We start from the raw sequence: 144,179 nt of genomic DNA, 5'->3' as shown, positions 1-144,179 counted from the left end.
CTTCACCAATTTGTAGTTTTTATACTGAAACAAAATGATCTTTGGTATCATTTTTTTTCAGCTGGAGGTCAGTAAGGTGACGTTTGTTCTTCTTCATGGTTCTCTGATGTCTGATTAGTTCAAACCAAAGCGAACCTGGTGGATTAAGTGTCGACGTGCTGAGAATGATTAACGTTAGTTGATTCAGGAAATAAAGGAAAATCAATTGATTTATGGATTCACACCTTTTAAATGACAGACATTTGAATCTTTGGTCGAGTCATGAATCACTGGCGTTGAAGTCCAAGTCGAGTTGCTTTTTTGATTTTGTAAAGTTGAGTCTTAAGTCATCAAATCTGTGACTTAAGTCTGATTCAAGTCCAAGTCATGTGACCTGAATCCAGACCTCTGGCTTTAAACTGAATAAATGTAATGACTAGTTTAGTTTATCGTGCTCATGTCCAATCAGACTTTACAAAGTGTGATTCAATAAAGGATCAAATGAAAGGATGAACACAAGAAAATAAAATGAAACGTAAATAAAACTTATAATGATACTGACATTAAATAATTGTGCCTTTGGTTGTCAGATTATACAGTAGATGACTGGTGAAGGTTCAACCTGTTAGATTCTGTCTGTTTGTATTTGTGTCGTTTATACGTCTGATTCCTGGATTCAGAATTTTTCAGACACGTCTTATAGAAGCTAATGATGCTGCATTCAGGTCACCACTGAAAAACAACATTCAAGTGAAAAAAAAAGGGTGACATTTACAGAATATTTCATAGCAAACAAAACTGATGGGACCATTTAAAAGACTAAGAGTTTCACACTGGATTATGACTGATCTGATCGAACTGCTGATGGAAATCATAAATGGTGGGAGGAGACACTGGACTGGGAAAAAAAAGTTGCTTCATAAAAGATCTGATGCAGTTTCATGTTTCTAGAAACTTTCTGAAGTTTGTCTGTAACTGAGAAGAGAAACTTGACATTTGATTTAAAATCACTTTTCATTTGAAAGAGCCTTTGCTGTCGTTGGATATCATCACACTTAAGTGCCTTTCTGGATCTTTCTACCTGCGTTTCTTTTCTTCTTTTCTGGGGGTAGAGGGATATTTCATACATTTTTTTTTTTTATTTAATCCATGATTTAACTTATTTTGTACTCTGTCTGGTGCTACACTGAGAATGTTTAAACTTTTATTCATCCAAAATGGATGAAAAAAACAAACATTTTCTTTGCTGCTGCTTTTTAATTTAAAAAAACATCCAAAGCATCATGATCTTAAAACAACACAGGACATCTGAGGATGAATATTTATGGAAATATCTATATGTTATTTATGCCTAATCTACAGTGTGGATGAGTTTACTGTGTCCAAACTGTTGAATATTAACTGTTGTGAAAAGTGTCAAAAGAGTGTTTGTGTGAAGATGAATAGAAGAAAAAAAGCTCCACAGGTAACACACCTGATTTGTGGACTCATTCACCGACAACACACTCGGATTCCTGATGTCAAAAGGTCACTGAAGAAATCACTGAGGCAGGGGAGTTTTTGTGTCTGAAAAGAAAAAAATAAAGTCTCTTTGCCACAGATAGAGAAGCCCAGAGCAGCTGTGCTTGCATTTGTTTTTAACGCCACTGTCTGGAGATAACAAGCTTCGTTATAAAGTAAAGATGTGTGCAGCACCTGGGGACCAACTCAAACTCTACGTCAGCACCTTGATCAGAGGCGACATGAGGACGACACGCAAACTCCACACAAAAAGGTTGTGTGTTTGAAACGTTCCTCCTGGTTCTGGTTGTGCAAAGTTTTGAACACTTTCAATTCCAACCTATCTTCATCACAAATCAACGCTAATGTCTTTGACGTTTCTGTTTCAATCATATGTGCTGTATGTTAGTAAGGGTCAGGGTTAGTGAGTGTGTTAGTAAGCAGTGTAACACAGGCATTGTGTCCTTCTGTCCTCTTTAATTCAGTCCTGTACAATTTGTCCCATTCATTCATGCAGCACCTTCTCTAATGCAAACACTGTGTTTACAGATACGCAGGGAACAAAATGACAAAATAACAGACAAGTTGTTTCTCACTGAACATCATCGTTGCCCATGTTATGAAATTTGGAGGTGCTTATTGATCTTATCACAAGAAAATGAGCTTCGTTATCTCAAGATAATGGAATAATTTACTTGTAATTTCAAAATAACAGCATTAAAAAGATAATTGCAAGCACAGCTGTTCAGAAACAGCAGAGCAGAAACAGAACCAACTGAAGAAGGTTCATTAGTAAAATAAAACCAAATGTTACAGCAGGAAACTGACATGTTATGATGATATTTTTGCAGATTTTAGCCCAGTGATTTTAAACCGTTTTCCTCACAGGGAAACTGAAAGTCTGAAATACTGACATGTGTCCCCTCTGGCCTGCCGTAGTTTAAAAAAAGGATCTTTGTGGCACAAAAATGTGGCCAAAACCTTTAATCTTGATGTTAAAATCCATGTTACACACTGAGTTTCTGTAATCTAGTAAAGAAAAAATGTGTGACTATATTTGCGTGTGCTGTTGATTCAGATTTACTCGCTAACAGTCTGATGTACAGGGTGTTTGTGCAGAATGCATGTGTGGCGTGTTTCTCCACGATGGCTGCAGATAATCGTTTTATAAAGAGAAGAAAAAAAACAGAAGAAGCCAAGGAACATCCACAAAAATAAAATAAATGTTAATGAAGATGTAAAATGCTGCACTGAGATGAGTTTTGGTTTGTAAATGTTTTTCTGTGTACAGGTTGTCAGACTGTGTAGCTCTTTTGTTTTCACATGATTTGTATCATACTGTACATGGAAATATAAATGATGCTGAGATGCATGAATTTATTTTTAAACCAAAACATATTTGTGGATGATTGATGAGATTTTTGGTGTGAATTAGGTTCACTGGTTGATTTTTATACTGAGGTGATTGTGATCAAAGTGTGTGTGTGTGTGTGTGTGTGTGTGTGAGTGTGTGTAAGTGTACAAGCAGATTAAATGAGACTCGTGCAAAAACCTGCCTGCTTCTTCTGTCTTATTTACAAAAAGTTCACATTTGAACTTAGCTTGTAACTTGAAGCATAATTTGAGAAGGTTGACAAAACTTTCAAAAGTGTAAGATTTTTTTTTTTTTAAATCAGAGAAAATTTACAACGTAATTAACTGGCAACAGTTGAACAGTTTTGAATTTTTGGAACATTATACACATAAATGATATAATAGATGATGATGAGTCGCAAAAATGTCTCAAAAGAAAAGAAAATATCTCTTACATGCACATTAAAATGGAAGATACTTTCTAAGAAATTTGCATGGAAAACAAAATACTTCGGTCATGAAAAAGTCCAAAGTATCGGAACAATAAATGGAACACACTCTTACACTGTGTGTGTGTTTAGGACTTACATATACACACTGTTATTACGTCATTTACAGCCTGACTTCTGTAACTCTCCTTCAGAGCTCATCTGACCCGGTAAAGGTTTCAAACTGGAGATGTCACAGTTGACAGTGTTATAAATACACATAATTTAGTTGTTACTGTCAGTTTCAGATCCTCACCTTTGATCAACAGGGTGGCGTCCATCTTTAAAGTACAGACGACCGTCCACAGATCCGTCACTCTTCATGGAAACACAGCTGGGTTCAGGTTCAGGACAGTCTGGTCTCTGTTGGATCCTGACAGAAAGAAATTATTAAAGCTCACATATTCATAAAAAATATTACTGAGAAAAAGAAATGTGATATTATGTAGAATTTTAATTGTTTGAATACATGGCTGAATTAAAAAAAAATCTACTTACTGACATTACATCATGGACGTGTTACTGATTACAGTTCACAGATATTACAAAATTCAGCACACTGATAGATTTAAAATGAGAGCAGCTACAACAGCCAACCACATCTAACCAGATGTTCAACCAACCAATCAGCTCATAGTCCAGTCCACAAGACCAGAATGTGGAACTGACCAGAGCGCGATGGATCAGGACAAACATCAGCAGTGAGCAACGCGAGGAAGAAAATCTCCTCCCTATTTTCATTTTGCATCACTGCTCAGACAAAAGTCTGCTTCAGATGGAGAATTGTGGACAATCAGAATCCTCATCTCACCTCCGGCTGTCATCTTCCCCACACAGAGTGGTCTTTAAGGGAGGGACCCCCTCCTCTCTGTCCTCGGATGGATTCATGCTGCTGAACTCACATTCACACACACTTTCATCTGGAGACGAAACATAAATCATTTATCTGCACATGAACAGAAATCTCTCCACTGATTGGTTGGTATTTTATGTTTCATTTCAGTGTCAGTTGGATTCAGTCAGAGTGACACACAGGAGGCTGCTGCCATCAACTGCTGTAGTTCTACTATTAGTCCACTGGATGGCGTCATGAAGCTGCAGTGACGTGACAAGGTATGTAGACTGGACCTGCTGAATCAAAGGCGAGGACACACGCCAATACACAAGGAAACGTCATCATCTGTCTTCAGCGTGCATCATCCATCTGTGTCATCAGTGTGTATAGAGGTAAAGAATAAAGCTCAGCCAGATTCAAACCACAGTGGGATGTATGTGTATGAAAAAATCCAAAAAAGAGGTGGAGGAGGATGTGGACTCGATCATACGAGGGAAAAAGACACCAACTTCAGGTGCCAAAGAGAGCTTCAGGTAACATGAAGTATTTTATAGCTTACATACATGAATATTTAAATGTCTTTATGTTGCATTCCTATTGGTTGGCTAGTAGACACGTCCTCACAGCAGTCACACTGTGAGATGACTACAAACACTGAACAAACACTGCAAAGTGGACAACTTTTTACCCAATTCAGATGTTTTTAAAAATGAAAAGTAAAAGATGTGTTATTGCCGCTCATAGATTTATCTTTAAACACTTTCCCACGAAAGAACTGAGCAACTACTACGAACAACACACTGCAACAAACAAACCCTGAAGTGATGAAAGACAAACATGTCTCAGTCAAGTTACAGCTTCTTCACTCCGTCTAAAGTGAGAAAAGACTGACACAGGTGAGTTGTTTCCAGAGGCACTCCTGTCTGGAAGCAGGAAGAAACCCGGCAGGAAGAGCTGGAACAGACAGATTTTCACAATAAGATGACATTTTACAGGATGTTTTCTATTTGTTCATGTTTATTTCTTGTGATATTGATGGTTTCTCAGTGTTTAACTGTGTGCTGTTGTTTTCAGTATTGTACTTTGAGAACTTACATGTACTTAATGTATTTCTATATTATACAACTTATGTACTTAATGTATTTCTATATTATACAACTTATTTATACTTCCTTACATTTGTCTGACAGCTTTAGTTACTAGTTACTTGTCACATGATAGTTTTTCATACCCTTCCAGTCCAGTGAAACCATGTATCCTCTTACAAAAAGAAGTTTATTCATGTGTTTTAGTGATTTCAGAGAGGCTCTCGCAAACACAAATTCTGATATCAACCTACACTAAACACTGTGTTCGTACTGTTTGTTGTATTTTATTTTATTTTTATTTTTGAGATTTGAGTTGGCATTGTTATGTCCTCGGATTGCATCTTATATGGCATCTTTTATATCATTTTATATTTTATATCATATATCATTTGTTTTGAATATTATTTTAAATTATAAAGAAAACATTGTTCTTAATGCTGAGTCTTGTGAATTTTTATGTGTAGTCCACTGGTAGTGTCCAACTTCAAATCTACCACTTTAAAAAATATCCTTCCTTCCTTTAATATATTGGTATTGCTGTAACTGTCATGCATGACTTGCAAATGTTAGCTTGTTAACATTTATATATTACCTTTTGTGTTTATTTCTCTTTGCCAAAATATCATCGGTGTATTGTTCAACAAAATATTCCCACATTAAGGTTCACCACCAGCCTCTTTCCCATACTTTCCCAACAATTCCCAAAGTCAAGACTAAACTTTCACGGTCAAACATCAGCAACGTTTTCTGCTCCACTCTTCCATATGATGATGGTTTTGAACTCTGCGGCCTGTAGGGGGCACCAGCAGGATACTGGACTGCTGGACCTGATCCATCAGGTCACATCCAGGTGAGCTGATCATCTTATCACCTTTAATTGCTTCATTTACTTTTTACCCCTTTAAAGCAACAGGACACGGAGGTCATGCACTTTACTTTTTATCATTCAAAGTAAAAAAAAAAAATGTTAGGTTTTAAAAATTTCCATCATTTATTTGGCACCCAAACTACCAGCTTGGCTCCATGGACGCCACTTTGGTCTGGACTAAGATAAGAAGAAGTTTTGTACAGACGTTCATGAGAAAGAATCCTCCTGACTTTCCTGTTCCCTTTCCTTTCACACAGCAGGTAAAACTAAACTTTCTGGTACTAAATTTGGTTCAGACATTGACATTGTTTGTAGGTTTTCAGTGAATGAGGCTTTAGCTTGTCGCTCACCTCGCTTCACCTCGTTCTAATCCACATCAAAAAATCCACAGGAACAAACAGGAACGTTTAACTGTTTACTTCAACACAAGAAAAAAACATTAACTGCACGCAACAATTATTCATTTCCAAAGTTCATCAAATTACTGCATTAAATGTAAACTTGAACTGTTAATGAGAGAAAAAGTAGAAGAGTGTCGCTTCACTCTCAACAAACTCACTTCTGATAAAAGCATGAAAAGGAAATGACATTTGTTTAATTACTAGGAACAAACAGTCACCTCCTCCCAAAGGTTATACATGTTCAAAGGAAATCAAATAATGGTATGCATTTTACATCTGAACTGTAAATATTCCTTCCATTTTCATCACTGAACCATATAAATGACTGTTTTACATATGAACTTTAATTATTTAATATGAGTAAACATCAATAAACTGCATTAAGACCCTTCACTGGTGATCAGTTGACCTTTCTGGTGGCACTCACATTAAGTTTGTCTTTTATTTTTTTTATTTTCAAGCTTTTTGCCTTTAATAGATGAAGTTTTTTGTTACTCACACCAAAAATATTAGTAAATAATTTTCTTTGTACCCTCACCAAAGACGTTCATCTGCCCGATCCTCCAAGAGAAACCTGGTTCCCAAAACCCAGAGCTGAGTGATCATTTCTGCATCTTCTGTTCCCTCCTTCCAAAGTCAGAGGGTTTCTTTCAAAGTGTTTTTAGTTGTGTGTCCGAAATGAGGTTTGTGGTTAAAACAAGCTGAACAGATTTTCACATTTTGCTCTACGACATAAAATGTCAGTAAACACCCCACTCCTGAATTTTTAAGCTTTAAGCTTAAAATCCACAGGAAACATCCCACTGCCTGTTTGTCGAGGGAACCAGAGCAACGCTGACTTCAGGGCTGGACTACAAAAATACGCCATCCCCGCAGCACGCTAGTGTTGCATCATGTTATTATCTGAATTTCAACAAGCTGATTCCAACATTGGATCTGAGACTCCATCGTTCTCAGAGTTGTGTTTCTTCTGTTTTGCCCGTGGTGTTTGTGTTTGTGGTGGGTTCTGCACTTTAACGTGAAACACGTCCCACTTCTCAGGTATCAGTCCTTTGTTGAAGAGCAGAGACGTCAGGTAGGAAACCAGCAATATGGTGGCAAAAGAAACCAGCATACAGGTGGTCCTGATAGGGGAGTACTGAACATAAACACCGTCTTCAAGGGTGCATCCTGGGAAATGGATGACAGGTGGTAGCCTGAGCACAGGCTCTCCACACAACAGTCTTAAAATCAAACCCACCAGGAAGCCCACAGTGGCGCCATAACCGTTGGAGATGTTGAAGAAGAGCACGCAGACCAGCTGCGGGAACATGATAATGTAGGAGATTTCTCCACCCAGGACCCAGAAGGCCATAACACCTGCTTCCAGGAAGGTGAGCGCTGTACCTGCCAGGCCGCATAAAACCACAGCAGCGGGAATCACCCACCGGATCTCCTCCTCTGACGCCTGCAGCCAGAAGAAACAGAGGAAGTTAATATGGCTGTGAAATTAGTTTTTCAGAGTCTGTTTGCACCTGGGTGAGAATAATCACATGGCAGTTATTGATCTATTTACACCCGGTCCCTTAGTTCAGCTGTGAAGAGTGACAGAGTCTGCAGGGAGGAGGACGGAGGACGGAGGACGGAGGACGGAGGACGGAGGTCAGAGGCTGAGCTCCATTATATTCAGACGTTTTTTATGTTACGTAAACTTTGTTGTAGTCTCACAGCCAGATTGAAATCAGAGACTTTGGCTATAATCAATTAATCAATTATCAAAAATAACCAGCAATTAATTTGATGATTGATTAATAGATAGATATGATTACACTCATTCACCTCGGTCCTCAGGATCCTCTTGTAGATATTTGAGGAGAAGATGGAGGCCGCTGACAGCAGGGCGGAGTCAGTCGATGACATCACGGCGGCAGCCACAGCTCCGATGCCGATGATGGAGACATAAGGCGGGGTCAGGTGGTGCAGGGCGAGGGGTAAAATCAGACCGGCCTCACCTCGCTCAAACGGAGGCGGAGAACCGTACGAGGTCAGGTTCCAGTCTGAGACACAGAGGAGGTGCAGGATCAGTCAGAGTTCAGTGTGTCGACGTTCTCTTCAACGTTCTCTTCAACGTTCTCTTTAAGAGAAAATAGTTCCGCTTCATCATAAATTGGAGGGGTGTGGCCAACTGTTTGTTATTAACACAGGTAATATGAGGGCAGGTGTTGTTCTGTGTGCAAACATGACATGAGCCACCAGCAACTAGAGCTTGACATCTGTGCCCAAACCTGATGGGACCCAAAGGGACCTGATGGGACCCAAAGGGACCTGATGGGACCAGGACCAAGACCCGACAGGTTTGAGTCGGGTCAGGCTGTGTTTCTTACATATTTCATGGGCTGGGTTTGGGCTGTAATATTTTTATTATTATTATTATTATTATTATTAAGCTTGAAAATAAATATAAATCAAAAACAAATAATTAAATATAAATAATAACTGCAGCATGCTCAGTGTACTAGTTTTGGTTTCCGTTGTGTCGTGAGTTGAAAGGTATTTTCAGTTTTACCCGTTGATGCAGCCACGGCCCCGATGAGCACCGGAGGAATCCCAAACGTGGGGAGGACGAGTGCGGCGATGTAACACCGCAGCTTGGCGGTGGACGAGGAGGAGGCAGACAGTGTCCTCTGATGGAAGTCCTGGAAGCCCAGGTCTCCCAGCATCTTTGGAGGGGAGGTGGAGTAGAGATAGAGATATTACACAGTAAATAATACAGACCAGAGTTTCTGAAAGTTTTTTACACATCGTACCACCTCAGAAAATATTCGTCTCTCCAGGTTAAATCATTATGACTTATGAGTGCACTGCATGACAACACTGCAAGACAAAACTTATTTTAAATCACATTTAAGACATTTCATAGTTTAAAAAAAAATCATTTGTGGTGTTTTGCTCATGTGCTTTTAAATTAATTAATTTTAAAATGTTAGGAGGGTCTGAGTCTGGAGTCCTGCACACGTCTTAATGTCAGACTCTATACAGTTTGTGTAGATATTAATTTTTGGGAGTCATGCTGCTGCCTTCACGGCCGCTCGATGGCATCATTTTCCTGAATATCAGCTGACGTCTGTGTTTTCAGTCATTCTGAGTCACCTTGTTTCAGTTCTCGTGTGTCAGTGTTGATCACATGCTGCTCATCACCTCACCAGCAGTAAAAAGATGTCGATCCATATCCAGACTCTGTCTGCCGTCAGAGTCCCGACCCAGGAGGCCTGGAAGGTTTGGTTGAACGATGTGGTGGTGATGTCGACGGAGGCGGGACTCATGAAGAGGAAAGGGACGCACGTCCACTGAGGGAACAGAGAAACACCTTTAACACAAGTTCAAGTAGAGCTGGTTTCTACTGCCAACCTCCACTTCTCATACGGCCGGGGAATAATAACATTAGATTTATTTATCTCGACAAAAAATGTTCAGATGAACAAACTTTAAAGCAACAAATTAACACAAAGTTCAGTTTAATCACATGGAGACGCAGGTAAAGAAGCTCAGAGTTTATCTGTGTATGAAGTCTTCTAACTGTCAGTGATGACATCACATGTTCGTTCTGATGTTTTGAAAAGAAAATGTGTCGTCGTAACCGCTGTGAATCCAAACTGATCCACATGTGGTCGATCAAATTACCAGTGTGATAAAAATGAGGGTGAGCTGTATGACGTCTGTGTAGGCCACAGAGTAGAGACCTCCCAGCACCGTGTAGACGATGGCCACAGCAGCAGAGATCCAGATGCACACGGAGTAGGACAGATCCAGGATCACGCTCATGGTTACTCCTATGAAACACACATGCGGTTGCCATGCCAACTTGAAATACACATGCAGTTTATACACACAGAAACACGTTCAATCAAAACGTAAAAGCACAACACGTAAATCAAGATGCGGTTTGATAAACTGGTACCCAAGCTGATGAGCGTTGATGTGACCCAGGTGATTTCTGCCAGCAGCAGCACCAGTGACAGGAGTCCGCTCAGTCCGTCTCCGTACTTGGCGTGGAACGGGTCCATCATGGTCACGTAATTCTTCTTCCTCATCGGCTCAGCAAAGATCAGACCACCTGAGGAGAAATGTGACGTATCTTTTTCAACATGGCGGCCTGGCGAGCAACTTTCTCATATTACAGCCAAACAGTGCACAAACTAAACCAGCTCTGATTGGTTGAGCCCAGAAACTTTTTATCCAAAAACCACTTTCTGTTTCAGCTGTTATAGTTTTAAAGGTTTATTCCACTGGAATACTACTTTGCTTTGCAATTCAACTTGGTTGCTAAGACTTGAAATTTGTATAATTAGCAGAAATAGCTCATCATACCCAGGAAATATATTAATTAACATTAATGAGCAACAATAAACAATAAAAGATTCAATAAATCTCCATCCGTCTTCACAACTGATCAATCTGGCAATAATTTTTCCACTAATCAATCAGTTGTTTGGTCCATAAAATGACAGAAAATGTTGACCAAAGTCCACAAATGTCCTCAAATGTCTTGTTTTGTCCACAACTCAAAGTCAAATAAAACTTTCAAAGAATGAAAGATTCTTACCAAGAAAGAAAGTCAGCGCTGCAGCTACAGGCAACACGGCCCAAACCAGCCCCAAGTCTGGGTCGTACACCGTCTCAGCCGTGCCGATGATGAAGGACCCGCCAACCCAGGTAGCTGACACACACACACACACACACACACACACACACACACACACACAGTGTAAGAGACTGAGGAGGAGGTCTGGACAAACATGTTGCTTCTTCCTGCTCCTTTTCAGACATCAAGTATTAATTTATTTTTCTCACTGTAAGTCTGTTCATTATTTATAGTTTCTATTTTTTTTTTTTTTTTTTACATATATATGTTATCTTTTAAATGTTCAAAATAAATAGATGAAACCAAAAAGTTTTTGTCTTGTTACGTCGTTTTTAACATAAGACGACAAAGAAGGAAAACAAAAGAGACACAACAGGATGAAAAAGACGTAATGACATGAAAAATGACATAAAAGCCAGAAGACAAGAAAGACGTAACAAAATGGGGAAAAAAAACGTAAAAGGAGGACTAAAAACTGCATGAAAGAACAAACAGGATGAAAAAGACATAAGAACCTGAGAGAGACAGAGACTCTGGTGGAGAAAAGCTGAGGTTCAGTTGTCTTTGGACAGAAACAGTAGAAATGTCCTTCAGAGGACAACTTTTTACTTTTATCCTCTGAAGACATTTCAGAGCCTGAACAGTTTGAGTTCCACGGCATTAAACAGGATCTATCATTATCTTTAGAACAGAATGTTGAAACAGTTACCTGCTTAACAGGAAACCGCAGGGTTTTATACACGTTACTGACGTGTGATGACACACAGCTGCAGCCTGCAGGTCCTGCTGAGGACAGGTGTGTCTGAACAGACCTGATTTATTACAGAGAATCAATTATTGTTGGCTTGAAAGGACATGTTCCAGTCAGACCAGCTACACATTCTTCACTTTCAACAATTAGACAACACATTAAAATAATCAGAGGAGCTCGGAAACTTTCACACGGGTCATTGATCATCAGAATAAACCTCAACTTTAAGACTGAATGTGTGTGGAATAAAGAACTTTGATCCTTCAGCTGGAGATGTTCCTGTTTTTTCTTTTTTTTATATATATATACATATATATTTTGGGGGGTTACACCTTTCCTCACACAGAACAGCTGTAGATACGACAGGATTCTGTGACCATGCAGTTAAAGTGAAAACAAACTCACCAGTTGTGGTGAAGACGCCGACAACCAGGTTGATCTTTCTGTTCCCCAGCAGGGCCATGTCTGCGTGGTCTGCCTTCATCCTGTTCTCATCCCGTCTGGATTTGATGGAGGCCCAGATGCCGATGCCGAGCACCAGCAGGTAGAAGATGATGGTGGCCACCAGACCCGGGATGTTGAGAGCCATGCTGGCCGACTGTCCAGGAGCAGCTCAGAGACGCAGTGCAGACGGCAGCCTGAGGTGTGACGTGATGAGTGAGAGCTGGGTGTGGAGAGGACTGACAAGCTGCATGTCTTTAAAGGTTGCTCTGCACATTTTACATCCTGATACCAAATGTGACAAAGAGTGACAAAGAGTGACAAAGAGTGCACGGGCACTGCAGCGAGGGGCCACAAGTACTTCATTACTGCACTTCAGTAGATTTTTCAGGTGTCCGCTGGACTTGAGTTTTTATTTTTCTGAAAACGTTTTACCTTCACTCCCTACATTTAAACTCAACAAGCTTACTTTACTTTCAGTGCATCTGAGGGGAATTACTGATTATTTTTATTTTGTGTGATTGTGCGCCACCTTCTAACGTCAAGACTGATTTCAACTGAAATTAATAAGAAAATAAAAAATAAAGATGTGACAAGAAGAAAAACAATATAAAAGACTTAAGACATAACATGGCCAACAACGACATAAGAAACTTAAGACGAAAAAGAAGAAACAAGACAGAAAAAGATGTAAAATGACCAAGAAAACATAAGATGAAAAAAAAAAACATTAAGACAAAAAATTACATAAAAGACAATACAAGACAAAAACAAGATGAAGAAAAGACATTACAAGAAAATTCAACAAGATAAAAAGGACAGAGGGAGAAAAGCTGAGGTTCAGTTGTCTTTGCACAGAGTCAGTCAGTAGAAATGTCCTTCAGAGGACATTTCAGAGCCTGAACTTTTTCATTTTTACTGCAGTACTTCTACTTTTACTCGAGTGTCTGTACTTCTACTGCAGTGAAGCCCAGCTGAACAGGAAGAGGGAACATCACTGGAATAAAAACCAGTTATTCAACTGGTTTGACTCACCTACGCTCATCAAAAACCATCTTGAAGAAAGATGTGATGATGAAAAAGAAAGATGTAACAAGACAAAAAAAAGACATAAGATGAAAAAGGACATAAAAGACTTAATAAGACACAAAAGACGTAACAAAACAAAAAACAATATGACAAAAGAGACGCAGCAGGATGAAAAACAACATAAAGTCTGTAACAAGACGTAACAAGATGTCAGTTTATAATCTGGTAATAGATGTTTCCCATCATGACATAATTATTATTTATCTCCTGTTCAACCACAGTAATAAACTAATAACTAAAATAATAAACCGATAACTAACTAAACTAACTGCTGTGTTTGAGGGTTCTGACAGTTTGATTGATCGATTGATTGTTGATGTAAAGTTTAATAATGAATTTACGCTCTTGAACACATTCATTCCTGCAGGCTGTTCCACAGTGGAACAAAGGAACGTCCAGACAAACTTTCGTTCATTTTCAGTCTCTTAAACAAACTCTTTCATTCCTTATCAGTCTGCAGTGACGCAGAATCATTTCTTGTATTTTGATTGAGGAGAACTTGGACCTTCCACCTGATCCTGGAGCTGCCGAGGAGAATTTAACCTCGGTTTTAGCTGACTTGAGCTCAGTCATGGTTACATGTGACACGTGGCGCCTCCTGCTCCAGTTCTGTCTCACTGTTTGGTCTGAGCTGAAGAACAAACATTTTCTTCCTGCAACCTTCGTCTCCAGACTTTTAGGATTCAGAACTGAACCTCAACACGATCTGGTCATGTGACCTTCAGCCTGCAGGAGGAAAACTTCAGCTTTCACATGTCGAGCTTTTCAAATGGATGATTGCATGAAAATAATTTAATGCAACATTTTCCAGAACTGAAGAAAAAAAGTGACATTTAGGTTTCTTCAAATCTGACAGATTCTGGGATTCACCAACGTTTTCTCATGTCAGATTTGTTCTTCAGTGAGAACAGAACCCAAGAACACTCAAGAACACACTAATGTACATTTGAGTGCCGACACACAAAATTGTTAATTGTATTTTCTTTAATTCCACAAATTAAATTGCAATAATAGTTTTAGAATTTATTACATTTATTTCTGATAATACTTTAAGACTTTTAATAATTATTTTTAATATTTTACAAAGGATTATACTCTTTAAAAGAGATGATTAATTTGACTTTACAGCATGAATATTTACGGTTTATAATTAATCTCGACAGAAACACGTCACAGATTTCAGAGCATATCTTTATTTTTTTAATAGGTATTCATTTTTTAAAGCGTCAGAGATCTTGAGACTGTGTGTGTTTGTCTGGACACCATCTGAGGTCAGACGAGGGGCAGTTAATCAGGACCTGGAGGTAAATAAATGAGAAAAATAGAACCATTGTTCTGAACCTTTTTGGTGTTTTAAATTATGTGATGTCGAGTCGATACAATAAAAGCAAACTAAGCACTCAAGTTTCATGTTTTAAACAAACTTCACTCAAATAATCAGCTGCTTTTAAGTTTTACTCACTGCAACTGGCTCCTCCCCCTCATGACATCATCACTCATGAGAAAAAAAAAAGTCACTTATCCAGATATTATTCTGTTTTTCTGGATGAGCTGTTATGGACTGTTTATATGTTGTTATTGCCAAATAAATAAAATAATTACTCAATAAAAATCATCCACTCACCAAAAAGTCCACAGCAACTTACTTGTTTGAGGAGCTTTCAACTGAACGTCATGGCCTTCCTCTGCAGGCAGAGTCCTGGTGGTATTTATTTCATCATCATCATCATCATCATCATCATCATCATCACATTCATCACATTCATCAATCTGGAACTGGTGAGGAAAGTTTTTCTGTTCAGTCATCTGTGTTCTGATCAAAATAATATGGATCAATCAAACTGATCATTAGGAGAAAATATTTCTCTGCTGATTCTCAGATTTTTATATCACATAAAACTGTTAGAGACGTCATTCAGACTGAAGCTTTAAATATTTTTAAGACAAAGTCTGCAGAAAATTAAATCTGACATCTATGGAAACATTTCAGCCAAAAAAATAGACGAAATATTAGGAATGACAAATGAAACTAGCGTTTATTTTAAAATTATGAGATAATAAGGAAAAATATTTGACTTTTTCACAGCAGCCATCTTGATATGCAACAAGTGTAACCCATCGATCTAATGAAGGCTCCATTCCATTCAGGTCAAACAGAGTCGGGCTGCTGCTACTGTGGACAACACTAAATGGAATGGGACCATCATCAGTGACACCTGTTTACACTTTCAGGTCAAAATGGCTCCTGTGAAAAAGAGAAATCCAAAATCTTTTACCTTGCAGACAAGAACTCATTAAAGTTTGTTCTTTGAATTCATATCTCATCATGTTGATGTTTTAATTTCAGCTCAGTCAAAATATGGATAAAATAGACTTATGACCTTTTCAGTCATTTTGACTTGTTGCTTCATAATTTGGCTTCAAGTTTCTAACTTTACTACACCTGTAACTCTCATAATTTAAACTAAGATTTTAAAATGAACATCTGAATTACTGCTGTTTAAAATAATGTTAGATTTTTTCATGTCATAACAGGATGTTTTCACTTTATAACAAACTAATCAGGAAAGACACAAACTTTTAATACTGACAAGTTAATCATAATGTGAAAACATCTTATGACAAAAAACTTTTTGTTGTTAACATTTATCTTGTTATTAGGGCTGCAATGATTAATTTCAGTCGATTAATCAGTCGATTTTTTTCCAATTAGTACTTGTTTGCCAAAAACATGTCGGGAAATGTTGATCAGAGTCCAACTCAAAGACATTCAGTTTACTGTCAGAGAGGAAAGAAACCAGGAAATATTCATTTAAGAAACTGAAATCAGAGAATTTAGACTTTAGACAAACTGATTAATCAATTATCACAATAGCTGGCAGTTAATTTAATAATTAATCCTTGCAGCTTTACTTGGTATAATGTGATAACCTTTATATTATAACAATTTAAGTTATCACATAACACGAAACCTTTTATTTCATAAGAAAATTATATTGATATACAAGAAAATTTTCACCATGTAATAAAAGTTTGTAATAACATTAAAATATTTTATTTAAATGTGAAACATATGTGAGGGATAATGAACAGTTATCAGGTCATTAATGTGAAATAAATTGACAGGATGATAACATTACTTACCAAAAAAGAAAAAAAATATTTTTCCATTTATGACAAAATTTTAATTTTAAAATGATTTTATAGCTTTATTTCACAATACTGACCTCACTGTACATTATCCTGCATGATTATGTAACAAAAAATATCAATAAATTGACAAAATATTAATTTTTCAAATGATTTCAGTGGTTCATCTGGACTGTGATCATGGCGCTGGTCTGTTTTACTTACATTGACCAATCAGAATCGAGTATTTAATAAAGCCATGTGATAACTTGTTATAATAATAAACTTTTCATGTTATAACATGATAACTTGTTATAACAATTTATCACATTAAAACATGAAACGTTTTATTTCATGACAAGACAAAGTGTATATAACAAGATCATTTTATCTACGTCAAAATGAAACTTTCCACGTCACATCGTGACAGTTCTGCTCATCAGTGTCTCTTCCTGTCTTGCTGACGTAGAAGCTGACTGTAGTTGATTGACAGACAGGGAGGCGGGACTTTCTTCGTCTAGAAGCTTTATTGATAATTGTTTACATCTCACAATGCATTCCACAAACACGGCTCCCGGCTGGAAGCTTTTTATCGTCACAATTGAAGTATGAAGTTTATCATTCACAATTATACTTGCATAACAAACAAATGCTTGAAGGTTTCCCAAAGTCACATCAAGTTGCAACTTTATTAAGATATTGGCTCCACAGACAGTATGGTTATTTATTTTTTCTTTAAATCCCACTTCTTTTTTTTCTGTTTTTTATTATTATTTTTTTTTTATCTGATGTGGATGAATGTAAACGTGTTTCTTCCAGAGTTTTTCATTACTAGACAGCTGCAATGACATGGAAATAACGACTTGTTAATGTGGTTTTATTTGTCTGGCAAAGGTTTTCTAGATGTTTCTAGCTAGAGTTACTCAGAAGCAATGAAGTTTTTTAAATGGTAGTACAAGCCCCCACCCCCCCCTCCCCCAACCTCCACCTCCACCCCCCCACCACGCCGCCTCATCAGGAGTCAAAGACGTCGTTCACAAATTCGTCGTTCGTCACATCGAGGCGAAACCGCGCAGCAGGTTACCGAGGAAACGAGCTCGCAGCTTTGAGGGACACGACAGTAAAATCACAAAATACGTCTAAACTCGGTAATCAGAACAAAATATAAAGAAAAAAAATACAAATGAGGTGCCGTTTGCTGCTCGCGCTCATCCTTCTCAAAAAACAGCAGACGAAGAAAAAAATCTCTCGCCGCTCGGCTCGACTGCGGGCGGGAAAACTCAAAACGAGCCCGGCCGAGGGAGCGTGACCTCCCACGATGCACCGGGAGGGTTGACTCAAGACTAAAATGTGTTTCTGTGAGTTTTAACGCCTCGCAGAAACAAACATTTCAACCCTGGATTAAAAATAAAAATCGTCGAGCCGACGTCGTTGTCGTGAACCTCAGCTGAACTCCGACCTGCTTCAACTTCTCCAGAAAACACAAAAAAAGGAATTCTGAACTGGAAAAAAGTGTTTTTTATTATTTTGACAAATAAAGTTAGAAGGGCTGCGTCCACGCCAGACCCCTCCTCTCCTCCTCCAGCCTTCCTTCATATCCACCCCCCCTCCCCCACCCAGACACACCCCCTCCCTCACCCTCCAACCATCTTCCTCTCAGGACTTCCTGAATCCAAACTCCGACCTGTTGTCTCTTCACTCTGTTTTACGTTTCATCCCGGGAACCTTCGCCTGGATCCTGCAGGACGACATGGAGTATCAAAAATCGTCAGGAACAGGTGAGACATCGATCAGCAAGTTAAATTTAAAACTTTTGAATACCCATAACTGAAATTTAAGGATGATTTTGCAATAAAACTCCACGTCACGTGACAATAAATACATGTCAGTTCAAAAACATAAGTACAGTATAATGAAACTTTTTTTCAGGGAGATTACAGCTTTTTAAAAAGTCTTTAAACTGTTTTACATTCACGTTTACTAATAAAAGGCCTTAAAAATATTCAATGGTCTTAAATTGTTTGGGAAGATCTTTAAATTCACTCAGTGTGAATGCAACATGTACATTTAATTGAATTTGTATGTCTGTAACTTTGCCCCCGACTGCATTACAGTTGCAGTGTAAAATATGTTTTTTTTAATACTACAAAACTTATTTGGACAAATGTTCTTAAACTAAACCAAAGTTACAGCCACAGTCTCAGTGTGGACAGAAGGACAAAAACAGAACCAGGGATCAAACTGTCGACTTACTTCCCAACGACGTCTTTGACCTGGTTGTTGACCAGAGCCAGGTAGTGGTCGATCTGAGCCTGAACACACACACACACACACACACACACACACACACACACACACACACACACACACACACACAGAGTCAGTGTGCAGCACCACCTTAAATAAATCTGGTCTCATACTTTATTACTGGATTTTACTTGAGTCTGTTTAAATTCTGTACATCAGTGGTTCTCATGTTTTTTTTTCTGGCCCCGCCTTCAGAAGGAAAAAAAAAAGTCCCACAATTCAATAATAAATAATCAGAGATGCAACTGATCAAGTTGAATTTTAGTGAACAAAAAGTCGGCATGGCAGCATCAGCAAACTGTTTGATTATTTCCCAACATAAATCATATTTATTTACCTTTTTTCATTCTGTATTTCTCCTCTGATCCTCTGGTATATATTGTTCCTAGTTTGTTTGTCTCGCTTGTTTACTTATTTATTTATCGATGCTCCTTTTGTTTCAGTCATGTGACCTCGTATCAAAGAGAAACCTGTTTTCTTCCACATGAATCTGTATTATCAGCTAAATGTACATAAAGTACAAGTACTGAGAAAAGCAGCCTGGACCTTGAACGCATCAGTGATGCTGGAGCGCCCCGAGGTGGACAAACTCTGAACTACTTTATACACAGTGAACTAGTTTGGTCCAGTGGGTCTGAGGGGACGTCACACGATTAATGAGACAGGAAAGAAAAAAGTTTCAGTGTCTGAACTTTTCTCTAGTCGTTGATTTTATTGTGAAATATTGAACAGTTTGACCTCAAACTATTGAAATGAAACCATGTGAGAAGTTCAGAAGTTTAGAGAAACATCTCTCTGAAGAAACATCGAGGAGCCTCAACCAGACACTGATTTAAATAAGTTCATCTTTTAGAAAACACTGGTTTAAACTTAAACGTGTGTGTATTTTATTAATCTATTCATCTGTAGTAACTGGAGGTGGTGTAGAAATATGAAGTAAACACTGGAGTACAAGTTCCTCAGTACTGGAGTTAAATGTAAACTTGATGTTGTCTGAAGTGTTCTGTGGTTCTTACCTGGTGCTTCTCGTAGACGATCGGGCAGGTGAACACTCCAATCAGACCTGAAGAGAATCAATCAGAAAAGTTCAATATGAAGACCTGCTGCTTCTCACTGGTCTGATTTAAAATCAAACACTGAAAACTACAGACAGGATAACCCTCACCCTAACCCCCCAAACCTGAGAACAACTTGAGATTATTGATTTAATGCAATTATCAAGATCACACAAGTGATTACTGAGAGAACAAAGCATCTGAATCTGCTCTGAACTTCAGAAATCTGGTCTCTGACATAAACAGACATTACAATTTTTAAAAACTAGAAATAATACTAAAACTAAACATTTTAATACAATAAAAACTAAACTGAAAAGAGCAAACCTACTCTGGAAACTAACTGAAAACTAAAGACAGTAAAAAATAATAGAAATCTATAATAACTCTTAAAGTTACTGTTTTATTCTTAGGAATCAGTTTTGTGTTTATAGAAGAATCAGACTTGAGTCTAGTTGATGAGCTGGTTTGTGTCGTCTTGATTTCACCACCAGATGGAGCCAAAGTAACAAAACTTTATATCCTCCACACCGTGGCTTTAAATGATCTGACTTTTCACCAGTCAGAGCCTCTAAGGATGATGGGAAATGACAGCTGACTTGTTTCCTCACCCAGAATAAGAAGAGTGAGCCCGTTGAACAAGGCACCGACGTAAGTCAGGATCCACATCAACACGGCAAACTGCAGAGAGAGAAGAGAAACCGCACAAAACATTAACAAAGTGATGTTTAAAAAAAAAAAAAAGCTTCTTATACACCAAAGAAAACAATCTGCAGATCAACTGAACATTAGTCGGCATTTCTTTTTTGCTTTCAGGGTCAAAAGGTCATGAATGCAGCATTTAATCAGCAGAGAGTTCATCCCCGTAACAACAATCATTTTCATGAAGTCAAGCAGCCGTGGATCAACACCACAGAGAGTTTCTCTTTATTCGCTCTCAGAACTCTGCAGCAGCTTCATCTCTCCGACAGTCAACGCTCATAAAGAGCGAATCTAAAAACTGATCGGACAGACGACTCGTCTCAGATTGATTCTGTCTGTTTCTCTTTATAAAACAGTCGACACAGACGAGAATATCTGAACACAAATATCACAGCGGCCATGTTGTGATGTCACTGCACACTTTTAAAACCAATAGAGTGATTGATCGGACTGTGCGAGTGAGAGTTTTGGGTATTAATTTTGCAGATGTGTTGATAATTTTTATCAGATGTAAGAACACTGATTCCACACAGTGAAGAGCTGAGATCAGAGATCTGGATCATATTTTATTAAGAAAATATTTTCTGGTTTTCCTTCAACTCAACTGTGATGCTTCAAATATCAGCACTGTTTCAAGGTGGAAACCTAAATATGGTCACAATCGTCTCTTCTGTTCGTCAGTTACGACGCTGAACAATAACCAGAACAGTGTTTCTGCAGAACATTATGTTGCGGTGAAGTTGACCTTCAACCACCAAAATCTAATCACAAAGTTTGTGCCAAACTTGTAAAGGTTTCCTTCAAGGCGTTCCTGAGGTGTCACGGTCACGTTCACGAGACGGACAACCACAGCTGTCATCGGCACACAGGCATAAAAACTGTGACAAAAAGTCCGTCAGTCTCCCCGAGCTCAAACTGACGTCTTCAGACACAAAGTTTTTTAGTTTGCAAAGATTTGAAGAAGAAAATCCTCACATTTAAGGGACCGGAGACAAAAAATGTTTGAAGTTCAGCTTTAGAAATGTCTCAAACGTTTTGGCAAAAACAATTTTTTGTTGTTTTTTTAAGCAGGACCGTCCAACACCTTTGAAAGACAACAACAAAATATTTTATTTCATGTTCAAATGTTTTTGTCCAGAGACTTTTATTTTGAAATATTATGAAAATACATGTCATATTCTTCCTTCCTGTCACTCTGCTTTCTGTTATGTTTCTGTCTTCATCACACAATAAATCAGTTGTTAAAATCCTTGAAGAACTCTTTCAAGGGTTCTTTGTACCATAACTGTTCTCAGTAGAACCTCCTGGGATGATTCTAGATAAAACCCTTGGAAAATAAAATTGCTGTTGATAGAACCTCCAGGTTGGATTCTTGTTAGCACCATTAGAAAAGTAGACAAGTTCTGGATAGAGCCCCCAAAGAGGATTCTAGGTGGAACCATTGCACCATAAAACGGTTCTCTGTTGAACGTCTCACAGGTGGTTCTAGGTGAAACCTTTCACAGATGGTTCTAGATATAACTCTTCATGTCAGGTTCTAGGCAGAACTCTTTGAAAGGGTTCCCAGTGAACTTCTATAAAAAGTTCAAACAGGAACCAAAAATGGTTCTCCTATGGGGACAAGCTGAGGAACACTACATGGTTCTAGTTAGCAGCTTTATTTCTAAAGGTGTATGTACTGCTGAACGTGGAACATGTTGCCGTGGAAATAAAACTTTGAAGGGCTGTTTGGTAAATGTAACATTTTAAATATTCTGTCTGTCCGATTTATGGATTGATCGATTGATTGATTGATTAATTTTACCAATGATCGCAGTTTGCAGTCCTTCTTTAAACTGATGTTTGTTGTGTAAAACCCTGAAGGTGTGTGTATGAATGTTTAGAGAGCAGCTGAAACACGATGGGACAGTTTTCTGCTCCTGTTAGTGAACATGAAGAATCCAACATGGCGGCTGGTGAAGAACCGTCAGATTTCTGACTGGAGGCTGTGAGGCAGATTAAATATGTGTGACATTTTAATGACCTGCTGATGTGGTGGTAAATATTCACTGCTGGCACTGAGACGAGGACAGCGGGACATTAATCAGATGCAGAAGAATAATGGGAGTATCCCATAATACACTCTGACACACGCGTTTGTGATCCGCTGAGACATTTTACACATTCCTGAGGCTCAAACTCCGTCCTGATCAGATTAACAGTCAGACTTTTTACCCTCTTAGGGAATCTGTTCTGCTCCGACTCGGAGAGCAGGTCTGGATTTGGACTGCAGGTCGGAGGGTGGAGGAGGGGTGGGGGGTTCAGCGAGGTGACGACAGGCCCCTGACAGCTGCAGAGCTCTGAGTGCAACTGGACTGAAGTGTCTTATGTTAACACAGTGCAAGCGCTGCTGATTAACACAGCTGATCCTTCAAAAACCACTGAGAGGACAGGAAGTGCACTGCATCATGCACAGAACACCGCCAAATTTAAAGTTAAACCTGACACTAAGTACATGTAACCCAGATTAAAAGTTAATTATCTAATATATTGACCAATCCCAGATGGTTCCCAACACATAAATATCTGGGTTAAGTTCAGTTCACTTCCTCTTTGTCCACTCTGACTGGACGGTGTGTTAAAGGACTGAACACTCAGCGATCTCAATGGATTTCCTGTTAAAACTTTCCACATACAGCAGTGAATCATTACTGACGTCTCCTGACAGCTTTTCAGTTGTTTAAATCCATTAGCAACGCTCCTGGCAGCTGCTATTCAAAAGTCCCATAAGAAAACTGCTGATTTAAGGCAACTTTCAGTTAAGTTTTATTTTGAGCTGTACAGTGTTTTTGATGCATTTAATCATCTGAGGGCTTTTTATTTCAGTTCTGTATGTATTTTGGTTTATTTATTTTGTGTTAATAAATGCTTATTATTAATATTTCTTGTTGTTTATCCTTAACAACAGACGTGTTTACTTTGAGCTAAAATTTGGACTTTTCTAAATGAGATTCACTGATGAGAGCTTTTACAACAAAATTATAAATTATAAATGTTAATTATCTTATGTTTTGACTCACTTATTAACTTTGGACCCTAAACTCATCTCAATGGTCTGAAAAGGCCTGTTTATTGTTTGTACTGAAATAATATTCCTATACTGTATTAATTTAAAACTTACCTTTCTTGTCTGTGTATAATCTGTAATTTCAACTTTTATATTTAACCAACTTAAAATATTTATCATATTTCCTTTGCTACATGAAGCTTGGGATTAATGAGTAATAATAAGAAATAATTCAGTGTACAAGACTTTTAGTTAAAACTATCATAACTATATAGTTTAGGTTTAAACAGTTTCCTGCACGTCTGCCGTTTATCTGTTCTTTAATGTTAAATGTGTGCCTTAAAACATTCTTTTACCAGCCAGCGTCTCTGTACTCTTTGTATTAATCATCATTTATGGGTCGGATCAGTGTGAGCCGGAGTCAATCTCACCTTGATGGAGTCGACCAGGTCCTCGACCAGGAACAGGCGCCTCAATTCACCAATCATCTTGTTGAGTTTAGCCAGAGCCATGTCGCTGTACTTGTGGACCATGTCCTCAGACAGCGCCACCTCCTGGTCCAGGTACTGCCTGAGGAGGGACAGCAGAGGAGCAGGTTAAATACAGACCCGAGGTGATGATGATGATGATGAGACTGATATCAGGGCTCGTACAACTTTTTAAGACTAAAATTCAAGCACCTAAACCAAACATTTCCAGACACTCATCTTTGAATCCAGGATTAGAAATAGTTTATTGTTTTAATAAATACAAAGCTGTATTTAACATGTTTGTTCATTCAGTCTCATAAATTCCTTTTTTTCTTAACAGGCCGAGCTAATATATGATATCATCTTATAAACAATGTAAACACCCATAAAGGCTATTTAAATAAAATGATGTTATTTTCATATTCATAAACGTTCAAAGGGCTGGATTCTGCTCACAGACTGAATCATCCTGCTGTAATATGTTCATGGAAAATTTCTCATTATTTGTGTGGTTATAAAGTCACAGAAACAGATGCTTACACCATGATTAAAAGGGTTTTTCTGAGGTTTTCAAACTGTAAAATCTGCAGAAATCAGCCTGTAATGTGACTCTGAGCTTCTGTTAATCTGAGCTAATTGGTCTGTAATGTGCTGTGAAGTCAGCAGGTGAAAACGCAGTAAGAAGGTTTTGTCAAACCGCCAGGAAGTAGGATGAACAAACAACCACCAAAACAACCAGACGTGGAAGCAGCAGGAGTAAACAATCGGCTCTGCACAGGAACTCTCTACTTTACAGGATCCCTCTGAACATACAGACACAGATTTATACGTGTTTCTACGAGCCGTTGTGACCTTTTCACTGTCGACTGATTTTAGTGCTGGTAAAAATTAAATAATAGAAGAATCTAAAGGTTATTTTTTTAAATATTACATAGAAAACCTAATGTGGGTCTGACATACATCCAAACATCAGCAGACTTATCAGACCGCCTGCAGCACTGACTGCTATTAGGATTAATCAGGTCATTGATTTATGTGATGTGATTTGTGCCATAAAAGCAGAGGTCTGCTGTGAATATTTTAGATCCTACCCTGCTCTTTACAACTGTGAACCGTCAAAGTACAGCCACTAAAAGGGCATGTTTTACCACTGACAGACTGTTACTCTAATCTGTGACAACATTATGAAAGGATCCTGCAGCCACAGAGCTTTTTGTTGAAGAGTAAGTTTCTTTTATCATTACATTAAACTGAATAACCTTTGGGTTTTAGACATTTATAAAGACATTTATAAAGACAACTTGGATTTTTCACTATTTTCTGACATTTTATAGATGTCGCAGCTCTAGATTAAATATGACAATTACTTGAGTCTTTGTTGTTATTTTCAACATTATCACTAATAAATAAAACAATTTGTTGAGGGGCAAGTAAACTTTGGCTTCTGGCAAGTAGATTTCTGATCCATTTGTCTGAGTGGGCAAGTGAAAAACAACACTGAACCCTGACTGGAACATAAAAAACTACGATACAAGTTCTTTTATCAGACAAAAGCCTATGAAATTAAGAGTTAGTGACGCTCATGTATAATGAAAAGGATCCCTCTCTCGTGCTGGGACTCACTTGAATGGGTGTCCCTCATCTGACTTCTGGATGGCCTGCAGGATGCCTTTGTATATCCTGAAGCAGATGGTGACTGAGAGCAGAGCCAGGCCGATGTAGGAGCACACGCTCACGATGCTGCACACCATCAGGGAGAGGAGGAGCAGCAGGGCGGCGCCGAACACCACGCCCGTGGTCTTCACATCACGCCAGTAGAGAAGATCCACCACTGCAGGAGGAAGAGGAGGAGGAAGACTGATGGTTAGTGACCAATAAACATCCAGGGAGAAGTGACTGAGCTCCACTTTATGTCCTCAAATGAAGCCTGGAGGCTGTGCAGCATTTACGCAGCATTTAAGATTTAGTTTTGTTATTTATTGAACAGCAACTAAAAAAGGAATCTTAAATGTTGTTAACCGATAAAGGCCATTCCCTAAAATTTACATGATCACAGAGGATCTTACAGCGAGTTTTCCCCAAAAGAAAACTTTGTCATCATCCGTTTACTCTGACAAGAAAAAGTTTCTTTTCTCATCTCACTTCCCACAATTTTACTGCAGCAAAATGTGACTAAACTATTTGTTTTACAGTAGTGTGTGGACTTCAATGTTACAGGTATTTTGAACAATGCAGCTTGTACAAAACAACTGATTTTAAAGTAAATTAATGTTAAATTGAAATTAAATTTAAAAAAAAAACTGTACACTTACATTAAAATAAATAAAATGTGCTATTGTTCTGTTTGCTGCCGTCCTGCACTGCTTAATGGGCTCGAAAAGCTATTGATTTTAGCTGTGTTCCAAGATTTATACGTCTATAACTGATTTATCGTTTTGAGTCATTTTGTAGTGAAAAAAGTCCAAATTCTGTGATTTCAGCTTCTCAAAAGTGAAACATTGCTGGTTTCTTTACTCCTCTGACAGTAAACTGAATATCTTTGTGTTTTGGCCAAAACAAGAGGACGTCAACTTGGACTTTGGACAACAGTGATCAACATTTTATGGATGAAACGACTAATCGATTAATCATAAAAATTACTGATGGATTAATTGATAATGAAAATAATCATTAGTTGCAGCCCTACAGAGATATTTTCTTCAGTCTGTAGAATCTGATGTGTAGGTCAGCACGTCTCTGCAGCACCACAAGAATTTTACAAACAGAAATTGGGTTTTATCAAACATTGCATCTGCTGCGGTTTGAAAACTGCAGTAGACTTTATTGCAATTTTGATTAAATTTTAATTAATTGTTCAGCCTTACTGGAACACACATTTTCCAACAACTAAAAAGTTTTATTTGTATTTGCAGTATTATTAATTTATAAAATATAAGACTGATAATTGAATTTCTGCACCCCGTCTCAATCAGTGAACGTGTCTCTCCTGTCCTCATCCAACACCACGAGTTCAGAAACCATGAGACTGTCAGGGAACACGAGGGAGACATATTGATTGGGAGCAAATATAAAATCAACGATCAATTTGTTTTGGGTCTAGACTAAATGTAACAGACCGCCAAAAAAACAGAATGACTGTTGAGTTCAAGGGCCCTCAGGGAAAATCCGAATCAACACACACTGACAGTTAAAACTGCTCAAATTTTCTGCTTCAGTCCTCAGCCGACTGTCACGGGGCTGGTGCATGTGATGGTGTGGAGGTGGAGCATCTTACAGTGCGTCTCGTCCATCACCGACCCCCTGGAGGTCGGAGGTCACACACTCAGTCAGAGTTTTAAAAAGCCTGCAGGAGGAAACTGGCTGACTCACACACTACATCATCTCTGTGCCTTCTCCACTTTCCTACACTTTTCACCCCAATGGCACGATGACCAATTCAAACTGATGTAACACCAGCACCGGCGGCCATATTGGAGGTCATTGGCTTTGACTTGCATGAGAATTATTTTATTACGAGATCCAGTAGTGCCGTAAAAACGTGTCCCTCTCAGCTTCCTGTTGACCACTCTCACTTTTAAATTCACGAGACAGATTTCAGGGTTTGATTCACATTCCTGTGGTTAAAGACGGAAACTCATTTCCCCCCCCACCCTGCTTTCTGTCCATCTGCCAAGGTTTGATGATGAACAAAGTAACTGCTTACAAACAGCTGAGAACAACAATAAATGACTGTATCGTGGAATCTGAACCTTCTTCCTGCAGCAGGACAAGCTTCTGCAGATGATCTGATTTTTTTATTCTTTATTTCTATTAAAACTGCAGGTTCCACAGTCTTCCTGACACTGCAGGGAGATCCATGGCCCTATGAGAACCCAGACAGATGGGTGGCAGTGGTGCCTGAGATGGTGGCTGGGGGTCGGACTCTGCTGTGCTCAGCTGAGCTCATGACCTGGGTCCTGCACCCAGCATGCTTATATTTCACCAGGGAATTCCAGGCAGGTCAGTGGACAATATTAGAAGTGAAGAAGTCCTGGGTTTCCTGCAGGCTCTGACGTTGCTCACAGCTGACACATGCTGTACTTTCAAACTGCACACTGGAATCTGACTGTCACTGCCTCACTTACAGACAATTACACAACTGATGAGCCTGTTTAACGAAGGGTTAAATGAGTAAATGACCCACATCACCAACCTTTACAGAATAAATGTGTCTCCAGATCTTACATATGTCCACAGATAAAGTGTGTTTGCTGATAATCAAAGCAGCATTAAAATGCAAACTGAGCTGATGTTCAGCACAGAGAGACAATGGCAGGTGCTGTGAGCAAGGGCAGCCATGTTGCTCTCCACCGCAGACTGACTGACCGGCCGACTGGCCACGATATGTTTGGCAGCTGACCAAAGTATTTAACAGCCAATAAAAGAGCTTGTGAGGCTGAAAACCTCAAATCAGATTTCCTGCAACAAGTTGTTGCCGAGTGGACAAATCCAGCTGACAGCTGCAACTGCAGGACACATCGATGCAGATAAGACAGGTTCATTCTGCAGACATGGACGCTTACTGAAGACAGATGAGGAGCTCAACTGACAGGTCTATCAACTACTAAGTGGAGAATCACACAAATATACTGGACCTTCTCTGTTTTCTGTGCATCTTTTTGGTTACATGAAGAAAAGTCTGCAAACATCATCTTTAAATATTCTGATGGAATTTTCACTTTTTTTTTTCCTATTGTTACCAACATTTAAAGTGTGTTGCAACTAATAATCATTATAGAGTTAGAATTATTTATGAAAGGTCAAAAATACAAATGTCATCACAAGTTCTGCCAGTCAACAGACGGTGAAGCACCTACTGCAACAGTTACTGGGGAGATGTCCAGCCCGTTGAGCTCAAACCTAGCTTGTTAGCAGCTACACGTTGTCAATTTTCTTCACTACAGCACAAAGAAACTCAAGAGAAAATGCGATTGACCATCTGATCGCTGCAGCGTCCAGCTCTGCAGCTCTCAAGTCTAACTGGGAGACGTCCAGTTTTAGGCCATTTTAATTGTCTTTAGACTGGCTCATAGCTGCGAGTTTACTCTCACAACAAACCCCTTTTACATCTACGTCACACGCACACAAGACTGCCCACTACAAATAAAGGTTCTGCATTCTTACTAAAGTAAAAGTCTTTAAATATAATATTCCAAATCCCTGTTGATCTTCATTGTTTTAATAGGCCCAGAATTTCCATTTCAGACAAGAAAGTTTGGTTGTCAGGCATAATAAGACATTTCTGCTCCCTGAAAAAGGTTCATGTCAAGCCCTGATAGCTAACAGCCAAATTATTTTGTGTTGATGAACAACACTACTAACCAGCACTGAAATCAACCATGATACGTTACATTTATCACTAACTATGTATTTAAAATCACTGTCTTTATATAGACATCTGTGTCTTGACAGTTTGTTCCAACATTAAGCATCATCACTCCTCTGTTGCCTGGTAACCATTCTGCTCAGTTCATGTCCACAGAAAACCATTTAAAGCTGTTAATACTCAAATTAACAATTGCCCTTTTTGAAACAGATCTCAGTGCAGCTGCTGTTTCATAATGACACCAACTACACACACTGTACAGTGCTTTGCACTGATTGCAGAACAGATCATAGGTCCTCTCAGCTGGTTTAAAGGGACATTTCACCCCAAATCAAAACTACTGTGTATATTTTTCCTCTGGCCTGCAGTGCTGTTTATCCATCATATAGTTTTGGCATGAGCTGGGGAGTTTAGGAGTATGTTCGCCGCTCCCGTCGACTTTTTTCCTGTCCCATCCCAGTCCCGTGAAGATTAGTGAAATTGACTCCCATCCTGTGGGAATTCTGTTTCCCACAGGATTCATGAAAAAATGTCAGTTTCTATTTTGGAGCTATCAGGTGTAGATGTCTGCCTTCTCTCCAACACAATGGAACTAGATTACACTCAGCGTGTGGAGCTAAAACAGCCTAAAAATACATTTGAAAAATTCAACAGTGATGTCCCTTTCCCAAAATCATGACCTGGTAATCCACCGACCGTGCAGTGAGCAGTTTAATTTAGAACCACTTTTTTCCTGGGAGAAAGTACAAGTATATTGGAGAGAAAGCAGACATCTGTTCGGTGGATATCACCAAAACTCTGCATCTCACACCAAATCTATCTAGATGGATTAACAGCACAACAGGTAAGAGAAGAAGCGTGTATATTTGATTTTGGGGTGAACTGTCCCTTTAAAGCAGCAGTGAAACACAGTGTCAGCTGTTCACTGGAGCTCATTCACACACTAAATTCATCAGAAACACAAACGGCTGCTTCATTATTCGGGAAGCTTCTCTCTTATTGAGCTGTTCATGTGGGCGTTGACAGCTAAGCTAGCTGCTAAGTTAGCTCCCCGCTAGCTTTCCCCGGTTTATCTTAAGGCTCGGCATGCTAACAGGGTGTTAGCTCTGTTAGCAGCTGTGGTCTGACAGAGAGCCATTGTTTGCACGTAAAGACAGGGACAGCATGAGAGGAAGAGGAAGAGGAGGAGGAGGAGGAGGAGGAGGAGGAGGCTCCGCGGTCCAAATGTGGCTGCCTGGCTACATATGGTAGCAGGCGTGCTAACACCGCGGAGCCTGGCTAAAAATAGAGCCGCATCACAGCGCGCCGCAGCCCGGCCTGATCCCGTTTCACTGCCCGCTATGTTTAATCTCCTCTCTCCAACATGGTCTGTATCCTGAACCGGTTCATTCTCCTCCCCGGGAGCCCGTCTGCAGCTCCCCTCCAAACACCGCCCGGTGCTCCTCCTCCCCACCGCGGGGACAGACCGTTACACTGTCCGGATGACCTCCGCCTGCAGCCTCCCTCCTCCCCCGGGCTGGAGCTCTACGGGCCGGCTCCTCATGCAAACACTGACCCGTCATAACGGACACATAACGGCACGCAAATGCGTTATGTAAAAGAGCAGAGAGACGGTCGGTAAACAAAAGATTATGTCAGACTAACCCCGTTTGGCGTCCATCTTGAACCTCCGTTAACGTGCAGCAGCCCGGCTGACGAGTGGCAGAGAGACACTGACACAGACAGGGAGAGAGAGGGACATGCGCAGCTCGGACTCTCTCTGACTGGACAGATGGACCACTGACTGACTATCATTTAGTTTATCTATAAGGAAATATAACTCAGCACTGTTAAGATCTTCATTTGAGGATCATAATGAGGCGAACAAGAACTACAAATAAAATAAACATTAATATAAGCTCCTTTTATGGAGGACCGGAACTGCCAAAATTATAAATGGCTCAATTAATCAATGAAAATGCCATCAAGTGCACCATAAATATTAAAACTAAATGTATATATTTATTTGTAAATTGTGCTAAATTGCTATTTCCGTTATAATTTTCTATTGTATTTATTTACTTTTGTATTAGTCTCCCCATTTATTTTCTTTATGTGTCATCGAAAATTAAAGTCTGCAACTAACTAATATTTTCTTTATCAATTAATCTGCCGATAATTTTCTCAATTAATCAGTTAGTGGTTTGGCCAATAAAATGTTCAGAAAATATTCACATTTAAGAAGCTGAAATCAGGGAATTTGGACTTTTTAAAAAATATATATATATAATGATTAAAAACTATTAATCAATCATCTGAATAGTTGGTCATTAACTTAAACATCAATTATTAATTGTTGCAGCTCTAAACTTAATGTACAGTCGATTTTTGCACTCTGACATAGATCAACCAATAGGTGAAAAGTTAGCTCCCTCTAGGACTTAATTTCTTGATTATTTTCTCCATTAATCAATTAGTTGTTTGGTCTATAAACTGTCACAAACTGGTGACAAATGTTGGTGGTACCTTTAAGTATATTTTGATGCAAGTACTTTTGTACTTTTAGTTGAGTAAAGGAACAATCGTATGGTAATTAGGTACACAGCCAATTGTTTGTGTAACTGAAGGTCACCTGAACATGACAAAATATAGAAAATGTCTACAGGCAAGAAAACTATTTAGTCATCAAGGTTACACAGTTCTTTCCTGGAATGGTCATGGGAAATACTTAAAAAATATGGACCTGTTAAATAAAGCACTACCTTTAACATCAAGAGACAGTTTTATATTTGATTTCTGACAAAGAAAATCACAGAATAACTGCCAAATTCATCGGTTATTATCAGATAAAAAGTTCTCACTTTCCCCAGTCTACTCAGAAAGTCTAAAATAAGTTAAATCAAACTGAGTGATTAAAAACTCTGTAAGCTTTAGCCTACATTTAATATTGTAATGTTTTTCTAAAACCTCAATCTGCAAATATAAATGACTGAATGAATTCAGGGTGGTGGAAAAACAGCAAACACACTCAGTGACACTGTTCAAAGTTCAACCAGGGTTGAACTCTCAGTATTCATGTGAAAGGGCGTCTGTTATCATGAAGAAACAGAGTTTCTAATGAGGATTATGACAGCAGGAGGAGGAGGAGGAGGAGCAGGAGGAGGAGGAGGAGGAGGGTAGAGGTGTGTTGCATAACCCGGCTGTAAAAGGACAACTGGCTCCAGAAATGCCAGCAGACGAGATAAAAGTGAGGAATTTAAACGCAGCCCACTGGAACGGAAGAAACCGACTGTACATCAGAGATCTGCTCCAGTTAAAGATCCATGTAAGGAACTACAAGCTGTCCTGGAACACCAGGTGCATGCTGGGAGAGCTAAAACTGAGCCATTGGCTCCAAAACAAAGAGGAAACACAATCAAACCAGGATTTAATACATTAATGATACGATGATATGTGACCAATAAGAGCTGCAGGAGACCGGCTGGTTTCTAAAGCCTGTTCTGACACAAAAACAACATTTTATTGTCTTTAATATAATTTAAATAGAGCTGAAAGTATTCATTCAGTACTACAGTTATATCGTAGATTACTAATTCACATCATATTGCATGTAACTCTGCTCAGTCTAAAGCCTGTCTCTCATCTTTTGGTGCTAAATGAAGCCAACGCCTCATCTGAACTGTCAAAATACTGCAGGCTGCAAGATGTTTAAAACACTGAAAAACCGGTGAAACCTGAACAAAAGTCTCACAGAAAATCATCTGCAGGGAAACATTATTCAAACAAACAGAGTAGAAATGTTCTCATGTTCTCCATGAATCATGCAGACACACCTGAGACAAACAGGTTGGAGCCTGACACGCTGTATTTACGAGGATGAAAATTATATCAATATTAAGATGAAAAGAAAAAAAGAAAATAACTATTGGCTGATATATCATTATAGATTCACACAGACTTTTTAAACATAAATTTAAAGAATTGAGATCAAGAAATATACTAAGTGGAACATTTTACAGGTAAAACCCGACCTGTTAGGGGTCTCCGAAGGACAAACTGTCATGGAGACACTGTTTCTAAGGGACTTCAAACAAATTTCTTCTTACTCATCGTCCGCCAATAGAAACATATCTGCAATAATCTGTATATATTTTGTGTACTTCTTCATCTACAAATAAAGCAGATTTTGTTTGAATGTTTATAATCCTTTGGTGAGGTTACTGAGCACAGCCAGAACAGACTGCATTTTATTTTCACCAGAACAAGTTGTCTTTGAATTTTAATGAATTACACAAAAAGCCTGCAAAATCCTGAAGGGACTGTTTAATTAGGACAAGAAAGAGCCACCAAAAATGTAGATTTTTAAAAACATGATGCTGCTGTGTGGTGGCGGTTCATTAGAGTCATTATTAGGACTGAAACTAATGATGACTTTCATTAGCCATTAATCTTTATGACTTAGTTTTGCCCCAAACCAAAAGATTTTCAGCTTACTATAATGCAAAACCTGGACCTTCAACAGGGGGGTCTGTGGCCCCTCAAGTGGTCATCAAAGTTACTGCAGGGGGTCCATCAAAAAACAAACCCTCATGCAATCATGTGAGCTGACCAACCAAGAAAATCACTGTGGCGCACCTATCCTGAACAGTGAACTACTTCTCTACGTATTATTGACACATAGTGGACAATTATTTGTATTTTTATTATGAGCGTACAGACATTCTTGTGAGCCACAGTGGATCATTTTGTACCTTCACAAGCATGAGACTCTGCACTTTTGCAGGTGGTTTCCGACATGTCACAGGATGAGACTAATGCAGCTAACATTAGCAATGCTACAACTGCTGTTAACTCAGCAGCTACAGGTAAGCACAACATGACAAGACCTGTAAATATTCAACGTAACATATGTAGTAGGGGGTCCCTGCCAATGACATATATACGTAGAGGCTACATTGGCATTTGGATCATACGTCAGCATCGCCACCATATTGGACAGATCTATGAACAAATCCAGTTTCTTGATAAAAAGCACAGTAATATTTACATTTCTCAACCGATTTCAATAACAAGGTTTCATGATCTACATAAAGTTAGAGTCCAAAAAAGCTTTTTTCTTACTCCATGTAGACCACAAACCCTTGAATATAAAAATGACTAGACTTGAGAAATGTAAACATTAATTGTTCTTTTTACCCAGAAAAAACGTCTGCTTCTTCGTTTATATGGATTTGTTCACGATTTGTGACATCACTGGATGCAGGAAGAACTACAGATTTTGCTGCAGGAGAACTCCATTCTCTCTGTCAATTTAGCAACACCGTGGAATTTATTACCATCAACACTGACTGGATATCCACATGAAAAGTGGTGAACTTCCCCTTTAAATGAACACACTCCTGATTAGAGTCCAGTTGGTCTTTTTTTCCTCTAATGAAGACATCATGATGACATCAGTCTGGACCGGAAGGTGAGTCATGAAAAATGTGTGAGAGGGCAAACAGATGATGATGTTCCTCTTTCCTAACGACAGAGCAACACTGATAAGCCTGACTTACAACATAAAGCTCAGTTATTTCACTACTGTTGCAACGTACACACACACACACACATACACACACACTGAAGATACTGCTTAGTCACAGTGCGACTCAGCCTCGTGGTGTCACACAAACTGTTCTGACAGAGACACAGCAGCTTCTTCCAGCCGCTTCATGGTCCTCACTCGCTACAACTCAATGAATGATGAGTCGATGAACAGAGCCGAGCTGACACTCTGTTATCACACACACGCAGACACACACACACACGGCACAAAGGCCTCAGTGTTGAGTGGAGGAGCCACAGCAGCATTATGGCCTCAGATGATGCAACGACAGCAGACAGCAGCAGATAACATGCTAATACCGACTATATAAAGTATATTACTGTCTATATGCCGAGCGATAACTTGCTTTTTTATGATTAACTTTTAAGTTTCATTTTCATAACAAACAGTACTTAAACATTAGAGGAAGTGAGAACAAGGTAGAATAAAGAGGTAAGAAGTTGATTCCCATCATGCAAAGTGCTTGAGGAACAACTTCCTCAAAGGATACCTGAAGTACAGCTGCAAACACCCAATAACAGACCAGGATTCATTCCTCACTGTTACAGAGGGCCAATCAGATCAGAGCTAAACCATCTGAATGTTCATCAATTTGTCAATCTACAGGAAATGTTTCAGCAACTATTTTTGCAGAAATTACAAACATTAGCAATACTAGCTCCTCCATCAAAAGGATTTGCTGTTTTTTTGTCTTACGACAGAAACTCTGAATTGTTTTCATTAATTTTGTACAATTTAATCAACAGTGGATTTGTTTCTCATCAACATAAACTGCAAATGGCTCTAATGACAAATAATCCATGACTCATTGATTTCAACTCAAAAAAGATGAACTTAACATGAAAGAAGAGGATTTTTACTTATCCATTTAAGTGCAGGTGATTTTATTGATTTTTTTTTTTTTTTTTGGTTTGTAAAATGTCAGAAAATAGTGTGTGTTCTCTTTAGACATTCATAATCAGTTAATTTTAATTTACAACAACAAAAAGCCACATCACATTGGAGAAGGTGGAAGCATTAAATATTAAGTATTTTTTCTTGGACACTGGTTCCTGTGACTGTTTTTATTACAAATGTATTGGACCTAAGTCATCTATACTCCAGTATATAATATAATAGATTAATTTACACATTTAAGACTTTAAATGTGAATATTTTCAGTTTCTTGAGGACGTCATCTTGGGCTTTGATCAATTTTATGGACCAAACAACTAATCAATTAATCAAGTTGCAGTGCAGCTGTACGTCTCAGATTTTCAATTTTCTGCCTCAAAACGAGACTCGAGTGGCAGCAACACGATACGATCGCTTTGCTTCTAAAACCTGATAAATTCCGTCATAAACACAGCAGGAAACATGTTAGTTTGTCCTCATACAGACAGTAAACATGAGGCCAGGCAGTGCAGGACGATCTGAAAACTAAAAGCTCTGTCCTGACTCTCCTCCAGTTCATTAGCATATCCCCGGCAAACTGGCCAATCATTAAACTGCCAGCTAACGTCACTCTGCTTACAAATCCCTCCTCCTCTTCCTCTCTACTGTCCACCTTTGGTCACAGTGCCTGACTGTCCAAAGGTCCTCTGTGTGGCTGCTGCAGTCGACCAAGGACGAGACCTGCACGAGACGGTCCAGAAAAATCTGCAGTCGTGTACCTGAGAGGACGCACAGCCTCCTGGTACGCAGGCAAGAAAACAGACGAGGAGTTGCAATCAATAAAATTAAAAAGTTAACCTCTTCTCCCTCTTAAATTTACCCCTAAGAGGCAATTTGATCCAAATATTCAAAATATTTAAGGTTGCCCCATGAAATCTAATGCAAATATTCCACAGTCCACAATTTAGCCCCGTTATCTTTGGTTTTAAAGTTTCCAAAGCTGCTGTAAGCTGTTTGAAATGTCTGACTCTGTATTACCAATCCATTCACAGCTACTAAGAGTTTGTCTCTGTTTTAGCATCAATGTCAAACATTTATGTCCTGCAGTCAGCATGAAATACAAGCCAAAGCAATCAAAATCAAGCTGTTTGAGGCGGTGTTTCCTGCAGCTTCCACCTCTGCTGTGGTCGTAGCAGGATGGTGACACAATCAGCCTCAAAGCAGCTGTCAAACAAGCCAAAGACAAAGACAGAAAGGTGGAGGTATACCCTGTTCTCTCCAGTGCTTTGCAGCAGGCTCGCACTCCTTTTTGTCCACTGAGTTGTTCTCCATGCCGTCCGATCAGCAAACACACATTCCACACAGAGACGGGCCGACAGAGGCAGTTAATGTAAATGTGTGAGTATAAATGTGTGTGTGTTTGCCTGCAGGAGGAGGAAGAGGAGGAGGAGGAGGAGGAGGAAGACACAGAGAGAGAGAGGGAGGGAGGGGAGAACCCGAGCAAGGCTTCCTCTGGGGGAGACGACTGCAGCGAGCGAATGAACTGCTGTCAGCTGACTGTCTGCTGCCAGCGCTCTGACGCAGCAACTATAAACGTCTCTGCCTCACCTCCTCCTCCACCCGCCCCCCCGCCCAGCCGTTCTGGCACCCTCTCCCTTTCCTCCTCCTCACTTCCACCCAATCTGATCTTTCCTTTCCCTTCCTTTTTTATCCCCTCAACTTCCACCCCTTCTTCCCCTTTTTCTTCATGCTTTATCTCACCCTGATTTTCCTTCGTCATCCCTCCTCCTCTTCCTCCCTGTGCTTCTCAAATCTGCTGACGAAGCAGTCAAACTGAGCCTATGAATGATTTTTATCCATCTATGTGACTCAGTTGATGCTGCTACAGTAAATACAACAATTATTACAGTCAAGCAACTCACCACCAAACTACAGTAAGGTCAAGAAACAATTATTTTAATCATCAATTAATCTGATGATAATTTCACATTTAATCAGTTCATCAAGTCCGAAGCCAATTATCAATATTACTGTCCCAAATGTACAGACGACACTTCTTTTAACAAGCAACAGACTCTGACAGACCGTCCACCTCAGAAACCACTGGGGGAAGTGCAGACAGTGAAGCTGACACAGCTAACTTTAGCCATGCTACAACTGCTGCAAACTTCACAGCTACAGCTAAGCTTAAATTAGAGAAAATATTCAATGCAATATATGTAGTAGGGGGTCATTGTTCCATCTCTGTCAGTTAAGTTCTGAAAAAATGCTCAATACCTCTGGTTTACTCTATAAATGTTAAAGAAAATTAAAAAACAAAAAATCTCATCACAATTATCCAGAGCCCAAAGTGATGTCTCCTGTCGTCACATCGAAGAAGCTGGAACCAGACAATATTTGACATTTTCTGTTTGATAAATGACTGACATGGTTAATTGATTGTTTAGACTGTTTGCAGAGGATTTAACATGATGGCTGAAAACCTGCAGGGCTGAATATCAAACCACAACAGCTCTGAGAGTATGAGAGGTGTGGACTCAAGTCACATGACTTGGACTTGAGTCACAAATTTGATGGGCTCAATCATAAACATTATATGTAGACGTGGCATCGACAGCTTCAGTATCAACACTGCTGCCACGCTGATTTGGTCGAGACTAGGCCTGAGTGACAAAGTGATAGCTATCAGCAATAGACACGTCATCAATAGCAGTAAGACAGTAGTTTGAATGTTCAATAGTTTCACTTAAATGCATTGAGTGCAAGCCGCCATGAAGGCAGAAAACGACTATCCTCCTGCTCACAGACAGCCTGTCACACAGTCCTTGATAATGGAGTGAGTTAGGAGTGACACACGAACAGGAATTCATTTCACAGGCATGCTTTTCAGTTGCCCCATCGACACAACAAATGAGTGACAAAACAGTGAAAAAATGAGTGTGGATGAAACACGACCGGTCACCACACTGGTGTGGGGGTCTGTTGTTGTTGTTTTTAAGAAGTCGGACAACAAATGTCAGAGGGAGGCTTGTTCATACGGAGGGAGCTTAGAGGAGAACCATATCAAAAAGGAGCAGTCTGAGGTGGACAAACAGGAAAGCGTTTCGGCAGGGAGAGGGCGATGTCCTGCTGTCTGCAGCCTGCTGTCACCCCGACCCAACCACTGATAAACAGAAGAACATGGACGGATGGATCAACAATCAGAACAGCGCTGTGTGTAAACTGCAGGAACAGCATCTCAACCAACACTGGTAACATAACGAAATCCTTTAAAAACCTCAGCTGCTTCCATCCTTCGGATGCACAACATCATAACATCCCTTATTAAAATACACTGAGAAATAAACAAAGTGCTTTTTATATAGATAAACCACTGAAGGTCTTGTTCAGAAGAGATCTCAGGCTTTTGTTAGTGGAAAACAACTTTTGTAGGAACAAGTAAAACATGTTTCTATTTATAAAAGGTAAAATATCATAAAACCTGAAATCATTTTGAGTCAGTAGAGTCTATAAATATCTTTCATACAATACTCAGACCAGAGTAAACTTCTTATGTATTTCAAACTTTCCAGTCACCTTCACTGTTGCCAACAAGGACCTTAGAGAGAAAAGTGTAAAATAATGTCTGGTTTCCTGCCAAAACAGCTCAATTTCCCAACTGCTGCCAAGATTAGAGAGCATTTACAAGGTGATTTCCCAAAGTTCAGTGTAACGGTAAGTCAAACAAATAAATCCATCTTAAATACAAAGAGAATTGACTAAAGCTGGTTCGTGGTTACAGGCTGAAATAATCTGAGTTATGTGGTGTGAAACAAATAGAAATGTGACTGTATGTCTGTGGTGCGTCTGATTATCTGGTTCATAGCAGGGACTGGATCATCTGGGTGTAATCACGGACTTCTTCCACTAGAGGGCACCTGTGCCACTTTATAAACTCCTCTTCCTCTCCTCCTCCTCTTCTCTTCCAGTCAGATTCGAAAGGAGCTGGCTTATAAAAATTCATTCAACTACAACAAAAAACAGTTTAGCTGAAGTTGGAAGATAGAGTTCAAATTCAGAGGACTGTTTCTATAACAGATGCATGGTTTCTTAAAACTTTTACATTATTTAATTTACTACAGGAAGCAGACAAGAAGAAGTAAAATATGGATCAAAGTTGAAGAGATCAGAGCTCAAAGCACAATTTTAATAAATGCACCAATGAGTTGATCAGTTTGTTAACTTTTAAATGTGATTCTTCCAGAACAGAGTGAAACTAACTACTAGGACTATTTCACCATGCATGGTCTCCAGTGATGACCTGCTGGCTCTCTTGTCTTATCGCTCACTGGAAACAAACTGTAGTTCATGAAACTGTAAACCGGAGTGGTGAAATTGTCGGTTGCATAAAAGAGAAGTACAAAGTTTGTCTCCGTGGGGACAAAGCAGCACAAAGTGACCCTTCACCTTCATCTGAGTACCTTTTCTCTGCACGTCTCTCCTGCTGATGAAGCTGCAGTCACACCAGAGTCATTACTCACATCATAAAACTGTCAGACAGTGATGAATTCCACCAAGTTTCTAAAGCAATATGTTAATGAAATCATCTGAACGTGCGATTAGGTAACAGCTGATTTGTCAATTTCCTTGCAATCTTGCCAAAATCTGAAAAGGCTGATTCACTAACAAACAAGAGACTGAACGAGAAGAGTCCCGTTTCCACTGGATGGATTTAAAACAGGTTCAGCTATGAACTCAGGCATGTTTTTATAACCAGGAAGTCATTTTTACATGGTTGTTCATTGAAACGATTGTGCTAACACAAACAGAAAAAAGCTTCCAATCAACTTTCTGCAGACTTACAGCAACATGATGAACAAATCAATAAAACCTAAATCACCTAAATATTCATCTAATTGTTGGGATCAATGATTTAGTCTGCAGCAGTGCTAAAAATAATTGTATATTACTAAATCAATGCAAAATTCATCATATAGATGAAGTCAGCAATTTTCATACCTCACGTTGGGCTTTTTAATAACTTAGTTATTAGTTATTATCATCCTGAATCATTCTGAATTCATTTTGGCTTGTGGTGGATGCAAACCTGTCAGGGGGCAAAATGTGCAGACGTCTTGTGATCCAGGAGCATGAGGTAATCAGTTTCTGTCATTTCCAGTTTGTCTGGCATTAGCCTCCTTTGCAAGCAACATAATCTGGCTAACATTACTGTAACATGTATTTCATTTAACAACATTATAAATAACGCCAACAATTAGTCAATTAATCAATCAAACAGAACTAAGTAATCATGTTAAAACAGTCACCTCTCGTTCAGGAAAACTGATGACATATTTTATAAACCAAAAAACTAAATCTATGAATGAAGACAATAATCTGCAGAGTAATTCATAAGAAAATAGCTGTAAGCTGCAGCCCTAATAACAGACTTTTGTTGTTATTTGTGGTAAACCATAAATGCATCATTCTGGTATCTGTAAGATCTCAGAGTCTCTGTCCAGACTGAACGATCCGTCAAAGTGAACGGAGTTGCTCTCGGTGTGACGGGACCATCAGTGAGGCAGATTTATGTTCACATCGCAGCTCTGCACCTCAAGTTGCATAATGAAGAACATTTGCTGAGTGGTTTCTGGGTCGGAGAACCCTTTGTGGGCCTGCCAGTGTCGCAATGCAGGGAGGAGGAGGAAGAGGAGGAGGAAGCTTTAATTAACAGGAGATCCCTCCAACACACACGCACACACACACACACTTAAAGCGTCAGCAGCTCGTCCCAAAGACCAAAGTCCTACTGCTCTAGTTACACAGTACCTGTCTGCTCTGAGTGTGTGTGTGTGTGTATATGTCTGTAGGCATTAATGAGTGTGTGTGTATATTAACTGATCAATATCTGTTTGAATAAAACTGAGTCATGCATTAAAATGAAGAGTAAGCGGCGTTGTCTTCAGAGAGCCGATGGGGCCTCTGGGGGAATTCATCACTTTGTGAAAGCCCTGAAGGAGGCAGCTCTGCGTCTGTCTGATAAAACATCGCTGAAACGTTGTCACACAATTAACTCAGGCTACAATAAGGACAGTGGACTTTCCAGATCAAGAGCTTATATCAACTATAAAAGATTTAAAACTGGCCCTGGACAACAGCTATTGGTTTTAAAATCTAGTTCAGCATCAATAAAGCACTCTTTTTTTTTTTTATCAATTTCATGAATTATTCATTATTAATAGAGGAAATAACTCTCCCAGAAGAAAAATGACCATTATAATGTCTTATTTTGTCTAACTGTTCAACACCCAAATATATTCACTTAACTGTGATATAAAGGTGGAGAAAAGTAGCACACTGGAAAGCAGAAACATTTACATAGTTGCCAATTTTGCTTGATTAAAAAACTAACAACTAATCAAATTCAAAATTTCTGTTGATCAACCAGTTATCTGAGCTCTAATCTAATCAACTTTCAGGACCAGCTTTCTACATTTTTTTGGATTTTAACAAAGCAGTGTGTACTATATCTCCTAGAAACCTTAAAGGAGTAGTTCAGATTATTTGCAGTGTGGTTATTTGGTTAGTTTGTAGAGAGTGATATTTGTCCTATATAACAATGGTTTCCAGTCAGAAAAGGCTGTCTGACAGCAAGATACCGTGGTGAAAATATTGTAAATATAGCGTATATAGGACATTGCTTAGTCACTGCTTCTCCAAAATAGGGGCATGTCAGCCACCATCTAGTTAAACATAAAATTAATCTAACTTTTGCTTTGCTCTTTTATGTCTTCCATCAGGTTAAAATCTCATGAACTTTCCCATTTTAAAATAATTTTTTTGCAAAATAACCCACCTAGGAAAATATTAAAAGCGTTTGCTGGACATGAAGTTCAACACCCTCTAAAGTCATGACAGCTCATGTTATTTGGCACAGATGTTATCAGCAAATGATATTCAGTATTTAGCCTCAGGTGCATAAAATCTGATGCAACGTATCACAGGGCGTAGGAGAGACTGTAAAGCACACAGTAAATCAGAGTGGCAGCTTATTCAGGCAGTAACAGGGCGTGGCTGGTAGCTCTGTGTGTGTGTGTGTGTGTGCGTGTGCGTGTGCGTGTGCGTGTGTGTGTGTGTGTGTGTGTGTGTGTGCGTGTGCCTATGTAGCTGGGAGTTGGTGTTGGGGTCTATAAGGTGGTGCTGGGTTTCAGTTTAGCAACTTGAGTTATTTTCAAAGTACAGAGAAGCTAAAACCAGAAGGGAACGTGATCCAGCTCAACAGTAAAAATCCTCAAAGGGCAAAAAGAAGCTCCCTAACTGTATATGATGTATAAAATCTCTTTTTGTCTATTTACCAAAAAAGACAATAAAGGGAGCTCATGTTTTCAACAGAACAGAAATAAATATTGCATTTTACTTACCACATGTTAAAATGTAAAAACAAAGTTAAATTAAAATGATCAGGTTCAAAGAGATGATGTTAATCTGATGAGACAAAAATGCAGAAAAAGCAAAACCACAATGGAACACACAACCACACAAATTAAAAATCACTAAATGCAAGGGTTAATTTTCAAAGAAAATGCAAAAAAGGGATGATGCAAGAAAGGAAAGGTGACACTAAGGAGGAGGTGATGGGGTCTAAAGTAAATACGGGCTGCTGGTTGGTTGGTTGGTTTGGGAGAAAATAATTGAGGAGAACAAAAGAGTGAAGATGAAAATTATGCCGATGAACATGGAAGTGCCAGTGAGAACTGAGGAGGATGTGGGGGGGATGGTTTCCATGCCGGGACTGGTTTATTTTACCTGCTTTTATGTTCATGTTTGGCATCTTAAACACGCTCTTCTTCACAACCGCCTCCTCTGGTTTGCTGACAGGGGAATGGGTGAGCGGAGCTTGGGGCGGGGGCTGCTGGATGTCCAGCTTCTCCAGCTCTGCCTTGCTCTTCTGGGGGGAGGCCTGGGTGAGGAGGCGGTATGAGCTCTGACTTGGAGGCTCTTCTTCAACCTTGGGGGGCGGGGCTACGCTTGTTGGAGGCGGAGCAGAAAGTGGAGATACATCTTTCTGCACAAAGCTGAGATCGTCATCCATGGGGATCTCTGGGGGCTTGGAGGAGGCGAACTTGGACGTATCCAGAGCTTCAAGGAACTCATCGATGACGCCGCGGGGTGGTCGCTCGATGAACTCGAATTCCTCGGAAGAGACTTCATGCTCAGAGACCTCCTCAGCCACCTCCGGCTCCTCCACCTCCATTGTCAGGTCCTTCTTCTCTGTTTCCACCTGGAAGCTGGCAGGGTTCTTGGCCATGGCCTCCAAGACTGGAGACAGGGAGTCTGCTGTTGGAGATTCCGAATCAGAGTCCTCAGCGGGGGTCTTTTTACTCTGGAAGTCAAGTGGCTCAAACTTTTCGGTCTTTTTTGGAGAATCGTGGCTTGAGAACCAATCTTTCTGCTCGATCTTGACCGGCTCCTCTTCTTTGGCCTTAGTTGGGGTGGTTTCCTCTGCCTCTTTGACAAGATCAAACGCGCCAAAGCTTTTATCGTCGTCTTTCACTTTGTCAGCCGCCTTCACTTCCATCTCCTCGGTCATCTCCTTCAGCAGGGACACTTTAGCATCGAAGGCAAACGGGTTGTTGGCGGACAGATTGATTGGAGGGTTGGGCGACTCCATCATCCTCCGTTCGAGAATGGGGGACTGTTCCTCGGGGCTTCCCTCTGAGGAGCCAGAGTCAATTTTGTCGGGATTGAGTGGAGAAGACTTCAGGATGTCTGGAAGCGATGGAGGCAGAGCAGAATCCTCCTCTTCGTCCTCATCATCATCTTTCAGACCAGATGAAAACTGACTGAGTGAGTCAGCGCCCATCTTGGTTGTCTCAAATGTTTTCCCCTCATCCAAGAAAGATGGTGGAGTATCCTGGGACTCTCCAGTCTGTCCATACTGGACCAGATCTGGAGTGGGACTCTCAGACATTTTTGAGGCCCTGCTGTCAGACTTGGAGTCTCCAAAATGGGAGTAGCCACTGTCCGCCAGCGGGGAGTATCCCTCAAAGGGGTTACTATTCTTCTTCACCTCATACATCAGGTCATCATCTTCATCAGACTGGTTGCCGTGCAGATCTTGCTCATACCTGGAAGAGCTAATGGGAGCGGTGTCCTTGGAGAAGGTATCCATGGAAACCTTGGAGTTGTCTTGAGATGATAGGAATGGTGAATCCCAGTGCTCTGTTGGGTTAGAGGAGGCAAGGTGAGACTCAGGGACCTTCATCTGGGGGTTCACAGGGGAGGGGCCAGTGGAGGACCTGTCTGAGCTAATCAGCTTCTCCTCAGGCGAAAAGGAAACTCCGCTGTCTTCGCACGGGTTATGAGGCCCTGGGTCTTTCCCTAAACTCAGGTAAGGACCAGCTAACGGATCTAGAAGGTCTTCCTTATTCTTACTACGGCCCGGTCCAGAATCGCCCTCTTCACCCACCCAAGGCATGTCCTTGGAATGAGTAGTGGGGGCTTCAGTGGAGAAGGAGCCCAGAGGTGCAGCAGATCCTGAAGTAGGGGGCTGGTTGGGACTCTCGGTCAGAGAGAGCTCCTCCAGAGAGTCAGGGGAGTGAAGAGGGGAGATAGGAGAGATGGGAGCAGGGGAATCACCCTTCTGCCCAAGTGCTTGAGTAGAGAGGGAGGGGGGAGAATGCAATACAGCACATATCAAAGACATACTCCATTCCTTACAGTGCCCACCACACCTGGGGAGAACCATCAGGACCAGACAAGTGCTGCGAGCAGGTTGGCAGTGGCAAGTAGACCGTTCACACATTTTGGTAAAATGACCAATCTGTTCCATTTATTCCAAAAAGCCTGACGGTATGAACATTAGCTGCACCTCCCTATACTAGACATTGACTGGTTTGTAGACAGGTGTGCATCTGATGTCGGTGTCTTGTCAGTATAATTAAATTCCTCTCTCTTGCATCCTCTTGGAAAATAACTGGAATATTTTTTGTAATGTACGCTGCCCACCTGTGGAACAAACTTCCTGAATACCTGAGGTTGGCTGAAAACTGTCATTTTAATCAGAGCTTAAAACATCACTGTTTACTGCAGTTTCCCAGTAAATCAGATACACAACTTCTTGGTAAAGTAATCTCTAGCTTTTGATTTTATATTTGTTTGCTTTCACTTTTGTTTTTGTCTTTTAAAATGCAATTTCTATGGTGTTTTTTTAGTGTAATTTCCACATTCTCTCAATGTTTTAATATATTTCTATAATCCTGTAAAACACTTTTCCAAAACACGTTTCCAAGTGGAACTGAAGTTAATGCAACTTTATAAAAATGATACTAACTTCATAACCTGATTTTTTTAGACATTTTCAACTCATAATTAAGATGTTTTGCAGCCTAAAATTTAGATTATTGGATTTTAGACGTCAAGGCTTTTTAAGGAATTGCAGAAATACTGAAAGTTGTGTTGTTTTACCTTTTTCCAGTTCAGACAATAGCATCTCAGAACTTTCTGTAATTAGTCCAATTGGTTTGTAGAAACAAACAGTTCAATTTGTTCCAGACTCAAACCACCTCTTCCAGTCACACCAAGGTGATTCTGGGTAAGTTTCACACCTGTTATTTTAGTTTGGATCATTGAAAAGTCTGAACCAAACAAGGTGAGTGTGAGAGGGCTTTTAAGTCCAAGAAATGATGTCCAAACTTAAGGTCTCAGCAGGTTTCTGAGTAAAATGTTGCAGCCAAACCTATTAAAAAAACTAATAAAAGCATCTTTTGACTGTTAGAAAAGGCAAATAAAGTACATCTCAATTAGAATAAGGAACATTTTTGTCCTCAGGCCACTGTTATTTTCTTTTATAGGTTCAGTAGTCAGGTATGAGTTGTTGGAATCAAACAGGACTACCATCCACAGTCAGGACCCAGCAGCATTTGTCAGGTGCTCAGTCTACCACCCTGATTTGATGCATGATGGTAAATCTTTTGCCCCAGGTCTGGTGGCAGTAAACCATGCTCAGTGTGTTGTACAAACACAAACTGTTAAGTGATAGCAGATAATGATTCCTCTCAAAGAACCTTTTTAAAAATATTATAATGAATTCTGCAAACACCAATACTGCTTGAGGCCTGAAAAATATCTGAGGAGAATCATTATTCCTCTAAGGCTAAACTTGTGTAAGTTTATGTCAATCTACACTACAACAACAGTCACATGTGAGTCACAATGCAACAAACATCAGATTTAGTGTTTCAAAGATACAAATCCACAAGCATTCTATGTAAATGCTGTTATAGGTGACAAAAATCTACAGTGTCTTACATGCAGAGGGTTATTTTTGCCACTCAGATGACAAACAGGGGAGTGAACTAAAGAAGTGGAGAAAGAAATTAAATGACGAGGACGGGAAAACACAGCGAGCAGAGAGAACTTGCCTGTAGGGAATTGCATCAGAGGATGAGGCTGAGCTTTAGAAGGAGAAGGTACATCTGTGGAAGAAACAAGAGAAAGCAGCAGAGAGAGAATTCAGTCAGTATGAAAAGCCCAGAAGAGAAAGACCAGGGGAAGAAGTGACAGAAATCCTCTTTATCACAACATTTAAATTACAAAAGACTGGAGTTTTGGATGTCCAAAGCCTGATTTGGAAACCACAAACATTATGGTTCATGTCTGAAATTCTCAGCTGGGACGATTTAATCACAGCTTCTGTGTCAGTGTAGTTACAGAAAACCAAAAGGGGGACACACGGGCGCCTGCAGGGGATTCTTAACCTAATTTCAAAATACTGTTACCCAGAAAGCACTGGCCTGTCAGTTAGCACAGGACTAAGGCCCAGTACCAAACCACAACACTTAACTCTATGAAAAATGATCTAAAATCAAAATCATATTTGTATCTTTAATGAACTTGAAAGCTAAAGCTTCTGTCCTGTAAAGTTGTGCGCTCACATCACAGGGAGATGACATCATACCATTATTTGGTGTCATTGTGTCATGTCATAGAGAGATCGATCATTTTATCGTCTACTGATTTACACAGCCTTTTAGGTTGTGTACATTTTAGGGATACGAAGCACAATGAGCAACAATACCAAGGCAACAAGGATTAGTCAATTAATTGATTTGCTGTTCGAAAGAAAATTAGTTGTAAACTATTTTGATAAGTTTTCCAGGCAAAAATATCAAACATTTACTGGTCGCAGCTTCTTAAATGTGAGGATTTGATATTTCTCTTTGTTATTATGACAGTAAATGAAGAGTCTTTGGGTTTTTTCGAATGCTGAATTTAACAGTAAATAATTTTGAAGACGTCACTTTTGACATTTCTGACATTTAATAGTCCAGATGATTAATCGAAAAAATAGTCTGCATCTTAATCAATAATGAAAATAATCAATAGCTGCAGCCTTATTTTGGAATGTGAAGCATTTTAAGATAATCATCACAATAAGCAAAAATAACTGTGGGCATTAGGGAAATATTTCTATTGCAGATAAAACTATTAAAATGCCTTTGGTCTCTGAAAAAAAAACTGAAAAAATAAAAATTTACACTGATGAAATATTTTGTTCATGTTTCTACATTAAGAATTGTTGTGGATCAATGTGTTTTGCATTTATGTAGTACAATTTTACAAAGAAACATCAGATTTAGTATTTTATGATGCTATCATTATAAGATATTCAGGGAAAACATCACAATAAGTAAAAATACCACTGTAGGCAGTGAGGAAATAATTGTATTGCAGGTTAAACGATCAATACACCATTTCACACTGCTCATGAAAATGAAAATATCTTAAAAACTAAAAAATGAACATGGTACAAATAACTTCTGGAGTGTTAAGAGATATTTTGCTCAGAATTGTTTGGATCAATATGTTTGTGTTAACATGTGTGAGTTTGGTTGTTTGAAGGTCCAACATGAACGTGTCGTGACAATAAAGACATTTTAACTGTTTTAACAGAGACTGTCCGAGTTTTTTTGTGATTTATGTTGCGTTTATTTATTAAAACTGAACTTAAAAACATTTCTGATTTCTGAATGGAAAAAAGATGTTAAATGCACCATTATGTTGTTAAAACAAACTATTTAATTTAGGATTACAAAAGGCGCTTTGTTTTTCGTGTGTATTTGTACATAATCTTTCTTTTCTAATGGCTCTTAAAGTGGAGAAATAAAAAGGCGTTTTGTTTCACACAACTTCACAGGTCACACAGGAAATGTAAACGTCCAGCCTAAATAACATCACAATCAGCCAAAATACCAATGACAGCACTGGTGGACTGTTTGTATTTCACAGTTAAAAGTATGAATGTGGTCCTTCATACGATGGTGAAACAGATACTGCATGTTTACATAGTTTAGTCTTCAGGTTCCCTCAGGTATGAGAACATTAGTTAAAGGTTCCAGTTGTTTTGAGAGAAGGACAGAACAGACAGAACGTCAGTGTCACAGCAAAACATGACAGTTTGTTATGGAGAAGAAAAGGTAAAGAGGACAGAGAGGCAGTAGCTGTCAGGATGAGACACAAGAAGACGAAGAATTCCCCTCTGATCAGGAGGACGTGATCGTGCTTAGTGGTTTGTAATCCTCAGATTTGTCAGCAACAAGAGGGAAACACAGCGTCTCAGTATACACAACACAACTGTTCTCACAAGAAGAAACCCTAAAAAATATACATCAAAATAATGTGAAAGTGTTGAACAACAAAATACTGCCGCTGACGTCCAGCAGCTGCAGCAGATTCTGACACGTCAACACGACTCAGAGAGCCGATCAGCTGCCAAGATTTCAGTCTGAGCTCCTGTTAGTTCAACCAAAAAGCAGGAGGCGTATAAAGAGAAATTGAGCTGAATGAAATTAAGGACAACAGGCTGTTTCTGGTTCTGTAACCTAATTAACTAAACTTTATTTTATTAACGTGGGAGTGGGAGGCTAAAAAAATGCAGGCAGTCCAAAGTGAGAGGCCACAGCTTCTAAAAACTCAAACCTACGGAAAAACACCAACAAACAGTGTGTTATAGATAAAAACTGAAACAAGTGTCTCAAACTACATGGCATTTTGTTCTTCTCGGACTGATCCAGAAACAGATTTGGGTGGATTAAAGCCAGGTGTTTACGAAACAGCCTGTAGCAGCCAAAATCATTATAATCTTACCAAATTATACCTTGCAAAAATAACATCAAGTATCATCATAATATAAAAACATTCCAGCAACCAACCAGCTAATATTCCATCACACAAAATACTTCACTCAAACAGTCCTCTGTTCAGTTCAACAGGCCAAAAAGTTCTTAGCTGACCAACTTTCACATCCCTTGAACTCAAAACCTAAAAATAATATTAAGATCTTGTTCAGTCATGAAGTTTTCCACCTGAGAAACCCTCTGGCTGGCAATAAAAATGTGTTGTGGTCTGTCAGTCTCATAGATTAATGTCAGGTTAACTATGAACAGGTTTAAGATGAAAAAAACAGACTGATAAAAATAGGCTTGGTATGCTGCTGCAGCAAGGAGTTAACACTTGCATCAGGCAGGTCATCTTTGCTCAGGTGAGCTGAGCCTGCACAGGTGAAATCACACTCCTCCACAGGTTCACAACTCTGTCACACAGACATGATACACACATTTTAAGAAGCGACGTGGACTGCCACTGTGAATAAATGCTCAGAAATCATAGAAATAGATGTTTCTTGTAACTGCAGAACTTGCCTGAGAATCATCCTGTTTTCTTCAGCATCTAAATAACCCAGTGATGTTTGTCTGTACATGTATGACTACACTGCAAACAGGAGCTGCTAACAGCTAATTCTGCACACTTTTAATGGAGCCAAATTGTCACATTGCAACATCAAACTTCCCTAAATTTGTAGCCCTTACTGAATGCATTGAAATTCCTCTTTACATCCTCCAAAGCATTATGGGAACTGTACTTCCACCCAATAACATGATCTCCTCTTCTTCAAAAACATACCACTGAGCAAGGTGTTTAATCTGTGCTCTGAAGGATTAATCAGCAAAGGCCTTCACAAAAACACAGCAGGACAAAGACAGTGACCAGCAGCAGTGACGTTCTCTGAAGCAAGGTACCATTTGCTGTTGCAATGCACATGAACAAAGTAACAAAGCATCATGGGAGGTTTCATCATGTGAAAATTGATGATCACAGTCAAAAATCTGCAGAAATCGATCTTTGTTGATTATCAAATTTATTGCCATAACAGACATCAAAAGAGAATCAGATTGTGCTGATTTTATAATCTGATCATCATGAGGCCAAATGATTGATCAAATGAGGCCATTTTTGTTTGTTACCTCTGCTGTCAAGGTTTAGTTTCCAGCCAAGAAGAAGACCTGCAGGATTGAACCAATAAGACACATTTAACATTAAAACTACAGCAGCGGGTTGTGAATCCATTCAGCACGAGATTCAAACAACAGGATCCAAATGTTGTTCCCAGTACAGACCTGTCCTGTCCAATAGGCTGCCTCCAAACAAACACTGAGTGCTTTGATTTGAACTGATGCTCATAATTAGACATTTCTGAGAGAAGATCATTTAAACTAAATAACAATACCAATTAAGTCCAAATTCTCTGATTTTAGCTTCTTAAATGTGAATATTTCCTGGTTTCTTTACTCCTCTCTGACAGTAAACTGAATATCTTTGTGTTGTGGACAAAACGAGACGTTTGAGGACGTCATCTTGGACTTAATGAAACACTGATCAGTATTTTCACCATTTACTGACATTGATTAATTGGGACACTGATCAACAGATTAATCAATAATGAAAATAATCATTTTCAGCTGTAACACTACTGTTAAGTACACAATAGTTGTAATGTTAGCTCTTTGTCAAGGCTTGCTTGTTTAGTCAAATTAGCACCAGCTAATATCTGCACACTCCCCACAACTGTTTGGTGATTTTGGGGTTCTGTATAATTGCATTTTTTCTCTACTTTGTAACATGACCAAACAGTCAGTGGACAAAACCGTGGGCAGATTGGTCAATAATGAAAATAACTGTTAGTTTGAGGATATTAATTCCTATATTGTATGTTTTTTTGTTTTAATGAACAACTAACTGCAGTACAGGAGTTATTTTCAATGTTGTCCTTGGCACTGGAGGGAATCAAACTCTGCCAGCTTTACTGTAGTTCTCTACACGCTGAGGTATTTGTCTCCTCCTCGAGCTATAAGTAACTGTGGGAACGCCTTTCAGCTCGACACTCTCTGATATACGACCTCAGGCCATCCACTCACCTGCTGCCATCTAGTAAAGAACTCCAAGTACAGTATGTACTCTGTAACACCACTCTGTCTTTGTCTAAAAGTCAAACTTTATCAAAGTGAACAGTCTTCCAACCAGGACAGGTTAGTTTGCTTCCTGCTGGTTAGTTTATTATCTACAATGACTGTCTCTGCTGCAGCCTGCATGAACTAAACCAACTGTTATGTAATCCTGCAAAAAAAAGGAACACGTTTAATAAAACCCCACTAAGATGAGGGGTCTGTGGTGTTGACATTCAGTAGTTTTGGGGAACAAAAAAAACACCCAGAATATTCTGTTTCTGATTGAGCTTTGTTTCATTTGTTTAATCTGTTCTCTATTCTTCAGAGAGAGAACCCACAGAGTGAGAGAGGAAACTAAGCCAAACCTAACTGTATGTGGTCCACCCTATAATAACTACTGACAACACAATCTGTGCGATTTAATGTCCGTGACTGAGTGACATCTGTTCACCTCCACAGCCGAGGACGAGACTGAGGAGGTCAAAATGAGGATGGTTCCATGTATAATCATGTTGCTAATTGTATTTTCTGACTTTGGACGAATCCAGGCCAGCTGTTCCCCTGGTTTCCAAAATGCTAAGCTAAGCTAACCACATCCTGACTCAGGCTCTGTACAAGGTAAAAGGTTATGGATCATTTATTGATCATTTTACACCACAGGCTTGTATAAGGAGATGTTAGCTGTAGCTCCCTTTATGCTACTCATAAATACAAATTTATATACAGTAAATGGAAGAACAAATACTTTAAGTCATAAAAAAAAAGATTCATGGTGGAGTGTTGAGAATGAATTTAGGAGACTCACAGCCTGAGGAAAGAAGCTGTGAAGAAGATAAATGACATGAGATTGTTTGAAAGCATCGTCACAGCAGGAAATTATCTTCTGATTTCATCTTATTACAGTAGATGTTAACCACCGAGTAATTTTACCACCCGAAAATGTCCTGTCCTTTATTACAGCTTGACCAATACTCAGTTTTGGGGGCAAATGCAGACATGCATTGCTTGAAAATGACTGCAATGATGACCAATCTGTCAACTGACTCTGTGTTTCAGCTTTAAGTATTCAAATAATCACAGAGGTTTGGAGGAAACAACATTTACTCGTTGCTCATAGGAAACTATTTCCTGCTCCGCTGTTGCACTGCCTGACTTGGCTGATAAGATGGCTGATTTTTCACATAAAAACTTCACTCAGAACAGCGTTCAGGCCCTAAAATTAGCATTAACATGATGAATCGGCACAACTCTGGTGAGTATCATTTTTCAGTGTGCAGCTCTGGAAATCTGTGTGCTTATCACAGTGATAAGAGACGAGATAAAACAGATTAACATGTGGTTCTCATCATATTCAGTTTGACTCGGAGAGCCAGCTGCTGCGTTGGCAGAGTAAAAACAACAGAGGGGTCTGCTGGTGTCGCTGTGACTCTGAAGCACTTAACCCCACTTATGTCCAGCCTTCACCAGGATACAGAGACAACAACAACACCGGACACACGCTGAGGGTTAAGCCTCGTGACTGTGTGTGCGAGTCTGACATCTCCCCTCTCCATCTAATCCACCTGACCACATCACAAGCTCGGCACAAACACACACTGACGGATGTAGGTGACCCAAAAATAAGATGTAGGCCGGCGGTGATCGCAGAGCCCTGGACGATTAGGCGGGCCGTCAGTCACGCCGTCCGACGGGGACACACGGAGGGGACGAAAGCTCACTTCACACACACCTTTTTCAGGGTGACGATGTGAATCCTCGTGATGCAGAGTCACAGCAGGACTCATCACATCAGAGTTGTGTTCAGAGAAAACAAACACTTTGAAAAGACAATAGAGTGAAGAAGAAGAAGAAGGTGGGGTCAGACCGTATCTGGCTGCTGAATACTGATCATTTCTGCTCAGTTATTGTTCCTTTACTGATCTTTGAACCTCAATTAAATCATTCATTGACGATGTGTGACAGATATCATTAATGTGACATACTAATTACTGGGGCTGGGTATCATTAAAATGCTCGACACAAGTACAACATGCAATAAATTACCAAAATAGTTGATGACTATTTTAAGAAATACAAATACAATTTCCTCCAAAATCTAAAATCTTTCTAAATTCTACCAAATAAGCTAAATTCTCAAATGTTGCAGTCATGCAACAACTTCATGAACTTAATGAACAAATAAAAATGGCAGAATTTAGATTTATGAAACTATTTGATAAAAAAAATAAAGAGTCAGAAACATTATTAGCTCTGGTTCTTGAACCTGTTACTTGACTGCAGTTGAGAACTGACTTTTCATGTCCTGAACCAATTTGTTTTTGGTTTAAATATTCAGAACAACAGATGATTATTTTCTCAACTAACTACTAACTAATCATCTGGTTTATAAAACCCATGAAATGATAAAGTCTCCTAAAGGCCAAGCATAAATCTCCAAACAAATTGCTTTATTTAACCATTAGCCCAAAGCCAAAAAGTGATCAATTTAGTTCAATTTACTTTCAGATCAGACAAAGAGAATCAAAGCTGGAGCCTTGTGGTCAAAAATCAATAAATGCAGCTTTTACATCTCATGTTGGAACTTTCTGCTCACATTTGACTTGTTATCCCCAGAATTGAGCCCAAAATAAAACCAAATTTTCAAAAATCAAACCAGAGTAAGCCTAACAAACATTCAAAACAGTCCAAATAATCAAACTCAAATAGTTAGCTTCAAAGAAAAAAATACAGTATGAGACAGATAAAGGTTGGGAGACACCCTACAATGATGAAAAATGAACAAAAAGCTGTGATTTTCCTCACAGGTGGATGGTTTCTTTAATATTTTTGTCTTTTGTTCAGACTGCGTTGCTTTAACTGGAGCTCCATCAGTGGCCTTGCCAAGCAGCCCCACCCTGCCTTTCTGCTGCCTGCCCGGCGGAGGAGGCGAGACAGGCCTGTTTACCTGCTATCTGCCTGACATATTACCCTTATAAACAACAGCTGAGAATACACACCTCCTTATATCAAAATCAGTTCAAACATCACAAAAAACACCTCCTCGGGATCATTCAGAGCAGTGACAGCAGCTTTAAAGGGGGACAGGCTCTCTGCAGGCCTCTGTAGCTGAATTGTTTTCGGACTTGAGGGTGTGGGTTTGGGCGGAGATGATGAAGGGGTGGATAAATGACTGAAAACAACAAAATAAAAAAAACAGCATCCTGATTTAAGGCGATGACGTTCGCCTGGTAGCAGTATGGAAACGTTAGGAAGCAGACAGGGAGTGGACGCAGAGCGGATTCCTTTGTTGTGACTAATCTCCGGGTTACAGCTTTGGTACACCGTGCTGCTGTGCTAACGTTGTTTCCATTATCGGACACACCTGCTACTTCTTTCTTTATTACTTGCCTACTTTAATCCGCAAAATATAGAAAAGCCAATCTCACATAGTCTAGTCCTTATTGCAATTTAAGGATTTCAGATTAATAAAGTTATGTTATAGCACTAAGCTACTTGATAGCTGATCACCGACACGTGAAAAGAGAAGCCTCACACCATTTTGAGCTCTATATTACATCGGAACCACACAGCCTGGACACTTAATGGTCTTGAAGTACCGTTTTCTCTTTGTTATGTGTGTCTTTGCTGACAAATAAATGAAGAAAAGGTGTGTCCGATAATGGAACTCGGCTAGCAACCACCGCTAGCAGTAGCGGACACGCAGCGGGTAGAGGCACAGAGCAGATGCTCAGTCTGACATAATAATGATAAATATAACGGTGACACGAACACGTACATTCATGTAAAATGTTTACAAAAGACGTGACTAATATTAAGTTAGTGAATCAGGTTGTTAATACATCGTTGAAGATGAATAAAATGGTGCAATATTGCCAGCTCATGCAGTCAACAGCCGTTTATTTGTGAAAACAGGTGGGCCGCATCTTCACCAGCACGCCATTCTTCTTTTCCTAGGGTGGTGAAGACATGACCCGCCCTACTCCGCCTCTGATTGGCTGCTACTCTCAACTTCATGCGCTGTATTGGTCAGGTTTAGGTATGAGGAGTGATGATTGGCTTAGAATATCAGGGTAAACCAATCAGAGGCGTACTAGGGCGGGTCAGCTCTTCGCCATCCTAGAAGTAAAATGTATCGCCTACAACACAGCAAAACCGGGGCTAACCTGCTAAAAAAAAAAGCTAACTCATTCAACGGCAAAATGAACAAAAAGGGCGAGTAATGGCGTAATTTTTCACACTATATTTTTCGTCTAGTTGAAAGTGTAGTTTTCCCATTCACAGTTCGCCAAACTGTCAGACAGCAGGTCTGCTTCATGATGGAGGAGTCTCCGCTGCCCTCAGGGTAGCATCACCATTAGCCCGCTAACCTGCTAACCTCACCGTGACTGAGCAGTACAAATGTGAATAATATGAATAAAACTACCATATTTTAACAACATTTAACATTTTCTGGTGAATAAAGTTGGTTAAACAGGTAAAAAGTAGCGTTTCACCCCATTTATCAGTCTCCATATCTAGACGAGCGCATAATGCTAACCTGGTTCAGCTGTAACGATAGACATGTTAAACTGGAAAAATACCGTTAAATTTCCGTAAAACCACATTTCGCTCACACTCGTAATAACAAATATTCTTATTTATCAGTTTAAATGGCTAAAAACTCGCTCATGCATTAATTTATAGTCATTTTTCATGTGGAGACACTCACACGATGCTGGAGCCGCTGGTTCCTCTGTCACCGCAGGTCGCTCTGCTGCCTCTGCGGGGGCTGCGGCTGCTGTCCGGGGCTCAGCCGCGGGGAGGGCGTCGCTCTCCGGCTCTGAGATCTTTGTGCTCTCCGGCTCCACTTTGGGGGCGACAACTTCAGGCTCAGGGACAAAAGAGAAGCTGGTGGAGTCCGGGACGGCCGGTTCTACTTGTGGCTCCGGTTCAGGCTCGGGTTCCGACACCGGTTCTGGCTCTGAAGGAGTGAAGGGAGTCTCTGTGGACTCATGTGGCGCACTGTCCTCAGCTATGTGGCGGTCCAAGGCGTCCTGAGCCCCGCCGACCAGGTCCACGATATCATCCACACTGAACAGGTCTTGTTTGGGCTGCTCCGGCTCCAGCTCGGGCTCTGGCTCCGGCTCGGCCTGGTAGTGGTGCACTTCCTCGGTGAAGAGAGGAGTGGTGGAGGAGACTTCATGCTCCACGCTGTCTGCCATGTTTCTTTTTTGTCCAAACTGACTTCTCAGGTGGAAAAAAGTTTCAGTGCGGGAGTTTGTCGGCTCAGTAACAAACTTCCACCGGGATGAGCTGTGAAGCACACCGGGAACTTCCTCCGGTAAGTCTGCTTTTTTTTGGACACCGGACGAAGTTGGACAAGTGCGCCACACGACAGTCTCCACTGAGTCGGACCCGAGTCTCAAAGGGACACGGGTGAAGTTGAGAAGGAGCTGAGGGGGAACTCCGCTGACCAATTACCTGCCGCTTCACCTCTGAGTGACACGAGCCACGGCCAATCAGAGCGCGGCAAAGTTGCCTCTGACCCCGCCCACCGTAACGGAGGCGTAAAGGGACACCTCCTCCATCTGAGCGCCTCCAAATTTTAGGAGGAGAGTTCAGTCAGTCGTGTTCTTCTGACATAACTTCTGCTCCAGCAGGCCGATCATTACATAACTTTAACTTACTCTTTTTTTACACTGACTCCTCCTCCACCTTTAAAATAAGACACAATGTGCTGGAAGAAGTTTTCTCAACTTTTTACTTCAGTAAATGTTCCTTATTTAATTATATTTAACTTTTTTTTTTTTTAAAGAAAGGCTTGACTTCAAAAAGTTAGCGTTATTGACTTGTAAAGTTAGTGTTTTTAACCTTTTATTTATTTATTTTTTACCATTTTATTAGTTTTCACAGCTGGAAAAGAAACAAATAGCTACAAAAGTACAGGAAAAAATGAAGCTGTTTTGTAATCCTGGATTAGAAGTAGACCTGCAACCATTAATCAATTATAATTAATCACCAACTATTTTGATAATCAACTGATGAGTTTGCATAGGTTTTTTTTTCTTTGTTTGTTTTGTTTTGTTTTAGAAAAATAGGTAAAAATTCTCTGATTTCAGCTTCTTAAATGCGAATATTTTCTGGTCGTCATCTTGGACTTTGACATTTTTCACCATTTTCTGATATTTTATAGACCAAACAACTAATCAGTTAGTTGCAGCCTTTTTTTTTATCCTTTTCCTCAATTAAAAATATATTAAAAATAATAATATATACAGTGTTCTATTTGTGTTTGTTATTTCTAGTTATTTATCATGAAAATAAAATCTATAACACAATAAAAAATATATGTAATTGAGAAAATAATCAACCAATTAATTGACAATGAAAATAATAATTAGTTGCAGCCATAATTAGAAGTAGCTTGTTGTTTTAATAAACACAAAGTTGCGTTAAACATCTTTTTTCAATCTTTTTTTCAATACATACTTAAAAAAATTATGCTAAAAGTACACAAGTATTATTGAGAAAACATACTTAAATGATCAAAAGTTATAGTACTTGTTACAAAGAATGAAGACGAAAGTTTATTTGATGATTAGTTTTAATTTCGTTAACATTTGGAGGGATAGTTCAGGGGTTTTTTTTAAAATGTGGCTGCAGGTACTTATCCATTGTTGATGTTTTAGTTTACGCTTTATTTAGAATATTTAACCACTTTACCTTTCTGTCAGACAGACTTTTCTGACAGGAAACCACTGTTAGATAAGTCAAATATCACTCTTTGCAAACCAACCAAACTCCGTTCACAAAATCAGTAATTTTAACTTACAGCACACAGGAGTTGTTGGTCTGCTGCCGCCATGATTGGTTAGTTTGTTGGTGCTATTGTGTGACTTTGCTGAATCTGAACTAACCTTTAAATCACCAAAGTCAAACAAACTAAGAGGCCGTGGCAGCAGCAGACCAACAACTCCTGTGTTCTGTAAGTTAAAATGACTCATTTTGTGAATGGAGTTTGGTTGGTTTGGTGAGAGTGACATTTGGCTTGATATAATGATGGTTTCCTGTCAGAAAAGGCTGTCTGATAGCAAGGTAAAGTGGTGAGAATATACTAAACATAACATACACTTAAATTGATATTGATTTTTTGGGTGACCAAAATATGTGTAGCTGCTGACCCTTCCAATAATCCAAACTATCCCTTTAAGATTTAATAGTGGAGACATGAGAGGAAATGAGAGGAACAACATGCAGCAAAAGTCCAGGACACTGTGTTCCAGGGTCAGAAGATATGAAAAATATTAAGATGCACATTAATCAGAAACTAAAACCCTTAAAAAAAAAAAAAGGAGTAGAAGTGCAACATTTCCTTCCTACATTCCCCACAAAATGGAAATCCTGCAGTAACTTTTCACCTCAGAACACATGTTGCATGTTTAAAAAAAAATCCTGCAGCTCAACCGAGGATGACTAATCACATTTCACAACCCTTTGTATAGAAATGCTGCATTCAGGGAACCCAGGAATAGTAGTTTAAACTGCCTATTTGCTCGTAAAACTTTGGGACCAGCTTTGACCTCTGGACTTTGCTTCAATAAAAGAGACTTAAAACTGATGACATTTTGATCCAGACTAAAGATTGTCAGGCTCTTGCAGCCACAGAAAGCTGCACAACCGAATGTTTTTGTCTCACATCTTGTTTTGAAATGTCTAAGGAGATTAATAAAGTTTTCTTCAGGGAAAGCTGAAGGTAGACGTGTCGTCTTGGAGGGAAGCATGAAGCTGTGGAGGATCAGGGAGCTCAGCGTCAGTCAGAGATATAGAGTTACACAGCATACTGATGACAGGCTGGAGTCTATATATACCAACTGAATATATATGTCTGTAAGTATATATGGCTGCTTCAAAGATAGAGCCGGCCAACATGTGATAATGTGAGACAGACAGAGACACGGGAGAGAGAGGAGGGGGACAATAATGTCTCAAAATCAGTTTGATTGAGTCGGCTCCACATTGATAGTAGAACTGATAGTAGAATTGATCAGGTTTTTACTCTAAATGTGTGTTAGAAGATAAACTTGTTTTCATTAATCATGTCATTTGTTATCATGAACACACACGCTGTTTTTTGTTTTGACTCAGTCCCATACACACCGTCCTGCTGCCTCAAACAGCCTAAAAACTAAAGCACCAAATGTGAATTAATCCACAGCAGAAAATAGTCCCAATGGTCTGCACATAAAACCTGCTGGACAAGAAGACAAACATGAAATAATATCAGTTTTATTACTTCAGCAAATAGATCTGAGGTCATAAGAGTGCTAAGAAAATACTCTTAAAATGTGGACATGAACCCTGAGGATAATGCTTCAGCTTTTCAGAGAAAACAATTAAAGAATCCCTCGATGGAAAAGAAGCTAGCGAGACAGATGCTAACATAACACAAGCTAAAATAAAGACGGCTACAAGTTAGCTAACATACAGCGGGTGTTGGTTGGTTTAAAGTCAGATCTCGAGGTCTTCATGAGTGGATAAAGAATTTCTTGTTAAAGATGCTAATCATGCTTTCACAGTGTTTAGCATTTTGCAGACAGGTGGAACAGACTACCTTTATATGTCACTTATACATATATTACTTTTTTAAAATCATTACTTTAGCATTAGCAGCTATTTAGCTAGCTGGTCCACCTTTAACCTCCTGTGCACTAGTTCTTTGCAGGAATAAATGATTTGGTTGCATTACTGGAACAAACTGTGTCACGTTTACCGAAAGAACCAGTGAGAGAAACTGTAGAGGTTTGAGTAATAAAGTGAGGAACCCACAAGTTTAAATGAGTTTCTTACAGATGTTTCTGCAGCTTCAGGTGATGCAGGGAGGGGATGTTCTGAGTAAAAATCCATTCTAGGATTTACTCTCATGATGAAAAAAAAATAACTGACTGAGTCTGAAAGCTCAGAAACACTGAAACTAGTTTGGAGAGACTGAAAGTTTAGACAGTTTGAATCTCAGTGTCTGAGGTTTCAGAAAGCTTCAACTTTATTTTCCAACCTGAAAGTTAAACAGTATTGAAGTTAATACCTCTAAACATTCATAACTGCTTTTTTTTTTTTTTTTGTAGTTTTGCATCTGGAGCAGATGAAGTGAGGACACATCAGGTCCCTCCCAGTCCCTCACACCGAGTGTCTTATTTAAAGACGCAGGAAATGAAAGCTAAGATGTTGAGGACAGTCTAGATTTGGGAGGGGGTCACATGTCACACATCATCTCTCTGTGGTGTTCATACACTCAGCGTGTGGTTGAGAAACATGTTAGGAGCAAGTTAACAAGGTTTAAAGTTCCAGTTCAGCTGATTTGGCTTATCAGATTATATTCAGATCTTTACTGAACTAAAACTACAAACAGCAGCCCTGCATTGAAAATGTTAATTTACACAAAGTAAGAAAGTATGATCAGTAAAATGTCCCTGGTTTGTCGTCACAAAGTGCCAGAGGCAGAGAAAAGTCCATTCTCAGTTTTTGTGGACCTAAAGCTCCAAGTTTCCACATTTTACACTTGATTAAGTTTCATTCTGGGCCGTGATTGGCTCCAAACTAGTTGTGACGTCATAAATCCTGCAGGTACGCTTCCAGTTATTATTGATTACATCAGCAGCTGAGAAGTGATATATTTAACACCAGTTTTATTTATTGTGATAAAATATCCACGTATGTTTTTGTTGGTTAAAACCATTAGTAACAGAAAATAACTCACCTTAAATGTGAATCGAAGGGTTGATGATGTACTGATGAGCTGATGATGAGATAATGAGAGGCAGGTGAGTCAGCAGTGTAAACAGGTGAGCAGGTTTATGTCAGGTGACAATGAACACAGGTGTGATAATTAAGTTGTGAGGGAACGTTTATATTACAGAACACTTTTCTATTTTGATAATGAATGAACCAAAAAGAAATAAACTACAGTGAAAACCCGGAGTCACACTGGAGCTGTTTCACTTGACTTGTGACGCTAACAGGATGTAAATAAACAACGACGACGACAACGACGATGATGATGATGATGATGATGATGCCTCCATGCTGCCTCACTGACTCACTGTTTGTACAGCGTGTTGGAAACAGCCATCAGCTGACTGCAGGTTCACCAGCAGCAGCTTCAGTCACTGGGATGACACCATGAGTCACTATGAGCACAGAGACGACTCACTCACCGTCCTCTGTCTGTCTGCCTGTCTGTCTGTCTGCCTGCCTGTCTGTCTGTCTGCCTGTCTGCCTGCCTGCCTGCCTGCCTGCCTGTCTGTCTGTCTGTCTGTCTGCCTGCCTGCCTGTCTGTCTGTCTGCCTGCCTGCCTGTCTGTCTGTCGGCGCTCTGCCGACAGTTCATGCTGTAAACATTAAACACACAAACAAGAACTCAGAACAAAGCTTTGCATTGAAAAGGTCTAAACTCCACAGTCATCCCTCTGCAGCACTCCTCAGCACCTCAGACCTGGCTAATTACTTCAACGTGCCCCAACAACTGTGTGACCAGGTAAGGCCACGCCTTCACCTGAGAGCCATGTACAACAGCCAATAGGAAGACAGTATGCAGGGACAAAGACCATTAAGCTCGTCTTAGTTCAGTAAAAGAGAGGATGAATGAATGAATTCAGAAGGCGTATGGTTGTATTTTTCTGTGTAACATGGAAAATTGGGGTGAGAATATTTCCTTTCTTTACATTTTGTGAGTTTATTTTGTTTATTTATTAGACTGAAAAAGTTAAAAGTGCCTCTTGAGGCACTATGAGACAGGAAGGCTAAAGCTAGCTGGTTAGCATGCTAACTTCAGTTGATATCTCTGCAACACAATATACAGACATCTTCAACATAATGTCCAAACTGTTGTTCTTCATATTCTGCTGATAATTTACTGATCGTTTTGGTTATTTTTGAATATTTTAAACAAAAATCTACATATTGCACCTTTAAAGTACCAAAGTAAAAGTACTCTTTATGCATAATGACACATTTTATATAATGACATATGTATTATTATTGGATTATAATAAATGCTGCATTACAGTTGCAGCTGCTAAATGTGGAGCTCATTTCAACTACTTTTAATAAATAAAACTACAATATTGAGAAGAGGAATAAAGTTACATTTAATGGGAATACTCAGGTAAAGTACTTCATTTGAGTAAATGTACTTATTTGCTTTCCACCACTGCAGTTAAAGCAGCAGCTTGAGAGTAACCGCTGGTTAGCTGTTGCTATTTATACTGGTTCAGTTGTCTGACAACAGAAACAGAAAAATAATAGTGTGTGTGTGTGTGTGTGTGTGTGTGTGTGTGTGTGTGTGTGTGTGTGTGTGTGTGTGTGTGTGTGACCCAGTTGTTGCAGGCCGCTGACACAGAGTTATCTTTAGGGAGGTTGAGGATGATGGCAGCTGCTCTGATTAGCAATGGTTGCCTAGCAACAGTTTGGACTGTTTACAGCGAGTTTCAGAGGAGGTTAAAGAGACGCCTGCAGACCAGAGTGAGGGTTTTGTCGAGGATACGAAGCTTTACGTTGCACAGTTTATGTTGTGTAGAGATAATCTGGGCCTCATGACGAGCAGGAACCGGGAACCTTTGATTTAGAGGAACCAGAAGGACCAGATCCTCCTACAGCCGCCTACACAGAGGTGTGCTTCAAGATGCAAAACCAACGGTGCGTTCAGAGCTCTGGTTCTGCACAACGAGCAACATGATCCTCCATGTGGAGTCGTGTTTGTGTCTCCTGATGGACATCACTGTCTTTTAGCTCTGGTTTTGGTCTCCTCCACCTCCTGAGGGAAATCTGTGTTCACCAGCTCGTCTCTGACTGCGTCTGTCTGCTGTCTGATGCTCAGAAACTGTGACTGCACTGATAAACAGCGAGCTCAAACTCATGATAAAGCTCCTTGTTAGTTATAGAAATAAACACTCAACAAAAAAATATATATATATAAAAAAAAAACTTAAGATTTTCATGAGTTGAAGTCAAGTCAATGTTTTCACCTCACAGCGTCTTTGTAGTGAGCAGCCGTTTTATTTTTGACTTCTCTTAATGTTAATCAAACACATTTTAAAATTTGATTTGAATTTGATTTAGAAGAACAACAGAGTCGACATGTTATAGTTGAGACACATCTGCTAGAAATACTGAATGAATTTGTCTAAAAATATAAAGTTTATCAGTGTTTGAGCAGAATTTAGGACTTTTGTGAACCAGGAAGTGAGACAGCTTTAAAGGGACAACATTTTCATGAAACAAAGATGATTATAATGGCACATTCTTACACCTCTGTTATCAGTAGTTATTGTTAGTTTGATATTTTGAAGGATTTTAAAACATTTTTAAATTGTTTGAAGTTATGAATTCTTGTCTGGGACAAGAGGCTGTTTTCTCACACAGAGACAGTTTAGAAATAAACCCAAACATTTCATAAATTACACGTTTCATACATATGAATCTGTAAAGAATATTAATTAATGTTTTAAATTTATTTTTTTAATGTTTTTTAGGAGGTCGTGTTTTGTCCCTTTCCCTCTTCTCAAGAATGGATACAAAGATGGAGAGGATTACACAGCATTTTTCACTTTCACTACTGATGTCTGCTGTCTGAGTATTTATATATTTATAACACACACACACACACACACACACACACACACACACACACTCACACACACACACACACACACTCGGAGCCAGACTTTATCTCTGTCTGTCTCCTCTCCACACACTCATGACTGAGTGAATTACATCAGGAATGGACATCTGTCGTGTGTGTGTGTGTGTGTGTGTGTGTGTGTGTGTGTGTGTGTGTGTGTGTGTGTTGATATCTCCATGGATTAAAGGTGTTGTTGCTGTTGTTGGTTTGGTGGAAAATATTCTGCAGAGTCGCCACGAGGCTGATGGGAAAGATTTCTGAGGAAGGCGAGGTACGCTGACGCGTGTGTGTGTGTGTGTGTGTGTGTGTGTGTGTGTGTTGATTGTTAATACATCATTTATATGTGAAGTCCAGACAAGAAGATTCACTTTGTGTGGTGATTATTTTCATTATTGATGATTAATCTGTCTATATTTCCTATAATTATCAAACAATGAGATTAATTTGTCCATAAATGACAGGAAATAGTGAAAAATGTCCATGACGGTGGTGTTAGATGTCTTGTTTTGTTCAACCAATAATTCAAACTAAAAGATATTTTGTTTATGATGATTTAAAATTGGAACCAGAATGTGTTTATAATTTTAAGCCAACAAATGATAACTTCTGACGAACATTTTCAGCTCCAGAGTTTCTCGTTCTCTGCTGTGGTTATTTTCTCCTCACAGAAACATGTGATACAGATGCAGATATACTGCAGCGTTGGGATGGAAGTGAGTTTTGGTAACCTGGAGATAAATAATCCTTAACATCCCTCATTTATGAAGTTTCATGCTGTTTTTTTTATTGTAAATATTTTTGATTCGTTCAATTTTCACACATTTATATTTTTGGGATGCATCTTGTTACTCCCACTTTATTGTAGATAACACTGTGTAAAAGTCTATAAATTAATAACTGATTAATTATTGATTAATCTAAGTTCAAGTGCAGTTCATTAGGCTTCATAGAAAGAGTAAAAAATTCTGTTTTAAAAAACAAATTTTAAAATTCAGTAAGAGGAGGAAGTGAGTGGGGTTGTCCTGTACACCTGACTGTGTATTTCATAATTTAATAATTCAAGTGTAGAGCTGTCTGTCTATTTATTTAATGATTTAATTGTACTTGAGACAAATGATGTCTTATGTCTCTGGGGGCTCCTGGTTGTTTAAAGCAGCTTCCTGAAGGACGTCCTTCAAACTGTGGGAACAAAATCTGTTTTTAAAATATAAAGAGCTGCACGGTGTTTACGTTAATAAGCAGATGAAGCACATTATGATCTCTTAATGAACTGTCAGAGCAGGATGATAACAGCAAATACAGTCTGGACATATTCATTATTATATTAAATATTAAAAACAAACGTTAGTGTACCCTTTAATATCCTGGGAGAAAAGATGGGATTTGAAAAGAGGTGATAGAAAGTCAAAGAAGCTGCGTCATGCTGGGCCAGCATCACACACACACACACACACACACACACACACACACTGCAGGAGATCAATATGGTGTGACGGAGCCAAGCGGTTGTGAGTCAGCACCAACTCTTCAGCATCTTTCTCTCTCCTCTCCTCTCCTCTTCATCTCGTGGTTTTATAAAAAGTCCAAATCATTTAAGAACTGATTGAATTTTAATGACATTTTATAATTTATAATAATTAAGTTTGTGTGTTTATTAAAATCAGCATTACAAAGTGATTTACGACAATAACACATTTTTCTAATATATTATTTATAAACAGAGGAGGAAGACGAGGCAGTCGGGCTGCAACTAATGATTATTTTCATCACTGATTACTCTGATGATCATTTTCTCAATTAACCAATTATTAATCGATTAGTTGTTTGGTCCATAAAATGTAAAATATAAAATGGTATAAAAAGTCCAAGATGACGTCCTCAAATGTCTTCTAATGTTTCCTGTCAGAGAGGAGTAAAAATATTCACATTTAAGAAACTGAAATCAGAGAATTTGGACTTTTTTTTTTAATTAGAAAATGACTAAAGATGATCAGTCAATTATCAAAATGGTTGGTGATTAATTGAATAATTGATTAGTGGTTGTAACTCTACCACACAGATCTTTCATTTAAGTAAAAGAAGTCGTACCACAGTGTAGAAATACTCCGTTATAAGTAAAAGTCCTGTATTCAAAATCCTCACCCGAGTAAAAGTAAATGAGAATTAGCAGCAAAATGTGCTTAAAGTACCAAAAGAAAAAACACTCAGTTCAGAATGATTTATTTATCATACATTTATTATTTATTAGATTTATTTATTGTTCCTTATTTATTTATTCTGTGCATCTAAACAAAGCTATACTCTAATTTATGACACTGATCAACCAGCTTCTGTATTATTGGTGTTTTAACTGTTGTATATTTTTTGTTGTTTACATATTTTTCACCTCTTTATATAATGTTGTATAGAGAAGTACGATGCGCATAACTCTTACATTCTTATTTATCTATATTCTTATATATACTTCTGTTCTTGAACAGTTGCACCTGCAACATCAACAATTTCCCCGCGGGGATCAATAAAGCATTTCTGACCCTGATTATTTTTAATGGAGCCTGACTGATGCAGGATTTTAGGGATGTTGATACTAATATTAGGGAATAAAATAAATTCAGTGATGGATGTACAGTATTTATTCATGCATATCAAATAACATATATACAGATACATTATATCTGATAATCGAATATCAGACAATACAATCTGCAGACTAATAAACTGGATTTATGTTATTGGAACATTTTTACTAAATTATTAATATGTGAGCTGAATTTTAATGTTGTTAATGACAGTGGAGAGCTACAGCTTTAATAATTATACTGTCGGATGGTTTAATCTATAAAAATCTGTCTTTGTTAAACTGAAAAAGTTAACTATTATGAAAATGTAGCAGAGCAAAAAGTAGCCAACAAGATTTTCCTCGATAACATTGCAGAGAAAAGTATAAAGTATTATGGAAATACTAAAGTAATGTAAAAATACTTCAAAACTGTACTGAAGTGAATGTACTCAGTTACTTTGCTGGTGAGGATGTTAGCCTGTTAGCTTTAGCCTCAGTCTGTTAGCATGATGGCAGCCATCATGTTCGTATTTAAGACATTTGACATGATTTTAATTTTAGGACAAACAGCTGGAAACATTCAAAAGTCAACTGGAGGAGAAGTTTTAGCTTCAGAATTAGCTCATGTTATCAAGCAAATACCACAACAACCTGCTGAACGTCACCTGATCGTACTGAACTACACGTCTCGAAAAAGTCTTTCACAATGTTCCCGTTCATTGTTTTTTGTTCCACGTATTGATCCCTGATCAAACGTGTCAGGACAGACAGGCTCGTCGCTACACTCAGATCCATCTGCCCGTTCTATCGATTGAGGTCACAGCAGAATAAAAGCCTCATTTCCTCCATTTTGCAGGAGCAGAGAGAATGCTGGGTAAACAGTGGGCCTCCTGTGGCTGCCTGCAGGCTCTGTTTATAGACTGGTGGGAGTGTGTTTGTTCACTGTGTGTGTGTGGAGCTTCATTCAGTCTGAACTGACACAAAGACGCCTCTGTGTGACCTGATCAGTGTGTGTTGTTGGGTTAGTCGGACTTGTGAGGACTCATGACGGCTACTGTCCTTCTGAGGACATTTTCTAGGTCTTCCTCCTGGAAAAGAAGCAATAAAAACATCTGAAACAACAACTGTGGTGCTGCTTTTACTCAAGTGAACTCTGTGAATTGTTCTTCCAGTTGCAGAATAAAGCTGCAGCCTCAGCAGTGATGCAGTTTGAACTTTTACAGGACTAACAAATCAGATTTGTGCGTCGCCGAGGTGAGGAAACCCTTCGTCTACCTGCTCGCTGTCTGCAGACGGTCTGTGATTTCAGCTCCACTGTTTGACTCCAACAGTACAGACCTAAAGAGGACATTATTAAGCATGGGTGAGGGTGAAGGACACAATGAATGAAATTAACAGGATTAACAGATGAACATTTTTCTCTCTGGAGAAAAAAGATCAGACTGAAACATTAAATATGACGGGGACAAAAGAAAGTTTTTCTAAAAATGAAATCAGGCCCTTGACCAGCTGGTCACACTGTCAACTAGAACCAGATGAGGGGTTAAATGTGTTTCAGTCATCTGACACCAACTTTTAGCTTCTCAGTGACAGAGACACTGAGGACAGCTTCAGGTTTCATGTTTGACCTTTCACCTCTCTCCCTCCGATCAGTCGGTCGATGCAGCGTCTCCTGCCTCCTTTCAAAAACAAAAGTAACCAACCTGCTTCCTAAAATAATTTAAATCAGCATCACTCATCAGTGTTCTTGTATATAAGGCAACATTAATTGGCACTAATCAGTTTAAATGTTGACATTGATATATTACCTTCAAAATATTTCTACCTGCCAATTTGGCTCTAATCAACATAAATATTGGCAAATGATGGACATGAACTTGTAAAACTTGTAAATAAAACTTGTTTTTATTGCAAAGATATTGGAATAAATCAAACCCAGGAGGTCATTTTGACCCACTGATGCAACGATGCATTCACTGTACTGCATCCAGCCCATCATGTCTGCTGTAAAACACAGTTTCTGCTTGACTGAACTGGACCCTCTGGATGTACATCAGACAAGAAAACATTCAGAAATCAGTATTAAAAAGCAATGACATCATCAGTTTCAGTATTTTTTCCATTTTTTACCCAGTTAGATGTCTTCAGATTTTTCATGTTAGAAATGTTTGACAGCTGATAGTTTCTGTTCATTCTGTGTGGGGTCTTTTTACTTTTAGTCCTTTTTTTATTTTGTCACAGAAGATTCCAGTCCTCAAACCTGACAAAGAAACACGTTCCTGAAGTTTTCTGTCTTTATCACAAGATAAATGAGGTTCTACTGCAGGACAGTAACATCTGAAGACACTGTCATTTATTACTCTATTATTATTATTGTTATCATTATTATTACAGTAAGACTTCCTTGACCTCTGACTGTGTTTTAAAGTCACTTATGCTCCTGTTTGTGAGTCTGTTCGCCACCTGCTGGCCATCAGCCGTCACTACTTCAGATTTTTACCTGAGTCATTTCACTGACATCAGCCAGAGCTCAGAGGTCAGAATGATCATTTTTATTGAATAACTGGCATCAAAACATCTGAACAACATCAAAAATATATGAGTCTTTGTAGAGGAACAAAAGTCTGGTTCTACTTTTGGACCCTGCGGACAATCTGAAGTCTTTAAATTTCACCACGAAAAACAGTGAAAGTCATTAAAGGTGTTTTGATTTGATGTTTTAGTGTCAAAGATGCTGAGACGTGTGTTTTCACTGTTTAAATGACACAAATGTAAATGAAATAAACATGTTATTAACAGCTGAAACTGATGTTTGGAGACGCTTTGCTGTGATTCTTCTACCTGTGGACGGACGTTCTTCACAGGAAGACGTGCTCCATGAGCCGGGCTCCCTCCAGGTCCGGGGACAGGACTCTGGTCCCGCTCTGGGCCAGCAGGACGGACAGGATTGCCTGGCTCAGGTCGGACCGGTTCAGCTCAGAGCACAGAGACGCCACGTCGGTCCAAATGTCCACTGAGGAGCAGCTGTCCTCCAGGATCACCTGCTCCAAAATACCTGAGAGGAAACAGAGACACACACAGAGGGGTCAGAGGTCACCTGAGGTCAGATGTTATGTAACTTTGGCTCGTGGTTTGGGGTCGTCAGGTCTCCCAACTGAAACTGCATGAAAAGCAAAAAGCACAAACACAAAAACTGATGAAAACAGTCTGAGAACTGTTTGTGTCCCTGCTGTCTGTTTGTCTTCACCTTGTCCTCTGCTGACAAAGCTGTCCAGCAGCTGCACAGCCAGTTCCTGCTGCTGAGGGTCCACCAGCAGAGTGGAACAGGCCACGCCCACTGACAAGACATTCGTCTGGCCCCGCTGAGGCTCCGTCAACAGCCGGAGGAGGGAGAGGCTGGGCGAGCGACACAGGACCCACATACAGTCCTCTGAGGGAGAGAGAGAGAGAGAGAGAGAGAGACTGTTCACTCAGGTAACAGATGGTGAAGCACCTACTGCAATGTCAACACAACTACATGATGCAATGCATTTTCACTTTTTTTTTGCAGTTTTAGGGACTAATTGATTGGCACTGGATTAATCGATAATGAAAACACACAGACCAGCTGTGACGTCCTTGCAGTGCTTCATGAACTCGGTGGCGCTGTGGGTCAGTCCTCTCCTGCACATGCTCAGTGCTGTCTTCCTGTCCAGCCTGCAGGACTCGTAGACCACTGTAGCCAACGTCAGACAAATGTCCGCCACAGCGGCGTTCTTCTGAGCATGCTCAGTGAGGATGTCTCCCAGGTCCTCACAGTAGGTCAGTCTGCGAGGACAGAGACAGTGAGGACATGAACAGTGGCAGAGACCATAGAAAAAGGTTCAGCCTGATGATTGGTTGTTTACTTGTTGTTGGTGAAGGCGTGAGTGACGAGCTGTGTGGCGCCATGCTGCAGGAGGCAGAGGACGACCTGCAGGGACAGATCAGCTGACAGCTTCTCGTTGGCTGAGACGGTCATCAGCAGGGCCTGGATGAAGAGCAGGAGAGGAGGGACGGCCCCCGGGGGCCCCGTCAAACCTGGAGGGACAGAGACAGATGGACAAGTTTCAACAAACATTTCAGCTGCACGTGCAGAAACACCAGTTACTGTAAAGTAACTAAAGCTGTCAGATAAAAGTAGTGAAATAAAAAAGTTCTGTATCTCCAGTTCTGTGTCTTTCTGACCTCTGAACATGTCCATGGTGTCGATGTTCCTCAGGACTCCTCGAGGAGACGTGGCAGCGAGCAGAGCAGCTTCTTCATACTGAGCTGAATCAAAGAGCTCCACGAACCTGACAGACACACAGAGAGGAGGGGGGGGGGGGGGTCAGACAGTCTTCAGAGCTCAGATTAACTGATCACAACAACGCAGCACCTGTCCAGGTGGTCCCTCAGCTGTTTGGACTCGTTCACTCTGGTCGGCTCGTCGTCCTCAAACAGCTCGGCGTCGATGTTGCGAGAGTCATCGTCCGTCACTGGAGGACAGAAAGAGAGAAGAGACAGGAGACAGGCTAAGGGAGGTGCAGTTCTGTAAATTTTCAATATTACAGAAAGATTTTTCTTTATGAAATGCATCTGCGCTGTGTCAGAGGGGACAAGACAAATAAAAAGTCAAAAATTCTTCTTAATACAGATGAACAGAAAAAAAATACAACACATCAAAACAGGACAAACTAAAGAGAGAAGAAGATGCTAAAAGTGAAAGTCTGTGTTAACTTTAAAATTAGTTCCCCTGAACATAACTGAAATATCAAAGTAAGTTTTGATTAATGAGCATCAAAGTTGCAGAAATGATTTTTGATGTATGAAATAAAATAGAACATTATGAATTCAGATATTTAGTGAAACTTTACCAAACAAAATCTCCATTATTTGTTCACATTTGAACTTTTTGTTACGCCACAATAAGATTCTTAATCCTGCTGTTCCCAGATGTTTTTATTAAATTAAATCCAGAAGTCTTTTGATTGTCTCACTGCTGGCCTGTCTGATGTTCTCAGTGGAACCCAGGAGTTCCTCCAGGGGGACCGGCTGCTTCTCGTCCTCCCAGCCGGACAGACGGTTGGACACAAACCTCAGACGCTCGTACCTGAAGACAAACAGAAAAACAGCTGAGACTGAACTGGTTCCTGAACGTTTTATTGATCAACTGAACATTAAATTTGCTTGTTGATTTATTCTAAGTGTTTCAGACCAAAATAGTTTCAGGCAGGAAAATCAGTGTGGACAGAGACAGCAGCAGGTTTAGTGTCTCTGTGTCTTACAGGGCTCTCAGTCTGCGGTTCTCTGAGCTCAGCTGGTCTCTGTGCTGCTCTGCAGTCTGCAGTTTGGTGTCCAGCTCAGCTTTGACCTCCAGAGGGACGCAGTGACTCTTTCTGTCCAGCAGAGCGTCTCTCTCAGCTTCAAGACACTTCAGATGTTTGTCCAGAGCTTCGGGATCCTCTGACTGAGCCACTGTCAAACCTGAGAGACGAGACAGACGTGAGGTTGAATCATGGACACTCATTCTAGACACCTTTCATTTAAATGTACAGTTAGTACCAGAAATCTGGTACGTGAACCACCTACAAACACATAATAAACTTTATTAATCAGTCTTCGGTTTCAGTACGAGGATCATCAGTACCTGGTATCCATGTTTTCTTCTCTTTGGCTGATTTCTGTCTCTTGATCTCCTCCTGAAGGTCTGCTGTGTCTCTCTGAAGGACCAAGATCCTGCAGAGAGACAAACACAACAACACAATCATGAGAACTGGTTTTACACATCAAAGACGGATTTAAAGCTTCACTGCAAGACCTCAAATTTAACTTTCAAACTACATCACCAGGGACTCACCCAACAGTCTCATTACCTATTAACTAATGCTTATTACAAGGACGTGACATAACCACTTTGAGTATAAATAACAGTTAAATAAAAGGAATCAAAATACACCTGTTCACTCTCTCTGTCTCACAAGCGCATGTATTAATACATAACACTAACACCAACCTCGAAATCCCTAAAAACTTTGTTTCACGTCTTAGATTTTTCTCAAAAACTTAACATATTTGTGACTAAACAGGCAGCAATTGAAGCTCAAGTTTTAAAAATAACGTCCAGCATTTTTTAAATCTATTTTAACACTCAAATAATCTGCTTCATCAGGAGTGTGTCAGTGTGTGTCACTGCTAATTCTCTGAATCACTTGTTATAACGTCCTCAAAGTCTAAAACTAACTGATCTCCACAAAGATAACACACACACACACACACACACACACACACACACACACACACACACACACCTGTCCCTGAGCTGGTCGGCTCGTCTCTGGCAGGTCATCAGAGATTTCAGGTGTGACGTCGACGCCGCCACAGTTCGCTGAACTGTCCTGACCTCGTCCTTCCTCCTCTGCAGCGCCCTGATGACATCATCATACTCCGCCTTTATGGTCAGCAGAAGTCTCTTATAGGCTGTGGCTCGACCGATCACCTGTCAGAAAAGTTTCAGAATTTAGCCTGAATTCTCACAACAACACAAACTGTGTTCTACGAGATAAAATCACTGATTTTGTCAATGGAGTTTGGTTGGTTTGTAGAGAGTGATATTTGTCTTATATAACAGTGGATTCCTGTCAGAAAGGTCTGTCTGACAGAAAGATAAAGTGCTGAAAATATTCTAAATATAGCATACACTTAAAAATTAAAACTACTGCACTTACATGAGAGTGGTGATAATCTTTTCGTCTAAATAAAAACTCGTATTTCTTCAAACAGTGCTATAAACAGCCAGCTTGACTTTTTTCTGGCTTGTAACTTGTCTATATTAGCACTGTAACCTTTTATAAATGTAAGTTTTTCCTGGCCACTGTCACCTCAGTGCTTGCCCATGGTGGGAAGTTAATAATATTCGGAACAGTATTTTCTAGACCCGCCCTTTTTGTACTTCTGTTAATATTTGACATTATAAATAAAACAGACTTGAATTGAACTAAACTAAATACCTTGTTAAAGACAGAGCGGTAGATAATGTAGCGGAGTTCGTCAGGTCCCTCTGCTGGACACTGCTGGTACTGTTTCTCATGTTCAATAAACTCAAACAGAGACTGAAAAAACCTGTCGTCGCTGTCAGAAATCAAGATGGCGGGTGTTGAATCTCTTTCTTCTTCTCTTGAAGATAAACTGCTGCAGTTCTGTACCTCAGACATTGTTTTTTTACATCTATTTTTACGATGACTCTCCGTTTCTCCACACTCAACCTTTTTCTTTTACTGCCAGGACGCCATTTGCAAACACCGCCCGTTGCTATGGTTACCGTCAGAGTGCACCTGGGAAATGATGTTTTTAAATTTTCGGTTTTATTTAGTCTTTAAATACGCTAAATTTTGAGCCGTAATATAATTTTTAAACTATTATTATTGCCGCTGCAGTCGACAAAAAGACGCTAAATCACCATAACATCGACTTTTTGTTGTTACTTTTGATCAGGCACCGTGACGGTTACCTACCCCGTGCAAACTCGTGCAGAAAACCCCGTCGCTCGCTCCGAAAGCCCTCTTCTCATGATCCGCCATTAGGAGTGAGCCTGTGGTAAGATGGAGCTCTGAGTTTTATGAAATTTTTCTCAAAAATAACGACCTTTCAGAGCCGTTTTCAGCACAAACAGCATGTTTAAAGTGTTGTGTGTTTTCCCGTGTAGGTGGGTTGAACGCCAGGATGCAGATTTTCGTCAAAACCCTCACGGGGAAGACTATAACCCTCGAGGTGGGTAACGAGCCGGGCTGTGATGGAGGGATGCGGCGTTCAGGGGCCGCAGTTACCCCGAGTTTTGACTTAATCTTCCCTCAAATCAGACAAGAAAATACACATTGAATCCCATTGTGCTAGTCTTATGTCAGCTTCTACTGTGCTACTTTGTGTTTAAACTTCAGCACAGTTGACGCCATGTTCTGTCGTAGGTTTATTACTCGAAACGAAGCGGCTAAGCTAACTGTTAGCTGCTAGCAGTTATCCAAAGCAGCATAAACACGTGTGTCAGACAGCAACGGGCTGAATCGACTGCATCTCCCCCACAACGTCCCTGTTAACGTTTATTACAATATGAAATGACACGTTTATGTAAAAGATAAAGTTTGAGTCTCAGTATCCAACATGTGACTGTACCTTTGACATGAAGAACGTGTCCTGGTCCTCACCGGATGTCTTCTGTCTCCTTCTCCTTCATTTTTCCAGGTTGAGCCTTCAGATACCATTGAAAATGTCAAGGCCAAAATCCAGGACAAAGAGGGTGAGTTAATGTTTCATGTTTTGAAGCTTGGACAGCTTTTTAAGACACAAGCTAACAAGTCTGGATGAGACTTTTGTTTAGAGCCGTAAACAGTCAGGTATTATTGTGCAAGTAGGTTTTCAAGCACAAATGGCCAAAAGTGTTTCTCTCAAATGTGAGAATTTAATTTTAAATCTTTGTAACCTGATTGTATTTTAGATTTGGCCCAATCAAGACTTTTGAAATGATCCATTTGAGTTGAGGGGAAATTGAAACAGGATAAAATACTTATTTCATTGATGGTTTGAGTGATGAGGGAGAAATAATCATGAAATCAATCAATAGCTGCAGATGTACTTTTCTGAAAGACATGTTTGATTTTTAAGACCAACTTTCTGTCCGTCAGCCAAAACGAAACCAACTTACGTCCTTTAACCTTATTTAATCAAACTTGTGTTTTCTGCAGAAGATATATTTCTGTTTTCCTTCTGTTTTAATGTTGGCATCAAAATGTTCTAACTTTTCTGTGAAGCTTTGTGTTTTACTGAGAAATATTCAGATACTTTCTGCTGCATCGTATCAGTCATTGACCTAAATTCAGCCTGATACATTTGGCATCTTTGGAAACTTTCAGAGATGAACTGTAACTTAGTGCAGATCTGTGGTTTGAAAAAAAAGTTTGGCTGCTCAGTAACTTTGACACGAAAGAACCTGAAGTGTTCGAGTATTGTTTGTGATGATGTCAGCATCTGACAGGCTGCTGGGATGACCTGAAGTATAAAATCTAATGAATTTGAGGTAAACTATAGTTTTATCAGCCTTTTCTGTATCATTCACAAAGATGAGTGATGGTCTCAGTGCTGGAACGGTTTATATTTGAAAGCTAATTGTTGAACTGTTATCGAGTCAATTAGAAAACAGTTTTCATTGAGGTGTTCAGTGAGTTTAAGTTCCTTGGAGTTTTTACATGACAATTAAATTGGTGCAATAAATGCTTAATAAGTTAAAGCTGAACTCATCTGACTGAAACTGTAGAGGTGCATCTGAGGCTGCAGTGGGTCTGGAGTTTAGTTCACCTGTCTGGTCCAGTGTTAGACGTGTCTCTGTCTTGTGTCTGCAGGTATCCCTCCTGATCAGCAGAGGTTGATCTTCGCTGGAAAGCAGCTGGAGGACGGACGCACACTGTCCGACTACAACATCCAGAAGGTGAGCTGAGGACTCAAAACTCTTCATGCAGTATTTCAGTAACATACTTTTACATGTCAGTAGTCTGAGTCATTTGCTAGAGAATAAACAGCTTTATTTCATACCAATTAAAGAAAAAGGACACTTTAATGGGCTCTTTAGGACTTCAGTCTTTTTCATGGAAGCTTCTCATTAAATCAATGATTCTTTATTAAACTACACAAAACTACAAGTGACAGCACCTGTAAAATAAGATGTTACTGCTGATTGTAATTATTTTCTAGTAGTTAAATATTATTTTTATACTTTATAAGAAATCTGAGTAACTACAGCTGTCAAATGTTGTGAAGTAGAAGGGTCAAGTTACATCAAAAGACAAAAGTACAAACTTGTACCGAGTTACTTTCTGCTGCTGCTGAACATGATGTAGAAACTCTTAGGAAGAAAGAAATGATTTTCTTAAATTTGCTACAATCAGTATTTTGGAGATGTCTGGTAGCCATTTTTATCTAAAACAAAACATGAGACACGAGACGCGGTGCTGCTCCTCCTGACAGCTTCCTCTTTATCAAATGTTTGATTCGTCCTCCAGGAGTCCACGCTGCACTTGGTGCTGAGGCTGCGTGGTGGTGCTAAGAAGAGGAAGAAGAAGTCTTACACCACCCCCAAGAAGAACAAGCACAAGAGGAAGAAGGTCAAACTCGCTGTGCTCAAATACTACAAGGTACAAACAGACTGCAGTCCTGCACCTGCTTGTTTGATTGGAATTAGAAAAATCAGTTTAGAATCTTTTGTTAGTTAGATGAGGCCTTGTGTTCCAGAGTCTGAAATTTATGATTTCAGTCATTTTTCTTCAGTAAATAATTTTTATTAAAGCCATTTATCAGATCTGTAGTTGCACTTTGAACTCTGGTGTCCTGCTCTGCTGCAGCAGTCTGACTTGTGTTTCTGTCTCCAGGTTGACGAGAACGGAAAAATCCACCGGCTGAGGCGCGAGTGTCCCGCTGACGAGTGCGGCGCCGGCGTCTTCATGGCGAGCCACTTCGACCGTCACTACTGCGGGAAGTGCTGCCTCACCTACTGCTTCAACAAGCCTGAGGACAAGTAGACAGGGACATGCTGACACTTGTTAATAAAGACGAAAATGTTTGACAAAAATTAAAGACTCGAAGTGGTTTTATTCTGAAGGGTCACTTATTAAACTGATGTTTAATCAGGATGGCAGGAAGTTTTTAAATGTTCTCAGGACAGATGTGTCAGTTTGAACAAGGTTACATCCTGATGTGTTTGGACACTGTGATCAAGTTATTATTTTTCTTTCAATTAACCGGAATGAAGCGTATCAGAACTCAGATTATTTTACATTTAAAGAATTAATTTTAACTTGAGAAGTTGAAACTTAATGTGAAATAAAATCTTATGCACAAATATTGAAGTTTAATTCTATTAATATTTCAGTTTATTCTGAATGCAAACTTTAAGCTTTGTTTCCTTAATGCGGTCCTAATGTTGTTATCTGGTATTTAAAGTTTCTCAGTGTTTCCAGGAATTATACTGTACCATGACAACATTAAGAGCCGATACCAGTGTGTTAAAACCAAGACTCATACTGAGACCTGATCCAGGATTTTAGGTTGTATCTCAGACTCTGGGATCCTATCAGACCTAATTTTACTGATTTGAACATTTGCTCAGTAAAATAATCAACAGTTGCAGCCACAGAAAAATTCTACCAGTAGGATTTTGTGTAAATGTTGCTGCTGTAGATGACGTCCAGTTACACAGTTTAATGATTACAGTCTTAAATCAAAAATATATTCCTTCACAAAATTGTACAGATCACTGTAAAATGAGTTCTGGCCTTAAAAGGGCTGCAAGTAATTATTTTCAGTATCAATCAGTCCATCAGTTATTTTCTTAAGAAGTTGTTTAGTTCAGAAAATAAAAAAAGATGACGTCCTCAAATGTCTTGTTTTGTCCACAACTCAAAGATATTCAGTTTCCTGTCAGAGAGGAAAGAAACCAGGAAATATTCACATTTAAGAAGCTGAAATCAGAGAATTTTGACTTTTTAGAAATCACTCAAATTATTAAAACAGTGATTTAATAGTTGACAACTAATTGATTAATTGTTGCAGTTCTACATCTGTTTGTTATAAGACGTTATAACCACTGAAAGATTCATCAGCAGATAAATTAACAAAGAAAATCGGTCTGTTTCCCACCTGGTTCTTTGTGAGACGCAGCAGCACAGTTTGTCCAGCAGGCGGCGCTGTGTTCAAAGACACCTGAGGAAAAAAACCCTGCAGAAGCAGAACCATCTGATCTCCAAGAAAAAAAACAGATGACATGTCATTAGTAACAGAAAATACAGTTAATCAATCAATCAAACTGAAGAGAGATTTAAGGAGAAGTGACTCCTGTCAAACGGAGAAATCAATTCATGTCAGAAGTTAATTAAAAGGTGGATTAAAATGATAATATATGAAGTCATTAATAACAAAAGAAATAATTTTGTGAGCGATAATTACCAACAGAGGAAATCAAAAGTTGGAAACTATTACATTTTTTTGACCAGGTCATTTTTGATTTAGCAAATCAAAATCAAAATTTCTTTGTTTTGATCACAAAATTGTCAAATTAAATAAATAAATTATTATATTTTTATTCATTAAAATCTTAAAATTAAACTTAAAAAACAAATAAATAAAAATAGTTGAGACTGTGCCATTGTATGTCATTTATGACACAACCATAATTTAAATTCAAAGGATTTGAATTAAGTATCATTTTGACTGTACTTTAAATTTATTCTATATAATGGTGTGCTGGGAATATAAGAAGTTTAAAAATATGGAACCAGGAGAGATGGGTTATATGATGACTTTTTTTTAAAAAAGAAATTAAACTTGTACAATTATGAGAAAAACTGGAACAACTCAGTGATACATATGTGGTTAATTTATAAGGAAAAATATAGTTATGACAGAATATTCTCTGAGATGATAAAGTCTTAAATTTGCAAAAATAAAATCAAATTCTTTGAGATCAACATCACAGGAAGAAAAAAGAGAAAAAGACATTCTCTAAAATTAAAGCGGTAAAATGATGAATACATTTTTGAGAATAAAACTCAAATAGTCTCTGAGATGAAGTCAAACATCAAAAAAAAAAAGTTTTTGTGAAGGAATCACTTCACTGACTTTAATCTTTTACTGAGTGTTTTGTAAATTTCTGACTTTATAATCTATTATTTGTTGCTCTTTCTTGTAAATTTATCTTTTTTTTTTTTTAATCTATGATGCTAAATAAACTGTTGTAATTATTTCCAATGTTACATCAATTTTTCTCTTTTCCTGGCAGAAAAAAAGAAGAAAAAAAAAATCAAAGAAACATAAGATGCAGAGGTGAAAGAATCAGAGTGCACGCTGGGAGTTTGTGTACTAAAATAAGGTTATTTACTTAAAAATCGTTACATTGGACAGACTGTATACAGAGTTTTCATTTCCTTGGTAAACTCATAAGGCACCGAACCAGATGCTGTACAAAACAACAAAACAACAAAACAACAAAACAACAAAACAACAACAACACAGAAACAAAACGACAGGAAAGATTTTACATATTAGAGATTAATCCTTTACTGTATGGGGCCACTTGCATATTTATTACAGCGAAAAACACTAAAGTTACTGCGCTTAAATAGCTACGCTATCAACGTTAGCCTCACACACACACACACACACACACACACACACACACACACACACACACAGGTGGGCTGTGTCAACGTGCACGCTGAGCCGATACGTGCACGTCATCCTGCTGCTGAGGAGAGAAAACCAACACAACAAACAGTTAAAGGAACAGTCCAACATTTTAGGTGAATCCAGAGAGGTGATTAGCCTAGCTTAGCACAAACACTGGAAGCTGGGGGAAACTGTTAGCTTGGCTCTGCTGAAGCCAAAATGTCTCATTTTTATATTTTTATTTTTACCAGATGACAAACCAGATAAAACATGCGACAGATCTGGAGTTATTAGAAGGTGGATATTTTTTTCTCTTTTGTTGTTGCTAGGCTAACAGGCTAACAGTTTCCCCCCACTTACAGTCTTTGAGCTAAGCTAAGCTAACAAAATTCTAAACCAGTTTCCCAAAAATTCTTAATGAGAAAGTTTTTTCCCCAAAGTTCTTGATTTTAAGGCCCAATAAAGAAAAACACTGTGATTCTTATTTTGAAATAAATTAATCTCAAACAGACGTCCAATCAGGACGCTCCGTTCTGATAGGACAGGTGAAACCTCAGTGGGAGGAGCCAAAGTGAATCTTTTAGAGAAGCTGAGTAGTGAAGATGAGACGTAATGGGAACATTATGGTTATCACTGGTTTATCTGACAGTCCGTATTTTAAAACAACAACTAGCATTTTAAGCTAACAGCCTGATGAACTTTGATTATTAATAGAAAACATTAATGCACTTGGTTTTATTATTTTTTGGCTTCTTTGTTAAACTCAGTTTGCTTGACAGTGTCCTCCTCCATTTTCATGAATCAGCTGATCTTCTGCCTCCTGCTGGACCTCAAGGAAACTGATTCAACCGCCGCTAGCATTTAGAGACGATATTTATTATGTATATATAATATATTATATATATATATATATATATATATATATATATATATATATATATATATATATATATATATATATATACATACATACATATATGGACCTTGTTATATCTTGATAAGAGGAGAAATTAAAACCGTTATTTAACAATGTGTTTTGTCTGTTTCACGTACGTGAGTGGACTGATTTGGCTGATCTCTGCAGGTCTTTAGACCGAGGAGGAACCTTTCAGTTCTGGTTCTAAATGTTCTGTGTACTTTGAGTGGAAATGGTGCAGTGACAAATATTTTCTGGACTTTTCTTTCCTCCCATTGGCTCACAAAGCCGACTGTCATCTGTAGTTTTTGTTCAGTTTCCACAATCTGGTCCTTTGGCTCCGCCCACTGAGGTTTAACTCAACCAATAAGATGCTTCTCTGCCTCCAGAGCAGCTCCACCTCGTTATAACTGACATACCAACGGACAGACAGACACAAACTGAGGACAGACAGACAGACAGACAGACAGACAGACAGACAGACAGACAGACAGACAGGACGGGAGACGTCTCTGTGGTGACTCCATCATCTCCTGAACGTCTCTGAGGAGTCTGTGGACGTCGACACGACTGCAGCAGAGTTCTGCTCTTTAAATCCTCTCATGTAGGCACGGCATCTAATGATAAGAACATTTATGTACACAGTAAATTCACATATTATAATAGTACCTTATTTTTATAATTAACTCTACTGTTCAGAGTGGAGATATATTTCAATATGGCAGGAGAACTCAGTCCTGAAGAGAAAATAACAACAAAATAAAAATTGGCATTTTTAGCGTTTTGAAACAGGCGGAGGTGGAGGAAGGCGACGCCACGCCGGCGGGTCCTTAAAAAACAAACAAAAAACTCTGTTCATTCATGACGAGTGTCAGGAGGCTCCGCCCTCCTCTAATTATTGTCTTGTTTGGCTTTCACAGAAAGCGTCAAACCCGGCTGAGGAGGAGGAGGAGGAGGAAGGACTCCATGTTTGTCTCCAGACAGACTGACAGGAGGAAGAGGAGGAGGAGGAGGAGGAGACGCACAGTTCAGCCCTGACCAGGGTCCTTTTTTTTTTTATTTTCTTTTAAATCTCCCAAAGTCTCCTCCTCTTCCTCCCCCTGATGAAGAGTGATGATCCTGGAGGAGCTGGTCCAGGTCAGGTCAGGTGTGTTCTGGGGTGAATCCGGCAGAGGTGGCAGGGGGACGAGGATGAGGAGGATGGGGAGGAGGAAGACGTCAAATCTTGATGTCCTGGGACTCGACCATCTTGGCGAGCGTCTTCTTCACTCTGAGGATGGTGAGGCGGGAGGCGGGGTTATGAGCCCAACACTCTGACATCAGCTTCAGCATCGCCCGGAGACACTGAGGACACAAGTTAGACAAACATTCAGAGGACAGGAAGACTGATGCTGCGTTCGAGGTCAGGAGTTCTCAGATAAATATCCAACTTTTAACCACAAAGTGCTTCAGCTGCAGGACGCCACAAGTCAACTAAAAACATGAAAGACAGTGAGACAGTGTGACTTCTGTAGGTGAGTGTTGACTCATCTGAACCCTCACAAAGGACAAAGACAGAGATGTAATGTATTCTACATCTTATTTTATGTTTGTTCTTTTTGCTTTTATTGTTGCCTGAAATCAGATTTTTTGACTGTAACTTGAATTCTAACTTAAATATGCGAGCATTTCCTGGGACAGAGATAGAAACTAATAGAAACCGGCTGTAAAATGATACATTCGATGTCATTCTGGAAGATTTCCCGTGTTCATCGTGTTTCCACACATCAACATGGAGTCAGAGAAGAAAAACAACAGATGGTCCGATGATGAAGTCCAGACCTTATTAATGATTTATTCTCTGCAGGAAGGGTTTACTGATGTTGCAGAGTCACATGAATATTGATGCCTCTCTGTTATTTAATGACTTCATCGTTGTTGTTTTATCACCTGCAAAAAAAGACTAAAAACTGCCGTCACTTTTTCAAACGTCAGCAGACTGTGTGATGTCTGCAGGTCTTTAGAGACTGTGGTGGAAACAGACAACAACAAGCTGAAGAAAACCTTTAGTTCCATGAAAAGTTGCGTGTAGTTTGAGTGGAAACTTTAGTTCAGTATTTTAACTGTCAGAGAAAGCTGAGGGTAAACTGAAGCTCCAGTTTGTGTTGAGTCTCACCTCGTCACTGTTCCAGCGGTTGGACACTGTGGGTCTCAGTCCTTTAACGCAAACCACCTCCAACATGTCCTCGTAGGACGGGTCAGAGGGAACCATCTCATAGTAGGGCAGCTGGTAGTCCTCCACAATCCCTGAACACAGAGAGAACCACGAGTTAACACACCTGAGAAAACACTGACATTTATTCTACTGACATTTAACTGCTCAGAAATATTAAAAAGCAGTTTTATTAAGATGAAAATAATTAAAAAATAGATTAATTACCAAAGGTTCAATATCGTTAAATAAGACAAACTAAAGACAGAAATGATCACATTTCAGAGGATAAAAAACATTTTTAAAGTATTTTAACATGAGATGAAACTAATACTTAAATATCATTTGGTAAAAATGAAATTCTACTTAAATAAATATGAACGAACAGCAGGACTGATCACGCTGCACTCTGCAGTGACATGTTTGCACCAGCAGGTGGAGCCACTTAATCTCATCTCATCTCTAACAGGACTTCTGCTCTGTGCTGATTGGATCAGACAGAAAACAGCTGACAGATCCTCAGAAACAGAAACTGGACTCTGCAAGAATTCATCAATTATTTCAATCAATCAATTCTAATCATTAGTCAAGTTAGAGAAACTTATAGAAAAGAACAGAATCAATTTATCATCACAGGTCAGCGCGCGTGCGCACACACACACACACACACACACACACACACACACACACACACACACACACACACACACCTCCAGTGACGCAGCGTCGGGCCATCTCCCAGATGACGAGGCCGTAGCTGTACATGTCGGCCATGATGTACGCCTGGAAGTGGTTCTTGTTGAGGGTCTCGTCCAGGACCTCGGGGGCCATGTAGCGCCGCGTCCCCACCCGAGTGCTCAGAGGGATGTCCACCTCGTTTGTGTCACTAAGGCAACAATTTTTAATCATAAAAAGGGATTAAAGTGAACAGAAATCTATGATCGACTGCTGTAGTTTGACCTTTTGTACATATGATGCATTAAATGTTTAGTTTTATGAAGAATTAATAAAAATCAAAAGGAAATGAGCGTACCTGTTGAACTTGACGGCGAGGCCGAGGTCGGCGATGCAGCAGGTTCCGTTCTTCTTGATCAGGATGTTCTTGCTCTTGAGGTCTCGGTGGGCGATGGCGGGTTTGCCCTGCGTGCCGTAGATCTCCGTGTGCAGGTGACAGAGGCCGCAGGCGGCCGAGTACGCCAGCCGCAGCAGAGCCTGCGTGTCCAGCGTGGTCAGCTTCAGGTAGTCGTACAGCGAGCCGTTCTCGTGGTAGTCGGTGATGAGGAAGAGCTGCGTGAAGGCGCCGGTGCCTTTAATATCCGCTGCGATGAATCCTGAGACGGGACGGACGGAGATGATTAACAGGTCAGATCTGCACCGAGGCGGGAAAATCTAAAAACTGCGCCTGGAGCGTTGTTGTGATGGTTTTGGTTTCAATCATATTTAATCACCTCATCATGATTGTTTTGGTCAGATTTTAGTTTGGACATTTTAGTCAAATGATTTCAGTTTCAGTTTGTACGTAAATACAATAAATACAATGCGTCGTATTCAGCAGCACTTTAAATAATGTGAATGTATGTGATGTAATAATGTAAATAAAATGAAAACTTGTAGATGAAAGAATTAATCATCTCTTCACTTCTTCTAACATGTTATTACTCAACTTTTAATCTTCCTTTTATTGAATCTTATGTTTATTTGGTTTAATTTTACTTAATTTCTATAATTCAATCCTATTTAATCGTATTTGAATGTTTTTAACTTCAGACTCTCTGAATGAATCTGTGTCTGTTCAGTTCATCAGAGCGCCGTCTGTCTGTCTGACATCACGTCTTCGTCTCTCATCAGTCCAGCAGACGACGCTCACTGTCATTAGTTTCAATCATGAACCAAATTAAAAATCAATCGAGGTATTGATCGCTCCTGGAGTCCTGCAGTCTTCAGGCTCATCTGTTGCTCTGAGTTTTACTGAATTAAACGGCTGTTTGTCATTTAAAGGACACTTTCACCATTTATCAAATCTGTCTTTTTGGTGTCTTATATTTGAGTCAATACAGTAACAAAGTGTGATTGATTATTGGATATGAATAAGTGACTTTTTCAGCAGCTGTTCTGACTTTCTGATCTAATCTGTCCTCTTTCTTCTTTCTGAGATGAGATGTGACTGTGGTTCCGTACCGAGGATGTTCTCGTGTCTCATGAGGACAGTCTGGTAGATCTCCGTCTCTCTGAACCAGCTGGCCTCCTCTCGGGTGAAGAACACTTTGACGGCGACCTTCTCTCCCCTCCAGCGGCCGAGCCACACCTCGCCGTACCGTCCCTTACCGATCTGACGCACCATCTGGATCTGCTTGGCGATCGTCCGCTGCACCTGAACGGACGAGAGGAGAAGTTCTTAGATGAGGAGCTTCATTATCTTCTAACAAGGTTAACATGCAGTTTTCTGTCCTTTCTATTTCTCCTTCTACCTCAAAACTTTTTCAGTGATGCTCAAATCACATTACAAACATACTCTGGAGTTTCTCACAATTTTGGCAGGGAGGAAGTCAAGAAGAAGTTAAAGGGGATGTCATAAAAGCTATCTAAAATCTGTCTGTCTGTCTGTCTTTGTGTGTGTGTGTGTGTGTGTGTGTGTGTGTGTGTGTGTGTGTTCTGCAGTTGTATGTCCCTACCAGCAGAGGGAGCCCGGAGCCGCTGCCTGAGCTCTGTGATTGGTGGATCAGGTCTTTGAGTGACTCTCCAGCAGGGATGAAGACTTCCTGCTCCAGATCTTTGTGATACCGCTGACGCTCAGTCTGCCACTTGTACCTGAGAGACACACACAGAAAACCAGTTCAGTCTGCTGTATTACAGTCACTTCTACCTCAGAGACAAACTGTTTCTAAACTGTAGTCTAATAATCAGCTTTATTCACTGTATTCTGGCAAATCTTCTTCTGTCTGCAGTGAATCCATGAACGAACAGACAGCTCTGACTGGATCACAGCGATACTGAAGAAAACTTAAAAACATGATGACTCTGCAGCTTTTCTACGATTCCTCAACAGATTCTTGAATGAATCATGATGAACGTGGAGGAAACTCACAGTCCTGAAAACCTCAGCAACACAAATCATCAAGCTACATTTCATTGAGCCTTTAATGGTCTGTTTGGAAGAACATGTTTTGAGTCTTTATGAAAAATGTGTCAGAACTTAATTTAACCTGAGTCATGAAAAAAAAAGACTTTACATAATGGGAATTTTAAGGTAAAAGATAAAATGGACTATTTGCTACAACAAATTTTAAAAAAAATCTAATCATTCATTTTTGTTCACATGATAAATTCAATGTTACTGCATTATATATAAGCTTAAATAATTTCACAAGTGTGTTTTTTACTGTCTAGATTATGTTCAATGGGTCAGCTTTTTGGGGCTATTTGTAAATGTATTTATGTATATTTCTATTCTAAATCTCACCATACATAATGATAAATAAATGATGATGCTCAGGTGATTTTGTGTCCTGTGAGGTGGACGTCCAGGTGACGTCGTCCTACCTGTAATAACAGACGACGGTGACACAGATCAGCGTGCAGCAGCAGACCGTCATGGAGATGAGGAAGGCCAACCAGTGAGGGCTTCCTTCTGAAAACATCCAGAACAACACAAACAAACACAGTGCGGTTAACGCCACGTTTACCTGCCGAACACCTGAACGACTCTCTGTGACCAGGTGAGTATAAATGTTACCTGTGGGAGGCTGAGGGGGGAGGGTCGGCTGTAGGTCTCTGTTACAGAAGTCTGTGTTGCAGCACTCGATCGTCCTCCTGGTCTGAGCTTTGGGGGAGTCCTGTCAATCAAACCGATCAAATGATCAATCAGTTAGACCTCACCTGAACGGATGATGCTCTTTACATCAGGTAACATCTGTTCTCATGCTGATTCTTGTGTGATCCAATGGAAATAAACATCTAGCTACATAACGTCTGTTTGAGTTTCACAACATTTATAAAGTTTGGAGTCTGGGGACTTTTTCCATGAGCAACAAATAAGTCGTCCTGTGGGTTTCTGTTCACTGTATCTGTAAAATCTGACATATTTACCATCAAGAAAACATCGTCTTCTTTCATGAACTGGTTGTAAACGGTTTGTTCAAAAAGCAGCTAAATGTTGGCGAGTAGACACACTTCAGACGTGAAGCAGGAAATCACTCCTAACTGTCCAAAAGTGATGCACAACCTCACAGCAGCAGGGGAAATGCAGCTTTGAAAGAGTAATGATTTAAGTCGTCACAACCAATTCCTGCAGTAATAAATCAGGGTTTCTGTCATTTGTTCATCATAAATTACTTAAACAGCTCATAATGAATAACCTTTTAATTACCTGCACACATTAAGCCTACAATAATCAAGTGATGCAGTTTTCTTCATTTCTTTTTTTTTGTTTAAATCAGCTCAAACTTGAACAATAAAATTGACACTTATTTTTCATTGTGTGTGTGTTTGTGTGTGTGTGTGTGTACCTTGCACTGGAAGTGTGAGCCTTCATACTTCATGCAGCCGGAGGTGAGGACGGCCTCCCCGTGCTCGTCCTCCTCGATGATGGCGAAACACTGACCATTTGTCCTGAGGAGACACACAGCACAGTTACTCGAGTTTTTTTATTTTGTATCTGTTAGTTTCTTTGTTCTTACACACACATATTTGTCAGGGTTAAGACTGAAGACATTCAGAAGAGTTATTACACTTTATGAAGGCTCACAGTCATGAGGACATTCAGTCTCTAATAAATGGACGCCCAAATGACGAATTTGACAAAATTGTTAAAGACAAAGTACACAAGTGCAGTAAGTACACAATATCATTTGTTGCCCAGTCTCTCATAATTTCTTTCAGAGCTTTACTGTGTTCTACTGTCTCTACTCACTGGCAGGTGTTATTGGTGGCGTCCTCAGGACAGTGTCCAGAGCAGTAGCAGCTGAGGAAACGGGCAGCGTCCTCGGGCGCGATGGTGGAGTCCTCACCGGGCCGCCGGGCCTCAGGTTTCACCCCCGTCCCCTGCAGGACGTGGTCCGGGTTCTGACCTGCAGCTGGACGGACAAACACAAGCGGAGTCAGGAGCAGATTCACGGCTGGTTTTATAAACGGTTTTAGAGTCTGCAGCTCAGACTGAGATCTGCAGCCGAGGAGAATTAAATCAAGATCTTTAATGAGGACAAACGATGTTCATTCATTGATCGATGCTCTGCACGTTCAGGACTCGAGGACAGAGTGGAGTTTGCAGAACAGACTTCAGGTCAGATTAATCAGAGTGAAACATTCCTCCTCTATCAGCAGTCAGAGAGGAGGAGGAGGAGGAGATATGATGAAGCTCCATTTAAAGACTGCAGGTTATTTATACTGACTGAGTCTCATCATCATTTTCACACTTCAAACTCCACAGTGAAACCAAACATTTATGAAATGATGTGATTCTACTTCAGAAACATTAAACAACCCGTCTCCAAACATGTCAGCTGTGCATAATTTAATTCTTCAGTTCAACTTCATCTTCCTAAACATTTTAAACATTATTTTAATTATACACTCACTTCATTCATTCATCTTTTGTCATAAAAATGTTGTTATAATTACTATCTTGAAAGAAAATCTTTTATTTTAGGCATCATTGAGGGGATGAAACAGAAAATCCTCTTGGTGAAGATGCACATTTCAGCCCAGTTAGTGCAGCATTTTATGAAATAGTCCTGAAATGAAATGAAATCCATACATTTGTGTACTGTCAAGATTTTTGTGACGATTAACACGACTTTCACAATAATGAGGAGACTGGGGTGGTTAGTTTGTTTTCATCCAAACCTCCACCTTTTGCTGTCTAAGTACATCCAAGAATTTTATTTTGAAAGTGATGATGCAGGTTATATTTTCAATATCATCATTTTCAGATTTATCAATCTGTGTGCAAAATGTCCAAAAACTCCTATCACTCAGTTCCTGGAGGTGATATTTTCAAACATCTTTTTGTTTTCCTCCACCAGCAGAGAAAAGATTTAGTCAGTGAAGGCAAATGTGATTATCAAAGTCGCTGATTAATTTTTTGTACGTGAACTGATCAGGTCAATTTTATCAGACAGAGAACATGTTTATGAAAGGAACAGAGAGATGAAAATGTCAAACAGGAGGAGAAGTCTTAATCCCTCCATCCCTCTGCTGAATCATGCAGCTCTGTTATCGGTCTTTACTGTCTTCTATTTGTCTCTGTTCATCCTCTAATCCTCCTCTGTCCATGCAGGACTGGTCTTTCTCTTCTATCCCGTCTTCTTCTCTTCAGCTCGGAGTGAAAACACTCTGAGGTGTGCAGACGTGCATGTTGTCATGTCTGGACATGAACTACCTGCACACCTACACTTTGAGCTGCCTGGTCGCCACGGTTACAGTCTGTCTGTCTTGTCTCTCTCTCTCCTGCCACCACAGACCGTCTTCTTCTCTCAGAGAACAGACCGAGGATCAGTGAGTCTAACCAGAGAATCTACCAGAGATCTACAGTGACTCTGCAGTCTGGAACGCAGACTCTGACTCACGTCTGACGGACGAACAAATGGAGGAAAATCAAAAGAAACTGTTTGATGGGATGATGATATCGTCTCTCACTGAGCTGAGTCGGCACATTAAAAACCTCGACACACCGAGGACGTGCACACCGAACTGTTTCAGCCCTCCAGTCGAGAGCAGCACTCTACTCCACAAAAAGCTTGTAAATCGTGGACTTGGATCAACATTTTCTAACATTTTATGGACCATACAACTAAAAACTATCAGAATGATCCGTAGTTGAAAAATAAATTGAAAACACTGGAGCTCCGGCTGTTTTCACATCTGGACGTATTTTTCAAGAGACAAGATTGTGACAGGATTAATTAATCGATTCACATCTTCATTTAATATTCAAGGATTCATGAATATGCAAAATGTATCAAATGACATATGTAGCCCCACCCCCTTCATTAAAGGGGATTGGTTCCTTAGGTTTATGACATCATATAAGCAGCCTTGACTGAATCTGTTTCTTTCAGACTGCAGTTTCAAAGCACAAAAATGCTCCTGGTGTTTACTCCTTATTTCACTCCTAATATGTCTTGTAACACTTGAAAAACACCACATTTACGTGTTAACAAGGTTTTTTTTTTATTTTTTGAGAATATTAAACTCAATGCCTCTTTAAAACTTCTCAGACCCTGCAGGGAGCCTGAATCATGTGCGCTGCCTGGCGAATGTTGTTAAAGTTCAGAATCATTAATCAGATTTTATGTTGATTTTGAGCCTGCTGGTGAATTTTATCTGCTAGTTTCCATCTCCGTCAGCTCACACAGTGTTCGGTTATTTTCTCATGTTAAATCTTCAGGTTGGATGAGATCTACAGTGCAGGATGGTCGTCTGCTCTCCCTGAGCGAAAGGCCACTTTGGACAAGGACAAATACAAATTTATTGGGGCATCGCAGCCAAAACGTCAGACACAAAGCCCCAAAATCTCAGCCCAAGAGATATATGTGAGCCAACGTTGCAATTTTGCAAATTTTCCATAAAAACACACCTGTATTAATATTTCCACTGGACCATGTTTAGCTTATCACATAACATTTATTAACTAATGTTAGCTAACAGGTCAGCTGTTGATGTCGATATTTGAGAAATTCAGGGAGAAATCTTCTGTCGATGTTGAGCGCAATAAAATCACAATATGGCCAAGCGTCAAATCCAAAGCGCACAACCAGAACCAGACTGCAAAAACAGAATTATGAAATACTGTAGAGCTGCAGAGATGAGCTAAACTAAAAATCTTATTCTCTCTGGTTCAGACCTCAATAAATACCACATCAAAATGATTTTAATACTTTTTTCAGTGAACAAACTGATGCAAAACTGCTCATTTCCACTAATCGTATCGTATATCACAATTTCAGTTAAAATATTCGTAAAACGACTTTTTTTTTTTTTTAACAAATTGTGCAGCCCTAGCTGATGTCCAGCATGACGATGGAGATGCTGACAAACATGACTTTGTTTATTTGCTGTCTTGTGTGCAGTTTTTAAATGAGGACATCTTTCTTTTAAGTGTAGGATGGCCAGTTCAAAATTTATTTATTATTCAAAGTTTATTTATTTTAGAAAGGGGCATTATGTCCACACTCCGGGGCATCAACGGTACGATTCCTGCCCTGTGAGCGGAGACAGATCTGAGCTCCACGTGGTTCTTCAGGTTGATAACGGGAGTGTTTCACTTAAACCTTTAAACTGCTTAAATGGAAAACATGAAACGGAAAAATAAAACTGAGCAGTGATGTCATCGCCGTCGTCTGTCCTGCCTCCCTCTGAGGCCAGGGCAGCTGTGATTGGCCACACGGTTTTGACTGACTGGATCAAGGAGGATGTAGTTGAAGGGGGTGGTGGGTGTGTGGAAGCTGGAAATGGCTGCTCTGTTTCTGTGTGTGTGTGTCTCCATCCACATGTGTGCTTAATTGAGCCGGGAGTCAGAGTGGAGACTGAGGTCTGGCAGAGAGCACGCTGGGTAATCAGACTCTCTCCATGTGCTCTTAAAGTCACAGCGACTGTTTATTTACATCCAGCAGCAGCAGGAGTGTGATCAAACACTCTGATCTGCACCAATCAGCTGCCGTCTTCTCACCTAAACATCTGACGAGCCGCAGGGTTTGAGGACGAAACGCTCTGTGAGCTCATCTGCTCTTTATAAACTCAGTAACAGAGTTGTCATGCCTACTTTTACTCTTTTAGGACATTTCAAGGACTAAAAGATTAATTGGAAAAATCAGTAATAAAAAAAAAAATCAAATTTAGTCCAGAGAAATGACAGTAGATGTTGTTGATAACAAAACAAAAAACTAGGTTATAAAATATTACGACTTCAGCATAGGAGAGAAAATAAAGCAGACTGCGGAGCGCTTGTTTTAGCTCCAGTCACATCCCAGCTGCTGGTCTGTGTGGTCTGTTCTTGTGCAGAGAAACTTTACGACTGCGAGTTCGTCAACAATGACTCACTGACTGAAAATATGCAGAGTAATAAAGACGATGTGATCAAACAGAAATGTAATGTGCTCAAGAGAAATGAAGATACAAAACAAACAGAACATTGGGTTATTAAATCTAACAACTGCAGCAGAACACCGATAAATTACTCCGTTTGTTCTCTAGTAGTATAGATGTGTATAATGAACTGATGAAGGTGGAGCTCATTTTAACTATTTTATATCACTATTAATTATCTTTATTATGGATTCATCTGCTGATTGTTCTCTTGATTAATCCATGCTTGGTTTTTTGGTTTGTAAGATGTAAGAAAATGGTGAGAAATGCCTTCACAAGGTCTTTTATCGACCAGCTGTCCAAACATCACCATTATTCAGTTTACAGTCATTTAAGAGGAAGAAAAGCAGCAAAACTTCACATCGGAGAAGCTGAAACCAATTATTAATACTTAAATTTTTTGACAGCTGACTGATAAACTAATAATTAACTTACATTCACTAACATGTTATTTACTGACAGGAAGTGTAATCTTTTACAATACATCATATTTTTTAAGATTTTCATGTGTTTTGTAGTAAAAATGTTAATTAGTAAAGTAACCAGTAAAACTTAACGTGGAGTAAAAACGTGACGTAGCATAAAAGGGAAATGCAATTATTTAAGTACAGTACTTGAGTACATGTACTTTAGGAAGCGCTTGTCTTGCAGTGCAGTGTGTGTGTCTGAAGGAGAGCCGGGTCAAACATTATCTCAAAGTCACTGTTATCTCCTCCTCTGTACCAGACTCTCAACTGCCCCGAGGTGATAAACTCCACCCGTCTGGTGCACCATGAATGGTAAAACAAACAAACAACGTGTAAACAGTTGGTGTGCCTTTACAGCAGCTCTGAGGTCAGAAGGATGCAGGAGCTGACAGACCGACACAAACGTCCTAAAGTTTCCTAAACGTTCAGTGACGCCTGCTGCAGACAGGAGGGAGGACAGAGAGAGGACAGATCAGCTGTCAACCACACTGAACCCCCAGAGACAACGATCAGTGTCACCTCCCTCTGCTCCTCCTCTGACCTTGGAAACGGGGGATGAAAAGAGGAGGAGAGGGAAGAAAGGAACACAAAGAGGGACAAACTGTTTCTCAGTGAAAAGGTCAAAAAATGTCCCGCCAAAACTTTGAATTCAGGAGAACTCGTCTCCAGCGGTAAAGATCTGTCTCATTGCTACAGTGAATTTTAAAGTACAACATAAGTCTTGTTTGTTTGGCGCCCTGTGCACGACCTGCTGCCGTTTCCTCTTGTTACGAGTCGTCATCAGTTCTGTGGGTCGACGGGAGAGGACGACACATCCTGAAGTCAGATCAGATCCTGCTCCTGCACCTGTTCTGTCACCTCTCTGTCCCTCAGATCAGTACCTCCAGGACATGAAACATCCACCTTCTCCTCTCACAGGATTATTTAAAAAAAACTTTTCTGTTTTTGGAGCTTGTGTAAAGTTGATGAAAGTGGTTCAATCACAACATGTGAACACTGAGACATCAAGACTGGCAGCAGTGCTGAAGCTCACTAATGTTACGCTCTTATTTTGAAGGTCTCTTATGTCAGAGAGTCAAATTTCACAGCCTCTATACAAGTAGGACAGAATACAAGAGTGGAAGAATGTAATGAAATGTAATCCTGTTTCTGTATATATATATACATATATATATATATATATATATACACATATATATACATACATATATATATGGTGTTTTTATCAGGGATACACAAATTCATTTTATTAAAGATTTAATAATGAAATTATATTGGCTATAATAATATCTGATTTGACAGATTCTGTCATTTAAATTCTTTGGCAAAAGTCAAAGTATGTTTGTGAAGTTTTATGATGAACACTACATGAACACTTTGAAACTTTTAAAATTAAGCTGATTGAAGTTATTTTTAGGTATGTTTAATAATGCAGGTTAAAAAAAGATTTGTGATCTGTAACAGAAATCTTCGGTGTCAACTGGATTTTGAGTTGCAACGATTAATAAATTAGACATCAACTATGAAATCATTTTCCAGTTATTTTGTTAATCGATTTATTGTTCTGAGACATTTTTAAGGAAAAAAAAAAAGATTTCTCTGATTTCAGCTTCTAAAATGTGAATATTTTGTGGACCAAACAACTAATTGATTAATCAAGAAAATGGATAGACAGATTAATTGATTGTTTGTTAGTTATAATGCAAAGTTTAAACGGGGTCTAAGTGTTTCTGTAATGAGAATAAACACAGAAACACTGAATGTTTAACTCTGCTCTTCTTCCATTACTGTGGTGTTTGTTTTCTACTTTTACAACCAAAACCCGTTTCATTAAAGGAGCTCCTTCAAACACCGTCTCCCATGTCGACTTCCTCCTCGAGATGTTTATATGGCCGGCCCTGCATTGCCGTGGAAACGACAGGCAGCTTCCAAAAGAGGTAATTACCATCTGACGCTCGTTAAAAACCTCAAACCGACCAGACAACAGAGCAGAGCTGTGGAGTAAAACCTGCCGCAGGTTTATATTAAAACGATACAGACACGGTCTACCACACATCATTATTTATATTCATGTGTTTAAAAATGTTTTTAGGGTGTAAAACCTAACAGACAAGCAGTAAGAAAAGAGTAGAGGAGCTACTTCTGAGATACAAGGACAACATTTCAGTTTCTAGGTGATTATTTAAAGTGAGACAAAAGTTTTTCACCAGTTGGAAACTGGTCAGATCTGTGTTCAGACTGATGATATAAAACATGTTTCTGTTTTCAGCTGAAGAGTGAAATCAGCGTCGACTCTCCTGCTGTCAGGGAGACTCCAGTGAAGGGAAATAAACGCTGTTTCAAAGGGTGAATGTGTCTCCAGAGGGACTGAAGGATATTTCCGGAGAACAATGGCTGTTTGGAGCGTTTAGCGCCGCTGACAGCTCGTACAGTGCCATACAGGAAACGGTTAATGTGCAGAGAGGAAGTGAGAGCGGCAACAATCAGCTCAACAGCTTCCTGCGGGGAGGAGAGGGAGGAGGAGGAGGAGAGGGAGGAGGAGGAGGAGGAGAGCTGGAGAGGACACAGAGTTTATGATACTGCAAAATGCATTTAAAGGTCCAGTGCATCAGATTTAAGAGGATTTATTATCAGAATATGGCAGAAATTGAATATTTATCACCTGAAAATCACCTGATTTCTTTACCTTCGAATGAGCTCTTTATATTAGAGCCACACTGATGTATTGACCAGCTGATATTATCAGTCTGATATTGATCCAGCACATCTTCATACATCTATATCAGTGTCTGCATATGTTGTCTGACATTTTTTTACTGATTACAATGCAGATTGTATTTATAGCCAGAATCTTATTTATCTGATCCTTCCAGCACAGTGCTGTACATGCACAGATTAAAAATATGTCAATAAGTAAACAGATTTTAAAAAATGCCAGTGAAAATCAAAGTTCATCGTTTCATTGCATTGATGTCATTTTGTATTTCATGTAGTCATGAATAAATAATATTGACCAAAACCCTGGTATGTTTGTGTATCAAATCCAGTATTAAATCCAGATTATCGCCACAATCAAACAGAGTTTTACAACAACACACAAAATTCTTTAAACTTGAGTGTTGACTCAGTTAATGTGCTGATTTACTTGATGCATACACACATTGTTTGGTTTGTAAAATCTAAGAAAATTGTGAGAAATGCTGTCACAATTACTGTGAGCTCAAAGTGACACCTTTGATTTTTTTATAGTTAAGTTTTAGTTTATTGATATTTCAGCTTTATCATAGATTCATAAAGACATCTGTCTTTAAAAGCACTGAATTATTTTGCTGTTAAACTGAAACTTCAAAGACCAGACTTTAAAATCAGCGTCAAAAGGAACCAGATTTTAAATGTACCATCATCTGAGCTGAAGTCTAATCTCATATCACAAATCTAACATCAAAACAAAGTCCAAACCTCGACATTATTCAACTTCACTGTCATTTAAGACGAGCTAATCTTCACATTTGTGAACCTGAAACCAATTATTATGAAAAAAACTTTCATTTTTTGATTACATTCTTTCATGTGGAGCAGAAAACAAAAACTTGTTTAAATGATCTGTTTTCTATCTGTCACACATATGTTGTCACCATTAGGGCAGCAAGTATTTTTAATTTCTTGATTAAATGATTAATTATTTACTCTGTAAAATGTCAAAAATCTGTAAAAATGTTCATACAAACTGATTTTAAACAGAACAACTGAAGCTGAAGTGAACAGATGGAGGTGAAGAAACAAGTGGAAAAATAGTTTGATAAGACGACAGAAAGAGTCCCTCCTTTTCCTCCTCAGATTACAGAGTGTGTGTGTGTGTGTGTGTGTGTGTGTGTGTGAGTGTGTGTGAGTGTGTGTGAGAGAGAGAGAGAGAGAGAGAGAGAGAGAGAGAGAGAGAGAGAGATATCAGAGAGTCTGAGTCAATCACAGTCAGTAACACTCGGCTGAACACCGCCCTGCTCTTATCAGCTGCTCTCTCTCTCTCTGTTTGCAGGCGGTGACTGTCGGTCAGAAGGTGACCTCTCTCATGTTCAGAGCTCTGAACACGTCCACACTGCTGACAACAGCTGGAAAATACATTTATTTCTCTGCTCTGGACCTCTGTCCATAAAAAGAAGACATTTTCACACCCAAAAGCTGAGCTTTACAACCTGTCCAAAACCCTCTGAGCTCAGAGTTCAGGTCAGGAAAAGATAAAATGTGGGCAGAAAAAGCAAAAACTTGGCCAGTTTTTCATGGAATATTTTGTGTCACACAGACTGTATCCTGTCAGTGTTGGACTGGATAAAATGAGTAAGAAGAAACTGAGCTAAATAAAAGACCAATAAACAAGATAAAATAGATTACAAAGTCAAAACAAAGAAATAAAATTGATGAGATTAAAATAGAGCAAAATCTTCAGCATCTCTAGTTTGTGTTTATTAATCAACCAAGACCAAGCTGTATATGTATGTATAGGTTGTATACAAGTTACTGTATATAAGTTGTGTAAGAGATTATATTGCTTCTCTCTGAGGGTGAATAATCCATCAAAGTTTTATTGAAATCACTGTAGGGCCTACAGTCATTTTCAAATGTTTGTCAAAGTACCATTTTAAATTAAATACTGTCATGCCGCAGAAACTTCCTGACCTACACATCATATTTTTTACAGACTTAAGAAAACATCTTTGTTTAGTACAGATCCCTGCAAAAATCACACCATAATATCACAATCAAAATAACAATAATTATTTATTTTTTCAGAATCATTCAGCCCTACTTTTCTCTGTGGACACTTAGGTAACGTCTCGTTACATCTTTTATGTGGTTTTTCATTTTTTCCATTGTTACATGTTGTTGTACTACTTTTTACACATTTTCTTCCTTGTTACGTCTTTTTTGTCTTATGTCCTTTTTGTTTTTTTCGTCTTGTTACACCTTTCTTGTGTTGTTACACTGTTTTGTTGTCTTGTTACATCTTGTTTGGTTGATTTTTCTCTTTTCAGCACACTTGAAAAATTATGACTTCAATTAATCAAGAAAATGTTCAACAGGTTAACCAACACTGAAAATAATCCTTAGTTGCAGCTCTGGATCACACTTCATTTCATCACATGGACTCCAAGAAGAGCATCTGTTGCCATGGTAACAACCAATAAGGATCTAAGTAAACAATAAATTCCTTAAATCATTTCTTTTTTAATAAATCTCATTTGTCCTGAAGCTCAGTCAGAAGCTGCTGGGACTCATTAAGATTCAGTTCTGCTGCTTTTAGACAGAAACTTCTGGTCACGCAGCTTGAAACTCAATCTGAAACAGACAATAAATCCACAAAAACTCCTCCAACACTAACTGGTCCTGTGTGTGCTGGAGGGGGGTAAATAAAGCTGAGTCTGAACAAAGCTCCGTCCTGGATGTGTTTTCTTCTTGTTTCCACAGGTTCATTCCTAAAGTCTGTCCATTATCAGCCAATTGACACTTAATCACAGCTCCAACAAAAGACTCCTGATAGTGATCTGTGTGCACAGGGAGGGGGTGTGATTACACAGGAGGGGCTTAATGACTCTTTATGTTAATGCCGGACTGATCGTCCTGCTGCTTATCTCACTGAAAACAAACTGAGGGCTTAATGAGTAACTCAGCTGCAAAAACGTCTTTAAAGGAAAATGAAATGAATAAATGAGAGAAATGAACACTGACGGCTGTTTCCAGTTTACAAGTTTACTTAATATTTATTTATTAATTATCTTCAACTCAACAGAAGCCAATTAATTGATCCTGTCACAATCTTGTCAATTAAAAAATAGGTCCAAACAGGTGGAGCCCACCTGCATACTGCAAATCCCTACACTTCTGTTTGTAATTCACACAAACCTTTAAAAAGATGAACCTGATTTAAACCCCGTCTGGTCCTGAAGCCTGATGTGTGTATGTTCAGTGTTGATGTGAACCATAAGCTGCCTCTGAGGGTTTCTGTGGATCAGATTTCTATCGTTTGTCTGGATCAGCTGTGAAGGAGCAGAGCAGAGAGACAGATTTTAAAGTCTTACCGTCAGTCCTGAGGGTCAGCAGCAGAGCGGCAGCCATCACAGCCAAACACAGCGGCAGACCTGCCATCCTGCAGCAGGACTGACTGGACCGAGACTGGAGCTGAACTGGGCCCAGACTGGGCCGGGCTCTCTGATTGGAGGCTTCTGGTCAGCTGGTTGGAGAGGAGACGCTGATAACAGTCTTTTACTCCACAGCAAGTAGTTGGGGGGAGAGGGGAGGAGGAGGAGGATGATAGAGGAGGATGGTCAGCTGGAGGACAGCAGGAGGGTGGAGGGAGGAGATGACAGGATGGGGTTCAGGTCTGGAGGATATCACAATATCAGGTCCTCTTCTGTCTCACTGGATCTTTGGGTCCAAAACCCTGAAGAAGAAAAACAAACAGATTAAGACATTTTTTGTCTTGTTACGTCTTGTTTGGTCGTCTTTTCTCTTTCCAGTGCACTGGAAAAATGTTCAACTGACAAGATTTTGACTTTAATTAATCAAGAAAATGATCAACAGATTAATCAACACTAAAAATAATCAGTAGTTGCAGCTCTATATCACACTTCATTTCATCACATGGAAATGTAGCTGTTGCTGAGTTAACAACCAATGAGGATCCAATAAACAATAAATTCCTTAAATCAGTTCTTTTCTAATAAATCTCATTTGTCCTGAAGCTCAGTCAGAAGCTGCTGGGACTCATTAAGATTCAGTTCTGCTGCTTTTAGACAGAAACTTCTGGTCACGCAGCTTGAATCTCAATCTGAAACAGACAATAAATCCACAAAAACTCCTCAAACACTATCTGGTTGTGTGTGTGAATGTCTGAGATCAGAGGCTGCTGCTCAGGATGCATTTCGTTTCCACAGGTTCATTCGTAAAGTCTCTCCATCTGGCATTTGTTGGGAGTCTGAACCACACAAACATGTTTTCTTACATCTTGAGATACTGAACTTGGCCATACTAGGATTTTGGTAATATTTCGAACCAACTCTAAACTAAAAGTTTAAGACTTGAGGCTTACTTGCGACTAGAGTGAATAATTCTGCAAAAATATCTAATTGCAATTATTTTGACTGATATTGTGATATGATTAATGTTAATACTTATTTTTACATCATTATTCTTATTTTGATTGAAAAACATGTTAAAATGATTATGGTGAAGATGCTTTTTTTGAGTCTGTAGAATCTGATGTGTAGGACATCTCTGCCTCACCACATTCATCACACATTTTTGCTTTTAACAAATATTGTACCTCCTGTGATTTGAAAACCACAGAAAGCCATTGTGCATTTTTGATAAAGTTTAGATTCATTTTGCAGCCCTAGATAGCTCTGACAGTACTTGACTCTTGTTTGAATGTCTCTTCATCATCTGTGAGGTGAAAACATCCGATTTCCACAGTCAGAGACAGTTAAATAGCTGTCTGTCCTGCAGCTGAAAGCTCTCTGGACCAGCAGAGGATTGTAGTCTCACATAGACAGACGTCAAAGATCTGTCTCGGCGCATACACATTTTGCATTTTGCAGTGTTCTGCACAGAACTCAACATCATCAACTTTTCAGAGGGCAGCTCTAATAAGACCAAAGTGAAGGAGAACAGAGGAGGACAGTTGGTTTGGTTCGTTTTGGTTTGGTTTGTCTCCAGCTGTCCTCTGCCCCCCACCCCCCGGTCTTCAGAGAACAGTGACCCGGTGACCCCGGCCGGCCCGGCGCTGGCCTCCGACAGTCCAACTAACTACCAAATTATTTGTCCAGGGATGTTCTGCAATTACAGGCACTGGCCCTGCGCAGCGCTAATAACGGCATGTCGCAATTAGTGGGCGCCGAGAGAGGGGCGGAGGGGTGTGTGTGTGTGTTTCAGTGTGCGTGTGTGTATGAGTGTGTGAGTGAATTAGTGGTAATGCACGGCCAGTGTCTGTCACTTTTCATTTGCCCAGGGGGGACAAAGAGGTCCGACCTGTGACCCACTTTTCACACATCTCTGGCTGAGGAGGCAGAGAACAAAGACACACACACACACACACACACACACACACACACACACACACACACACACACACACACACACACACACACACACACACACACACACACAAACACACACACACACACACAGACAGAGGATGGGACAGTGTATATGAGTAGGTGTGTATGCATGTGTGTATTATTGCAAGTGAATGAGTGGGAGCACAGTTGATGTGAGACAGGAAAAGTGTGTGTGAAACAGTGCCAAGTTAGAGAATGAGTGGATGTATGGGAGAGTGTGTGTGTGTGTGTGTGAGAAGAGTGTGTGCGAGAAGAGCGTGTGCATGAAGAGTGTGTGTGGGCCGGTACTGCTACCAGAGTGAGGACAAATGTCAGGATTTAAACCATCACAGTGAGGACATTTGGTCCTGACTGCATCAAAGAACTGTTTGTACCTCTGAGGACTGAAGGTATTTTGTGGCATCACAAACTGTTTTCTCCCAGTTTGGACTGTCCTGTCCTCACAAACCGCAGTCTTTGTCTCTTTGACAACTGTCCACACACACAGACTCAAAGCTGGGACAGCGATAGGCTGCTATTTATTGCGAATGTGAATGGTGCTAAGATTTAAAAAGGAGCTCTGCAACACTACAGAGGAGAGCTGCGAAAAGCTCGACTTAAAACAAATGTCCTCTGAGACGACGTGACAAGAGCCAATTGTGCTCGTTTTAATGCCGGGACAGAAGCAGAGAGTTGTTTACTACTCAACTCTACAAAAGCAGTGGACATCACTCAGGCACCAGTGTTCTATTAAAACAAGGGAACGTTTCTGCCCACTAGTTTTACCGTCTTAATTTAGACTAGTCAACTAGTCTAACTGTAAGAAAACTCTCTAAACAGTTCAAATTGGGCACAATTTATTTACTGATAATGTTATTACACTGAATGATTTTCTGACATTTTATGGACCAAACAACTTATTGATTAATTGAGAAAATAATCCACAGTTTAATCAATGATTAGTTGCAGCCCCCATTCACGATTAATTGATTGTTTATTCTAAAAATTTAAAAGAGAAAGTAAAAAAAATGTTCATCAGAGCAAAGTGAAGTCTTCAAAACTCAAAGACATTTACTGTAAGAAGTGATGAAGAAAAACAAAAACTTCACATTTAAGAAGCTGGAAACAGATTAAGACCAATTAATTGCAATTTTTATCAAAAATGAAACTAAGAAAACATGATTGTCTGGTACAAACACCAACAAATGCCATTTTCATCATCAATCACTCTGTCAATTACTTTCTTGATTAATCGATTACTAATTGATTAGTGGTTTGGTCTGTAAAATTGTGAAAAATGTTAATTATTAATTACAAATTATTTTTAGCAATTAATTGATGCAGCTCTGCCTCATTAAAAATGGATGGGTTCATTTTAAGTTCGAGTTTTACTAAAGAGGGTAAGTTTGTCCTTTTTTAAATCACAGGTGCACAGATAAGGAATGTGCATGAGAGACAGAGGGGATGAAACAGAGGATTAGAGTGTGTATGTGTTGTGATACTGTATGTGAGAGAGGGAAACACACACACACACACACACACACACACACACACACACACACACACACACACACACACACACACACACACACACACACACACACACACACACACACCGACTCGTCTGTGTGTCGGCGTCACTGTGTCGATAACAGAAAGTGGAAATCTCTTCACCTCGCTGCCACAACAAAACCTGAAGTTTGTTTGTGGCTCTTTGGTCCATTTAGACGCAGACGACAACAACAACAGGAGCAGCTCAGTGAGATAACACACACACACACACACACACACACACACAAAGACACACAAAGACACATTCAGATGATCAGACAGTGGGACGGAGGCAAGACGAGGCAGGTTCAGGAAGGACTGTCTGTTGTGAGCCCCCAAGACAGGAAGCTGCCCCCACACACACACCCTTCTTAAATCACCCGACACATCCACTTCCCTCTGAAAACACAGTCGGATCAGTGCACACACACTCACACACAAGTGGTGACTGACGTGGACAATGGCTGAAAACACACAAAGTCACAGTGGAGAATCTTTAGTAAACAAACTATTACAGAGAAATAAAATGTCCAGTCCAGAGATAAAATCCAGGAGGAAAACAGAGCGAGATTCTTCAAACCCTCTGGGTGTCAGGTAACTTTCACTCCTCCTCCTCCTCAGTAGAGTCGTGTTTTAACTTGTCTCTGATCCTTCGTCTGCTTCTCAGTCAAACAACAAACCCCTTCATCCCGCGGAAGAAGAAACAGAGAATGATACAGACGTTTTTTTCATGTTGATATCAGTGTTTCATTCCTGCAGACTCGTGTGCAACGTTCACGGCAGGTGAAGCTGCACATCGCCAAATAATCAGGTGTCATCAGGAGTGTTAAAATGACCTCAAAGGTTCTACTGATGTGGATTTTGAGGGATTCATTCATGGCTTTCTGCAATTTTTAAATTGTAGGAGGTGAAATATTTGTTTAAGACAAAATGTGTGTTTTAAGCTACATTCCTCTTGTACTACACCACATCTGAGAGCCAAATATTGTACTTTTTCCTCCACTACATTTCCATGAAAATGACTGTTGACTGACACTGATCCACATAGAATCAGATATCAGTCACAGCAGGAGACATTTTATTGCACAACACAAACTTTTCCCTTCATATTTAACCAGGTGTTTGTTCCAGCAGACAGCAGAGAGTTGACAGGAAATGAAGAGACAGACAGAGAAATGAGGGAAGAAATGCAACAAAGCTCCTTGACCAGACTCAAACCAGGCATGGGAAGGGGGAGGGGGAGGAACCAGCACTGTGATTACATGGACAGGATCTCAGACCCCCAGGCCACCTGGACACTCCCACCATCACATATTTTTACTTTTATTGGCATGCAGCAAATACTTTCTCTCTGTTTGACTCTGAGCAGTCGCATCTTTTGAGTCTCTTTGGGATCTTCATCTGCATTTCGTTTTAATTTCCGCTAAATTCAAAAAGATGGTGCCGTAATGGTGACGTGCGTTCTGTTTGATCAAATATGATCACCTGGACTTATTACAATTGTTTTAATTTACCTTTCTAAAAACGATGTAACACTTAAAAAGAAGATTAAAAAAGAAGATATGCAACCAGTAAGGGTTGTTTTAAAATGTCAGAAAATAGTGAAAAATGTCAGCTGAAACCAGACAGTAATTTAGCTTTTTACTGGATAAATAACTATCAAATAATCAATCAATAATTCATAATAATTTCAGCACTTATATAAAAGTTAAAATAGGGGAAAATAAAAGGTAACTTAAGTTGCTCTCTGCTCTCATGTTTGTTCTGACTTCTGTGGGATTGAAACCTGTGTCCCCTCCCTTTAGAGACAGTCCATGTACGCACTGGTCCTGTCCTGTCCCATCCCGTGTCCCTCCTCTTCCTCCTCCTCCTCCTCCTCCTCCTCCTCCGGCCGTCTCCTCAGTTAACAGCGGTTAATGTAGCGTAGCTGCTCTGGCGAGCTGGACGTGACATCAGAGTCTTGGAGGAGGAACATTCAGCGTGACGGGAATGAAAGGACGTATTGTTAGCGGTCCCACCTGTACAGAATAAACCGCCCTTATAGGGAACCACTGAGCCATGGCCAGCCCCCCCCAAGGGAAGGAATTTGAGGTCACACCGCTCTGGGGATGCTGGGAAATTTTGGTGGGATAGAAACCCAAGCAGTAGGTTAAGACTCGTAGAAGAAAGAGAGCTCTTTACAGGCTTTTATGGAAGCTTGATGCTTCTGGGTATAATAACTTTTCATTTGGCCAGAGAGGTAGCCGGCTATAAAAACTATTATGTAAAATGATATTAGGCTGCCTTGACTGGTGGCTACTGCTGCAGTCTACAGGAGCCGTTTAATAAAGGAAATGCTCCGACTTGTACTCTGATTACTTTTTATTATTAGAGGATTAGTCTCCTCTCTGATGGATTTGTTTCAGTCAGTTTAGTGCAAAGCGAGACAGCAATACTGCACAGGTTACAGGTTCAGTTCCCACAAGGACTATCATCAGACTGGTGTGGTACAGATTACTAAACAATAGTTGTCCAAAGAAGCTTTCATAGCGATCGCTTAGACCAGAAGACCTAAGACAGACAGGACTCCGTTACCCACATTCATACGAGTCATGATATTTAGACTACAAACACAGAGCTGATGAAGAGACTGGGGAGGCAGAGGGATCCAGGCAAAAGGACGTCTTCTGGTGTGGACAACATCCAGACACAAAGACATTAAGGGCATCACACACTGGCCATACAGATGTTTTAATGTCAGCCATACACCACTGGAGTGAGTTGCCCTTCAAAAGAAGATTAGTACCAGTCTGAACAGTCTGTCTTTGCCCTCTTTGGTTGAATGTTTCCAGTCTGAAGTACACTTCTGCATTTCAGTTAAAACCACTGAAGGTCAGCAGCAACTCCCCAAGTCCCACTGAGGTTCTGTTACTATGATGAACCTCAGAACATGAGATTCCTAACATCCCTGAGCGCAACACCGACCGCCAAGTGTGACTCAAACTGATGGCAGAACGATTCAAACATGACTGAAGACAATACTAACTTTTGAAAAGGCTGTGTGCGTTTGTTGGGAAAAGGTTTTATGATATTAAACTGTTGGAGAGCTTGTTTTGGACAGCTCCTTGGGCTCATGTCTGATTTACTCACTCCTCAAAGAACTGTTAACATGCTGTAAAATGACACAACACCTCACTGGGGAGGGGGTACAGGCATTAATAATCCATCCCCACCTCCTCCTCCCCCTCTAGATGGACTGCAGCGTGAGGGGCCAGACATCAATAATCAAGCCTTAATGCGTCTGCACTTCCTGCTGAATGGCGGCAGACTAAATAAACGACACAGAGGTCTGATTGGAGGAGAGAGGGAGGCCGACAGCCCCTGAGCTCTACAAATAAATGCAGTAATGAGGGAGATTGGGATCGGTGCTCGACTGGTGGTGGAGAATATTAACAGGACAGCTGGGACGGAGAACGGGTTTGAATCTCTGTTCTGTTCTTATGTTTCTCGTCTGTCCAACCATCAACATACTTGATGTGACATTTGTCTGCCAATTTTTACAACTGAAGACAAAAAACAGACAAAAAAGAACCAATTTGCAGTCAGTTTACAGGATGTCTGTGTCAAACAAGTGACAATTCTAGTGACAAATCTCTCTGATGAATCAGTGGACTACAATCAGTCACAGGTCTGATGACTTTAGACTCAACTTGGACTGACACCTACGACTTGAGCTTTGACTTGAAAAGATGCTAGAATTTTTGTTATACCCAAAGCTGATCATGATGATTAACGTAGAAAAGTTGGAAATCTTCGTATTTGAGACGCCAAAAATGGCATTTTCTGACATCTTTGGTTGAAAGATTATCTTAACGATTAATCAATTATAAAAATAGTTCATTTCTTTTTTTTTACCACTTTCCTTGTTGGGCAAAAAAATAAAAGACTAAAGTTAAAGGTCATGTTTTATCTAGGACTGCAACATCTAGAAAATGTCAGAAAATAGTATAATATTCCATTCCAGTCCAAGGTGATGTCTGTAAATATCTTCTTAAGTGAGTATAAAACTCAGAAATATTCAATTTAATATGATAATAAACAGAGAAAATGGTAAATCTCCATATCTGAGAGGCTGAAAACAACATTTTTGGCCATTTTTGCATGAAAAATTAATATGACATTTTACTTACCCCATGCAAGTGGCCCCTGAACTACAGTCGTTTCCCTGCTTTTCTCTGTTTTATATCATATTAATATATCATATATTTAAAGACATCACCTTGGACATTTTTCACTATTTTCTGACAAACTATTAATCAATTAATCTAGAATCTTCAAGACCACAGAAGAAGCAGCGCTGTCATCTCACAAGAGAAGAAGTCAAGGTAAACAAGTCTTTATTTGTCCTCCTTTTTTCTTCTCCATCTTTCCCTCCAACACATCACATTTCCTCTTCAGGGTCTTTCTTTGCCTCCAGCTCTCTCTCCTCCCCCTTTCACTTTCTTTTTTTCCTCATCTTACCTCCTCTTTCTTCTCTCATTCTCATTTCCATCTGTTGCTTCCTCATTTCTTTCTCTCTCCCTCCTCCAGTTTTCCATCTCCCTCCTCCTCTCCCCTTTCTCCTCCCTCCATCTTGGCCCCGTTCCTCATCCCCTCCAGGGGCCCCTCCTTGCAGGCGGGCCTCTGGGTGCTGCAGCAGCCTCCCGTTGGTGTCGGCGCCCTGCCCGACATGCCTTTCAGGGCCTGGGAGACTGCAGGCCAGACTTTCTGGCTCCACTGCCATTGTTTGCTTGGCTGCTCTGCGCCTCATCCCCGGCGATGGATTAGCATAAGAATACCCAGAATGCCCTGAGCCACGGTGAACGGCGCTGCGGGCCTCTTCCTCCCTGCATCTTCTGCCTCCTCTTCTTCATCAACATCCTTTATTTAATCCACAAATTCATCTTGAGTGCACTTCTCCTTCTTCTGCCCGTGAACAAAACATTTAAAGGACGATTTCTAAAACATCATCAGGGGAACAGAGGAGAAGGAAACTGTTGGCCACAGTGGGAATCGAACCCACAACCCTGACTGTCTTGATTTATTCCTTTAGATTACAGGCGACTAATGACTTCATTTATTCTCTTTAAAGGAGAAGAAACAAGACGTAGAAATGATCTTTGGTTCTTATAAAGTCCTTGAAATGTTTAATTTATTTACTTTGCTATATTTATAATTCAAGGAAAACAAAATATTAAAATCATCTCAGTATAAAGGAAAAAATCTCTGTCTGTCTGTATGTTTGTCCTTCACATATCTTGAGAACTGTTCACCTGATCGATTTCACACTTAGCAGACGTATTGCTGAGGATCCAAGAATGTGCATTATCAAATTTGAAGCAATTTGGCCAGATGGTGGCGCTGTAAGAGTGAACTTTATGTTTTGGCCTGCAACTTTTGAACCATAAGTCTCAGAAACAAAACTTCTGGATTCTCTGGATCTAGAAAAATCTATCCACATAAGCCACGCCTAGAACGATTTCCACCATTTTGAATTTTGTCTAAATCTGCTTTTTCGCTGTTTCTCCTACAAAAATGGGTGACTGAAATAATTAGAGCTGCAACAATTAATGCAATAGTCAATTATTAAATTAATCACCAACGCTTTTGATAATTGTTTTTATTTTAAAGGAAAAAAATTATATATTTGAGTTGAGGACAAAACAAGACATTTGAGGATGTCATCTTGGACTTTGGGAAACACTGATCAACATGTTTTCACCTTTTGCTTACATTTTATAGACCAACCAATAATTGATTTATCGAGAAAATAATGAACAGATTAATCAATGATGAAAATCATCGTAAGTTGCAGCCCTAAAAATAATATCATAATAGTTAGGGTATTTCTGTGATGTAAGATATAATCCTTAGCTGAAGCAGTAGTTGTGTATATTTAAATCAACTTATGTCAGGATTCACTTTGAATTGAATTCTTTGTGTTTAGACGGGCAGAGCAGCTGTACAGACAATCATCTGGATTAATGAAAACTTGATGATTATGATTAGAGCTGCTACTAACAAATATTTTCATTATCAATTAAGACTATTATTTTTTTGATAAATCAATTAGTTGTTCTGTTCATCAAATATCAGAAAATTGTGACATGGTGATGACGTCCTCAAATGTCGTTTCATCAATAAAAAAAAAAAAAAAAAAATCAGCTTACTGTCAGAGAAGGAGCTGAAATCAGAGAATTTCATTAAAAAAATACTTTAATATATTAACTAGTCAATTAATTGATTAATTGTTGCAGCTCTAATTATAATGCAAGATGTGATTTCTGAGCCGACATATGGACAGCAGACTGTTGTAGCTGTTGTTGCGTTACATTCATATCTGAGCTCTGACTCTCATTCAGAGAGGATGTCAAACAAGCTTGTAGCATCACACAGGTTTTGGCTTTTAGTTGGGATTGAACTCCAAACTCTGGCAGTATTTTCAGCTGCAGACAGACACACTCAGCTGACTGATGTGTGTGTGAGAGACAGAGACAGAGAGCGGGCAGCAGTGAAGTTTAATCTCATTAGAGGCCGACAGAAGATCTGCTGAGCAGCTGCAGATACAAACATTTACTTCATCTCTTCATTTCGCATCTTACAGCAACACAAATTACCCAGCATCCACAGGGAGAACAAATATATATACACACCAAAATATCAGCCAATTATTGAGAGGAGGAAGTTCTCAGTGTTGCTGCTGATGCTGTTAAACAGACAGACAGACGCTGGGTCAGGTCACAGAGTCATAAAGTAATAAAGTGGTACAATATGTGGTTCCCTGAAGGTGATTTTATTCACTCTAATCGCCATAGAAACAGGTCTATCCATCACCGCCACAGTACCGCCTTTGTCTCACAGCTGAGTCATAAAACAAACACACTCAGACCATAAAAACAACATTATGAACATAAATCACACTGACGAGTGCAGCGGACACCGGAGGACACACTGACCCTCCCAGTTAAACCAGTTAGCTCCTGCTGGTGCTGAGAACACCTCAAACTGAAGTGAACCCCTAGCTGCAGGTCTGGAAACAGCTCTAATGGTACACTTTTGAGACAAATAACAAGATGAATCTATGATCCAGATCTACCATGACTGACACAGAGATGAGCAGTTAACCTGAGCAGTGCACCTGGACCTGCTGGCTCAACTGGAGCTGCTCAAAAGCTACAAACCCAGGAAAAGTCCCAAAAACTTAAAAAATAAAGAAAGAAATTTACCTTCTTTATGTTCTTACAAATATCTATTGCTGTAGTGTCAATCCAAAAGTGTATTTAAAACCTGATTATAGATTTTGGGGTGATCCTGCCAGCTACTACCTAATAAAGTCTCCTTAAAATTAGAGCAGCAATGATTAATCAATTATTAAATAAAATGCCAACTATTTTGCTAATGATTAATTCATTAGGGTCATTTTATAAGAAAAGATAAAAGTCAAAATGAACCGATTGTAGCGTCTTAAATGTGAATATTTACTGGTTTCACGGTTAGCTACAAAGTTAGAAAAATAGCATTGCTTGCTAGGTAGAGTTCACTAAAAAGATAATAAAAAGTTAGTTAATAAAATGTTAGCTACAAAGTTAGCAAAACAGTTTGTTTCCCAACTAACATTATCTACAAAGTAAACCAAAAGTTGAATTGTCTGATAGCTTAAGATAGCTAAAAAAGTTAAAACATTACATTGTTTTCTGGCTAACATTAGCTAAAAAAGTTGGTTAGCCTAGTTAGCCTTTTCAGGATGACTTAGTAGAGAAGCTCTAATTTCCTCTCCATTAAAACTTATTTTGACTGAATTAGTGAAACAACTTGAGAATTTTACTCATTCATCTCATAAATACAGCCTTTTAAGTTTTTACAATAAATAAAAATAATTAATTGAAATAAAAACTATCAAATAAATGTGCAGAAGGTTTCATCTAAATTAGATGGAATGAATGCTGGATTTCAATCTCGTCAACAGAAAGAAAATCTGTTTTTCAAAGATTGTGACAGGATTAATTAATTGATTAATCAAGAAAATAATCAACAGATTAACAATAAATTGCAGACTTAATTCTAAAATAGTCTGTGGTGAATGATTTTCTGTTAATTCTCTCTGTTTTTAAAATCTTCAGTTGGAGCAACTGTCAGCTGATCTTTGCTGCTTATCAATACCAGCCCCTCCCCCTCCTGACAAACTGCTGCTGGAATGTGGGAAGCAGGTAATGGAAAATACACCACAACACACACACACACACACACACACACACACACACACACACACACACACACACACACAGTCTCTCGCTCTTTACACTCCAGGAAATCACAGCACTGATAGCCTCCTCACTGCAGACAACTGTGAGAACAATCTGACACTTCTCTCTCACAGAGACAGGAAGTTTACTGTTAAGCCCCGCCCTCTTTGGCTGTCAATTATTTTAAAAACATCTACTATCAATCGACCATCGGAGTCTGAGCTCACCAGCGCCTGTTCCGTTTCTTTCTGGTGCTTTTTGGTGGATTTTCTCCTCATTTTCTGCCTCGGCTGCTGCAGCCGCACTGGTCTGATCCCAGTATGAAGGAGTGGAAACTGGACAGACTGGAGCTCAGACAACTTTCCCTAGAGGACAGAAAAACATTAAACTAAAATATAACTCTAAGTGTAGCAGACAGAGTGTTGGCCCTGTGTGTGTGAGAGTGTGTGTTAGTGTGTGTTTGTGCGTGGGTGGGTGGTCTGGTCAGAGAACTGGACTCCTTGCAGGGAGGCCGGATGGTTTCATCCACCGTGTCGTCTTGGAAACTACAGCCAGGCCACAGAGCAGAGCGTGGACGACATAACGATATAGGTGGTCCTGTGTGTGTGTGTGTGTGTGTGTGTGTGTGTGTGTGTGTGTGTGTGTGTGTGTGTGTGTCTGCGTGTGTGTGTGTGCGCGCGCAGAAGAAGAAAAAGAAAACGCATAAAGAAGAATAAACATAGATGTATTACCAGAAATAGAAAGTTGTAGATGAACCAAAAACAGTTAAAAAGGCTGCAAGAAGAATGAGAGACTAAGTGAAAGACAGAAATATAGACAGAAATATATGGTGAAGGTGAAGGAAAACTCTGGGTGAAATAAGTTTATTTTCTGGGTTTCAACCTCCAAATGTTTCACGGTAAAATGCTCAGTGTTCACTGAAAGAGCTGAGGAGGACAGAGATGGACTAACAAGATTAAACGGCAAAAAAGGGAATCTGACGTGAGACCACAGGAAGTGGGGTGTGTTTACGAGAGTGTGAGACTTATGACTTCAGTCTGACCTCTTACACCATAAAAAAAAAAGAAAAAAAAGCTACATTTAAAGGGACAGTTGGCTCCAAAATCAAAAAACTAGATACAGGGTTCCCTTTTCAACTTCAACTACTTATCTGTAGATTTTTCAGACTGAATTTGAAAAACAGATATTTATTAAGTAAATAAGTTAACTGTTAATGTGCATGTTACATTCTGACTGTGTGCTATTAGGACCATGGACTGTGTGACCATGTAGGACACCTGAGACAGATTTTTAATGATGGTTAAACTCTGTGCAGCAGAGGCTAAAATATACAGACCTTGATTGTCTGGTACGGGTCAAATTCTGACTCATACATTCATCCACACTTTTCCCATAATGCAAGTGGCCAGCATCTCTTCATAAGACCTAGTACAAGTCCACATCTTTCATATTCCGCACCTCAAGTTTTAAACTGTAGTCTCCAACCTTAAAGTGAGATTACCCTGATGACATCACTCAGGTGATGTTCACAAACTTGACATTATACAACCGTTTTCACGGACTGACCACAACAACACAGCTGAAAAAATGAAGTAAAATTATTGATACGTCAATTGAAAGAAAATTAATCTTCAGCTATTCAAACAGATGAAGAGAGTGAAGCTGAACGCTCAGTGACCACAGAGACTCATAAAGCAGTCAGAGGAGTGTCTGAGGAATTTATAAGGCTGCTGTCTGCAGAGGTTCTGATAAACAGCAGAATCTAAACAGGACAGGGACAGAGGGAGAGAGAGAGAGAGAGAGAGAGAGAGAGAGAGAGAGAGAGAGAGAGAGGGAGAGAGGGAGGGAGACACCACAGGGGGAGTATTCACTGAGAAGCAGTAAAGATAACACCAATACACTCACAGACTCATTTATCATGTTCATCACTGCTTCAACTACTGACACCGATCACTGTTCATCCTGCACTGCATCCACCAAACACACATCATGAGTGTGTACAAGTGCATCACTCAATGTATTATAACCTCTGTGAGGAGAATTAATTATTCTAGAGCAAACCTGGTCAGTGTGAAAATATGTGTATCAAGGTTGCTGTAGGTTTTAAAAAGCAATGATTAATGGAGAGGGCGACAATATTCTGAGAATAAAACTCTGAATTTCTGAGATTAAAGCTGAGTGAATTTATGAGAGAGAGAACTTGTATAATGTTATAAAGTCACACATTTGTGAAGAGTGACATGACCAAAACATTTTTTTTCCCTGGAAATTTGTGACTTTAATCTCAGAAAACTGAACTTTTTACTCTTGAATTTACAACTTTAATCTCAGAAATCTCAGTTTTTTTTCCTCATGAAAATATTGACTTATAAATTATCTCCGTTCAGCCGAATGATGCGTTTGTATCCACAGCAACAAGTGTCATCTGGTCCTTAAGCAATAATCTATGAAATAAGGCTCCTTATTTCCTATATATTCATTAATCTATGAGCCATAAGTATTTCAATCAACTAAGAGTTGTCTAACTGCATATTAAACACTAAGCATTGTGAGCTGGACAATGTCATGCTACATTAACTTCTATCACCAGCTTTAAATAATTTGTTTTATCACACAAATATCATCATATCTTTACTTTTCTGTGGATTCTGCCTTAAATCCTCCATATCCTCCTCATGCTCAGTGTGTTTTCAGGCTGTGGTGTAAACTGAGCCGGTCTGATCTGAGCAGAGCTGGGCTGCTGCAGCGTGCAGGGCGGTGTGGGGGGGGGCGGGGCTGCTCTGGGACATATGGGAGTGATTTTGAGCTGCAGACTGGCCGGCTCTGTTTGAAGGTCTGTCAGCGAGCTCTGAAAACTCAGACACTCGAGTCACCTCGTCTGAAACAAAAGGCAGCAATCTGCCTCGTTTCAACATACAGTCACGTTCTGCTGGGAGAAAAAAACTCATCAGCTGTCAGGCTGCTCGGGAAAAACAGACTTCAGCACGCAACTTTCAACAACTCAAATCTGACTTATGAGGTGTTTGAATGCAAGTTACAATAATAAAAAAAAAAAGTATGAAAACTAAAAGCAGCTGCTAACTCATTAAAAAGAGTTTGCATGATAAAGAAACAGCACACAAAGAAATAAAATTTTTAAGACTTTTAGAAGAGTTTCTCAATATAAAACTTTTATAGTTGGTTTAAAAACATTTTTTGTCCATGAACAAGTTTAAAGTCTCTAAAGAAGAAATGAAACAATTAACAGATTGACAAAAAAACAACTTTTTTCATAATAAATTCATCACTTAGTTCATTTTTAAAATAATTCCAAATGTCATGCCAATGACTGATTATTGTCAAACAATCAGTATAATAACCCCGTTTATGTCAAGTTGTAAAGTGACTCAATACGATACACAAACACTGTCCAACAAATAACAACGAAGGTTTCCAACATGTAAAAATCTATAAAATCTAGAGATGTTCCAAACCATACCTGACCTTTGCATTTATAAAAGTCATACTGTGATTATTTTGACTGAAATAATAAATAAATAAAATGAGAGGGAATAATAATTTTTGCATTACCATTTTCATTTTTACTGGGAAAAAAATATTAAACTCATGATGATGTGGTATTTTTTGGTGCAACAAACAAACATGTTTTCTTTCATCTGGAGAACATCTGTAGGTCAGGTCATCTCTGCAGGTATGGTGTACCTTATAATAACACTGTTTTCTCATACATTTTCCTTTTTCAATAAATTGCTTCTCGTTCTGCGAATTGATTATTGCAATTTCAACAATATTGTGATTACTTGTGCAGGTCTAGTTCAACATAATAAATGGAAGGAAAGCAGGAAATCCCCACATCTGAGCAGCTGAAAACAGCATTTTTGACATTTTCATGAAATATTAATGTAACATTTAATTGACTATCAAAATATTACAATTGTCAAATTCTTTTTTACAACTTGCTCAATCAGGTAAGTGAGTTGCCAGATTTACTTACCTGACATGGCATTTTACTCGCCCTGTGTAAGTAGGAAATCCTTAGCGTTGAGAGTTGAAAGTGACAATTCTGCCTTATTTTGATTACTGAAACTTAAAGCTCATTTCAATTTAATACTGAAACTGTGACACGCCTCATAAAAACTAATAATGATGAAGTAAGAAATCAGTTAAATAAACCTGAACAGATATCAGTGTATCACTCTGTCTATGTATCAGCAGACATTACATGAATTCCAGAACTCAGATTTCAAACAAAACAAACTTCCAAAGACGTTTCCAGACTTTCCAGGACTGACAGACACACTGGAACCAAAGACAAACCGTCAGACACACACAGACTCGTTCTGATTGAATCTACTGATCGCTGCTCAAAATATTTCACAGCCGAGTCTCAAAACTTCTCAACAGTGAGCTGAAAAACCCTCAGAAACCACACAGGTCAAATGCTAAAGAAACATTTTTTAACAACACACAAACACAAACAGTGTTTCCTCGCATCAAGGCATGACTTCACCTTTTACAGATAAACACGCACACACACACACACACACACACACACACACTTTCTCTTTGTGAGGCATGACTTCACCTATATCACGCACACACGGAGATCCAGACGCAGCCTTCGGGCTCACTGTAATCACCGCTCTTCCTGCTCTCCTACTCCACGGTTATTAATCAAACCAGACGACAGCTCAAATGACCCAATCAGAGCCTGCAATTAAAAAAGCCAGGAAGCCTCCTCCTGATTGGCCGGCTCTGCCTTCAGCCCCGGGGTCAGGGGTTAATCTCCTCAAAGAGCAGGAGGGGGTGAGGATCGGCTAATTTAGTTTAAAGGAGTAATCACCGGAGCCATCCACAAAAAATAAGGTTTGTTTATGTTTTCTGTGTGTGTGTGTGTGTGTGTGTGTGTGTGTGTGTGTGTGAGTGTGAGTGTGAGTGTGAGTGTGTGTGTGTGTGTGTGTGTGTGTGTGTGTGTGTGTGCCAACCAGTAATGTTTTTCATGTGACCACAATAAACATCCTGCAGACGTTACACACTGACTGCAGAGATCTGAGCTGGAACAGGACTCTGACTGCTGTGTGTGTGTGTGTGTGTGTGTGTGTGTGTGTGCCTGTTTCCATACCTGACTGGTGGCTCCATTGTAGAACAGTGTGCGTGTCGGTGCACAGCTCCATGGGAAACGTAGTGTTGAAGCAGAGGAAGCCGGTTGTATCAGACCAACATCACAGCCACCGACCTTTCAAGAGAGACAAACATGGTATTTATGTTTTTGGGTGGTTACTTTGGTAACTAGCAAAAAAAAAAAAACACAACACACACACAAAATAGACTGTGAATTAACAGTTTTACGAGTCAGTGTTTAATTTTAGCGTGTATCTAACCCACCAACCAGCACTTGTTTTAGTGAGAAATCTTAAGTTCTCCACTCATTCCCTCAGTCTTCTCCCACTGAAACAGCTCAGCTCATCAAAAGTCACTGGTACAGTTGAGGTGACATAATCCACAATATAAGTTCTGTACAGAAATAAAATTTATATTTTATATTATATTGTTGACAAGAAGACTGTCAACATTTGACAGCTTTTATCTTGTGTTTCTACAGTTATGTGTTTTTATGGACACACAAGATTAAGTTTAATTCAAACTGCTAATATGTACATTTTTTAACATTTTGTCAACACTACAGAAACACAAGGTAGTTACTAAAGTCTGATAAGACTGTGACAATGCCTGCTGTATGTTTCTGATTTGATTAATGGTTAAATAATTATGTGCATTGATTATTGACGATGGGTGATTGGGCTAATTATCAGCTAACTGTACTAATACTGTTTTATCTTTATACATGCAATTATTACTTGTTATTACAGCAACTGTTTTGATCATTGAGTCGTACATTTTGCCTGCAAAGCCCAGTGGCCAAAGCGGTCTTACCCTAAAAATGACTTAATTCCAGGGCTGATTATGTTGTTTATCTGATGGGTTTCTGTTCCATGTGGAACAAAAACAGCTTCAGGTTCAGATGACACGAGGACAGAGATCAATCTTGCTGTTTCCTGGAAAGTGACCTACTTCAAAATCCCAAACCGAGAGAACCGTGTGGTTTGAGTTACTGCTGTCAGCTGTGAGATCAGGTAAAAATGTCAGAACTTGGCATCAGTGAAACAAACTAAAGCCAAAGAGTTCAGGAACAATAAGCTGCAAGCATCTTTGGAATTTAAAAGTCTGAATGGTCACAGAGATGGATATGTATATATGAATGTACAGGAAAAAATATGTGTAATCTTTTCTGTTCAACTGGAATCACTGATATTTCTCTGTTAATGAAAAATACAGCAAAAAAGGTTCTCCAAAAACAACAGCTTTTCCAGTAATTTGGTTACTGAACATGGATAAATAAGGTTTTAACCCCAAAATTCTCCTACACTCTCTTTGTTCATTTCAATAATTGCTAGATTTTTGCCAAGGAACCCCTTGAAATCCATAAATACCAACAGAACCTTGCTTAAGATTACTGTAAACCCCTTAAATATGAGAGAACCCTCAATTAAAAGATTCTTAGAACACCTTCAGTGTTCAACAGAACTTTCTTAAAGAACCCTTACAATGCCATGAAAGATCAGAGGAATGTCTATATATTTTTTTTTAAATCCCTGAAAAGATCATTGAAACATTTGGAACCTTGTCTAGGACGACACTCAAGGAACAGTGAAACCTCAGTGAAGACTGTGAGAACCACAGTCATCCCTTTAATTAGATGAGGAACTCCTTTGCCATACAGGTAATTAGGACCACAACAGGGATCTCCATTAAAGAACACCCTCAATGTGGGGAACCTCTATTATTCTTAAAATGCCCTAAAGGATCATTAGAACCTTATGATATACTTTAAGATAACCATAAGATTCCTTGTATCCTTTCAGAATTTTGGAACCTCATCTATGACTGATGAGAACTCATTTCAGACACTTGGAACCTGGTCAAGGAACCACAGAACCTCCACAAAGACTATTAGGACCATTGCCACCCCTGAAATACAAGGAACCTCTATTAAAAAAATATAGAACATTCTCAATGTCCAACTGAACTTTCCGAAAAGATCACTTAAAAGGCCATCAAGGACTGTGAAAACCTCTATTCTTTAAATGTTCTAAAGGATCCTTGGAACCTACTTAAGATTCATTGCACCCACTCAGATATTTAGAACCTTATCTACGACCATTAAAAACCCCTCAAAGACTCATTTTTACTTCACATAGACTTATGTCAGTCTCCTAGAACCTGCATAAGAAACCATGGAACCTTCGGACCAACATAACCCTCTGAAATATGAGAGGAACCTCCAGTAGAGGACTCTTGATGTCCAGAAGAACTTTCTTAAAACATCACCAAAGACTGGTGGAACCTTATATTCCTTTAAAACCTCTAAAGGGTCACTGGAGTCCACTAGATCCCCTCAAGGATCACTAGAACATCAGTAACAAACACTAGAACGTCCTATATGGCCATGAATCATGATGAATGCAGCATATCATGTCACTGTCTCTGTCCATCTAGTGACTGAAGGAAACTTCAGACCAGAAAAAAACCCAAATAACTGCTGAGAACTCACTGACGAGTCACATGTCCCCTCCTGGACCAATGAAAACCCTCTGTTTGACCAGCCGCACAGACTGGTGTGAATCATTAAATCAGTGTGTTTGTGGCTTGTTGCTGTTTGTAAGGAGATAAGTGGAGCAGCGTGGCGGACAGTCGGAGCCTCCTCCTCCTCGTCCCCTCACACACAGAAGCCTTTTTATTTGACAGCACAGAGCTCCTCAAAGGAGGCTTTATTTAGTGAAGGAGGCCAACGTCAGGAGAGTGAGTTAATATTCACACCCAGAGAGGAGAGGCGAACACAGGCCACCACTTTATAGACTCTCAGCAGAGATACTACACACAGAACAGGAAGTTGTTCACACAGCAGCCAAACTAACAAAATAAGAGCCAGGATTTAAAGCTGCTACACATGTGGAGGCAGCGTGCTGTTTACAGTCTGGGTCAGAAGTTCATTTTACACCAAACTTTTGACCTTTAGGATTCATTCAGACGGCAGGCAAATCAGATTTGTTTTTCAAATCAGGTCTAGAAAGCCTGTACTGTTATTTGTCAGAGATCAGTAGGGCTGAACAATTCAAATAGCAGGATGTGCAATATTTGTTTAAGGCAATATGTGCCAAAATACCATTTTAAATTAAATAATGTGTTGCTGCCTCTGCAGACTTCAGAAAACATATGTGTTTCATACAGATCCCTAAAAAAAATAACACGCTATCATCATTTTAAAGGGTTTTTCAATGAAAATTAGAATATCGACATAGAAATTATCCTTTCCTCTAATATCACAAGTCATATCACAACATAATTGCAATTAGATATTTCTTCAAAATTGTTAAAGTTATAAGAAAGCAAGTAGTTATAAATTCAGACTGTGGAGGCCAGACAAGTATGGTATATTAATAGTTTTACTACGACTGGCACTGACACTGGCTGAAATGTTGATTGCAGCCCAAAATATTATGAAGGTGCAGAGAGCAAACATGATGATTTCTTTATTCTTGAATCCTTACAAGAACTTAAAATACTAAATTTGTCCTGAGGGTGGCGCTACAAAACAGGTCATGTAATCATAAAATTAAAGGGTTCATCCTCTGGAGAACAGAACTATTCAGAGAGCATTTAGATCTCACTGTGGGGCAAAGGTTTGGACAGACAGATCAACAACATTTAAGGTTACAAAATAAGGATAAAATTGATGAGGTCAAAGGTCAGGGTCAGCAGCGAGGAGCAGGTCTGAACCAGCCTCCTCCTCTGGATTCACACTGCTCCTCCCTGCTGCCGCCAAAACTAACACACTCAGCTGGAAAATGTGCTCAAGACAGTGTGGAAAACTAAGTTGATGAGTTGACCAGCAGCTTTTGTGTGTGTGTGTGTGTGTGTGTGTGTGTGTGTGTGGGAGAGAGAGTGTGTGTGTTCGGCTCCACCCCATGGGAGGAAAAACGACAGCGGTGGGGATCGAGCCGCTGAGTTATTATAGAACAGACGAGGAGAAAATAGATGTCCGAAGACGGGGGCTGAGAGCGGTCACGAGGTTGGCGAAAAGACAGCTGCTGCCTCTCTGTCCAACACACACACACACACACACACACACACACACACAGGGTCACACACACTCCTCATTTATGGACGGAGAGGCGTTGCCAAGAAAAAGAGACAGACAGAGGGAAAAACAGATCCTGCTCTCCCACACACGAGGATGAACTGAAGTGAAACAGCTCTGCTTTCCATCCAAATATTCTGAATACTGAACCTTGATGACTTCTAACAGCTGAGTGGAAACTGTAAAAAAAAAAAAAAAAAAAAAAAAAAAGTTATATCCTCCCCAACATTATCAAATAAAAAAAAAAAAAAAAAAAAAGGTTTTAACCCCAAAGTGGAAGGAAACGTATGGGTTGAAACATAACAGATATGGAGCTCACATGTTGCACCTTCTGTTTCTACAAAGTTTAGAATATTTTCCTAATGAATTAATTTAGTATGACATGTAAAATACAAACAATAATAATAATACTGAAAACTAAGTATTTTGGGCTGTGGACAAAACAAGACATTTGAGGACATAACCTTGGATGTCAACATTGATCAACTTTCTGACATTTCAAGGACCAAACAACTAATCGATTAATCAAGAAGCCAATCCACTGATTAATCAATATTGAAAATGATAATTAGCTGCAGCCCTACTCTTTTGCATTACAAAAAATAAAGACACAGCAAATATGAATTCCTTTTTTCTTTTACTGTGATATAAAGATAATTGTGACGTGTTGGTGTATTTGCATGATTATGTACAGCAGCAGCACATGTGGTAGAGAGGTGATATTGATTATCAATCATCACATGGTGGTACATTTGTGTTGTGATAATTAAAGGAGAAATCTGTAATATATTTACTGTAATAAATCATGAAATGACAATATGAGGACACATCATCAAAGATTAAGGAAACATGTTAAGTTGAAATACCATCTTCTCTGAGAACAACACTACAGCAGGATGTTCCTCTGAAATTTCTATTCGAGCTGGAATAACTGGGTTTTTTGCCTGTTTCATGTTTATTTGAGTTTAAATTAATGCAAAATGTTTGCTAAATCACTTAGTGTCTGTTTATGAGTCATAATAAATCATTATTAATCTTTTAAAAGGTGTCAAGGTTTGTAATGGCTAAATTGATGAAAATATTAGTTTGGCAGAAGTGAGACAGTCACTGAACTATTGTCAGAGCAGTGGGCTTCTGTTTTCAGGATAACAGGCTGAACTTTGCATCAACAGACAACTGAGTTATAAACAGCTGATCAACTGACAGAGGAGGACTTGCACACGTCCTGCGCTCCTGCAGTATTCCTGCAGTGTTCCTGCAGCCTGCCTGAGCTTTAATATTATACGGTCTATGCAGCCAACTCTGCACACTTTCTGAACAGCTTGTCAGCTTGTTACGAAAACCTTTTGCTGGCAAGTTGGCACAAAGTACAGACAAATAACTGATATTCAGAAGGGGATGTGAAGGGGATGTGTCATAACGTCACACCAAAAATATTTTGCTGTCATGACATTATTTTGAGGAAATATCACCCACTCTTATTGGAAAGTTACCAGTGCTCAGAGTGACACGGTCAAGCAGGTCTTACCAACAGTACAAAAAAAACAAAAAACAAAACAAATATATTTATTTTATAATCTTATACCAGAGAAATGCAGGAAATGGCTGCAGTTAAGAGGCTGGAAATTTAGGGTTCAACATTAATCGATTATCCAAACAATTCTTGAATAATTTTCTGTTATTAATCTGTTATTTGTTTGGTTATTTCTGTGCAGTAAAAAGCCAGAAAGTCAGTTTACTTGCTCCAGCTCAAGTAATTTCATCCACATTTCATGTTTCATCTTTGTGACATTTGACACGTTGCTGCACATTGATTCACCCAGTGGAAAATGAGCTGCAGAGGAAAAAGGTGGTGGGAGGACAGAAGGAGGAAAGCAGAGAAGCTTTACTTCTACCCACCAACGACATCCACACAAACCTTTAACATGTCAGAAATATTAAAATAATACATAAGTGTTTCCATCAGCTTAATGGAAATTAATCATCTGTTTCCTGTGTGTAGAAAATAAAATAAATCAATCTGTGAAAAATATAAGTGGATGCTAATAGCAAGTGAAGCCTAAAATGCACCGGTCCATTCCACCAGGTATATTAGATGATCAAAACAGTAGTTAATTGATTTAATGACCGATTAACGGATTAATTGTTGCAGCTCCAATGTAAACCAATGGATGTTTACAGTGTGGAACGGAAGAAAAACTTAACTAAATTAGTGTTTGATTGTGCTCCTAATGCTTAATCTTAGGTAATTCAAAGAAAGGCAGAAGTTAGTCTGACAACATCCAGTCAGATGATGATGAGTGTTGATTTCCCAGAGTTCCCTGTGTTTCTGTGGGCTGTTTTTACACCCTGAAACAAATGGTCCAACCACCTATTTAAAGGAAATGTCTGCTACAACCCTCCGACCCCACCTTTAATGGGCACTTCTTCTTCTGCTTTTTCATTTTCTCACTTTCCTTTTCTCTCTTTGTTCCCCTGAACAAATTCAAAGCGCTGGTGGTTTTAAAACATGACTGTCACTCAGAGTGAATTCTACGAAGCATTTTATAAATAACCAGCTGAAAGTGATTGCAGTACAAGAGGAACCAGATTTTTGTGTCATGTCTGTTTCAGCATTTAAAAACAAACACACATGACCTTGTACTTGACACCACACATGATGAGTATGGGCAGAAAAACAAATTCTTTCCTAGACTTTGGTTTCCCATCTGCTAAATATGATTAAATTTATTCTCCAAATCTGCACATGCAGCAAGATGCTGATCAGTCTGCTCTTATTTTATTGACTGTCATTTTTTTCTGTCTGTAATTACACATTAGGAGCAGAGACAAAGTTTGCAGCACACATTCGTTTGGCAGCTTTGCAGCGGCTGAGTTCCTCGTCTGTTTTGGAGCATGAAGTGCTCCGAGGCAGCTGATGGTTACATGTAAATTCCTGCGTTGGAGCGACGTGTCAGATGAAGGCGTGAAACCACAGTTTGACAGAAAAGCTGTGAAACCAGTCCTCCTCACGTCAGGAAGGCAGGCAGAGGTATGCAGGCAGTGATGGTACATAAACACACACACACACACACACACACACACACACACACACACACACACACACACACACACACACACACACACACACACACACAGCCCTATTCCTTAAAGGAGCTACAACATGCTAATGACAGTATGCTTCAATAATGGCCAATAAAACGCAACTATTAATGCAGTCACAGTAAAACCCTATACTGTGTAACACTAGTCAAACAAAACCTGCTTATAGACTAAATGATTATTTGACAATGTAATGAGTGGAGTAGAGCTCCAATGATTAAATTAATCATCAACTGTTCTGACATTCATTTATCTGGTTTGAGTAGTTTTTAAAGAAAAAAAAGTCTAAATACTCAGATTTCATTTTCTGGTTTCTTTCCTCCTCTCTGACAGTAAACTGAATATCTTTGTGTTCATGGACAAAACAAGACATTTGAAGACGTCATCTTGGGCTTAGGGAAACACCAATTATTATTTTCCATCATTTTCTGACATTATATAGCTGAAATAGCTAATCAATTAAGCATGTCAGATTAATAAAGAATGAAATCTTCAGTTACAGCCCTAGATTGGAGATTAATTGCTAATTATCACATCAATTAATCAACGGACAGAAAACCTAACAAATCATTTCAGCACCAATAATATTTTATATTTCTTCATTCTGGTTTGTTTTAAGGTTTGGACATGTCTATTTCACTGTTACCAGTAAAACAATTACTTCAGAGGAAAATATCACCTGTTGTGTATTTATAATAATCTTTAGCTCTGCTTTAAAACAACTTTGGAAGTTTGGAGTTGACTTTCAAATGTGGACACAAGTGGAATCAAGACGAAACAGCCATTAACCTCACCTGACGTAAAAGACAGGTGTAACCCCGAATCTGAAGACCAGAAACACCACTTTGTTTCTAATTTTAGTCCAATCAGAGCCCTGCATAGCCTCATAACATCAGAAGATGTTCTGTATCCTGTCAGTCATTTTATTTCGTCTGTTGCTGGCAGGACGGTGCATCTAAATTTTCCCCAAAACAGCCACTGCACGATATACAGTCTTTAGTGTGTGTGTGTGTGGCTGTTGGTTGCACGGCGGGCTGGATGCTGGCAGGAAGTGGAAGCGAAGCGTTCAGATTCGGATCTCTGCAGTTAAAGCCGGCGGCTTTTGCAAAACCAACAGAGGAAGACGAGAGCAGAGGGACGAGTGTGGAGGCTGGGAGGAGACACTAATGCCATCAAAGTCAACCAGCAGCCAGAGCTAATTGAAATTAAAGACCAGAAACAAGGACACAGGGAGGGAGGGGACGGACGCTGCTGCTTTCACAGGAGCCCAGGACGAGTGGGAAAACGAGATGAGGAGGATATTTCTTCCTCATGGCTGCAGCCTACGGGACAGCCAAGAATATCAAACCACCTTCTGCTGCTGTAGTTTACCCGCCTGACTCCAAAAGAAACACCACGTCTAAACTGTGCAGAGTCACACAAACACGCAAGACAATACACTTTCCTCAGAGAAAACTCAACAAACCTGTGTGTTGTCCAATCAACACTAAAAAACTCTAAGACTTTTTTTGCTATCAGAAATGCAAAAGAGCAACAAATCTCTAAATTTAACAAGCTGCAACCAAGCAATGTTTGACAGTTTTGCTTGAAAAATTAAGATTTTTCAAGCTAAATTAAGTGCAATATCCAAATCATGGAATCTGCAATTTTTTGGGGAAAAACAAGTGACAAAACAGCATTATAATGAAGTACTGTAGTACTGCAGAGACACCCTGACCAACAAATCTTACCCTCCAGACGCCAGAAAACATGTTTTGTTTGGTACAGACCCCAACAAATGTCACATCATCATGATTTTAATAGTTTCTTTCACTTATAAAACATTGAAACGGTGATGCAGAAGTGATCATTCCCACTAATCATGAATCATACAATAATATCTGTCAAAATAATCACATAATACGATGGGGTTTTCTACGTAGTTGGCAACATTTTTTCTTTTTTTTAATGGACAAGTCGATTAATCAATCACTGCCGCTCTGAACCAAACCACAACAGATATCAACAAATACTACCCAGAAAATACCTCACAGCTCACAGGTAAACCCCGTCTCTCAGCTGGAACAAGCCCTGGTTTACTGTACAGCGAAGCAGGTCATGATAAACTGATTTACACTGAACAATAAGAAGACTATCTGACCTTCACAGTTTTAAAATGAAAACATTTGATCTGACTCAAAGTGCAGCCAAGTCATCAGACAAGCAATAGTGATCACACCGTGACATAAGAAGCGCAAGACAAAGGACAAAACAGACATTTTAATGAGATTTTCTGCTAAACTTACTGGCTGAGCTCACACAGAAGCTCCTGTTGGTTTTGTCAAATGACAATTACGATCAAGTTTTATTCAATCAGGATGTTACTGCAGAACATTCAGCCTATGAATTTAGAACTGCAACAATTAACTGATGATTACATTAAATGTCAACTATTTTGATTATAGATCATTTTTTTATAGTCAATTAAGTGGCCAATTATTTTCTCGATTAATTGATTGAATCTCAGTGTTTCTCAAAGCCCAGGCTGACATCCTCAAATGTCTGACCTGCCAAGAACCCTACCAACCATTGATGGTTTGGTCATTAGTCAGGTGACAAGAGGCCACAGAAAACTGCACATCAAACAGCCGATCAGGCAGAAGTTCAACCAGATAATAAAATGAGTTTAATATCTGGTTTAATCTGCTCAACATAAAGTCCCTCTCACACCACAAACACAGCGTCCAGCCTCCTCTCAGAACTCTGAATCCCCCATGAAAACGTTCTCTAAGTCATCAGTCAGACGGTCTAATCCAGGTGGGGAGGAGACGGCTCTGTTAGCAGCGAGCCGACAGGGGTTCAGGACGCCGGGGTCAGGGGTCAGGGGTCAGAGGTCAGGGTGGAGATCAGGGGCCAGTGTCACTTCAGAGGGATCACTGCACTTATCAGAGAGGAGGATTACTAAGAGAGGAAACACAACTCCACCTCAAGAATGAAGCAGGACCTCGATACAACCAGAACATCTGAAGGCATCAAGACCTCCATGTTGGGCTCTGGTTCCACTTTAGAACCGCAGTTTTGGAGGAAAAAAATTCATTTTTATTTCAAGATAATGATTTAACTTTGATGAATGATTTCTAATTGCACCCTGCAGGGTTTAGAGCTCACACCACTCTTAATCACTAATGTTTGCCTTTGTGTGATCTAGAGATTATGTTCTGTTGCAAACTATCAGAAAATCATGAGAACTGTTCATCGCAATTTCCCAGAGCCCGAGGTCTTTAAATAGCTTGTTTTCTCTTACCAACAGTCCAAAACCCAAAAGATATGTTCAGTTTACAGTTATAGAAAACAAAGAAAAGTAGAAAATAGTCACAGTGGAGAAGCCAAAAGTCCAAATTTGGCCTTAAAAATTAAGGAGAACTACAATTTCTACTGCTTGTAGCTGCTCCTCATCTCTGCTGCAGGATAAAGGCTTCAAGATACATTAGCCCCTACGAGCATAACACTCCCAACTGTCTGTTGTCAAGGGGCATTGTGGGTAATGTAGGTTTTGAAGAGGAAGGAGAAGATCTCGAATAAAAAAGATGATATCTCTGGTTCTGCTGCATCAACTTTGATCTTTCTTTTAAGAAAAACTGTCTATCATGATTAATTGATTATTAAAGTCACTGAAAAATAAAACATTATTGTGGCCACCATGTTTTATCACCATACAGTGAGCCTTCACCAACACAACATGTCACTTCCCTAAACATCCTGATTCCTTCACACATTTTATATGTCTGGGCTACTGAAGTCAGAGTTGACTGAGTCGACTCAAACTGCAAACACAGTCCTGACAGAAGAACCAGAACATGGACTATGAAAAAACTGAAATGTGGTAGTGAATGTGTGCAGGAGTTAAAATGTGTAGAATGTGACACATCTAAAGACGTCATGTCTGTGACACCAGTTTATTCAATGAGCCGAGACGTCGAGCTCGTGTTTTCATCAGAAACACCACATTACAGTTCAGAAGACAGAAGAGTGGACAATACAGGTGTCAAAGTGAAGAACGGCTGTGCTCAGCTGAGTATAATTTACTTTTCTGTATTGTTTTTACATCAGTTTACATTTGTGTCACCAAAAATGTACTTTGTGTTTAAAATCTTAGCATCTATTCACTGCCTTTAACTTGACATTCGTAAATCTAGGTCCTTTCTTGTAATTAGGGCTGCATGATTTTGGTTTAAAAAAAGAGTCATACCGCACTAACTGTGAGTGAAATTGCAATTATGATATGTGATACAATGAGAGGGAATGAACATTTTAGCATTACAAATTTCATTTTTACTGGAAAAAAACTTGAGATTGTGATGCTGTGATATTTATTGAGGTCAGAACCAAACAAACATGTTTTCTTGCATCTGGAGAACAAATATTTTTAGGTCAGAACATCTCTGCAGCACTACAGTACCTCATCATCTTGATATTTTCACACACATTTATTCCTTTTTCAAAATATTGCAGTTCTGTTCTGTGATTTGGATATTGCACTTGGCCATAATATTGTGATTAATTGTGCAGCCCTACTTGTAACATAAACTCAACTGAGCTCAACTTAGTTAAGTTTGCAGTGTCACACAACCCCAAAATGTTTTGTTTACTGTCAGAGAGGAGTGAAGAAAAGCTGAAGTCAGAGAATTTGGGTGATTCTCTTAAAAAATGACTCCAAACAATTCATTAATTTTCAAAATATTTGGTGGTTAGTTAAATTGCTGACAACTAATCAATTAATTTACTATTCCCAGCAGATCTACTGTAAAATAAAGGAGGAAATGATCACCTATACTGCAGAAACAACAGACTGACGTCCAGCAGACAAACAGTGGACTCGACTGCAGCCAAAACACAGCTGGAGTTATTTACTACGGTCTGAGTACTATGAGGCATTGTTCAGTCATGTTGTGAGGGGGAAGAGAGCTCTGTAGTCATCTCTATATAAAGATCAGATTTCATTCCTGTGGTTTGGTGAACCCTTCTGATTTCTGAACTCTTGAGGAATGCAGTCCTGTCCACTGCTGTCACATGACCACACAAAATCACACATGGCCACAAGTGATCACATTTTCACAGCAGGGGGGAGGGGAAAAAAAAGGTCGGTCTGACTTGAAACAGTCTGGCAGAGTGTGCAGCCCTCACAGACTTTTCCTTCCTCCACTGGAATCAGAGAATATTTTCTCTCCACTGTGGTGAGCTGATCTGAATTATTCACTGCGATGGGCCGGGTGTATTTAAAGCAGAGATCAATACCATTAAAGGACAACTGGAGCCGCTGGAGACAGTGAGCATGGAGGCTGCTTCGACCTTCAGCTCAGAGCACAGCAGACAGGGAAGCATCGCTGGAACAACTGTTAAGTTTGTTGGCTGCAAAAATGAAAATGCTTGTTTGAAAATATTAAACTATTTTGGCATGAATGAACAAAAAGTTCTGCATGGCGTGTAAACTGAACCATGTCTTTAATGTCAAAGAGCAGAGGCCTGGTGATTTAGTTTGCTGACTAGAACTAAGCTTAATTGTGCACTGAAACATCAATTAAACCCAAAGTGGTGAGAAGTTCTAGCTATTTGGCCGTAAGTGTTTCACGGTAGTCAAAAAGATTATCTTTAAAAGGACATGGAATAAAAGAAGTGGTTTTATACAAGCTGTGAATGGTCCAGGGGCAAATATTTGACGAGGACAGCCAAAAAAAAAAAAATCATGAAAATATGTGGATTATGTCTCCATTAGACCAACAGACAGCTGTGTACTGGACGATGACATATACAAAGAAGAAATTTAAACTTTAAGGTGACAAGTTGACATCACTAAGGGCTGTGATTATATGATAAAAAAAAAAAACAATCTCCACTTATATTTATTATAAAACAAACATGCAGCAGCTTTAGAGGAGAAGCATATATTGAAAGATCTGATTTGGCTTTAGAGTAACTTGTATAGTAAGATTGAAAATTAAGGTTTTCTATGACATACGGGCTCTGTTATGGATGGGCAATATGGATGAACTCCTATATAATTTACATGATCATGATTGTGTAATTTTATATCATTTGGGCTGCAACTAACAATTTATTTAATGTTCAATTAATCTGATGATAATTTCCACAATTAATCGATGAATCATTGACACTTTAAATGTCTAAAAAAAGAAAAATGCTCAAAGTGACATTTTAAAATGTCTTCTTTTGTCCAGCAGTCCAAAACCTAAAGACTGAAACAAGGAATTGATTATCAAAATAATAATATTTTATTTATAAAACAAGACAGTTGAGGACATTAACTTGGCCTTTAAGAAACGGTGATCAAGACTTGTCACCATTTTCTGACATTCAACGGACCAAACCACTAATTGATTAACTGAGAAAGTAATTGACAGGTTAATCAATGATGAAAATAATCATTAGCTGCAGCCCTACAGTTCAATACTCTAGTTGTGCATCTGAGAAGGTTTGTCTTTGAAACAAACAATGATGGAAAACCAGTTAACATGAACAAATAAAGTTAAATAATCATCTGATCAAATGATTAATGGATTCTCTCATGTGAGGCTTTGCTGCTTTTCTGTTTTATATCATACTGAATATAGTTTTTAGATTGAACAAGACATCTGAATCGATAAATGTAATCTGCAGATTAAGTTAAAATAAAATAGTTGCAGTCATACATCCATACACTAAAGCAGATGTGTACAATTTCTGACACTTTGGAAACAAAAACTTCTGTCGTAACTGGTTTCTCTGTATTTTACTGAAGTGGACAGAAACTAGAAATTGTTCTTTCAGAGATTTCACCAAGAAAACTGTATAAAGACAAACAGCAACAACAAAACAAACAGGATAGAAAACCATTAAACACAGATTACTGCTGAAGCCACAAGTGTCTCACAGCTACACCACCTCCACCTCTACATCAGCTGCTGTGGCCTCCCTGCATTCACTGCCTGAGACACAGTTTAGTGATTTCTGAGTCCAGGTCTGATCCTCAGCTCTGGTCGTCTCCAGAAACTCAAGTCTCCCTGCAGCAGTTTCACCTTTGCCACACATCCAGGAGAATGAAAACACACGGAGCGGTGCAGGATATAAAATATCTCTGCAGGGATGGAGGGGGAGGTGAAGGAGGGAGGTGAAGAATCGTCCCTCTGTGCGCTCAGCTCCCATTTACTGCCTTTATTTATCTGCAGCAGCAGAGAGAGAGAGGCTGGATGTATGGAGGAGGAGGAGGAGGAGGAGGAGGAGGAGGAGGAGAGGGGTGGATTGCATGTTTTCCTCCCCGGCTCAGCCACTCTGTCTCCAGGCTGCCAGGGGGAAGAGGAGGAGGAGGAGGAGGAGGAGGAGGGAGGAGAGGCAGACAGAGGAGAGCGCTGGAGATGTGAAACCTGATCTCCTTCCCTACCTCCTCCCTCCTTCCCTCCTCCACCTCCACCACTGCCACCTCGCCAGAGAGCCTCCGAGACTCCCTGAGTAATCTGATCCTCAGCCTCCGAGGCTGGAAACACACTCCGAGAGAGAAGGAGAGGGAGAGGAGGAGGGGAAAGAAACGAAGAAATGGAGGAAGAAACAGGGGAGAGAGGGATAGAAATAGAGCAGAGGAAAGAGAGAGATCCCTGAGCTCCAAGCCTCCAAGACTAGAAACACTCCCAGGAGAGAGAAAAGTGAGAAGAGGAGGGAAGAAAAAGAAGTGAGGGAAAAGGAAACAGATGGAAATAGAGAGAAAGAGATGTTGTAGGTCAGAAGAGAAAGAAGAAAAGAAAGACTTGTGTTTGTCAACTGTTTCTACATGAGAGATTCCCTCATCAGTTTTTAAATTATGAAATATTTTCTACATCCAAACAATCATCATCATATAGTCTGACTGAACAAATGTGAGCTTTAGCTTTGTAAGTTATTTCTAGTGCTGTTTCCAATAAAGAGCTGAGAGAAAAGCGAACTAAAACGGGAGAAAAAGCAGTGTGAAAAGGGAGAAACAGATGTTGAAAATCAGGAGAATTGAACAAAACAAAATGAGTTAGACAGTAGAGAGAAACTGCAGGAGAAACAGGCTGCATGTTGATAAGTTGCAGTGTTTGAACTTAAATTAATTCTACATCTGTTTCTGCTTCTTTTATGATGACCAGTTTTTATTTTTGCTTTTTGCAGCAGTGTGAGAATAATCTGATCAGTACAGACAAAGCCTGTTGCAGAAGTCTGGTTTTCTCTCAGACCACGTGAATTACCTTATGCTTAAAGTTTAGTTTGGAAATTTTTGCCCACTGATACCAAAAATAAACTACCTACCACAACTTTAAAGGTCGATCGAAAGTGTTTCTTAAATGCTCATAGAATAACGATAGCAGATAATAAATATAGAAATGAGGAACTGAACACCAAACTATTTATAAAAATCTAGCTGGGAGCGATGTTTATTTTCCCTCAAAGCAGTAGCTCAGTTGAGAAGCCTGATATCATAATGCAAAAGGTTGATGTACTGTGGTGATTTGACTGTGAGCCAGGATCTCAGTCAGATTTGCAAGTCTGACTGATATTATTAATTTTGTACCCCTCAACTCTACAAATACATGACCCTAACAACCAGTATCAAAACCAGTACCAGGCCACTACTAATTCTTGCCAAGATGTAAATCACAATTCTCCTGCCTAAGAACTGAGATCACGATTCTCGCACACAATTCTTATCCTTTCAACAAAAGCATTTATTGCACTCTTAGAAGTTAAAAGCGCATCTGAGATGCTTGCTGTCTAGACAGGGCTTTAAACAGACAAACATTCAACATATAAACATGCTGGACTTAAAAAAAAACCTCAATGCTGCTGAATATGAAAAATTGAGTGTTAAGTTAGTCTAAATAACCCACACAGTGACCCACACACAACGCACTTAACATGCACACGTCACACAAATTCTTCTCAATATAAGTTGTGAAATCTTTTATTATGAAGCAGCCAAATCAGGAAATGTAGTGTTTTCATCAGCAGTAATTTAACACGACCTCTATCAGCTGAAAGTAAACATGTAACAGTAAAATCAAACAGCATCACTGGAGAGAAACTAAACTTCAAACCACAGTCAGAAGCTACAAAACCACTGAGAGCTGAATGAATGCATTCACAAAGACGAGCGACTAAATCAAGAGCGTGATTTTTTTTTATGATTAATCATGCTGCCCTGATGTCCTCACGACAAATCATAATGCACAGTTCCACAAATTCAAAAGGGACAAGCCAAACCATCAAATTTCCATGACAGAAATGTCCTTCGATGAATGAAAGCTGGTCATGTCATGATATGATTATGGCAAAATCAGGACTTCATACAGCAGCAACAAGCACAGGTGAAAGGTAAAGTAACATGGATGCCGACCAAATGGTGAGTGATTTTGAAAGTCTTGGCCTACAAACCATGATAACATGTCAGCACCATTACCATTAGTCGTTTGGTCCATGAAAGGTCAGAAAATGTTAAAAAATGTTGATCAAAATCCAAGAGGATGTCCTAAAATGTCTTGTTTAGTCCACAAAAAAATGTTCTTTTTGCCCTTAAATGACTCAAACTGATTAATCAATTATCAAAACAGTTCATGATTTATTTAAATTGAGCACTGTAAAAAAAAGATGGCAACAAAATACAACAACTGAATTTCACCAAGCTGAGCACAACGAGAGCCTGAAGTCACAGGAACCAAACACTCTCTGTCCGTGGCTGCACAAATACAAAGTGATTTTCCAGAGTGTCATTATGTTCTTACCACAAAACAACCCTGGCTGCCAGATCAGGAGATTTAAGGCGATATTACCAACAAGGACTGCCACAGGTCCAGGGACCACGCGTTGGGAACCACTGCACAGACTGCACTGATATAAAGCTCCTCTGGCAAAGCACTTCACAATGTTTCTCATTCATCCTTTCACACACAGACACACACATTCGTCATCAAGTGCTATTTGGGGTTCAGCATTATTATTATTTTCAGTATCAATGAACTTCTCACTTACATTCTTTTCGATGAGCTGATTATTTCTCAACTGACTGTACATTTTGTCTCAATGCATGTAAGAAAACTGTAAAAACAAATGGCCATCAGAAAGTCCTGACGTGTCTTCAAATTGCTTCCAACAAATCAGGGCTGCTGATAAATCCATTATTATAAATAAATAATCGTTAGTTGCAGCCCTCCTTGTATTTTAGCTGGATGCATCTGATTGGCCGACAGTGTGTGACTGCATGACACTGAACTGTGTGGCAGCAACATTTGACCGATGATCATTGGTTTTGTTGGCGCTTTATGTGGCTGTGGGGTTCGTCTCTTGGTTTTACTGGCTGATATTTGATTTTTCCATAAACAGCCCCAGTCGTCCCACAGCCAGACTCCACCAGCATTAACTGGTCTTTTTGCTGGAGACTGGTCTGGTCCCAGTGCATGGGTCAGGGCTGAACAGGGTCTGGTGTCATTTTATAAGAATAGATCTGCAGCTACAGACTGAGCGACACCACAGACTAATCACTGACCGATACAGAATCAGCAGAGGAGACAGATATCGTGGCGTCTGTGTCCTCAGTCACAGACACAGATAGATGGAGGACGGACAGTGTGGCGAGTCGTCTTTAAACCTTTGTCCGTCCCTGCAGACACGTTTATGTTTGAGCAGAAACCAAATGAATCTTTCAATACAAAAACATCTAAAAGGAAAAATGCCACAACAGGGACTGTATGGATTAATATGTTGGTGATCAAAATACCATTACTACTACAGAATATAAGTCTAACTGGAGCATTTTATAGGCTGAATAAATATTGCAATGTGCAAGCAATTTCAAAGTGATTTTTCGTATTAATTCCATTCTGTTGTGATAGAGGACTTATGGTATTTGGAGAAAAAATGAAATGTGTGCATTTCTGCAGGTAAAACACACAAAAAAACATGAATTGATTTTAATTAAAGGTCGAATAATTGGTCAATTGATGGATTAGTTGAAAGACAGAAAAAATTAAACTGATTTCTGCAGGATAGAGGCTTTTGAAAGCAAAATTCAATCATTTCCTCATTTTGTCCAAAACATGAAAATATTCAGTTTACTGTCAGAGAGAACAGAAAATATACACATATGAGATGCTGAAATCACAGAATTTTATTTTTTTTCTTACAAATTATGATAAAAATTACGAATCAATTACCAAAATAGTCTGTAAATGATATTATAAAGAGTACAGTCAAAACCTGCTCTATATGAAAAAAGCTCTGAGACAACTTCTGCTGTAATTCGGCGCGATCTAAATAAGATTTGGCAATTAATTTATTGGTTGATTGTTGTTTGATAGTAAAAAAAAAAAAAAACAAGACATTATTTTAGACTTTTCTCAAGTTTTACAGACCAAACAATAAGTTGATTAATCAAATTTATTACCGTTTGTAAAAAAAAAGTTAGTAAAGTGTTCAATATTAATTGATAATGAATACAATTAGTTAGTTGCAGCTGTAATTATTATCATTTCTTCTGTGCTGTTTGTCCAACATGGACTCCAACAACAAGAGAAACAAAAGAGAAGGAGGTGGTGATGAAAAGTGTGTTGAACAAATCTTCTCTGAGCTGCAGGAGGATTTTATTTTGTCCTCTTCTGAAACAATACCTCCTCAAACGCCTCCCTCCCTCTCTGTCTCTTGTTGTGGCCTGGCTGGCTCGCCTTCTGTCAGTCAGTCACTCTGTTATTTCGGTAACACAGATCCCAGGCTTGGCTGTGGAATGTACAGCTGTCTGACATATGGATGGATAATACTAGATTTTAATTTCTAACACCACCTCCTCTTCTCTCTCCCTCCCTGTGAGGAGGAGGAGGAGGAGGGGGGAGGCAATGTACTGCAAAGGTGGAGGAATGTGGAGTGTAACTCAAAACATTTTCAGTCAAAAATAAGTACCAAACATCATTAATTCTACTATTCGACTGAATGATAGAGGAAAACAGACATCCTTATAAATATAAAAATGTCTATTTGCAGATGTCAGGATACAAAGAGGCACCACTGCTACCTTTTTGGATAGTTTTTTTCTTATTGTCAGACTTTAAGGGTTAGTCTGGATCCAAACTAATGTGTTAAGAGACCAGTTAAAATCACTGTTTTTGTCAGTGGAGTTTGGTTGGTTTGCAGAGAGTGATATTTGGCAGCAGTTTCTTGACAGAAAAGTCTGTCTGACTGTAGATTATTTGTTCTTGTTTGCTGTAATCATTCCTCCTGTTCATACTGGATATTGAAGGGTCACTTTCTAATGTGATGGTCAACTAAAACATATTCCAAAAGTTTAACTGCAGCAGCCTGAGTTAATCAAATCAAGTGATCATCTACTGACATTTAAGCATCAAATTTCTTCTCTGTATTTCTATCCCTCCAACTCAACTAATGAACACAGAGGAAATTCTGTACTAAAAACTTTAAATTTTGAAGATATTCACATTGACAGGTCTAACTCAACCTGATGAAGCCTCGTGTTAACTTAAAATTAACTCTGGAATCGTCTAAATATTACTTTCAGCTGCAACCAGCAATTCTGTTGATCATTTTCTTGATTAATCAATTAGTTGTTTCGTCTATAAAATGTCATAAAACATTTCCCAACGCTCAAGATGAGGTCTTTTGTTGTGCACAACTCAAAAATATTCAGTCTGCCATCATACATGATTAAAGAAACCAAAAAATGTTGACACTGAGTTTTTTTTCCTTTAAAAAATTACTCACACCAATGATAAACATGATAGTATATATATTTTTGCAGAGAATAAACTGTAGACTTTGTTCCCCATGTTATCTGTTGGAAGTGTTCAGAAGGGATCATTCATGTCCTGTATGAGCAGGAGGAATAATTACAGCAAACAAAAGCTGTTTCAGTGTTGACACAGATGCTGTGCAAATATCATGTAAAATAAACTGCTCTGTTTGACTATATGGAAATAAGGACTGATTATAACTGAGTACAGCATCATGATAAGTGGTATAAACACCTTTGTGAGACTGTACACAGAACAGGCCTGGAAAACCTATCATGATAGTGAAGTTTCATATTGGTCGATATCAATAATTACTGATCGTGTAGGTTGTGACTGAAGGCATGTTGTGTGCTCCAAAGAGTGGAAGCATCTAAGGTGATAAAACGAGTTTACTGTATTATCACTGGGCGATATAGACAATATAAAATATCACTGTGATAAATAATCACAAGTATAAGGATTAAGTGGGTAAAAATAATAGAACAGCTAGAACAGTTTGTTAAGTTCAGACATAATTTTACTGTCATGCAGCCTTTAAAACCAGGAAAAATAATTGTGTCAAAGTGTCCTTAAGTGAGATGCTGAACCCTCCAGCCATGACTCATAAACCTCCTCAACAGCGACGTTGCAGAAGACCTGACTCATGCCACTCTGAGACACCTGAATCCTCTGAGGCATTGTGGGTAAAGAAGTCACAGTTGTGTTGTGCTAACAACTAGATAAAAAAAGGCATTCACTTATTGATTACTAATCCTTTCAGCATCAGGTTAAGTGTTAATTCAGACCACAAGGGAACAAAAAGATGACACAACATCCCATATTTTTGGTCAAAATAAAACTGCTGTGGACCAGGATTCAGCAGCTGACGAGGATGTCAATGAGAGGAGGACTCCTGGTTTATATTCAAAAGAAGCTTCTGGACAGTCACAGCAGCACCGAGGTTACATTCGTTCAGACGCTTATTTATAACACCAGGTTCCTACTGCTTTTTGAGAGGAAGATACAACCAAAACTTTCAGACTCTCAAAGTCTTTATCATCACATCTAAATTGCTTGATAGCATTATCGCAATACAGACAAAATATTAACCACAGAGAAGCCCTGGTGCTTAAAATCAAAACACAAGATTAGATGATTGTATTATCTATCCGTTCAAATTATTTCAGGTCTTTGACTTCACGGACTAACGCCAGACAACAACTGAATCAGATGACTAATGTTATCTGATGCTGCCACAGACTTGTTTGTAGAAGTAATACTGCTGAACATTTGTGTGAAACAGCCCCAAGTTTCAGATGATCATCTAGGATAAAAACAAAAACAACAAAACTCTTTTGTTTCTTCTGAAACTCAAATTCTGTCGAGTCTTTCTGAAACTAACAAGGTCAAAAGAATTACTGAAAACCCTGTAAGATTACCAAGCATTATGTTTACAATTATTCTGTTCACCTGACAATAATAAACATAACAATAATGATAATAACAATAATATTGTTTATTAGTCATTAGGGTTGCAAATTTTAAGCACTTTCCTTAATCAATAATTTGTAACAATAATGATAGATTAATCAATTAATCATTATTAGGAAAACAGAAAACATCAATAGCAACTGCATTTTTTCCTCCTCAATCAAAGATTTATTTCCACAGTAACATGCTGTATATTCTCTGACAGAAACGTGTAAGTCAGGGTTCAGCCGATGCTGATATGTTCTTTATACAGAACAGAACAGAATATTGAATACATGAATAAACACACAGTTTTTGCAAAAACTTGTGACAAAACTAGTGATAACCTTTACTGTCAAAAATGATTTCAGGGTGCGGAAACTGTCAATTACAAATTAAATTTCCAAATAGGGCAAAATATGTTGATGTTTAACTGAAATGAAGAAAAATTATCAAATACATAAAATAAACAGAAAATGTTTCCTTTAAAGCTCACAAATAAAAACAATCTGCATTATGTTTTGTTTATAAAAATTATTTTGTTATTGGTGCATATAAGACAACATACACGCTGACACTGATATAGACAAATATAGCTGTGATGGGCCAATACTGGGCTGATATCAGTCTGGCTCTAACATAAAGACGTAAAGACCTACATACTAAACACATATAATTCAACAGGCAACATGTGGAAGACACTCATTAAAAAAATCTGTTATATTTGAGATATTTATTTGATGGTGGATAAATTAAATTTTACTTGATTGATCAAATTCTTAACAACCGTGTTAACACTGTTTCATCAACAATACTGATAAATACTGATATAAAGCCTTTTTGGGTACCATCGCTGCTGTAAAGTCCAGATATCTAGATGTATGTAGAGTTAAACTGATGAGTATTAACATGACCTTTCGCGGGTCTAGGGTTCCCTTCTAGATATGACCCTCTCTGTCTGTCTGTCAAACTACAGACAGCAGACTGTCTGTAAACAGCACGATGTTACACTCTGCAGTGTTTCACACAAACACTTTATTTGTATGGACACCCAGGTTTGGTTTGTGACCTGTTTTGGCGTTTTTATTTTTTTTTTAATCGGTCCGAGAGGACGACGGTATCAGTGATTGATTAGTGATCAGAGTGCCCTCCTCACCTGTTCACTCTGCTGTGAGAAGGTCTGAAAGATTCTCACAGAGAAACACAGACTCTCCTGTTTTATGTCCTTATACAGTTGTTTAATTTTATAAGTGCATCTGGTTGGTGTCGATGTCATTAACCATCACGTTGGTTTCTGTTGTAATTAACTCTGTCATTAACAACAGTCTCCTCCACACGCAGCTTCTCTGCAGTTGGTCTGTGCGTTTCCTGATCAGATAAACCAGCGCTGGAAAGACTAGAAGAGTTGCACCAGTTAAAATAAAAGCGTCCCGTCAAAATTTAAAATCTCTTAAAAATCAATTGGTTATAGGTCCGGGTCCATACAGGGCGGCATGTGGGTCTGGACTCGGACCACGGTCTGCCTGTTAGGAACCCCTGGCCTACATGATCAATAATTATCAATATCAGCTGTTATAAAGCTTAAACTTGCAGGTATATCACACAGGCCTAAAACCAAATGTCATGACCTGGTTACTCCAGATAATCTGCACTCCTTGTTGTGAACAGTTTCATGTAGGAACTACTTTGTTTCTCACAGAAAGAAAGTAGTTCTAGTAGATTTTACTGCAGAAAGAAAGTAGTTCTGAAACTGCTCAGAACAAGATCTGTGGACTATTTTGAGTAAACTGGTTAATTTTTTGGAAAGAGACAATGATTTTCTTTTTTTTTTTAATCGATTAATCATTGTAGCTTTAATTGACCACATAAATCTTATCTACAAAAACAATAAAATTTGTAATAAAAGAAAATGGGAATTTAAAGCAAAACAGCTGGAGGTTTGTAAATGTTAGCTGAGGATGCTAACAACACTAACATCTGGTACAGGCCTGGATGATCCAGCTGAAAAACCAAGCACGACAGTGAAGTTTCATATTGGTCAATTATTAGTAATTATTGATCATGTAGGTTGTGACTGAAGACGTGTTGTGTACTCCAGGGGGTGGAAGGGGCTAAAGAGATTAAATGAGTTTGTTGTATTATCGCGATACAGACAAAATATAACAATATTTTGGACCAAATAAACTGAATGTTAATATTGAGACAATACTGTAAGGATGACTTCACAAAATATGGACCCAATTGGATTTTTTTGGTAAATAATCACAAGTATAATGATTAAGTGGGTAAAAATAAACAATTATTGTTAATAATATTTTCTCAAGTCATCCATTATTAGTTGTTTGTTTTAAAATGTCAGAAAATGGAGAAAAATGTTGATCAAAGTCCAAGATGACGTCCTCAAATGTCTTGTTTTGTCCACAACTCAAAGATCACTTTACTGTCAGAGAGGAGGAAATAAACCAGGAAATATTCATATTTGAGAAGCTGAAATGAGAGAATTTGGACTTTTTTTTTTAACTTGAAAGTTTTTCTCATTTCATTTTTTTTTTTTTTTTTTTTTGGTCATTTCAAGTTATTTTATTCAAGAAATAAGTAGCAATTACCACAATTTCTATGCTACTGATTAAATATCGATTGATACGTTTTAAATTGTTCAAATTTTTAACGGCAATCAATTAAAGAACAGTCATGAACATCCCTAGTCCAAATCTGTTTTCGTCCATGTCTTAGTTTTCATTGGCCTGTTTGTGATCAGATCACCTGATTGGCTACTAAAATGAAGATGAAAGGTTTGGATATTAATTCAAATTGTACACAGGACTCAAACATGATTTTTAAAAAAGTAACTAAATAGATTACATGGTGTAATACATACTTAAGTACAAGTAAAAGTAGAAGTAGAGAGTATGAAATCTACTCATGAAAGTACAAGTACCTCTCCAAAAAACTACTTATTTACAGTCCTTTAAGTATTTGAAATTTGTTACTTTCACTCCTGGGTAGCGTTAACATTACCTAACAGGTAACATTAGCACAGAAGCTAACCTGAAGTTATGCTAACTATAACTAACGTTACTTTAACGTTAAGTTAGCTCGAATCAAATGACTTTAGACAGAAAAGGCGTCACTATCTCCTGTTAAACTAATTAAAAATAACATGTTTTGACTGTATAGTTTACTTTATACTGGTAGAAGTGATAGTATAGTATAGTATAGTTTTAACGACTAATCTGAACCGAGCAGCAGCAGAGTGAACTAACTGATGCTAACATGCTAACAGAGGAATGTGGCTAACAGCCGTTCAACACTCAATCTCTTTAACTTCACTAACTTCACCCTAATAAACATCTAGAATTAATGATAATTTCACTATTTCTGATAGATTGTAGTGTGGTACTACTAAACTGTGTTTTTAAACAACCAAAAAGTTCAAACTAACTTTCAGAAATCCACGACAGCAGCCAGAGGGATCCGTCTACCTCCTGGCACTAACACACACAAATCTGTCCGCCGAACTCCGGCTGGATTTTACAGAACTTTTTTATACTCAACACAACCTATAAAACTTGCTAAATTGTGTCAGTCACACACAAACAGAGTGTTTAGAAAATATGCATAAAGTGAAGTTAGAAATTCATTGGTTGTTTTAAACTCCTATAATCGTAAACACGAAGCGTTCTAACTGCTGCGAGACTGCGGAGTCCAGCACATAGACGGAGCCCATGGTCTCTCTCTCAGACCGCAGCAGGCAATCAACAACTCTTGGTTCATTCTTACCTTTCTTCTTCTTCTTCTTCTTTCCGTAGTTTTTCCCGCCGATGTGACGCACTTTTCGACGTTATTTCATCCTCGTTGTTAAGGTCTAAACTCCAGCAGGATATCAGGACAGAAAAGTGTAATTTCCAAGGGTTTTGTGGTGTTATTTTCAGCGCTGCTCGTCCTCCTCCTCGGTTCAGTCTCTCTGTGGTTTGTCTTGTTTGATGATGGAGGAGAGCAAATACCAGCCGGACAAAGATCCTCTCTGATTGAGATGATGGATCACTCTGGGGCGCAAAACAAATTCCTAAACTTCCTGTCGGCAAGAGCTCGGGGGTTGGCCTGATCTACCACGCATGCGCCCGTTTTCACCTTTCAGGTATTTTCAAAACAGTTTCTAGTTTTAAAGTGGACAATTTTAAAACAGACTTTCTGAGTTGTGTTGTGACATCTGCAAAAATGGCGGAAGATAGATAAATTTGTTTGTTTTGAGGGGATTTTTCCCGTTTTTAAGGGGAGTTGCATTCTTTAGTTTAAATATATATAAATATATATATATATATATATATATATATATATATATATATATATATATATATATATATATATATATATATACATATTTCTTGGCGCAATATTTAAATACTTAGGACTGTAACTGCCAAAATAAAAAAATAAATTACTCAATAAATACTCAATACTCAGTAAATAAATTGATATGCCATTAAATGCATCATAAATATATAGACCGATTAACATATAAAATGTGATATAAATTTATATTTGTGTTACACGTTAATTAATTATTCAATTTAAATCAATTAATTTACTTGATTTAATTATTACATATTTAATTAACCAATTTAATATTTACATATTATTTTGGTGCATTTAATGACATTAATGTATATAATGAGTCACTTATTTCCTAATTTTCTGTGCATTGTTTATTTAGTTATTTATTTTCTACGTTGGTAGTTCTCCCTAATAAATCTGACTAAATTTAGACCAAAATAAATTCTGTATTTCCCATCCAAAATTCAATTCTCATGAAGAAAGTTTTGAAAATGCATTTTGACCATACAAAAAATGGTTACATTTAATAGACTGTTAACTAAATGAATAAAATAATGAAAAAAAAAACAAAACACACAAGCAAGCAAAAAACTTGATGGATATTTCATGACATTTCATTCCAGGTGTCCAGAAACAGGGTGAGGTGATTTTAAAAAGACAAATAAATCAGTTTTCCAGAGTTTTCATCTGTGTCTCAGGGTTGACAACAGAGCAGATGAAGACTGCTGATGTTGTTGATGAAAGCTCCTTTCTTTCTATTTCTTATTTCATTGTTTTAAACGGTTAAGTAAAAGAGTAAGGGAGTGATATTTACTATCTGAAAGATGTAACATTTTAAACCACATCATTATAAAATCCAGTAATTCAGTTAACAATGTATTGTTTGTGATGATAATAAATAAATAATAGTTCTTCCTCTGTGCAACAGAGAGTATTAACCTTAAACAGAAGAACGAGGTCACACTGAAAAAGAACGGAATTCTACATAATTGAGAGTTAGATTATTACATACGTGTACAGATATAAATGTGTGTATGATTTTACGTCAGTCTTCATCTTCAGTCAGGACAGAGTAGTGACTGATGACATGTTGAATATAATCCAGTGTAATGATGCTGCAGTATACCTCAGTATTTCCCAAGAGTTCTAGAGTTTTTCTGATTTGTTTTTGTTTCCCGTCACAGAGGCAGAGTGAGAGCTCTGCATTTTCCTCTCATCTGTGCTTCCAATCACTGCTGCTCTGCTCAGTCCTGCAGAGAAAACTGCAGGCTTTTATTTTGAAATCAAGTCTAAAAGCGACCCACGCGCCCTCTGCCGGTGATTAATGGAACAACACGCCAATTAAAAATTACTACACTACTACTACTACTACTACTACTACTACTACTACTTATAATAATAATAATAATAATAATAATAATAATAATAATAATAATAATAATAATAGACTAAGCCATAATAATGCATGTAAGTAAAGAAGGATTTTGGGTGTGACAGTAAGTTGATGTTGATGAGTAACTCCTGACATTTCTCAGAGGTTATGATCTGTGAGTCACACTTACAGAAAACTGATGATAAAGTTTAGTGAAATAAAAACTGAAAAAGAAACAGATGAAGAGAAGAAGGTTTTTTTCTCAGTAAAATGATAATAGCAGTTTTTTGGAGGGAGGTCTGACCTCTGTACAGCCGATATCTCCAAAACTCTGCAACTGTAACTTCTGCAAAACTACCTAGGTTAATAAACAGCACTACAAGAAAAAGGAAAACTATACATTTTGAATTTTTCGGTGAACTGTCCCTTTAAACAGACAAAGTGTGGACAGCAAATGTGTGTTTGAAGTGCTCATTTTATTCAACTTGCAACAACACATACAGTTTATTCTTGAAATATTTAAAACCTGTTAAACAAATGTAGTACAGCAGCTGAACCTCCAACAAGCAGGAGAGTCTTCATGTTACTTCAGCTTCTGTCCTTCCTCCAGTCATCATTGTGGCATCAATAATCAATAATCAACAGCTGATCGACACCAAAAACCAGTTCAAAACACTCTGTAATAAAGTTAAACATGACGCAGTGACACAAACACTAAACTAAAACCGACGTCGCCTCCTTCCTCCTCATGCTGTGACAAAC

The 144,179-nt window shown here is 39.2% G+C and overlaps 5 protein-coding genes across 11 annotated transcripts; 1 reads left to right on the top strand and 4 right to left on the bottom strand.

The window, feature by feature from the left end:
• Positions 1-6,534: 6,534 nt before the first annotated feature.
• LOC146314996 (high-affinity choline transporter 1-like) lies at positions 6,535-12,517 on the bottom strand. Its single transcript, XM_084735445.1, has 8 exons — positions 12,290-12,517; positions 11,095-11,208; positions 10,450-10,605; positions 10,173-10,321; positions 9,695-9,838; positions 9,058-9,211; positions 8,331-8,548; positions 6,535-7,959 (listed from the first exon to the last, which is right to left on the bottom strand). Exons 1-8 carry the CDS (start codon positions 12,471-12,473, stop codon positions 7,423-7,425), a joined length of 1,656 nt encoding a protein of 551 aa, XP_084591571.1. The 5' UTR covers positions 12,474-12,517; the 3' UTR covers positions 6,535-7,422.
• Positions 12,518-17,051: 4,534 nt separating this feature from the next.
• rtn4b (reticulon 4b) lies at positions 17,052-57,635 on the bottom strand. Of its 3 annotated transcripts, XM_084735444.1 has the most exons (10): positions 56,922-57,635; positions 51,233-51,271; positions 47,351-47,404; positions 43,734-45,581; positions 25,747-25,954; positions 24,085-24,223; positions 20,517-20,586; positions 19,867-19,913; positions 18,797-18,855; positions 17,052-18,281 (listed from the first exon to the last, which is right to left on the bottom strand). In XM_084735444.1, the coding sequence occupies exons 1-10, from the start codon at positions 57,412-57,414 to the stop codon at positions 18,239-18,241; spliced, it is 3,000 nt and encodes a 999-aa protein (XP_084591570.1). In that variant the 5' UTR covers positions 57,415-57,635; the 3' UTR covers positions 17,052-18,238. The 3 variants fall into 3 exon arrangements, with proteins under 3 accessions (XP_084591570.1, XP_084591568.1, XP_084591569.1); XM_084735442.1 differs by lacking the exon at positions 51,233-51,271 and having other exon boundaries at positions 56,922-57,633; XM_084735443.1 differs by lacking the exon at positions 51,233-51,271 and having other exon boundaries at positions 43,734-45,149; positions 56,922-57,633.
• Positions 57,636-70,177: 12,542 nt separating this feature from the next.
• On the bottom strand, positions 70,178-74,712 carry LOC146314994 (clathrin heavy chain linker domain-containing protein 1-like). 2 transcript variants are annotated; one of them, XM_084736040.1, is made up of 11 exons: positions 74,435-74,712; positions 73,736-73,923; positions 73,075-73,163; positions 72,713-72,911; positions 72,396-72,537; positions 71,824-71,915; positions 71,634-71,740; positions 71,315-71,486; positions 71,032-71,234; positions 70,675-70,857; positions 70,178-70,482 (listed from the first exon to the last, which is right to left on the bottom strand). In XM_084736040.1, the coding sequence occupies exons 1-11, from the start codon at positions 74,636-74,638 to the stop codon at positions 70,286-70,288; spliced, it is 1,776 nt and encodes a 591-aa protein (XP_084592166.1). In that variant the 5' UTR covers positions 74,639-74,712; the 3' UTR covers positions 70,178-70,285. The 2 variants fall into 2 exon arrangements, with proteins under 2 accessions (XP_084592166.1, XP_084592165.1); XM_084736039.1 differs by having other exon boundaries at positions 71,824-71,923; positions 72,425-72,537.
• A 261-nt stretch (positions 74,713-74,973) lies between these two features.
• On the top strand, positions 74,974-78,044 carry rps27a (ribosomal protein S27a). Its single transcript, XM_084735468.1, has 6 exons — positions 74,974-75,020; positions 75,130-75,194; positions 75,663-75,717; positions 76,817-76,902; positions 77,474-77,605; positions 77,840-78,044. Exons 2-6 carry the CDS (start codon positions 75,147-75,149, stop codon positions 77,987-77,989), a joined length of 471 nt encoding a protein of 156 aa, XP_084591594.1. The 5' UTR covers positions 74,974-75,020; positions 75,130-75,146; the 3' UTR covers positions 77,990-78,044.
• Positions 78,045-81,613: 3,569 nt separating this feature from the next.
• Positions 81,614-141,704, bottom strand: LOC146314992 (bone morphogenetic protein receptor type-1A-like). 4 transcript variants are annotated; one of them, XM_084735425.1, is made up of 13 exons: positions 141,491-141,704; positions 116,307-116,420; positions 111,412-111,549; positions 99,357-99,718; positions 88,647-88,809; positions 88,243-88,345; positions 87,278-87,570; positions 86,410-86,545; positions 85,916-86,108; positions 84,771-85,068; positions 84,448-84,623; positions 83,702-83,832; positions 81,614-82,890 (listed from the first exon to the last, which is right to left on the bottom strand). In XM_084735425.1, the coding sequence occupies exons 4-13, from the start codon at positions 99,421-99,423 to the stop codon at positions 82,765-82,767; spliced, it is 1,686 nt and encodes a 561-aa protein (XP_084591551.1). In that variant the 5' UTR covers positions 99,424-99,718; positions 111,412-111,549; positions 116,307-116,420; positions 141,491-141,704; the 3' UTR covers positions 81,614-82,764. The 4 variants fall into 4 exon arrangements, with proteins under 4 accessions (XP_084591551.1, XP_084591553.1, XP_084591554.1 ...); XM_084735427.1 differs by lacking the exon at positions 111,412-111,549 and having other exon boundaries at positions 87,278-87,365; positions 87,471-87,570; XM_084735428.1 differs by lacking the exon at positions 111,412-111,549 and having other exon boundaries at positions 87,278-87,362; positions 87,471-87,570.
• Between the last annotated feature and the right edge of the window lie 2,475 nt (positions 141,705-144,179).

The sequence above is a fragment of the Lutjanus erythropterus genome, chromosome 14 (genome assembly GCF_056507025.1).
Source record: "Lutjanus erythropterus isolate fLutEry1 chromosome 14, fLutEry1.hap2, whole genome shotgun sequence".
Classification (NCBI taxonomy): Eukaryota; Metazoa; Chordata; class Actinopteri; order Lutjaniformes; family Lutjanidae; genus Lutjanus; species Lutjanus erythropterus.
This window is presented reverse-complemented; position numbering and strand designations above follow the sequence as displayed.

What these genes read in the sequence shown, in the direction of transcription:
- LOC146314994 (XM_084736040.1), bottom strand. Translation starts at nt 74,638, where the DNA reads ATGTCTGAGGTACAGAACTGCAGCAGTTTATCTTCAAGAGAAGAAGAA. An exon ending in ACCGCTCTGTCTTTAACAAG is followed by an intron (nt 73,924 to 74,434) that starts GTATTTAGTTTA and finishes CTTTTCTGACAG; the next exon opens with GTGATCGGTCGAGCCACAGC. An exon ending in GAAGAAAACATGGATACCAG is followed by an intron (nt 72,912 to 73,074) that starts GTACTGATGATC and finishes CTCGTCTCTCAG; the next exon opens with GTTTGACAGTGGCTCAGTCA.
- rtn4b (XM_084735444.1), bottom strand. Translation starts at nt 57,414, where the DNA reads ATGGCAGACAGCGTGGAGCATGAAGTCTCCTCCACCACTCCTCTCTTC. An exon ending in ACTAAACCTTGACAGCAGAG is followed by an intron (nt 47,405 to 51,232) that starts GTAACAAACAAA and finishes TTTCTTCCACAG; the next exon opens with ATGTACCTTCTCCTTCTAAA. An exon ending in GATGAGGGACACCCATTCAA is followed by an intron (nt 24,224 to 25,746) that starts GTGAGTCCCAGC and finishes GTCCCTCCTCAG; the next exon opens with GCAGTACCTGGACCAGGAGG.
- LOC146314992 (XM_084735425.1), bottom strand. Translation starts at nt 99,423, where the DNA reads ATGGCAGGTCTGCCGCTGTGTTTGGCTGTGATGGCTGCCGCTCTGCTG. An exon ending in GCTGACCCTCAGGACTGACG is followed by an intron (nt 88,810 to 99,356) that starts GTAAGACTTTAA and finishes TTGTCCGTCCAG; the next exon opens with CTGCAGGTCAGAACCCGGAC. An exon ending in GCTCACACTTCCAGTGCAAG is followed by an intron (nt 87,571 to 88,242) that starts GTACACACACAC and finishes TTTGATTGACAG; the next exon opens with GACTCCCCCAAAGCTCAGAC.
- rps27a (XM_084735468.1), top strand. Translation starts at nt 75,147, where the DNA reads ATGCAGATTTTCGTCAAAACCCTCACGGGGAAGACTATAACCCTCGAG. An exon ending in GGAAGACTATAACCCTCGAG is followed by an intron (nt 75,195 to 75,662) that starts GTGGGTAACGAG and finishes TCATTTTTCCAG; the next exon opens with GTTGAGCCTTCAGATACCAT. An exon ending in CAAAATCCAGGACAAAGAGG is followed by an intron (nt 75,718 to 76,816) that starts GTGAGTTAATGT and finishes TTGTGTCTGCAG; the next exon opens with GTATCCCTCCTGATCAGCAG.
- LOC146314996 (XM_084735445.1), bottom strand. Translation starts at nt 12,473, where the DNA reads ATGGCTCTCAACATCCCGGGTCTGGTGGCCACCATCATCTTCTACCTG. An exon ending in AGCGCTGACTTTCTTTCTTG is followed by an intron (nt 10,606 to 11,094) that starts GTAAGAATCTTT and finishes ATTTCTCCTCAG; the next exon opens with GTGGTCTGATCTTTGCTGAG. An exon ending in GGCCGTGGCTGCATCAACGG is followed by an intron (nt 8,549 to 9,057) that starts GTAAAACTGAAA and finishes TCTGTGTCTCAG; the next exon opens with ACTGGAACCTGACCTCGTAC.